At 36.0% G+C, this 127,460-nt stretch overlaps 5 protein-coding genes across 12 annotated transcripts; 3 read left to right on the forward strand and 2 right to left on the reverse strand.

Moving 5' to 3' along the window:
• Window positions 1–1,717: 1,717 nt before the first annotated feature.
• On the forward strand, window positions 1,718–12,700 carry LOC111045774 (spaetzle-processing enzyme-like). Of its 2 annotated transcripts, none has more exons than XM_039426642.1 (6): window positions 1,718–1,957; window positions 3,580–3,720; window positions 4,827–4,938; window positions 5,439–5,638; window positions 8,265–8,369; window positions 12,348–12,700. In XM_039426642.1, the coding sequence occupies exons 1-6, from the start codon at window positions 1,903–1,905 to the stop codon at window positions 12,692–12,694; spliced, it is 960 nt and encodes a 319-aa protein (XP_039282576.1). In that variant the 5' UTR covers window positions 1,718–1,902; the 3' UTR covers window positions 12,695–12,700. The 2 variants fall into 2 exon arrangements, with proteins under 2 accessions (XP_039282576.1, XP_039282575.1); XM_039426641.1 differs by lacking the exons at window positions 4,827–4,938; window positions 5,439–5,638 and adding exons at window positions 7,208–7,319; window positions 7,848–8,047 and having other exon boundaries at window positions 1,761–1,957.
• Window positions 12,701–13,701: 1,001 nt separating this feature from the next.
• Window positions 13,702–20,633, forward strand: LOC111045775 (spaetzle-processing enzyme-like). 2 transcript variants are annotated; one of them, XR_005571149.1, is made up of 7 exons: window positions 13,702–13,900; window positions 15,295–15,435; window positions 16,484–16,595; window positions 17,010–17,209; window positions 18,344–18,448; window positions 19,626–20,045; window positions 20,338–20,633. XR_005571149.1 is itself a non-coding variant. In XM_022331230.2 (6 exons), exons 1-6 carry the CDS (start codon window positions 13,840–13,842, stop codon window positions 19,970–19,972), a joined length of 966 nt encoding a protein of 321 aa, XP_022186922.2. In that variant the 5' UTR covers window positions 13,702–13,839; the 3' UTR covers window positions 19,973–20,155. The 2 variants fall into 2 exon arrangements, 1 of the variants encoding a protein (XP_022186922.2); XM_022331230.2 differs by lacking the exon at window positions 20,338–20,633 and having other exon boundaries at window positions 19,626–20,155.
• Window positions 20,634–30,120: 9,487 nt separating this feature from the next.
• LOC111045776 (phenoloxidase-activating factor 3) lies at window positions 30,121–49,574 on the forward strand. The gene is given in 10 exon segments (XM_022331231.2): window positions 30,121–30,334; window positions 31,219–31,339; window positions 33,430–33,455; window positions 33,457–33,619; window positions 35,082–35,246; window positions 36,646–36,786; window positions 38,888–38,987; window positions 41,453–41,652; window positions 45,195–45,290; window positions 48,697–49,574. Coding segments are annotated over 10 exon segments (1,371 nt in total). The 5' UTR covers window positions 30,121–30,331; the 3' UTR covers window positions 49,053–49,574.
• A 13,876-nt stretch (window positions 49,575–63,450) lies between these two features.
• LOC111045777 (phenoloxidase-activating factor 3) lies at window positions 63,451–87,192 on the reverse strand. Of its 2 annotated transcripts, XR_005571150.1 has the most exons (9): window positions 87,012–87,189; window positions 86,329–86,440; window positions 85,094–85,261; window positions 83,828–83,968; window positions 82,462–82,573; window positions 69,455–69,678; window positions 67,544–67,642; window positions 64,825–65,298; window positions 63,451–64,789 (listed from the first exon to the last, which is right to left on the reverse strand). XR_005571150.1 is itself a non-coding variant. In XM_022331232.2 (8 exons), the coding sequence occupies exons 1-8, from the start codon at window positions 87,012–87,014 to the stop codon at window positions 64,934–64,936; spliced, it is 1,224 nt and encodes a 407-aa protein (XP_022186924.2). In that variant the 5' UTR covers window positions 87,015–87,192; the 3' UTR covers window positions 63,451–64,933. The 2 variants fall into 2 exon arrangements, 1 of the variants encoding a protein (XP_022186924.2); XM_022331232.2 differs by having other exon boundaries at window positions 63,451–65,298; window positions 87,012–87,192.
• Window positions 87,193–88,300: 1,108 nt separating this feature from the next.
• LOC111045795 (CLIP domain-containing serine protease 14D) lies at window positions 88,301–113,040 on the reverse strand. 5 transcript variants are annotated; one of them, XM_039426652.1, is made up of 7 exons: window positions 112,780–113,040; window positions 107,191–107,248; window positions 106,471–106,644; window positions 95,478–95,619; window positions 91,977–92,152; window positions 90,860–90,964; window positions 88,301–88,959 (listed from the first exon to the last, which is right to left on the reverse strand). In XM_039426652.1, the coding sequence occupies exons 2-7, from the start codon at window positions 107,240–107,242 to the stop codon at window positions 88,607–88,609; spliced, it is 1,002 nt and encodes a 333-aa protein (XP_039282586.1). In that variant the 5' UTR covers window positions 107,243–107,248; window positions 112,780–113,040; the 3' UTR covers window positions 88,301–88,606. The 5 variants fall into 5 exon arrangements, with proteins under 5 accessions (XP_039282586.1, XP_039282582.1, XP_039282583.1 ...); XM_039426648.1 differs by lacking the exon at window positions 106,471–106,644 and adding an exon at window positions 97,093–97,266 and having other exon boundaries at window positions 112,780–113,033; XM_039426649.1 differs by lacking the exon at window positions 106,471–106,644 and adding an exon at window positions 97,093–97,266 and having other exon boundaries at window positions 112,831–112,993.
• Window positions 113,041–127,460: the final 14,420 nt, after the last annotated feature.

Consider the following 127,460-nt stretch of genomic DNA (forward strand, 5'->3'; position numbering starts at 1 on the left):
TGCTTGATAAAATATCATTGATTAGTTTAAACGAGAATGAACGATTATATTACATCAATAAACTGGTATCTGCTACCCTCCATAGAAGGCATTGACAAGATAGTCAATCATGATAGTGGATCGGCAACGTTGTTCTCCTTTTTTTCTCCACTGCCATTATAACGTGAACCTTACTATAGGAACAGAGATGTTGTGGAATTCCTCCAGATTAAATGCCACAATTTAATCCAGATCAAATTTTTTATTTTATATATTTATATTTTTCACAAAGTAGCACTGATTGGGGGAGAAAAACTAAGGGTACTCCTTGTACTATTTCTCTCCTAAATTGAGATTACATTTTAAAAGTCCAAAATAGGGTTATGATTTCACTTTACTAAAATTTAGTCCATTTTCACTCAAAAACAACGAAAACTAAGATTTTTGAATTTTGACTGATAGAAACAGAATAAAAAACAAAAATATCACACTCAAATCACCATCAATTGGAAAACTGTTGAGTAATTTTACAAAATTTAGAGCCATAAAAAACGACTCACAAATGCCAAGAGAGCCAATCAAAGAAGCCTTCTTTTGAGAAAAACTTTTTTTGATTTGTCCTCGTGGAATTCAATCATGATTGAAATTTAGCAGGCTTTTGTGCAACCGGGCCATAGAATTTATAAGGATGGCAAAAATAGTACGTCCAAAAATCTATGAGTGTGTAACTAGTTTGAAAGTGAAATGAGGGCGATGTTGTCAGTTTCATAAATTACGTGGAAATTAAAACATCTCTCTCATTCCACCTTGTTAGAGACTTATAAGCTTATCAAGAAATAAACATGAAAAATCGAAGTATCCTTTTTTAAAAAAAAACTACTCTCAACATGTTTTAACAGTAATGTCATTTTCAAATGAGTGAATAAAATCATAGATAAAGGATAAGCATAATATACTTCTATACTAGTATATTTCATACTATATTTATTGTCTCTGATAAATCCTAGAAAGTAAGATAACCAATATTGAAGAACCGAATATAATTCCTGTAATAAAATTTGACTTTTCATTTAATTCATACAGTGATTCATTGCAGTAAATTGATAAGAGTAGTACCACAGGGAACAATAATTGCACCGATATTGTTCTCCTTATTCATCAACGATCTCCCTAGTAATATACCAGGAGCCAGTAGTGTATTTGTATTTATTCGCCCATGACGCCAACTTCCTCAGCATAGGTGATACTATCCAAGAGATGCGGAGAAGGGGAGAACTGATGGTAGACGCATTCCAAATTGTGAAGCAAATCAAATCAAGGTGAATATTGGAAATATATAAATTTATAAAAACAATATAAGAACTTGTAGTACCCTATATTATTAAAAACTTTAAAATATTTTAATGACTAGTTTCTACCATAGGTCATTTTCAAGTTCAAGTTGAAGTTATGGTCGAAACTAGTCGTTAAAATATTTTAAAGTTTTTAATAATAAAGGGTACTACAAGTTTTTATATTGTTTTTTTTTTTAATTTGAAAAAAGTAGCCCATATAAGTGGAGTGATTTTATGGAAAGATATGCTACTTCAGTTTCTCCATAAATCATTTCAACGCACCTGACACCTTCAACTTGGACTTTGGACTTACAACAGGTCAAACTAGCAAATGTCTGCAGCTTCCTGGGTTTGAAAACGTTGATACCATATTCCAATCAACATTAAAAGCTGTTATTACGATTAGTCAAGATTATCCCGTTATTGATGAATGATTTCCAATCTTGCAGACACATTAAAATCTCTCAACTGAAAACATAGATTTGTCATGAAGCTCTCACAATCATCTACCAACTTAACAAACTAGTTCTCTATTTTATATTTGAAGTAGCCGAAACTTCTCCATTCATCAGTTCACTTTCTGATATAAATGAAGATTATTGTCTGTTTTATAATCGTCATAGCCTCAAACGTTCGATGTGATTGTAAGTTTATTTGAATCAAATGGATATTCGTTCAATGATAATTAATATTTGAATTATATGATAATGAGTCATATATTATAATGGAGTTTATCTCATTCCCGTAGGCCTATATAGAGATGATCATAATGAATATCACTCCTGATCATGGTAGATAAGTTCCTTTGTATTTAATAAAAACTTGTAGTACCCTTTATTGAAAACATTAAACTATTTTATCGACTAGCTTCTACCATAATTTTTCAAGTTGACATTAATAAAAAATGTGTTTTTTTACATGTTAACATTGTTAACTTGAAAATAGCCAATGGTCAAAACTAGTCGTTAAAATATTTTAAAGTTTTTAATAAAGGGTACTACAAGTTGTTATATTGTTTTTTATTAATTTGGACAAAATAGCCTATATAAGTGAAGTGATCCTTTGTATTTATACAAACAAGTGGGATTCATTTTTTAACAGTAAAATAGATAAAAAAATATTGATAACTTTTTAAGATATCTAATATCAATATTGATAACCAATATCAAGAAAATGAAGAAATTGATACCACACCAAAAGATATGATACCACAGTATTACTATGGTTTTGTTCTAAACCCAAAACTTATCAATGTTAGTTTTTTCACTTTCTCCATTTTCCATGTTTCCCATCAACCCCTTATTAGAGATGAATGTGCTTGACATTGTCCAATCCACATTAGGAAGATATATTCAAGTTTTCATCAAATATTTTTTTGAACCAATAAGGCTTGTTCTATGGCATTCCTGGCCGGCAATTAGGAGGTACTGGGTTCGGCTCCCGGCCTGACAAATAATTTTTGAATTGTAGCGCTCATCGATTTTCCATCTAGCTTTCTACCCTGTTGTCAATATCTCAGTAATTTCCATCTGATTCTCTCTCATTTTATGTAACGTCCATACCCCTAACTTCATTCAATATTATCATATATGAGAATCATATAAGTGGAGTGGAATAATATCATATAAACAACAAACCACAAACATACAAACACTATATGGACCGATCACATTGATTTTGCAGAAGCTCTCCATAATTATTTCAATAAATAGTTCAGTTTGTAAGCCCCACGTTACTTAATATCGGTATCTTTTAATAGAACTACAAACCCAAATACTCATATTTTATTAGAATTTATAACTCTGAATCAATGAAAATTCTACAGCCCATTTTGTAATCCATTAAATTCAAACTCATTAGATTTTGTGAGTCAAGCTTATTTCGACATTGCAAGAATGGATCGTTCATAATAATGTACTGTACAGTACTTGAAAATAAATAAAAAATTATACCTATATCATGACTCTATTTCAAAAAAATTTGGGGTATATTCCTTTAATGAAACTCGTTCTATTGGAACCCTTTTGGGCTTAAGCCTGTGGTACTTCTCGGGTCGTTGTGTACTGCTGATTGATTGAATAAATAATTCAAATGCTTTTAAAAGAATTGATAGACCATCTTTAAATTTTATTTCAAATGATGCAATTTCCTGTTACTGTTCTTCAAGATGGCTTGCTTTCTCCTGCATGAATACACTCTTGAAATCTGTGTTGAGATTCCTGAACGATTGCTGTAACATTTCAGCTTATATAGAAATATTTTGCAGTTGACCCGACTCAACATCCCAATTGGCATCTGGTCAATGATAAGCAATGTGGTCTTCAGCCGGCTCTGAGAATATTTGGTGGGCAAGATGCCAGCTTGGGAGAGTTTCCTTGGATGGTTGTTGTAATTTCTGATAAGACAGGTGAGTTTTAGGCGTGATACGCCATGAGATGACGTCTAGAAAGGACACTTTCAAATGAACCCTTGCTGGTGATGAAACCAGAAATTGAATCCCATTTCCTACTGATGATTTCTTAGTGTTTTTCAAGGTACTTGACCATAAATTACATTCAGTTGTGATTGATCCACGAGTATCAAGTCAGAATTACATTCTTAGTAGTATTCTATTTTAGAAAATATATAATCCATACTGGTCAGCTCCATTTTTACACAATTTTATTACCTATAGAGGCTACATATTAAATAAAAAATTCAATATCCTTTACTTGATTCATACTCCTGAAAATTAGACAGCAGCAAAGGGGGAATTATTCATTTATACAGGGTGATTCATAATTATTGTAAAATAATTTAATACGTGATAGTAGAGGTAAAAATAAGAAAAAAAGTTCTAATAAACATATATCCATAAACGCAAAATTAGCGAGCTACACAGGATGAAAGATTTCGCCCGGAATTCAGTTCCTCTGGTGAAATACACCGATGCTGAATTGTTTGGGGACTAGTTTTTGAAAAACTTATGCTGGATTCATATGGAAAAATATCTGAAAAATTGAATAAAACTAGTCTGGAATCTGTAGTGTGAGAAGTTTTTGAGAAAAAAGTTGAAATATGCAAAAAATCCAAGTAGAAAAACACAGACTTCTACGTTTGATGCCCAATAACTTTCTTTAATGACCAGTAAACGAATAATTTCCCGCAATAAAAATTGTAGAGAATTTAATTCTGAGAAAAATGATGTAAGCTGTGTAAACTAAATTTTAAAAAAAGTTGGATAAAATGTATTTTTATGTAGTAAATTACACCACAAAATTTGCTGTTTTATGAGGAGAGAACTAATAACTCATAGGTTGTAGCTGATTGCAAATAGAACATTGATTTCAAGAACAGCTGGTCCAGGAACAGTCTTATATTCATGGGATGGCCAATCGCAGGTTGAAAAAATGACCCTTGTATAAGTGGAGTAAACTTCACAAATTGATTCTACATGGATCAAAAGATTGATTCTCATATTCTACATGGAATGACTTAATAATAATTGATTTCAGTCGAATTCATTTTCCACAGATCTCGTTACTGGTCAGACCAGCCCTTTCCAATGTGGTGGATCTATAATAAGTGAGAAATACATCCTTAGTGCTGCGCACTGCTTCATTGATTTAATGCATGATACTTCCAAGTGAGTGCACATAGTTTATTATCAATTTCTATTTTATCTTTCTTGGATATAATATTTGTATCTTCATCAGGATAAATAATTTCATAGCCCTTATCAGTTTCTTGCTATAGTAAAATCCACGTAGTAATGGCAGTGGAGAAAGAAACAAAGTAGAACAGCCTCGCCGCTCAAATATTTTGTAATTTGATTATATTCCTACATTGTTGGCAGAGTTGCGGAGCTAGAGAAGGATAGCGCTATATGCTTTGTCTAATGATAGACAAGGATAGCTATCTAATCGATCAAAATTTGAAGTATTTAATATTGCAATTATAAAGTGGACTTACTATCGATCGAATTCTGCGCCTATTCAATTCATCAAAGGTAGATACATAGTAAATATGATAGCCACTGTATAATGTCTTCTACAGAGTCATATCAGTTGATGAAATTACTTCAATTGTGCCACTTTACATCATTTGCTCATTTCTATTGACTGTTCAATTTCTGTTACTTTTTAGCATACGATTCAGAGTCGGCGATTATGACTTAGCCAGTGAACCTGATTGTGACGTCAACGGTGTCTGTGCACCAAACTCTATTGAGTACCTAGCTTCCGAAGTTATCATACATCATGAGTACATACCACATGATAATTTCTCTTATCATTCTCATGCAGATCTAGCTTTGGGCAGAGTTGATCAAGGATTCGTTTTCACAGGTAATGAAAATGAATTATAATCATTAATCAATAATTTTACAGGTGAAGAAAATCGATTATAATAATTGATAATAGATATTCAATTATTGTAATCTTTGTAAAAATATGGTAATAGAGCTATATGTTTCGACCCTCACAATGTGATTTGTTTTTTTGTTCAACAGTGAGCTAAAATATTTCTGAAATAATTCAGCTGATAATTCTTTTAATATTTTTTTATTTAAAACAAAATAAATCAGCTGTTTGGACCAGCTGTTCTTGAAATCAAGTTCTATTTGCAATCAGCTACAACCTATGAGTTATTAGTTCTTCCTCATAAAAACACCAATTTTGTGGTGTAATTTACTACATAAAAATACATTTTATCCACTTTTTTTTTAATTTAGTTTACACAGCTTACATTATTTTTCTCAGATTAATTCTCTATAATTTTTATTGCGGAATTATTTGTTTACTGGTCATTAAAGAAAGTTATTGGGCATCAAACGTAGAAGTCTGTGTTTTTCTACTTAGATTTTTTGCATATTTCAACTTTTTTCTCAAAAACTACTCACACTACAGATTCCAGACTAGTTTTATTCAATTTTTCAGATATTTTTCTATATGAATCCAGCATAAGTTTTTCAAAAACTAGTCCCCAAACAATTCAGCATCGGGTGTATTTCACCAGAGGAACTGAATTCCGGGCGAAATCTTTCATCCTGTATAGCTTGCTAATTTTGCGTTTATGGATATGTTTATTAGAACTTTTTTTCTTATTTTTACCTCTACTATCACGTATTAAATTATTTTACCATAATTATGAATCACTCTGTATACACTCGTATTATATTCATGGGATGGACAATCAGAGGTTGAAAAAACGACCCTCGTATAAGTGGAGTAAGCTTCACAAATTTATTTTTTCTCAGCTACTGTCTAAAGTGCTTACTTTACTCCCTGGAACATAATATTAAAGTGACACTTTTTCGCTCTCTGGACGAAAAAAAGAGAAAAACTCCCTAGAGCGTAAAAGTAACTCCATTTGAATAACATGGGAAGCAAATCTATTTTAATAACTTACATTTGAAATATGTTAGAAGGTCTAAGCTCAGATGAAGAAGCATAATAGAGGTGTCTGTCATTGAGTCAACTGAATTCAATACCACAACCAGAAATTTGATCAACTCATGAAATATATGTTTGTATGATATTTCATACTTAATATTAGTAGACGATAAAAATTTATACATATATTGGCAGTGCCAATCAGACGACCGGTTTTTAGGTTTTAGATTTTAGGTTATGTTGTTAGAAAACATTGTCACCAATAATGTAAGTTATCAAAATGATTTGATTTGTAGTTTCTATAAAAAATTGTAGATGGAGGAAAAATGTTGTGTACATCACGAGCGAAAAATACTTTTTCTCCCTCAGGAAAATTGTTGCCCTCGGCTTTGCCTCGGGCTTCAAACTTTTTCCCTCAGGGAGAAAAAGTAATACTTTTCACTCTAGATATACAAATAACTATATATATTCTCTATGGATTAATTTCTGATAATTAATTTCAATCGAATTCATTTTCCACAGATCTAATTACTGGTCAGACCAGCCCTTTCCAATGTGGTGGATCTATAATAAGTGAGAAATACATCCTTAGTGCTGCGCACTGCTTCATTGATTTAATACATGATACTTCCAAGTGAGTGCACATAGTTTATTATCAACTTGATATTTTATCTTTCTTGCAGGATCAAGAATATAGAATATAGAATATATGGATATCTTATCTTCATCAAGATAAATCGTTTCATAGCCTTATCATTTCCTTACTATACTGAGGTCCACGTTATAGTGGCTGTGGAGAAAGAAACAAAGTAGAACAGCCTCGTCGCTCAAATATTTTGTAATTTGATTATATTCCTACATTGTTGGCAAAGTTGCGGAGATAGAGAAGGATAGCGCTATCTGCTTTGTCTAATGATAGACAAGGATAGCTATCTAATCTATCAAAATTTCAAGTATTTAATACTGCAATTATATTAAAGTGGACTTACTATTGATCGAATTCTGCGCCTATTCAATTCATCAAGGTAGATACATAGTAAATATGATAGCCACTGTATAATGTTTTCTACAGAGTCATATCAGTTGATGAAATTACTTCAATTGTGCCACTTTACATCATTTGCTCATTTCTATTGACTGTTCAATTTCTGTTACTTTTTAGCATACGATTCAGAGTCGGCGATTATGACTTAGCCAGTGAACCTGATTGTGACGTCAACGGTGTCTGTGCACCAAACTCTATTGAGTACCTAGCTTCCGAAGTTATCATACATCATGAGTACATACCACATGATAATTTCTCTTATCATTCTCATGCAGATTTAGCTTTGGGCAGAGTTGATCAAGGATTCGTTTTTACAGGTGAAGAAAATGAATTATGATTATTAATCAATAATTTTACAGGTGAAGAAAATCAATTATAACAATTATTAATAATCAATACTTAATTATTGGAATCTCTGTAAAAATATGGTAATAGCTCTACTATGTTTCGACCCTCACAATGTGATTTGCTTGTTTGCTTCAATAGCAATTTCAAATTATTAATTGACTTCACACTTATTTTATATTTTTACAGATTTTGTGTTACCAATCTGCTTGGAGTATGGATATTTACTTCACCAGAATTATGGTGGCCTGGTAGCCCAGACTATTGGTTGGGGGGCCTATCGTAGAAGCCAAGGTAAGATAGATAGATAGATAGATATTGTTGGTATTCATTTTTTATTCCAGAATCTTGTAATCAAATCGTGATTTTTTATGAGTCTACGTTGAAAGCTAGCTATTGCTGAAATTTTCCTTTGATAGTTTCAAATAAATAAATATTATAAACTATGCTTTTATGCTTCTATAAAAGCATAATACTCCGGAGTGAAGCTCGGTGCTCCGATATTTTGAATGAAACTTGAAACAGACCTATAGCTAGCTAGGTGTCGTTCGGCTCCTACATTCTTCCTCCCGCCCCCATCCAATAAAACTGCTTGAGATGAGTTGGGAATATAATATATTATATATATAATAGCTTTTTCCTACAGATACCCTGAAAAGTGACCATTTGTGCACTGATTGCAGGCTGCAAAGAATCACTTTTCCGCACTAGTGCGCAAAGTGAGTACTTTGCGTACTCCAGATTTGCAGCATGACAACGCAAAATAGTTAGTAGGTTATATGGAGCACTAGTGCAGCAAAATCAAAATGAAGTTGGTAACAGTGACTGCTGTGGCTGCTATAGTGAGCAGAGGTGCAACCAAGCACAACGCGCTAATTATTAAGTAGATATTATAACCAAGGACAACGACAGCACAGTGCCACCACAGCACACACCACACAGCTGCCCCCCGCCATTCGAACACACATACATTATTCAGGCAATTTTACCCATAATTACCCACTTTTCATATTCAATGGTAACTGTAGGAAAAATTTAATGTGAAATACGTGCGCAAAGTTTGTTTGCTGCACTCAAGAAACCAATCCGCCCTCGCCTACGGCTCGGGCGTAAACGTTTCTTTCGATGCAGCAAACTGTCACTTTGCGCACTAGTTACACAAATAACTATTTCATCTAGGAGAGCGAGTGAACCTTTCCCGATACAACATTTTATCACATTGACGAGAATATATCTATTCATTGTTCCAGTTCTATTCAGCAAGCAATTTTTGTTTGTATGATGGGATCTTGAAAACTATTATAAAGATTTTGATTGAATTTGGATTATAAATATTCCGCATGAATAATCCGATCTTTCAATTCCCGTAGTGAAGCACGGGTGCCCTGCTAGTATATTTATATATTCCCTGGCGAATATGATACAGTTTACATGAAATTCATCATTATTCACAAGAATCAACAATGTGAGACTGATGACTCAAATCACAAATATCTACTACTATAGAAAGCTGTGGAATAGAAGGTACTGGGTGATTATTACGATTCTACTTCTTATTTTTTCTCCTTCTTCTTCTTCTTCTTCTTCTTCTTCTTCTTCGTCTTCTTCTTCTTCTTCTTCTTCTTCTTCTTCTTCTTCGTCTTCTTCTTCTTCTTCTTCTTCTTCTTCGTCGTCTTCTTCTTCTTCTTCTTCTTCTTCTTCTTCTTCTTCTTCTTCTTTCTTCTTCTTCTTCTTCTTCTTCGTCTTCTTCTTCTTCTTCTTCTTCTTCTTCTTCTTCTTCTACTTCGACTCTAGAATCTCCAGTCAAAAGTGAAAAGTTCTATGAGATGTATTTGTACAACTCTTCATGTATCATCTCTATTCTATGAGATGTATTTGTAGAATATATGGATATCTTATCTTCATCAAGATAAATCGTTTCATAGCCTTATCATTTCCTTACTATACTGAGGTCCACGTTATAGTGACAGTGGAGAAAGAGACAAAAGTAGAACAGCCTCGCCGCTCAAATATTTTGTAATTTGATTATATTCCTACATTGTTGGCAAAGTTGCGGAGCTAGAGAAGGATAGCGCTATCTGCTTTGTCTAATGATAGACAAGGATAGCTATCTAATCTATCAAAATTTCAAGTATTTAATACTGCAATTATATTAAAGTGGACTTACTATTGATCGAATTCTGCGCCTATTCAATTCATCAAGGTAGATACATAGTAAATATGATAGCCACTGTATAATGTTTTCTACAGAGTCATATCAGTTGATGAAATTACTTCAATTGTGCCACTTTACATCATTTGCTCATTTCTATTGACTGTTCAATTTCTGTTACTTTTTAGCATACGATTCAGAGTCGGCGATTATGACTTAGCCAGTGAACCTGATTGTGACGTCAACGGTGTCTGTGCACCAAACTCTATTGAGTACCTAGCTTCCGAAGTTATCATACATCATGAGTACATACCACATGATAATTTCTCTTATCATTCTCATGCAGATTTAGCTTTGGGCAGAGTGATCAAGGATTCGTTTTTACAGGTGAAGAAAATGAATTATGATTATTAATCAATAATTTACAGGTGAGAAAATCAATTATAACAATTATTAATAATCAATACTTAATTATTGGAATCTCTGTAAAAATATGGTATATCACTCTACTATGTTTCGACCCTCACATGTGATTTGCTTGTTTGCTTCAATAGCAATTTCAAATTATTAATTGACTTCACACTTATTTATATTTTTACAGATTTTGTGTTACCAATCTGCTTGGAGTATGGATATTTACTTCACCAGAATTATGTGGCCTGGTAGCCCAGACTATTGGTTGGGGGGGCCTATCGTAGAAGCCAAGGTAAGATAGATAGATAGATAGATATTGTTGGTATTCATTTTTTATTCCAGAATCTTGTAATCAAATCGTGATTTTTATGAGTCTACGTTGAAAGCTAGCTATTGCTGAAATTTCCCTTGATAGTTTCAAATAAATAAATATTATAACTATGCTTTTATGCTTCTATAAAAGCATAATACTCCGGAGTGAAGCTCGGTGCTCCGATATTTTGAATGAAACTTGAAACAGAACCTATAGCTAGCTAGGTGTCGTTCGGCTCCTACATTCTTCCTCCCCCCCATCCAATAAAACTGCTTGAGATGAGTTGGGAATATAATATATTATATATATAATAGCTTTTTCCTACAGATACCCTGAAAAGTGACCATTTGTGCACTGATTGCAGGCTGCAAAGAATCACTTTTCCGCACTAGTGCGCAAAGTGAGTACTTTGCGTACTCCAGATTTGCAGCATGACAACGCAAAATAGTTAGTAGGTTATATGGAGCACTAGTGCAGCAAAATCAAAATGAAGTTGGTAACAGTGACTGCTGTGGCTGCTATAGTGAGCAGAGGTGCAACCAAGCACAACGCGCTAATTATTAAGTAGATATTATAACCAAGGACAACGACAGCACAGTGCCACCACAGCACACACCACACAGCTGCCCCCCGCCATTCGAACACACATACATTATTCAGGCAATTTACCCATAATTACCCACTTTTCATATTCAATGGTAACTGTAGGAAAAATTTAATGTGAAATACGTGCGCAAAGTTTGTTTGCTGCACTCAAGAAACCAATCCGCCCTCGCCTACGGCTCGGGCGTAAACGTTTCTTTCGATGCAGCAAACTGTCACTTTGCGCACTAGTTACACAAATAACTATTTCATCTAGGAGAGCGAGTGAACCTTTCCGATACAACATTTTATCACATTGACGAATATATCTATTCATTGTTCCAGTTCTATTCAGCAAGCAATTTTTGTTTGTATGATGGGATCTTGAAAACTATTATAAAGATTTTGATTGAATTTGGATTATAAAATATTCCGCATGAATAATCCGATCTTTCAATTCCCGTAGTGAAGCACGGGTGCCCTGCTAGTATATTTATATATTCCCTGGCGAATATGATACAGTTTACATGAAATTGATTATTATTCACAAGAATTAACAATGTGAGACTGATGACTCATATCACAAATATCTACTACTATAGAAAGCTGTGGAATAAAAGGTACTGGGTGATTATTACGATTCTACTTCTTATTTTTTCTCCTTCTTCTTTTTCTTCTTCTTCTTCTTCTTCGTCTTCTTCTTCTTCTTTGATTGTAGAACCTCCATTCAAAAGTAGCTCTACCCAGCTGAAATAATATTAATGAATTTGTAGATATATATTTTTTCAAATTATCTGATTTGATTCCTCAGATGGTAAATTCGAGTACCCGACTGTACTACAGAAAATCTCGCTGGAGGTGTTCGACCAGCCGAACTGCACGCGAGCACTGTCTATTAGTCCAGACTTTCCATCTGTCATTCCAGAATGGCAGATTTGCGCCGGGACTCAAAACCAATACTCCTCTCTCGGCGATTCGGGAAGTCCCATGTTCATCGTGAAATCTGTCCAGGGTGACATTCCGAGGCAGTTTCAGATTGGTGTTGTTATAAACGCCGCTCCACTAGGAGACATCTCCTGGTACGGTGGTATACGACCCAGTGGGTATACTAGAGTTGCCAGCTATCTGCAATGGATACTGGATCAGATGAGGGACTAGATGAAATCAAAGAGGAAAGATAGAGATCTTCACTATTTGTCTGTGATGAAGTGCATTAAATATTAACTCATTCATAGAAATCTTCTTCAATAGGACTTTTTACCCAATTCCACTTTACTTCCTCGGTCCTCCCAATGGTGATTACTTTACAAAAGATTCAAAGTTTAATATATTAAATTCAGATACATTTGCTGACGTTTTTCTCAAACTGGTGATTTGCAGCATTTATTTAGGATTTTCGTTCAATAATAATTGTAATATATAATAATAATATTTCTCAAACTATTTTTCTTTCCATTATTGTAGCACCTAGTAAGAGATTTTAGACTAGGAATAGATATGTTGGGGAATATCTCCATACAACCACATAATTTGAACAAACACTTCAATATAGAAATCTCCAATATAGAAAAATATAGACACATAGTTTTTGCACAAAGTCAGTTGACTTTCAATCCAGATAAAATGCCATGAGAGCCAATCAAAGACGCCTTCTTCTTCTGATCATTTCAACCTTTTTCTATTTGTCCTCGTGGAATTTAATCACGATCAAAATTCAACTTTTGGCTTTTGTGCAACCGGGCCATAGAATTTATAAGGATGGCAAAAATCGTACATCCAAAAATCGATGAGCCACTAGTCTCAAAGTGGAATGAAGGCGATGTTGTCATTTTCATAAATTACGTGGAAATGATAACATCTCTCTCATTTCACCCTGTTACAGACTAATAAGCTTATCAATAAATGAACATGAAACATTAAAGTACTTTTTAGAAAAAAATTAAACCCACAACATGTTTCAACAGTAATGTCATTTTCAAATGAGTGAATAAAATCTAGAAAGTAAGACAACCAATATTGAAGAACCGAATATAATTTCTGTAATAGAATTTGACTTTTGATTTGATTCATACTAATTAATACCATATTCCTATCAATCAACATTAAAACTTTCATTACGATCAGTCAAGTTTATCCCGTTATTGATGAATGATTTCCAATCTTGCAGACAAATTAAAATCTCTCAACTGAAAACATCGATTTGTCATGAAGCTCTCACTATCATCTACAAACTTAACAAACTAGTTCTCTATATTTTGAAGTGGCCAAAAAAGTTTCATTCATCTGTTCACTTTTTGATATAAATGAAGGTTCTTGTCTGTTTTATAATAATTGTCATAATAACCTCATACGTTCGATGTGATTGTAAGTTTATTTGAATTGTATGATAATGAGTTATATATCTTATATGATAATGAGTTTATCTCATTCCCGTTGGCCTATATAGAGATGGCCATAATGAATATCACTCCCGATCATGGTAGATAAGCTTACAGACAAGTGAGTACCATTGTTAACAGAAAGAAATTGATAACTTGTCAAGATAATATCTATATCAATATTGATGAACTAATATCAAGAAAATGAAGAGCTTGATACCACACCAATAGCTATGATTAAACAGTATTACTATGTTTTTGTTGTTAGCTCAAAACTCATCCATGTTAGTTTTTTTAATTTCTCCATTTTCCATGTTTCCCATGAGCCCCTATTGTTGAATGTGCTTGGCATTATCAAATCCACATAGAAAGAAATTTACATTCCATCCCATAATTATGTTCTGAGTCAATTGGGCTTTTTTATCCAACTATACTATTATTACAAGCTTGTGGGTAAGTTTTTTATATAGAAATCCACAATCAAGTTTTGTGATCTACTCAATACTTACTGTATTTGTTGATTCTCTCTTATTTCATGTAACGTCTATTTTCCTGGCTCCATTCAATATGATAATTTGTGATTATGACCGAAATCATATTAGAGAATCATATCATGTAAACAACAATCACAAAAATATAAGCACCAAATGAACTGCTTACAACGATTTTGTGGAATCTCTTCATCAAAATGTTAATAATCGCATTATGTTTATAATTCAGTTAGTGTTAAAATATAGTTCAGTTCATGAGCTCCACTTCACTTTGTATCTATAATAGATAATAATAATAATAATAATATCGAGTGACCTGGCTGGTTCAGGTCTGGTGTCAGAGTTTTCAGGTCGCAACTGATCAATTTCAGGGCCTCTGACATGACCTAACGACTGCTTTTTAGGCAGCCGGGACCGACGGCTTAACGTGTCCATCCGAAACACGGGAGTGGCCCGAGATGAATATCTTGGCCCGGGCCGGGATTTGAACCCGGGCCTCTGAATCGATATTATTATTATTATTATAATAGATAAAATCATAAACTCAAATGCAATCTAATAACACAATTTCATAAGAATTTGCAACTCTAAATCAATAGAAATTCTCCAGCCCATTTTGTAAATCCAATGTGTAGTCTATGATTCTATGTTCAAGCTTATTTCATTGCAAGAATTGATCATTCATAATCATTATTCTGTACAATTATTAGAAATAGATTCTTTATTAATGACCATTTTACTATATTTTTGTTTTTATTCCTATGCATGTATCCAAATGTTTTTAATAGACTTGTTAGAGCATGGTGGCTTTGAATTTTATTCCATCTGATGCTATTTCTTGTTATTATTCATTCATTTATTTGCAAAAATATATAGAAATATTTTGCAGTTGACCCAACTCAACATCCCAATTGGCATCTGGTCAATGATAAGCAATGTGGTCTTCAGCCGGCTCTGAGAATATTTGGTGGGCAAGATGCCAGCTTAGGAGAGTTTCCTTGGATGGTCCTTGTGATTACTGATAAGAGAGGTGAGTTTTAGGCGTCATAAGCCATGAGGTGACGTCCAGAAAGGACAATAAATGAAATGTTCATTTTTGTACTCACTGACGCTGATCTATAGATTGCTACTCTTATAAGTCTTATACATGACAGCACACACACTCATAGTTTTGTTATCAGTCGACTGCATACATCTGGATATTTTCGACAAAACGTTTTTCCAGAACAACCTTTCTTCATGGCACATGGCAACAGGAGACACAGAAACAAGAGGAATAGGAGACTCATCACTCATCCCATATCAGTCCTTGCAGGATTGTTGCTCAGATTCTCTGGGTAATTGTCATCTTGCCAGTATATGGGTGAAGGAATGAGGATAAACTATTATGTTTGAAGTATTTTACTCCATTAAGGAATTGGAAAAATGAAAGAGAGTTATATTTATGACTGAGCCTGCACTGGTTATCAGTCGGTTGATGAGCTATTTGTTATGGGAAGGTTGGCAGATAACAGGTGAACATGGTTTGGAGTTTGGTGCCTTCATTTGAAATTCTATCATGACTGACACTCTTCAATATATATCTATTTCATTCCTTGTTTTTATGATGATATTTTCAATATTGGATTCTACAAAAATTGATCATTACATGAAGCCCCCAAAATTGAAAAGTTGAATTGGTAGGCTTTTAAATTTCCCTAAGAGATACATTTTCGTTACTCTACATTCGTCTCAACTTTCAAATATTATAACATAGAATTCACATAAAACAATGAACATTATTATACCATTCAACATTAATTACAGATACAACTTAATGTCTTATCTCTAGTTCACATTCCAATCACTTTTATATAACATTATATTATAAACATTTCAATAAATTATAGATATTATTGTGTGAGCCTTTGTATTTATTTGTTATTCTTTTGTAATTTATTTCTATATTTGTCTCATATTCATGAGATGGCCAATCAGAGGTTAAAAATATGAGCAAACTTCACAACTTGATTTCAATATTCTCCATGGGAAGACTTCATAGAATAATAATTAATTTCATTCAAATTAATTTTCCACAGACCCCATTTCTGGCCAGACTCATTTCTTCCAATGTGGTGGATCTATAATAAGTGAGAAATACATTCTGAGTGCTGCACACTGCTTCATTGATTTAATTCATGATATTTCCAAGTGAGTTTACTGTATCTATTCTATTATCAATTCTCTAATTTGTCTTTCTTGTAAATAGGATATAAGATTTCTACCTCCACCATGATGAATTAACTCAAAGCATGATCAATTTTTCACCATAGTGAGGTCCACGTTATAATGGCAGTGGAGAAAGATAGGATAACAGCATCACCATTCATATAAGGATAGCAACACCAATGTTAATCAAATACTGTCATTATAATGTGGACCTTACTATAGATAGAATTTTGAGCCTGTTCGATTCATCAAAAGTAGATCCATCATATATAATGGTAGCCACTGTATAAACAATGTTCTCTGTTGAGTTATTTAAGTAGATGAAATCATTTCAATTGTGCTACTTCAAATAATTTGCTCATTTCTATTGACTGTTCAATTTCTGTTACTTTTTAGCATACGATTCATAGTTGGCGATTATGACTTAGCCAGTGAACCTGATTGTGACGTCAATGGTGTTTGTGCACCAACTCACATTGAGTACCCTGCTTCCGAGGTTATATTACATCATGAGTACATACCACATGATAATTTCTCTTATCATCCTCATGCAGACATAGCTTTGGGCAGAGTTGATCAAGGATTCGTTTTTACAGGTAAAGAAAATCAATCAGAATTAATAATCAATAATTGATAATTAATATTTTTATTTATTTTTCTCTCTGTCATGTAACCCATGTCAGAGGTATTTATTAAACATGGAAAAAATACAATATGGAGAAAAGTCCTTTACATACTTGGATTAATTTCCTTAAACTATCTTGTAGCATCTCACTATATCGTGAAGCATCCCATTTTTTATTTAATTATTGGACTCTTTATAAATATGGTATATCATTATTAACTCTTTACTCAATAAATATGATGTAGCATACTATCAATCACTTGATTGTTTTCCATTTTCTTGATAATTTGATTTTTCTGTGGTGTTTTGGGAAACTCTATAATTTGAAGAATTGTTAATAATTAGATAATTCCAAGTATTGTTTACAAGTATTTCAATAAAATTGGATTATTTTTTCCATGGAAGCACTAGCGTTTGAACTTCTGATTTCCTTATATGACTTTTATTATTGCTTATCCTCTCTGATTGGAACATAGTGGAGCGATGAAGGTAGAGGATTTCAGAGAAGGTAGCTGAGGGTGTTAGAAAGTAATGGAAGTATTCGAATGTGTCAGAGCATAGTGGAGCAGCGAAGGTAGAGTAGAAGGTGGAAGGTAGAAGGAAGCGGAGACATTTAGATAAACATTCATTATTCTCAACTCTTTCAAGTCTCATAAGCTATTGAATGAAAAAGACTAAGAAATTGTCAAAAAACCACTGATTTATTGATAATTAGAAAGAGCGGTTTCGGTTATTACACCATTTGTCAATCTCTGATAAACTAAAACTAAATACAAGAGCAGCAGAATTTATACTAGTAGGCGAGTACTGCTATTGGTCAAGGGCATGAACGCCTGCCATTGGCCTAGCTAGACAGTCTCCTCCCCCTCAACGGTGTGACAAAATGGCGGCTTAAGCAACAGAATCGCCATGATAATAAAATTTACTTTTAGTACAAAATAAGAACCAAGAAAACAAGTGTGAAAGATAATAAAACAAAATAAAAAAAGCTACCTTCTCTGATACCTTCAATCTTTGCCGCAACCCCCACAATAAGAATTACTTGCTCATTCCAATAGCATTTTCAAATTTTCAATTAAGCTTACAGTTTTATTATTTTTGACAGATTTTGTACTACCAATCTGCTTGGAGTATGGATATTTACTACACCAAAATTATGGTGGTCTGATAGCTGAGACTATTGGTTGGGGAGGATATCGTTTAACCCAAGGTAGGATTTTGTTGGTGTTCATTTTTTTGTTGAAAAATCTTGTAATAAAATCGTGCTCTTTTTCCATGAATAGGCAGATTTAGGTTGATAGCTAGTTGTGAAATCAGTTTCAATTTAGTGTTTTTATACACTCCTTTCAATGCCATGATGATACTGGAAAGTTGGTGAACCACCTACTGGATATACTAGAGTTGCTAGTTACCTTTATTGGATAAGATGAGAGGTTAGATGAAATACTAATCGAAATTGTTTAGACCACTTAGTAGGTAAACATATCAAAAGTCATCATCCCTACCCCTTGTGTTTAAGGGATGAGGGTGGTTTAAAAGTTGAGTTATTTCATTTCTGGCTTACATGCTCGTGCCTTGGAAACAATGCAGCGACATGACTGACAGAGCAAAAATGGAGCTACATATATTTCCTAGAAGTTTTGTTGAGTAGAGTTTTGTGATATCTCTTTTAGTTTTAGATATTATTCACTTTCAAAAGTGTAAAATCTTTGAAAAGACAGTTTTTCTTACAGCTTTTCCAACTGTCAGGGCTTATTACTCAACAACAATGCATAGGAAAAATAAGTACTGAACGTTGGGATGTAGAGCATTCAATTATCTTCAATTTGATGTATTACTCACCATTTTATGCTTTCCATCAATGGTTATAGCAACTTTAGTGTTGAGTGGGAAATTCTCAATACAGCAACAAGTGTCAACTTGTCGGTACTCCACTTTTAGCACAGGGGTTAGGAATGAGGGCTTTCAATATGTTCAGCTCCAAACTAGTCTTAATGAAGCTGCGGAGTCGAAAACTGTGTTCCAGATATTGTGTCCAAATTACATTGTTAAATGATCTATTGTTTCTGTATTGAGAATTTCACAATGTATGACTTCTTCAGAATATACTTCTTCCTTGTCTAGATACTAGATTTCTTCTGAGTTGAATTGCTCATGTTGAAGGATGATTGATGGATAGAGAAAAATACACAAATGATAGGGTGACATTGGGTGACTGGGTGCTGAGTTTTAATTCTTCTTTTCTGCTTCTTCTTCTTTTCTTCTTTTATGTCGACTCTAGAACCTCAGTCAAAAGTAGTAGCTCTACCTAGCTGAAATTCTATGAAATGTATTTGTACAATTTCCTATATATATTTTCTTTAAATGATCTGATTTCTATTTCACAGGCGATAAACTCGAGTATCCGACTGTAATACAGAAAGTCTCGCTGGAGGTGTTCGATCAGCCGACCTGCACGCAAGCACTGTCCCTTATTCCAGACTTCGCATCTGTCATTCCAGAATGGCAGATTTGCGCCGGGACTCAAACCCAATACTCCCACCTCGGCGATTCGGGAGGTCCCATGTTCATCGTGAAATCCGTCCAGGGTGACATTCCCAGACAATTTCAGATTGGCATTTTTATAAGCACTGCTCCAATAGGAGACACCTCCTGGTACGGTGGTATACGACCCAGCGGGTATACTAGAGTTGCCAGCTACCTTCAATGGATTCTGGATCAGATGAGGGACTAGATGGAAGAGAGAGAAAAATAGATAAAAAATGGAGATCTCCACTATTCGTATTTGATGAAATCATAGAGAAAAGATTGATTGATTGATTGAGTACTTTATTTATGTAGATTACAGTATATACTGGCTATACACTTATATACATAGCTTACAATACAGCAAAATTATAGATGAATTACATAATATAGACTAGAAAGAAAATAATGATGAACTATATATGATATGAAAAAGCAGTTTGTAATATAATAACTATAGATAATAATCATATTGTTATGCATCTACATAAATTGGCGGAGCTTTGGACATATCAATGTCCATTCTTCGGAAAGAATATTAAAAATATCCTCCCCACTAACTCTCTACCAAAGATGGAGATCTTTAGGCTAGTTTCACACACATTCGGTTCGGTTCGGTTCGTTTCGTTCTCGGCAAATTCCGATAAGTGTGAAAGGGGGATTCGGTTAGAATTCGGTACCGAATAGCAACCGCATAGCACCGAACGCCCCCTCGAAGCGAATAGGTTTTATCATATTCGAATCAGTTGCTAGGAAACCGGAAATAAAAACAAAGTATTTTACACACGCTTGCTTTTTTGTTTGTTTTAACGTGATATCGTGATTATTTGTTTCAAAATCTTCCATGTCAAAATCATATGGTCGATTCATTTCTGTTAGTCACTGGAGAATTTTTTCTCAATGAATAGTTCTCTAAAAAAATATGAAGATAAATTAAAACTCAGCGAGAATTTTAATATATAAATATAATTATAATATATATATATATATATATATATATATAACTTTTCCATAAAAATTACATGATTTCATTATTGGAGAGAAGAGATGAACGTTATGTGCCATGTGTCAAAATTGGAACAAATTCTCAATTAAAAAAAAAAAAAATAATCACTCCGAACGTTCAAAAATAATATAATTAAAAATAGACTATTCAAATAGTTCACAATTTTAAATTTTCTTTAAATTTTGTTGTTCAAGGAATCACATCTTAATATCTGAGCACCAGCTTTTATATTTTAATACCAGCATGAATTGTGAAAATCCAAACACAGAAGGAAATACCTAATTTCAACCGTACGAATTAAAACCTGATATGTATGAGAGCCTCATCCGTTTCCGAAAACGAACCGAACGAATGAAAACCGAATGTGTGTGAAGTTAGTCTTACTGTTCGTTTTTGATGACATTCCTTGGATTCACATTCATTCATTGAAGTATCCTTCCATTGAATACCGGTAATCACTGTAAAAAACAACTCAAATGTATATTAAATACAAATTAATTCACTCAAGTTTTCTCTCAAATAGTTTTATCATTTTTATTTTAGCTCCTATAGTGAGGTCTACCTTATACAGTTTTGATTATCAATAAATATAATAGTTGGCCTCCACACCACCCCTTGCAGCCAACCCGTTCCACCACATGGCGCCAAGTGACTGAATGAGTAGGCCTATGCTTAGGCAAATCTACATGCAATAGAACGGCTTCAGCCTTTGTGTATTGCAACTGTCAAAGTAATACATCCAGAGTATAGAAGTGTTCTATTCAAAAATATAAAGAAAAGTGTTTTTCAATTCTGCTCACATAGGAATTTCATTCTCTTTTCGAATAAATTGGAGGCTTCAAAAAAACTATCCCATTTCCCAAGGTGTTACCAATTGCAATACACCTCTCTAGTGGCTATGTAAAGCTTCTTACGTGGAAATGGAACTGATGATGATTTCTCAAATTGCGCATTGGCACAACAATTCCAATTCCTAGATTGCCAATCTTCAGGTGAAGACTAGATACCATTTCAATAGATAAGTAATTGACTGTGATATGAACGACTAGTAACGTTCAACGTGAACAACGTTCAACTGTGTCTCAATGATTTGGCTGAAGTTTGAATACTCCGTCCACTTTTGAAATTGTTTAAGCTAAATACTCACTATAGGATTACTGAAATTATTGGAACAAAATAAAAATTATCAGGAGGACTACCTTTTTTATCCGATTGAATAACAGAATATGAAATTTAAGGAATGTTGAAAAATATTAATTATTCTATTGAATTACAGAAAATGATACTTGATAACTTTCATTTTGTTTCAACCGAAGCTAGTTTGACAAGAATGTTTTGATAGATGATAGTGGTCGCAAAAGTTATAGATTCTAATCAATTAGTTCAATAATTCAATTTCGTATCATAATAAAAATCCTATTATATCATGCTAGATGAACAAGAAGTGAACAAACTAGGTTACAAATAAACAAGTAATTTATCAGTGTTAACAAGCTCATTGACATTAAACGACTAAAATACTAATTGTGCCAAGTTTTACAAAGTATTTGAATTCCAAGTAGTACTGAAATAATGATCTACAAGGTAGTATCTATTCAAGTTTCAAAAATCCCACGTGTAGCCGCCCACTGATAAAGTACTTCTTGAGGAGTTGCAACTCAAGGAATGGAGCCTTTGTCAATTGCCGTAAAACTTCATGACACTAACAATGTTTTCAACTTGAATTGGACGTGTTTGCTGGAAATTAGAGTGATTGCAGCTGAAATTACAAATTAGACAACAAAACACAACAAAGTTTGCTGCGTGTCTTGGATTGTGGATGGCTGGTTGCCTAACAAGCCGAGTACTCTATTCTTCTAACTAGTTCTGTAACTTTTGTCTCTTGTTAGGACTTGTCTCTTCTTATTTTATAATTGGTACAGCTCAATCTTCGATGTTTGAGAGGTAACTCGTGACTTTACAACTTGTTAGTCGAGAGTTTATGGCTAATAAAATGACGCTACATGAAATTTTCATCTTCATATAATTTATTTTATTCATCTCATTTAGTTTATAATACAAATGTCCACTTATTTCATGTCATTTTTAAAAATCATGTCAATGATAAGAAATATATCAATTAAAAAATGGGCTCAATCAAAAGATGGTTCTCTCCACAATTCTGATGATGCAATATAAATATAGTCAAGAAAGACTTTCACTGTGAAGCTCTGATGAGAATATCATCAGTTGAATATATAGAGCTAAGATAAGTAGAGCTCATTTCTGGGATCTCGAAATACTTTTATTTGTTTTTTTATTGGAGATAAATTCACTATTATAATGTATAGGATCATGATGAATTCATAAATCATAATCAATCAATGTGTTTTGGATGAACACGTTAAGTCGTCGGTCCCGCCTGCCTAGAGCCGTTAGATCATGTCAGATGCCCTGAAATTGATCAGTTGCGACCTGAAAACTCTGACACCAGATCTGAGCCAGCCAGGTCACTCGATATTATTTTTATTAATCAGAATGTCTCACAGTCGCTTGAGAGTGAATTATTTCAGGACGATCGAGGCTCGAAGCTCTAGTTGAGACTTGATTTTCTCTTCCAATTCCCATATTTATTTTCAAGGATGACTTTGGAGTGTGATATTTTATTTATTTGTATGGCTTTTATCGGCAGAGAGATCCTTTTGGATGTTCTGCCTTGCCATATTACTCAATGTCATTTCCTATTCTCACTCAAGTTTATAGGTTATATATTGGGTTCTTCAAGTTTCAAGAGTGTGAAATGAAGATGGAGGAAGATTAAATGAAATATTAGTTAATAATGACAATACGGGAAGAGGAGGAAGAGAAGGAGGAGAGAGTCAAAAGAGTAAAAAGTAGTGAGGGGTTGTGTGTCCCAAAGGGTTCGAGAGATAACACTATCACCCCTTCCGTAATGTTTCATCATCAGCTGACTTTTAGAGTGTGATCACTCTGCTAAAAATCTTCTTTCTCTCTCAACTCCACTCTAGATATCCCTTCTCTTGAATATTCCCTCCCAAAACTTCTTTTCCCCCAATATTCCCTTCCGAAAATCCCTTTTTCCCAAAATTCCCTGCCTCACGCCCACAATCTCCCTCCACTCTCTCCTCCCTATAGGTCTCACGTTTCACATACAAAAAACGCTACAAGGGCGTCAAGCAAACAATAAAACACGGAACAAAACATGTGGGCTCCATAAAATATGATACTCGCCTGAAAAAACTTCACACGCCGACACCTTTTTGTTGTGTTTTGTGCGTTTTTGCGCGTTTTCACGCTCTAAACAGAATGTGAAATATGCGTTGAAACGTTTATCAACAGCTGGTTGTCTCCTTCATTAGACGTGCTATTAATTATCGCAGGAGCATATCGTGAAGGAAAACAGATTTTATTTCATAGCTACAATTCAATGGAACTGAATTAAAAAGTTCATAATTCCAAAATATCAATCGATAATCTCCATTTATTAATTATATATCCTACTAGCCGTCAGGCTCGCTTCGCTCGCCATATCCGTCTAGCCAGGGGGCTCCGCCCCTGGACCCCCGACTGGATCGTCCAAAAATGAGATCAGCGGGCTCGCTTCGCTCGCCTGCATTTGCAATTTGAGCATGCTTCATTCCATCAGAAAGTCTGAGAAAACACAGAAGAGCTGTGAAAAACGCTGATTTTGGGCGTATATTTGATGAAATATCAAAGTCATTACAAAATTTTTAGACCCCAACTAAACCTCTGTACCAAATTTGAACATTTTATGTCTATTACTTGATGAAAGAATTGAGAAAACGCAAAAAACAGCTAATTTTGGGCGTATCTTTGGCGTTATTTCAAATTCCTTCTAACGCAACATTATTACACCCTAGCTGAGCTAACTTTGAACATTTCCTGTTTATCTATTCTCGATAAAGCTGAGATAACGCTAAAAAAACTATGGGAAAACGCAGACTTTGGGCATATCTTTGGAATTTTTTTCCAAATCCGTTCTTAGTGCGCCTCTAAAGGGCCAACTGAACATACCTACCAAATTTGTAATTTTATGTCATATATCTATCATATATTAGGACGATCCAGTCGGGGGTCTAGACTAAACGTCTGGCTAAACGGATATGGCGAGCGAAGCGCGCCTGACGACTTGTAATATAATATAATATTCCCAGGAATAGCTCTGATTGAAGTAGCAGTGCCCAATCAATTTTTCGCGATAAATGCATTTCAATCTTCAACTTGGTGCCAACCTAACAAAGTCAAGTCAACTTAATGCCAACCTTCAAAATTATTAATTTAGTTACCAGTTAACAACTGTTTCGAAGAGGTACTCTCTCTAGATTATAGTTCTATATTAACATATGGTATGGACATTTCAATTATAATTGAGAGATTGGAATAAGAAGAATATACATGCTAAAAGATGAACTTTAAACCCTTAACAATCACCCTTAGAGTTAAATTTTTTCCAAATCCGTTCTTAGTGCGCCTCTAAAGGGCCAACTAAGCATACCTACCAAATTTGAACGTTTTTGGTCCGGTAGATTTTTAGTTCTGCGAGTGAGTGAGTGAGTCAGTCAGTCAGTGAGTGCCATTTCGCTTTTATATATATATAGACTACTTGTTGACCATAGAGTCAAAAATAGTTAGAAAACTTTGAAAAACCTTGTGGAATCAATCGTAGCTCTGTTCCTTACTATTACTATAGTGTACCAGCTTTCAGTTTACTGGAGAATGATAATTGTGTGATAACCGATTCCAATATCAATGAATAATTATTATTAAACGAAGTTTCAATTAAATGCTGAGAATCACCCCGAAGACTTCTGCTACTGCAAAGTATTGACAACAGGGTAAACAGCTAGATGGAAATTCGATGAGCGCTACTATACAAAAATTATTTGTCAGCCCATTTATTCCCATCTGTAGATTCTAGTATCACAATTTGTTGTAATAAATAAGTGGTTTTGACAATATTCAGTCGTTTACATTCAATAATATTGTAAAATAGAGACGTTAGTGGATGATGATAACAGAATAGAACAATAGGAAATTAATATATATTATTAGAATAACTCTTGTAGGTGGAATTCAGTTGAACATCATATATTTATTGCAAACAAATTTAACCATATTGATATTATTTTACTCTACCCTTCAGCTTACAGTCATTTTCTGAAACAGCTTACATACTTTGAGCCTGGTTTCCACTAGTAGAGTTAGTGGTTGAGTAACTGGCATAGTAACTCTACCGAGCTAACTCTACTCTACTTACTTGGTCGAATAACTGTTTACACTACAATTGAGAGTAGCAGGTAAAGTGTGTTGTCTAGTAAACAGAACTAACCTTAAAATGTCATGTACTCTACTCTTCTCTACTCCAGCGTGAATCTATTCTACTAGCTCGAGAGTGTTTTCATTAGCATAGTAGTGGTAGAGTGAGAAGCGGTGTTGGTGGAAGGCAAGTGGTAGAGTACTATCCCACGGTACTATCCGACTCTACTCTACTAAAAACTAGTACTCTACCATGAACGTTTTCATTGGGGGAGTTCACAAGATAGTTAGTACTCGCCCAGGGAGCTCTACCAATAACTCTACTAATGAAAACCAGGCTTTACTAACGTTCCCTGTCAGTATACTGTTTAAAACCTTCTGCGCCTAAAAAACCTTGTGAGTATGCAACCCGCACAACACACTATCATTGTTTCGCCCTCAATAGAGGACTATCCTATATCTTAATCCTATGTCTATATCCACTGGATATTATCATAGAGAAACAATAGAGTAAGTAGATATCCCATGGTATGGGGCGTTTATGTCGCAACTTTTACTGTTATCTCAAACCGATTACTGTCGATTTTAACTGTTTTGACCGGGTAAGAGTGTATGAACGGATAATATGAGAGACTACCAGCGACATAAAGTTTCACAGGAAAGAACTACGTGGACTATCAGCTTGAGATAACAGTAAAAGATGCGACATAAAAGCCCTATACCATGGGATATCAACTTATGCTATTGTTTCTGTATGATATTATCCAGCGGTGCTGCGTGAAGATAGGATAAGATCGAAGTTAGTAAACAGTTCAGTCTGCTAATGTTGGGATAAGATAGCATCTGCAAGATAAGATAGATAACATCTGCAGATGTTGTGCAGATTGTGAACCTCATCTCAATCATAGTGTTGATATAAAATCCACTCAAATCACGATACAACAGTAAGGTTTGTCATGTCTTATATGTAAGTCCACAATCTATAATGAATTCATACTAATTTAATAATGAACTATATTAAGAATAGGATAAGGCTAGCTACACACACATCGATCTTTGCTCATACGATATTTTGCCGTCCTTATGTCTATTAGATTAAACGTATGATGCTTGTCAAGCTCCGTTTAATCTGATAGATTCATAAGGATGGCAAAAATGTACGAACGTGTGTGTGTGTGTGTGTGTGTGGTGTGTGTGTGTGGTGTGTGTGTGTGGTGTGTGTGTTGTGTGTGTGTGTTTGTGTGTGTGTGTGGTGTGTGTGTGTGTGTGTGGGTGTGTGTGTGTGTGTGTGTGTGTGGTGTGTGTGTGTGTGTGCTTGTGTGTGTGTGGTGTGTGTGTGTGTGTGTGTGTGTGTGTGTGTGTGTGTGTGTGTGTGTGTGTGTGTGTTCTTCTTGTGTTGAGCTTCTAGAATATTGGAGTTGTCAGATTATAAAATATAGTAATGTTTCCGCTTTTGCAGAGTGAGACTGCAAATGTTTCGATGAAAGCTGCATTGAAACTCAAATTTATTGTTCAAACTTGTACATCTTTTAGTCTTTTTTTCTCTAGGGCTACTTTTGAATGTAAATAAAAATATGAATCCAAGTACCCTTTTTAAATTATTTCATCACGATATGTTCCGGCTACTAATGCAATTTTCAAGTGATTCACTTTACCAATTGAAAATGGCATTAGTAGCCGAAACATGTCGTGATGGGATAATTTAAAAAGGGTACTCAGGCTTATAGTTTTATTTATACTGTACATATTTTATAAGTAATCTCAAATCTAACTTTAGAACGATCTCGGGAATTATATACACGTTATTCATACTTAGTCCTGGTTCAATAATAAGCTAACATGCATCTGTTTTGTAAACTAGAGAATTCTTATGTCGATCCCAAATCTTCAATTGAATGTTGATAAAATGAATACAGATTATGTTTCCTGAGTGTGTGAATATAAAAAGAATGTTAAAGACCACTGAAATTAGTTCATTTCTGTATTGGTAAATCATAACTGTAGCATCAGTTATGATTTTATAATGAACAAGTTCTATTAGTGATAATATTATTCTATTTTGATAGAGTTTTGAACTGGTACAAAAATAAATAATCCAAAACTATAATATTTATCTAATGAAGATGAATAATATTATCCTTGAAGATGATAGGAAGTCCGTCAGAAAATAATATTTCCCTTTCATTTACTGTTCAAACATCAAACGATCGACCTAAAAAGTGTATCAATAAATTTGCGTTATAATTTGAGAGGTGGGCAAACAATGCAATCTATCTGCAGGCTTTCAAGTGAACATGCGAATCGGTATCTCATTGCTTACTGGTGATTAGCTGGAAGTCTGGCAAATGGAGGCGGGGCTAGCCAGGCAGTGACCAATCGTATTCTCCCACTTCTCCCACGTAGGAGTTCTCCCATTACTCTGTAAACTCCGCTGATTGGCTAGTAGTGGAATAAATTGCTCTCTTCTGAAACCCACAAGCTCCATCTCCAGTCATACTAATTCAATGTTAACTGTATAAATTCTTTCAATTTGATAATTTTTTCGAGAACATTATTATTTCAGATACATCAATCTCAGTATAAAGTAGTACATACACGATTCTATTTTCACTACTCTAGACCTGCATAGTTATAACTTTGTGCTCTCCTGGTCAAAATAAAATTAACATTCGTTCCTATGTGAGTAGATCCTATTATATTAAGCAAGCAATTTCAGTATTTATATATCTGGTTATTTTTATATGTGGTTATTTTTATATCTAGCTATTTTTATATCTGGTTATTTATGTTTAACGGATCTCGAGAACGGCTCTTACGATTTTCACGAGATTTGGAACATAGTAGGTTTATGATATAAAGATTCGATTGCTCTAGGTCTCATCCTTGGGAAAACTCGCTGGACGACATTAAAAGGATAATTCATTCTTGGCTGAAACAGCTGTGGATAAAAAAAGTGGGTATGTGAAAAATCAAAATATCGCATCCACAAAATTCATAAGATTACGTATAGCCAGCTGTCAAAAAATATAAACACGATCATTTTAGAGAATTGTGTTCTGTTTATCAATAAAAAATAACGAGCGGAGCTTGGTGCCCCGATATTAAACAGTGAACAGTGATTGTCTGTTAACAAACTCATAAGAGGAAAGAAGGTTCTCATTCTGAGAATATGAAATTAATATGTCTAAGTCGGAGTTCCACTTGGTTGGAGAAACAATAGCGTAAGTAGATATCCCATGGTATAGGGAATTTATGTCGCAGCTTTTACTGTTATCTCAAGCCGATTACTGTCGATTATTGTCAATTTTTAATGTTTTGTTGGGGTGATAGTGTATGAACGGCACAATTTGAGAGACTACCAGCGTCACACAGCTGCATAGGAAATAACTACGTGAACTATCGGCTTGGGATAACAGTAAAAGTTGCGACATAAACGCCCTATACCATGGGATATCTACTTATGCTATCGTTTCTCTATGGTTGTAACTATTGAGAACTCTAGAACTATATCGGGAACTGTGGAATAAAAAAGAGGTTGATGTTACTAACCCAAAATCAGTAACTATATAACCATAGTTATTAAAATTAATAAAAACATGAAGTACCCTATTTATTTAAAACATTTTATAACTTTAAAACATAGTTATGTAGTTACTGTAACCTAAACTAGTACCTAACTTGATATTTAAATAAATGGGTAGTTGTGAAATTTCAAGCCTTCAGTAGGCTTAATAGAAAAATCCTCTTGACAGCAACCAAGATGCGAACAGAACGATTAATAAGCGGTGAGGATCGATGCCATTAAACAGCTTTGCAATGATAGAAGCATTATTGAAGTCATAGATATAGATGAAGAAGAGCGCTAGCAAGCTGAAATCTTCATCTAGACCTGACCGTTCTGTTCGTACCCTAAGTAACGCGTATGATCACTTCGATTTAAAATTACTCGTTTCTCAATTGACGTTGGTTGAGTTGGCAAAAAAGTGAAATTTATGGAGCGAGAATATTTTTATTGCATTTGAAATGAGTTTTCATTCGAAAAAGCCGTAAAACTGTTGTGCTTGGAAAAAACTATTATTTCAGGAAATACAAATTGAAGTACTAACTGTTTATGTGGAATATTGTAATATTTGATTGAGATTAACTCTGGGATTGATAAATTAATGGGAGCCACAAAAAATTTACATTGATGTTCAGTAATTCTTGAAAGAGTTACCACATCACCAAAATATCACTTGATATTCAGGAGTGATTCAGAATAAGGATTTAGGAGTTGATAGAATTATGGTGGGTATTTTTAAAGAAATTATTTATTTTTCAGCCTATAGTCAGATGAAAAATAATTGAGAGTGGACATAATATCTTAGTTCAACAATCGGTAGGCTGAGCTTATTCTTATTCAATCACTTTTTCCTTTTAGAAAAAACGACTAGCAGTCAGATATTTTACAATAAATGAATTAACCACTCACTGTGACAACGAGATCTTTCGGCAGTTCCGCCATCTTCTTGGTTGTACTCATAGACAAGTAGAAGGATAGAATGGCAATTTTTAGTGTGCTGTTGGTGTCTATTGGATTAGTGTCAGTTGGTGTCTATTTGTCATAGACGCCAATAGACACCAACAGCACCAACAGACACTAATCCAATAGACACCAACAGCACACTAAAAATTGCCATCCTATCCTTCTATGACAATTTTAGTGTGCTGTTGGTGTCTATTGGATTAGTGTCTGTTGGTGTCTATTTGTCATAGACGCCAATAGACCCGAACAGCACCAACAGACACTACTCCAATAGACACCAACAGCACACTAAAAATTGCCATCCTATCCTTCTACTTGTCTGAGTACAACCAAGAAGATGGTGGAACTGCTGAAAGATCTTGTTGTCACAGTGAGTGATTAATTCATTTATTGTAAAATATCTGACTGCTAGTCGTTTTTTCTAAAAGCAAAAAGTGATTTTATAATAAGCAGTTCGTGATGGAAAACAACATTGAAGAATTCTATTCTTATTTCTTGAAGTTAGTCTACTGAGAAATGAAGAGTTAACTACATGAAAAATCAAATTTTGTGGAAATTAAAAAAAAACTAATGACTGGAGATTCATTGATGAGATTTATTTTGAATGTTTCGACTCAATAATATAAGGCATTGATTGTTCTTCCAGATCAATAAACTTCTGGTATCACCTAAACAAGTGGTCATATCCATATGGATAGTTCATAATCTATTATCGAAATACGCTCTATCATCTCCTCAGACTCACAGAGCTGACACACTTGGACAACGTACGTATGAACTCAGTTCTTGAATGATATGGGAATAATCTAAAATATTATCTAATCATATTTTAAAACTTTTTAAAATAAAAATAACATTTTTAACAGTCATGAAGTGAAAAATGCACTTGAGCCAGTCACACACTTATTGATTTTTGTTCGTATGATATTTTCCGTCCTTATGAATTCTGTGAGATTAAACGGAACATGACAAAAATCTTATATATGTTTAATCCGAAAGAATTTATAAGGACGGCGAAAAATCGTACGTCCAGAAATCGATGTGTGTGTAGCTAGCCTTACTATTAGTAGTGACCATCTTTTCGACCTGGTGTAGGACGACATCATACAGTATTCATATTTTATATTGTATTTCATTTTGAATTACCAAATACTGAATACTTTAAATTTTCAAACTGAAACAAATGAAAATTGGTGTTAAACACAACCTCAAGGAGTGCTCTATCTAACAAATGAATTTCTAACAAAATTGGTTCATAATAAAGAAATTATGGCTGTATAAAAATAGGGAGTGACTTATCAGACACTCTGTAGAATAATCATTATTTCAACATCTTGGTGCCACCAAAAAATTATCTAACCAATTGTTATCGAGATATTCTCATAATTTCTGAGATATCTCAAGGAGTGTACTGAGTTGTGCAAATGTTTTGGAATATCTCAATAACCATTGAAGGTAATATGGACTGAGGTCCAGGTGCATTGGACTCCAAATCTGATTTTGCATAAGATTTGACCTCTTTATAAAATATTAGTGGCACCAACAAATTATTTATTCAATGTTTATTGAGATATTTTATAATTTCTGGTAAATTCCTCATGAAATAGTTATACTGAAATGTGTACATATTTTTCAATATCTGGAATACCAATGGAGATTTGGAATTGGGACCGGTTGCATTGGACTCAAAATGCTATTTTTTGTCATAGTCATTCAATCTCAGCTGTTTTCCATGCATGAAATCAAGCCGGTGAACAGCTGTTTGCAGAACAAAAAACATATTTTCGCCACTCTGCACAGAAAGCAGCTGTTTTCCAGTCCCTACGTAGATCTGAAAGACATTGTTTGCAGACGACTCTCGTCTGACGTCAGAACAGAGTACCCTTTCCAGCCGCTAACATGGAACTAGGAAAGGTGATCAAAAAACAGCTGATCAGAAAACTTTTCATTATTCGTGTTCATTATTCAATAATTAAAACATTTATAATAATATAATCTTTTGTCATTTGAAAGAATAAAAAAGTATAAACTCAACCTCCCACATAATTGAACCATATTTTAGGTTATTTAGACAATCAGAACAAAAAATAAATAGACTTGGCAAATTTCCTGATATTCAGATTACCTCAGATTTGCTAGAGCTATCACCTTCTCCACTTCTGCTTTTGGAAGTGCTTAGTAAACAACTATTCTCATATATTGTTTATTTTTGTGTGTGGCAAAAAATAGCGTTCGCACCATGGGCAAAAATGTTTTTCTGGCTCTCGGCCAATGGCCTCGGACTTGAAAACCAATTTCGAGCCAGAAAAATCTCATTTTCTGTTCTAGGTGCAAAATATACTATTTCATCACAGCATACTCTACTGTAATGAAACAATATGTTTTCTTTACAGTCTAGTATGTTTTCTAGTTCCGGAATAGGAACAGCAAAACTGCTACAAAAAACCACCTTCAGCGCTCCAGATGGAAGTTTTGTCAACTTCCACAAAATTCCTTATTCAGAATTTGTAAACCAGGTTATGTTTACAGAATGCATGTAGTAACTTCAGCACAAGAAGGTAACGTTTTCTATTTCTCAATAACTCTTCTTTGGATTAGACAAAAAATATTGTATTCACTTAGTATAAAAAATAGTAATATTCATTTGTGTTTTCATTAGTAATATTCACTTGGATGTGAATGTCTTTTGTAGTGCTCGAATGAAATTATAGTTTCGGCTAACGCCTCGACTAGAAACACCATTCTCACCTGCAAAAGACCCCTTCCCGTCCATGTGACGTAATATACTATTACATAATTGACATTCTCAATTTGAGTTTAATCTAATATTAAGAAACTTTTATATCTATTTTCTCAGCTTGTCATGGTAGTAGTGATTGTGGCCCCAAACGAGTGGTGCTATGATGATGTATGCGAACTGCCTTGTCCTAGAGTGGACTGTGACAATTTCCATCCACCAGATAGCACGTGTGTTGTCAGGGACCATGTACCTGTCTGCAAAACCGTAGATGAATTGGAAACGGAGAAAAGAATACCAGGAATCCTATGTAATAAACTGAACTGCACTCAGGTTCTAATTCAAACGTATCTGTTAGTCATTGATTTTATCATTGAAGTCATCAATTTTAACAATCTATTCGTTAAATCTATCTATTCGGCTTGTCGCAAATCGAGACACTACCAGCACGTGTGACACGAGAAACTGTGCCTCTTCCACAAAACCAGGCGAGTCGTGTCTCGCAATGATATCGCATGTGTTTTTGATTTACATCCAGTTACAAGAGCTACACAACCTCGTATAGGTAGCACATGTGAAACGTGCTTATTTCGTTCCAATAGGCGTATGGTCAACGGGTGTCGCGTCTTGTCGTATTGCTAATTCGATGTCGTATTGCTAGTTATGATCCTTAACTTCCAAAAGTGCTACAAAAAGCTCTTCACATCGTGTCCTGTCTCACGTGCCGGTTGCGTCTCAATTTGCGACAAGCCTTAACGTAATGAATCCTAGGTTATTTGAAGGAGTATCTTCTTATATCATATTTTCTGTTATATTTCAATAGAGCAATACACGTTCATAAAGCATCAAATTAATGAATCTCAGGTTATTTGAAAGAGTATCTTCTTATTTCATATTTTCTGTTTTATTCCAATAGAAAAATACAAGTTGATTTCCATACTTGCAATTAAGAATAAATACTGATGGATGCAACAACCCACAGCATAGTATGCTATGAATTGTATCACAGGAGACTGTAATTGTATTAGATATGATGCTTTTCTGTATTACAGGAAAGTTTCAACTGTTGGGGGTGAATGAACTCGGCTCCTAATGAGTGTGTTGTCAACAATTTCTTAAAACCTTACGCCTTTTTGTATGTTCTGATTCATGTTGATAATGTTATTTTCTGACTTCTAAGTGGGCACTCAGGAGTCAGATTTTATCACTGGATATATGCTGACGTGTCAAATACTATCAAACATTGCTTGAATTTTTTAGTGATTTTGACGAATCTAAACTCCACCAACAAAAGGGAACTAACTGGAGTAGATAGCTCTGACTTTTTATGAACTATGTTGAAATGTCCTCTTATGAACTATTAAAATCTTGAAATCTCATATGAGCTCTGTTGAAATGTGAACTATGAAAATCTTAAATCTTAGTTCTTCTGTTTTGAATCTTTAAATCTTAGTTCCTCTTATGAACTATTAAAATCTTGAAATCTTATGAGCTCTGTTGAAATGTCCTCTCAAGAACTCTTAAAATCTTGAAAACTTTTTAACTCTGTTTAAATGTACTTCACCAGAGTAAATTGTACGAGTAATTTCAGAACTACTGTCATTAGCAGCAACCAGTATTGCTATACTTAAACCGGCAAACTTGATTCCAAAGTTAGTTAGATTTCACGATTCCTTCAAATAAATTATATTCCATTCTCGAATCCAATTTATTACTTCCAATATCCAAATACATATTATTCTTTCTAAGTATGAAAATTTACTTATTGACAGCTTGTCGTGGCAGTTATGAATGCGGTGCTGACCAATGGTGCTATGATAACAAATGTGATTTGGCCTGTCCCAAGCTGCACTGTGAACAAATCAAGCCACCAGATGGCGTGTGTGTTGTCAACAACCATCAACCAGTCTGCAAGAGTCCGTCTCAACTGGCAATAGGTGAGTTTAGTTCAGTAATATCGGGGGCCGAGCTCCGCTCTGGAGTACAAAAGCATAGGAAATTTATTACGAAAGAAGAAATTATGATAACATTCATACAGAAATGTTCTATCTAATCACAGTGAATTGAGATCAATTCCCAGAGGAATGCAAAAATTTCCCTCACAAAGGCCCAGTTGCACAAAAGCCGGTTAAATTTTAATCCTGATCAATTTCACGTGAACCAAATCAGAGAAGACCATTTCAAAAAGATGGATCTACTGGAATCAAAGACCTTAAAGATGCATAGACTCACATGCAGCGCTAGTGTCGTACTTGGAATTGAAATCCGCCATTGAGGGGGCAACCCATAAGATTATTACATACCAATGCCACCAATGCCTTTGTGATCTATAGTATTACAAATGAATAATATATAATATCTCGTACTAAAATACCCCAATGGCGGCCTTCAATTTCAAGTAAGAGCTATCATTGGGAAGGCATAGGCATTGTGGGTCTATATCTCTTTAAGGTCTTTGACTGGAATTAATCAGGTTGAAAATAACCCGGCTTTTTTGCAACCGGCACTAAGTACCCGATTGAATGATTATAAAAGTTCAACAGCTGAGTCATAATTTTGACACAGTCCCACACACATGAACTCGCTCAAAGACCTTAAAGATGCATAGACTCACATGCAGCGCTAGTGTCGTACTTGGAATTGAAATCGGCCATTGAGGGGGCAACCTATAAGATTATTACATACCAATGCCTTTGTAATCTATAACATTACAGATATATAGATATAATATCTCGTGCTAAAATACCCCAATGGCGGCCTTCAATTTCAAGTAAGAGCTATCATTGGGAAGGCATAGGCATTGTGGGTCTATATCTCTTTAAGGTCTTTGAACTCGCTCACTCACTTCCATCACCAACAGAAGACGAAATGATTATTATCAGCTATTTTTCCAAGGATGAATAATAATAGTTATCCTTTTAATGTCTTTCAGCGAGTTTTGAGATGAGACCAGGGATGAGACCTAGTGCAATCGAATCTTTATATTATAAACCTACTATGTTCAAGTGAAAACTCTTGAATGTTTGTGTTGTGCAAGTGATATGATTGGTGGATCATATAAATGACGGATCATGTATGGTGGTCATAAATGACGTAAGAAGGGTAACAATCAGCCTAGATATCTCATCTAGGCTAATAGTAGACGTTCACAACTGTATAATTTAATAAAATTTCTTCCAATTTTCCATCAAGAATCTGAAAATCATAGAATTTAACTCTCACAATAATGTTGCATGATAAGAGTGGTTACTTACATCACGTTAGTATTGTTGTATAAGTAAACTCAAATACATAATAATATGAATAGATTGGTTGAAAAATAAATTTATCTTCCAGTTGATCCTACCAAACATCGCAATTGGCGCCTTGTGCATTCGGGATTCTGTGGACTCCGTGGGGATTCAAAAATTTTTGGAGGTAGGGACGCAGATTTGGGAGAATTTCCATGGATGGCATTGGTACTTACTACAGCTTTTTGTGAGTATATCATGTTTAAAACTATCATTTTTTTGGTGTAAAACTTCAAAATTCCACATCTATTATTGTTAAGCACTAATTTGACAATCCCTGAGTCAATAGACTGTGGCAAAGAATAGAAGATCCTCAAATATGTCTAAGGAATTTGAAGGATTATCTGGTGAACCTATCGCTATACTCTTTACAAGAATTTGATGATAATCTTTTATTATTTGAGTTGACAATTTTATTCTTTCTTTTTTAGTTTTTGTTTGTATAGGCTAGCCTAGCTTTAACCTTAACACTATTCAAATGTAATTTATTGTATATGTTCAGGAATAAAGAATTTCGAATTTGAATAAACTAAACTAAGCTGAACTGAACCAGTTTTTAACGTCATATTGGAAGGAGAAAAGTTGTCATATTCTAGAGACTTTGAAGAGAATTCAAAACGAACTTCATTGAACAGAATCCGCTGATTGTAATTCACGTTATTAATCAATATCACTTCAATCAATATCACAATCGGATAAGATTAATATTTTCGTGTATAATCCAAGACTAGGAAATTCACTAATGATAGGTTTTCAAGAACGCTGGAGCCGACCTGGTTGAGAAATCCGTTGAATTTAATGGCTCCTCCACTATTAAATTTAGTATTCAAACACTAAGTTTTACAGAACAAAACACTAAGTTTTAATAGCATGGTAGCGAGGCATGGGTTTTAAACAGACAAACTAAATCTCGTATACAAGCTGCTGAAATGAGATTTTTACGAGCGGTCAAGGTTGTAGTAGACTGGATAAAATGAAAAAATAAGAGCTGAATTGAATGTAGAACCGCTATTGGATATTCTGAAGAAATATCAGCAAAATTGGTCTAAACATTTATTCAGAATGCCATCCAATAGGCTCCCAATATTAACATGGGAGTACAAACTCGAAGGAAAGCGAGGCATAGGAAGACCAAGAAAGGAATGGATGCCGGTACAAGCCAATAGAGCCTAATCCTTGTAAGAAGATGATGATAAAACATCGGTTGCATAAAAGCCGGTCAAATTTTAACCGTGATTAATTTCACGATAACCAATCAGAGAAGGCCTTTTTGATAAGATGGATTCTCTGATTAGTTCTCGTGGAATTAATCAAGATTAAAATTTAACCGGCTTTTGTGCAACCGGCAGTAAATGACTGAGAAATTAGCCTTTAAATCATAACCTCTTTATTTAATTCAATTTCGCATTACAAGATGTAAGTAGATAGGTAATGCTACCTATCAGCAGAATTGATATCAACAGACGAATCTGCTCCTCACTGCTTGCTGGCGATTTGCTGGAGACCTACCTGATGGAGGCGGGGCTTAATGGGCTACAACCAATCGTATTGCGTCATGAGTTGAAAGAGTTCTCCCACTCTGCAAACTCTGCTGATTGGCTAGAAGTTTGAAGTCTCTTACTCTCTCTTTTCTTCCCGCTCCCAGTAGGTCTCTCACTCTCTCTCCCTCTTGTCACTAAAAACGCACTCTACTCTTCTCATCTAGTTCATCTCTTACTCAATCTATCCAAGTCTCTTGTCTTACACACTCTCTTCAGCAACTTTGTCTTATCCCACATTATATTTTTCTAAAATTGAATAAAAACACACATATGTTGTCAAATTCCACAGTCAATGACTCATATTTATCAGTCGAATTTTTATATTTTTTTCTTGTCTTTACATCTCTCTCTAAAGTAAATAATAAAATCAAGTGACCTGGCTGGCTCAGGTCTGGTGTCAGAGTTTTCAGGTTGCACCTGATCAATTAAAGAACTCTCTCTCAAGTACCATTCGTTCTCTCTTACCATTCTCTCACTAAATATGTCCTTGTCCTGCCCATCTTTCTATCAAGGTCTGTCACTCTATTTTTCTTGAACATGTGTCAATGAGAATGATATTATTGAATATATTTTTCAAATGCTGTCTTTGGTGATACAAGTAAATTATGATTATGTACAAGTAGATGATTATGTACATTGATTCAATACGTGTCACTCACAGATAGAAAAATCCCTCATTATTGAGTTGATTGCATTGTATCAATTTTGTGTTTAATCATTTATTAATTTACAAGAATGTGTTAACAGTCGACTATGGTGAAACGACGGAATTATGTGGTGGATCTATAATCAATAATAGATATATTCTAACCGCAGCTCATTGTGTTTCAAAAGATGGAAATTTTGTGTAAGTAAATTATTCTAAACCCATAAATTTATGAAATGATAAGAAATAGTGATATTATACAAGAGAAGATACATTGAATTATTATAGAAACGTTGCTAGAAGTTGACATTGAGATCACATAGGCTGATCTAGGATGACAGATTAAGAAAAATTTTATATCAAGCCCAATATTATTATTCAGTGCTCACCAACATTGCATTTTAGAGTTTGAACATTTCTTTTTCAAATCAAATCATTTATCTGCCATACAATAAAATACATATTCAAAATCGATTAATTTACAAGAGTCCTTGAGTTATTGTATTTTCCTATAGTAAGGTGCACGTTATAATGGCAGTGGAGGAAGATACGAGAACAACGTAGCCGATCCTCTGTCTTGTCAATGCCTTCTATAGACGGTAGCTGATTCAGGATTATTGATGTAATATTAACTGTTCATTCCCGTTTAAAATGATCAATTATATTTTATCAGGCGAGAAATTTTATTCTTCAATAATTTCAAAATTCATTTTTTATAATTACTTACTTACTTACGAAGCGCTACAGCCCTGTGTGGACCTTGGCCTCCTCAACAATTCGCCTCCATTCATCTCTATGATTAGCTCTCTCTCTCTGATTTCATCTGATTTTTTATAATTAAGATGAAATATTTTGTTAATTCATCAATAATTCTACATTGTTAAAAAGACGATCTGGCATCAGAGCAAAGCGAGAGAGAGATAGCGCTATCCGCTTTGCTCAATGATAGACAAGGATAGCAATACCATTGCTAATTAAACACTGTCATTATAACGTGGACCTAACTATAGTTTTCTATATTTACTGCTGACACCAAGTTTTTTCGAAAGCATCCAATTTTTTTTCAATATGAACTACGAGTTTCGGGGATTTTATCTATTCTTTTATTCACAATGGAAAATGGAAGCAACAAGAAAAATTCAAAATTTGCTCACATAACAATAAGATTCAAATTCAATTCATATTCAAACAAAAATTAGCACACTAACGATGTGCTCTTTATTTATTTATTCGATTGTCATTACAGATCATAATTATAATAAATATAATATGATTGGGAGAAGACAACAGGCATAGCCCAAAACTGTCTTCTCCCAAATTTTTACAAATAAGTTTCAAAAAAGAATAAGGTTAAGATTTCACTTTCACTTCAAAAAGTCCAATTTCCACTTCAAAACTAAAGACTAAACTAAAAATTTTGAATTTTGATATTTAAAAACTGATTAAAAACAAAAATATTTCACTCAAATCTCTACAGATTGGAAATTTTTGAGTAATTTTGCAAAATTTTGAGCCAGAAAAGAAACACAACACTTCACTATTAGCATAGCTGATATTTTTTTTATGGCTCTCTTAATGATACACACTGGAATGATAATGATTATGTAGTCCAACTTCATAGAAGTGGTTCAACTACTACTGGATTTAATGAGTTTGAAAGTGCCAAAACCCTCTTGGCAACCAAGGGCTCAGTCGTCAAATAATTTCAATCAGACCATGGAGCTCCTTCCTCAGCTAAAACTTCCACGACTTCAATGCTTTTCAAGATGTCCGAAGTGGTCATTATCAACTTACAATAACGGTTTAAAATTATAGATGAACTAATGAAGACTTCAATGCTCATAAAAATGTTGAGAGTCTTCAATATTCGCTTTTAATAAGAAAATATTCGAATAAAATTACCTTTTAAATAATTGAATATTCAATTTAATTATAATAATTGAATATTAATCAATAATTATTCACTTACAATAAATAATGGTTCAGGATGATAGATGAAGTGATCTTGATTTCAATGCTTTTGAAATATTTTCAAAATTAGCATACAATAATGATTCAGGATGAAATAATACTGCGGGACTAATACAGTGTTCAATTTCAATAAAAATCAAATAAGAGGATATTGGCAGACCTCTAAAAAGATGGTAAGATAAATAGTTATATCCTTTGAAACCGGAACAGGTGTGTACGCCTAATCCTGGAAGAAGAAGAAGAAGAAGAAGAAGAAGAAGAAGAAGAAGAAGAAGAAGAAGAAGAAGAAGAAGAAGAAGAAGAAGAGAAGAAGAAGAAGAAGAAGAAGAAGAAGAAGAAGAAGAAGAAGAAGAAGAAGAAGAAGAAGAAGAAGAAGAAGAAGAAGAAGAAGAAGAAGAAGAAGAAGAAGAAGAAGAAGAAAGAAGAAGAAGAAGAAGAAGAAGAAGAAGAAGAAGAAGAAGAAGAAGAAGAAGAAGAAGAAGAAGAAGAAGAAGAAGAAGAAGAAGAAGAAGAAGAAAAATCAAAATAGAAAGAAAACCGTAAAACTTATTGTTTCTGTAATTATTATTATTGATGGTTGTTTGGTATTGTTTCAGGCTACAATCGGAAAGTATAGAATGTAATATTCATTCTATAGAGTAATATTACGTTCTATACTCTCTAGCCACGATAAAAAGAATTCATTTTCAATGCAGAGTCAGAGTTCGTCTTAGTGAATATAATTTGGAGAGTGATACGGATTGTGAGAGGAACGGATGTTCAAATTACATCGATTACGAGACTTCAGAATTAAGAGTACATCCAGACTACAGACGCAAAACTGCTGGGTCAAGCCAAGACCCACTGGGTGATATAGCTCTAGTACGCACTCACAAGGAAATCGACTTTTTAAGTGGTAATTTTAAATTAAATTTTATCAACTTGAATTGAGAATTGAGTCATTCTATTAAGTATAAGGCCCTGTTGCACAAAAACCGGCTAAATTTTAACCGTGATTAATCGAACCAATCGGAGAAGGGTTTTTTGAAAAGACGGCTTCTCTGATTGGTTCTCCTGGAATTAATCACGGTTAAAATTCAACCGGCTTTTGTGCAACTGGCACTAAAAGTGATAGAAGTACTTCTAGATTATCTATTATAACTATGATGTTTAATCTGTGATTCTATCATTAGTATAATAAATATCTTAGAACTTATAAGTATCAAGGCATTCGTTCACCTAAACTTTGCAACTTGAATGGAAAATTAATTAAACCACTCAAGAACCCAAAAGATAATGATGATTGGAATTGAATAATTTTATAATTTTGTTTCTGTTTTGTATAGTTAAATTTTCATCTTGTTTCATTTAATTATGTAATGTGCTTTTTTGGCGAAAATAAATTCAATTCAATTTATTAAAAAAAAAAAATAAATAAATAAAACAAGTTGAAAATGACAAAATCAATCATATGAGCTAATAATATGACTTGGGTCAAGAACATCAAGTTGCAAAATATATTTTCCTCCACCTACTGTCTAAAGTACTTACTTTACTCCCTGAAACATAATACTAAAGTGTCACTTTTTCGCTCTAGGTAGTAAAAAACAGAAAAACTCCCTAGGGAGTAAAAGTGACTCCATTTAAATAACATGGGAAGCATCTCTATTTAAAAAACTTACATGGTAATAGGTTAGAAGGTCTAAGCTCAGATGAGAAAGCGTAATAGAGGTGTCTGTCATTGAGTCAACTGAATTCAATACCACAACCAGAAATTTGATCAACTCATGAAATATATGTTTGTATGATATTATATTCTTAATATTGGTAGACGATAAAAATTTACACAATTTTTAAAATATTTTATTCTATTCAAAATACCAGCCAACAAATATTTTTGATCTGCATTCTGCAATTCAAATCTGAACCGCGTCAGCCATCTGAGTCAGCCATTTTTGGTAGCTCAGCTGATATTATGATTGTTACAACTTTGGCCGATAGATAGCGCAATCAGCAGTGCCTATCAGACGACCGGTTTTTAGGTTTTCGATTTTAGGTTATGTTGTTAGGAAACATTGTCACCAATACGTAAGTTATTAGAATGATTTAATTTGCAGTTTCTATAAAAAAATGTAGATGGAGGAAAAATATTGTGTACATCACGAGCGAAAAATACTTTTTCTCCCTCAGGAAAATTGTTGCCCTCGGCTTCGCCTCGGGCTTCAAACTTTTTCCCTCAGGGAGAAAAAGTCGTACTTTTCACTCTAGATATACAAATAACTATTATATAAAGTGACTGAATAGGTCACTTTCTATAACTTACCCTTTCTATTTCTGACTAATAAGGTTTTGGGTTTAATTAGGATGGCAGAATCCAATCTCTAGTCAAGGATACTTGCATATCAATTATTACAACATAAGTTATTTATAATAATCGGATATTTACATAATTTTATACTGAGATTACGTTAAAATGTCAATATATGATTAACATTGGTTTGCTATTAATTTTCAACAAAGTATACTGTATAGGTCCATCCTTTTCTAGCTCCACACCGTTGCAAATTTCAGTTTGCAGAACATGTAGAATTATAATAATCCTAATCTTAATGAATTGAAAAATCATGAAAACATGAATTATAATATATCTGCAATATGATTGACCATTATTAATAATGATAACAATTGATAATTGTAGAAGGAGATGAAAAAGAAGAATGATAATTAATGTCATTAATGCCCGGTTTCTCAGTCGTTCCATAAACTGTTTATCCATTCAATAACTTTATTGAATCGATAAACATGAGAAATGCGTTTCTAGAACGCTCCCTAAACTTATTGAATCCTTAAATCTCTCGATAAACACTATATGCCTGGTTTCTCAGTCGTTCCATAAACTGTTTATCCATTCAATAACTTTATTGAACCGATAAATATGTAAATTGCGTTTCTAGAACGTTCCTTAAACTTATTGAATCTATAAATCTATCGATAAACTATATTGCCAAAATCCAGCCTATAAATATTTATGGAATGGATAAATTTCTCAAATTTTTGGTGGCAATCAAAAAATTAAGTTAGAAAAATTAAATTACAAAATAAAATTAAAATTAGTGTAGATCACCAGTATTTTAAAAGCAAAACAGAATCAAAGTTGCACTATGTTTAGCATCGATAGCCCTCATTTGGTGTCAGCCATCTTGTTTTGGAGACATCAGCCAAAAGATGTCAGTACTGTAGGAAATTACCTCACAACAGGAAGCATGGAATAAACATCCAAGATTTAGTTGGTTACCATAGGAACCATGTATAAAGTTTGTTTACGAAAGTGCTAGTTTTGGATCATGCCATGTTGCCAGATTCATTGAACAGATAAATCGTTCCATAGCTATGGATTCTATAAATATGTTTGAGAAACCAATAAAAATTTATTGATTGGATAAAGTTATTGAATCAATAGCTATAGCGTTGTTTCTTCTTCTTCTTTGACTACCGTACGCCTAATCACAATCATATGGGATAAGCTATAGATTTGTTTATTGAACGAAATAATGCCAAAATCAAGCCTATAATAATAATTATTTATATCGAATCGATAATTTTGTTTAAAGGTTATGTTGGAATGTTTTGTGTTCGATGTTCTGTTATTTTAATATATTGAAATGGATCTAGATATAATTAGGTACAGCAGCAGTTCATATGATGGAGTGTTTGAGTTGGATTTGAATAGAATTATATTCTTCTCTCACTGCATCCCATGCCTTGCTTTTATCTTTTATTGAATATTTATGTGTCTTTTTATTTTCTATCACATTTTTATACTTTAGGCAAATCTCTACTAATTGTTCTTTTTTAACCTCTGCAAAATTCTTGCCCCGGTCTCGTTTCTCTGCCATAATTATTATAATAATAACTTGAAAAAATATCATTAACGTAGGAAAAAACCTTCAACTTGAACTTCACAACAAGCAGCAAGGAATAAACAAACAGGATTCAGTTGGTTACCATGGCTACCATATAAAGTTTGTTTACGAAAGTGGTCGGTTTGGAATCATGCCATGCTGCCAGACTCATTGAACAGATGAATTGCTATGGATTCTATAAATATGTTTAAGGAACCAATAAAAATTTATTGAATTGATAAAGTTATTGAATCAATAGCTATAGCGTTGTTTATTGAACGACTGAGAAACCGGGCATAAGTCAGATAATTAGGTCATATCATTTCCACTGAATTTATCACTATATTATGATGAAATCCGATTTCAATCCACATTGTTTAAACCAATAATTGAGTCGAAATACATCAAAATAGTGGTTTAATTATTATTACTTATTATCTATTCTTTCTTATCGCTTTAGAAATGGATCTAGACTCTTTCGTTTGGAAGAGCTTGATCGTGTTTGTGAATTTCTGATACAACTATTTCTCATCTTATTTCGAATTAATTTCGACAGAATATATTCGTCCAATATGCTTGGAGTATGGGGATCTACTCAGACAGGACTACACTGGAGAATTGGTAACAATCATTGGCTGGGGAGCCTGGGGAAGTAAGAAACTTTTTCTCTCAAACTCTTTAATCATCCTTGATGCAATTAAAATATTGTACTGTAGCCGATTATTTGCCATAAGTTTACACCGCTGAAAGATAACGGACAGCGCAACTTGGTTCTAGAAAAATATTTATTCAATGAGAATACAAATGTACATAATTGAAAGAATAGTGTGTGTGTGTGTGTATGTGTGTGTGTGTGTGTGTGGTGTGTGTGTGTGTGTGTGTGTGTGTGTGTGTGTTGTGTGTGTGTGTGTGTGTGTGTGTGTGTGTGTGTGTGTTGTGTGTGTGTGTGTGTGTGTGTGTGTGTGTGTATGAGTGTATGTGCGTCTGTGTACACGATATCTCATCTCCCAATTAACGGAATGACTTGAAATTTGGAACTTAAGGTCCTTTCACTATAAGGATCCGACACGAACAATTTCGATCAAATGCAATCCAAGATGGCGGCTAAAATGGCGAAAATGTTGTCAAAAACAGGGTTTTTCGTGATTTTCTCGGAATCGGCTCCAACGATTTTGATTAAATTCATACCTGAAATAGTCATCGATAAGCTCTATCAACTGTAACAAGTCCCATATCTGTGAAAATTCCAGGAGCTCCCCCCCATCAATGCAAAGTTCGATTTTAGATTCCCAATTATCAGGCTCCAGATACAATTGAAACAAAAAAAATCGAGTGGAGTAGATTGAGCATGAAAATCTCTACAATTAATGTTCAGTAACATTTTCACCTAAAATTGAAAATAAGCTTAATATTCGAGAAAATGTGATTATTCAATTGCAAATTATTGTTGATTCTATTAAATCATTCACTATGAAGGGATAGCAGACCTCATGTGTGTCTCCAGCGTTATTGCCCTGTCACCAGCTGGCTCAAATCTTTGAATAGTAGACTTGAGATGCGCGGGAACACTAGCGCCAGGTGATCAATTTTCATAACGGCAAGGAAAGTTGTGTGAGTGCGCCACACCAGATTTTTTGAACAAATATAGTGGTATTGAAAACATCAACATCTTATTCTTTCAATAATAATCATGGAGAAATACTACAACATTTCATATATATCATACAATAAAATTAACTAATAATGTACACAGTGGCAGGCTAACGGTTCCTAGTAGAATGACAAGAGAATTACGTTAACAGAGGCTCATTTACTATCAGCTATTGCTTACTCTACAGTTTCCTAAATATATTAATCGTCTTTGTCATTTTTAAAACAATGAGGCAGTCTGGAATGTGAGAATGTTACAACTGCCTAAATATTTGTTCACCCCATGTAATTTCAAGAAAGATGTACGTTTGTCTATTCGAAAAAGCTTATTATAGTTTTCATCAAACTTTAAATGACAAATCGATATAATGAACTCAACTATCGAATCTTATGAACTTTGTTAACTTGTACTACAATATTGTGATTAATGTGAAGACTTTTATATGCTGCTTTCTGAGTTGTAGTATCTCAATTGGTTACATTTTTGCATGATTAATTAGTATCTTTAGATACATTCTTGAAAAATAATGTTCACTGATATTATATTTGAGTTTACATGTTTTTTTAATAATATGGTACCTTGTCAAGCAGCCTCTAGGTGAGGCTAGAGAATCACTATGGTGAGGTGCACGTTATAATGGCAGTGGAGAAAGATGGGAGAAAAACGTCGCCGATCCTCTGTCTTGTTGATGCCTCTCAATACCTTTTTTGATACAGTCAATGATACAGGTTTATTGATGTGATATTATTATTATTATATGAAATAATCAATTATATCTTTCAATAATTTCATAATTAAAATAGAATATTTTGTTAAAAAATTATTCATTCTGCATTGTTAAAAGACGATCTGGCAACAGAACAGAGCGGGAAAGAGATAGTGCTATTCGATTTGTTGAATGATTGACAAGGAAAGCAATACCATTGCTAATCAAACACTGCCATTATAACGTGGACCTCATTGACCGAGCGAAGTGAGGTCTAAGATTCAAGTCGACGGTTTTTGCATTTTTCTTTATGTTTATATGTTCAGTATTTACGGCGAAACGCGGTATTAGATCTTCATGAAATTTGACAGGTATGTTCCTTTTTAAATTGCGCGTCGACGTTTATGCAAGGTTTTTGGAAATTTTGCATTTCAAGGATAATATAAAAGGGAAAAGGAGCCTCCTTCATACGCCAATATTGCCAATATTAGAGTAAAAATCAGACTATAGAATAATTTTTATTCATCATAAATCAGCTGTCGAGTGGATTATAAATTGCATGCAATTCAATATCTCAATGTAACTTAGTGAAAAAACAGCTGATGAGTGGACTATTAATTGCATGCAGTGAGGCATGCAATTGATAACTTGAAGTAGCATAGTATTTTCTCCCGACTTTCCTCTGCTTTTGATGATACTGTGGTAGCATAGTTGTTCACAACAAATTATTAGCATTCTAATGATAATAATTATTAATTAATATTAATAATTATTGTCGATACAACATTTGAAACAGCCATTAGTTGTTTCCACACCGATATCTCGCCAACACGTCAGGACAGGACATAAATTAACTCTGATAGAGGCTGTAGTTTTTAACTGCGCGAGGTCTACTGTTCACAGAACTGCTAGTTATAGTACATTTACACTTTACTCAAGGTTTGCTCTAAGGTTCCGTATCTTATTCATTCAATTAACGGGTTTTCTATTATATTATACATTGTTACATGATATTGATTATTTTTGAATGTGGATTTCAATGTTTTATCGATGTTTCTCGATGTTTTTCAATGTTTTTTCGATGTTTCTCGATGTTTTTCAATGTTTTTCAATGTTTTTCAATGTTTTTTCGATGTTTTTTCAGTGTTTTCCAATGTTTCTCGACGTTTTTCAATGTTTTTTCGATGTTTCTCGATGTTTTTCAATGTTTTTTCGATGTTTTTCAATGTTCTTTCGATGTTTTTTCAGTGTTTTCCAATGTTTCTCGACGTTTTTCAATGTTTTATCGATGTTTCTCGATGTTTTATCGATGTTTCTCGACGTTTTTCAATGTTTTTTCGATGTTTCTCGATGTTTTTCAATGTTTTTTCGATGTTTCTCGATGTTTTTCAATGTTTTTTCAATGTTTTTCAATGTTTTTTCGATGTTTTTCAATGTTTTTTCGATGTTTTTCAATGTTTTTTCAGTGTTTTTCAATGTTTTCCAATTTTTTTTCAGTGTTCTTCGATGTTTTTCAATGTTTTTTCGATGTTTCTCGATGTTTTTCAATGTTTTTAATGTTTTTTGATGTTTTTCAATGTTTTCCAATGTTTTTTCGATGTTTCTTGATGTTTTTCAATGTTTTCCAATGTTTTTCAAAGTTTTTTCAGTGTTTTCCAATGTTTTCCAGTGTTACCTCTAAATTTGTTCGTTTCTCCTCAGACAGGAAACGTCGGCAGCTGCTACGCTTGGCAGACCGTCTGCAGAAGGCAAACGTCTACGTTTTGGACCCTGACTCCTGCGAGACGCATTTAAGACATATGAACACAGGCAGAGATCAGCCGACTAATCGGAGCCTATGCGCCGGCACCCAGACGTCATTCTCGTACATCGGTGACTCGGGAAGTCCTATGACTGTAGTTCGGTCCATTGGTGCCGATCATGCACGCACCTACCTCATAGGCATCACTTCCCATAGTTTCAACATCTATTCCGATCCGGGCGGCCTCAGACGGCCCACCATCTATGTGCGGGTTGCCTATTACTTGAAGTGGATTTTGGATACGATTCATGAATAGTTTTCAAATTTAAAATGCTTATGAACTTGAAGATTTGTCACATTTCTGTTACCAATTAATTTGTAGTTTATTATCCATTCAAACGTCATTATTCATTATCTATTCAGTTTTGTTATGTGAAGTCGAAAGGAATAAACTTGAATGCATTTGAAGAGAAACACATTATTTATTGAAATGAAGAATATCATACGTTACAAGAAAGTGAGAAACAGAACTTGACTTGGAAAGGAATTAATCTTTATTTTGTGAAGTGAGCAACTACAAAACTTGACCTATTTCGGACTATGGGTAACCTTATCTAAATTTGGAAGAGGAAGAGCACAAGGTTACCTTATTCTTTTCTCTCCCTATCATTTTTGATGATGTAGGCTACTAATTGTATGAATCAATAAATAAAATAATAGATAAATTCAATCATGTATTTTGGTGGGGCTACTTGATTGTTTAATTACACAGAATCACTAACCCTCTCTATTTTAGGGCCATATGCACCATAATTAAATGCTAAATGTTAAACCTCGATTATTTGTTGATAAGGTAGCATTCATTCATATGAAACTTCCTGCAAACTTGACTGCAAACTCCGATCAGTTTATTGTTTCAAATGATGAATTGCAATTAGTTCAATAACGGTACTCTAATTACTCTAATGGACTTGAAATAACCACAACAGTTTTGTTTTGTGAAGTCGAAAGTAGTGAATGATGCACTTTAGTATATGAAATGAACTTACACTCATTTGAAAAGTTATAACATTATCTATTGAAATGAAGAAAATCATATTCATACTCTACAAGAAACAGAATTTGACTTGCCATTGCCATAGAATGAATCTCGTATTAAGGTGCGTACAGATTTACGCGCCGCGAACATGAGCAATTCACTTTTAATCAGCTTTTTATATCTGTATCTTACCGTTTCTGTAAAAATACAGATATAGTCAGTTGATTAAAAGTGAATTGCTCATGTTTGCGGCGCGTATATCTGTACGCACCTTTAAAGTAACAAGAGACTATCTTCAATAAATAATAACTATAAACTACAGTCAGCTGAAGATTGATGATAGTGTATCAACCAAAGACCTTAAAGATGCATAGACTCACATGCAGCGCTAGTGTCGTACTTGGAATTGAAATCGGCCATTGAGGGGGCAACCTATAAGATTATTATATACCAATGCCTTTGTAATCTATAATATTACAAACATATCGATATATTATCTCGTGCTAAAATACCCCAATGGCGGCCTTCAATTTCAAGTAAGAGCTATCATTGGGAAGGCATAGGCATTGTGGGTCTATATCTCTTTAAGGTCTTTGGTATTGTGATGAATTTTTCAAATAGATCTCATGAGAAGAGAGAAAAATTGTGATTACCTTTTAAAATGAAAGAATTTGCTAAAGGAATAGTTAGCGACCGAGCGATAAAGCTTACTTATCAATAACTGTATATTAGATAAGAGTACCGTTCTGTACTGAATATTTTTCTAGGAAAATTATTCAATAAAATTATAATTATTTTGCGAATAAAGCACAAATTATTTACGAATTGCTCACTGATTTTGAGGTTACACTTTGTTTACTATCGATCAGATGTTTTTAAAACAGTTCGAACGCAGCTGACTGATTCAAAGCATTGTCAAATATCATACCGGTTCTCATGCAAGGTAAAATATCATTCCTAAAAATTATAAAACTATCAATAAAGGATCAAGAATTTCAAAATAAAAAATAAAATGTATGTATTATTGTTGAAATTATTTATTATTTAAGAAATTGTATTATGCGTCAGGTCTTATTGTAACTAAATAGGTCATAGCATGAAATTATATTATTGATAAAATGGCAGAAATTAATTATAATAATCTCAAACCTAATAAAAATTGTACAAGAGTATTAATTCATTAACGACTTAATTCAACTGAACCACATGGTAATTAAATCTCTTTGGCAGGTCTAAGCCAATCACAGTGCATAGAAATAGCACCAAGACAGTGATCGTTTGAAAGCAACACACGTTAATCTATTATCAGACACCAACCCTGCCTTATCAGTTACACTAGCACATGTACATTGTATGAGAGGAACTATGTCTATAAGATTAAGCAGTTTTAAGAATTACATAAATTAAATCATTATTGTAATTAAAGGAATTGTATTCTACTACTTGCCACTGACGTCATGTTTACGTCACAAGCGTTCTACCAATGGCAAATTTTTATGCAAATTATTACATTGAGATTCTGAGAAGCAAGATCTAGCCTAAAAGCTTAGAGAAAACAGCAGCACTTCCCTTTTGAAATCCTTACCGTGTAGACCTCTTTCATAGTTACCAAAGACCTATTTGTAAAATTTCTTGTTCGATTTTTAAATGTTCTATTTGTGAGCCGATATTTTAGGCCAATCTATTTGTTATTTATAAATTTCTGTTTTCATCAATCGATAAATTTAAAAGCTTAAAGTAACTATCCCTTAATTAATTCGGTGAAGGAGATATTTAAATTAAAATTCCCCACGTGCTGAAACCGAAGCCTGGATTGCCGCCGATCAAACGATTTTTGATCTAAAGAAGAAAACCACGACGACCAAGGAATTTCACGTGAGTTATAAGTCATAAGGGGCCCCAATCTACGCTTCGAAAATATTTCAGTGCAGAAAAACATAAATTTTTCTTCGTTAAATTATTGGCCACGCCGACAAGCGCTTTAGCATTTAAGAGCCTAGAATTTATTCATATTTAATTTCTAAGAATTTGTAGTGATTAACTATCCTCCGCTGCCTGAACCACGACCCCGAGCAATTTTAAAATATTTTATAATTCATTTTTTCACTATTCTTTCAAAATTGTTCATTTTATCAATTGTAAAATTCTGTTGAATCACGCATGGTATCATGCAAGCACAAGAACATTTTTAACTATTCTATTAATGCTAAATTATTATCAACCTGTGAATCAAATTCTGAATCTGCACTGTATGATTACATATTTTATTATAATATATTTCAGTTTTGTTAATTCGCTTTCTGAGTTCGATTATTTCTTAAGCCTGTCAATTATTGTGTCTGATACGTTCTATATCATCAAGAACCGATCGAATACGATCATTGGAATAATTGAATCAAGCTGGATATTGGAACAGGTCTAAGTGGATGTAGCGAGTGGGGTCAGATCGAGATATTTATTCTTTGTCCTTACCTGCTCATATATCAGCTTTTATCTGTTCCCTACTTCGAATTTGGAGCGAACTCATCAATTGTACAGCAGTGGCAGCCATAGATCATATAAATTCCTACAATAGAGCTTAAAACCCGACAAGACTCTGTTCTCGAAGTATATTCTGAACGATATTTGGTCCAAATACCGTATTTTAATCCTTCAGAACTTATTAGAGACGCAGTCCCGTAAATTATCTACATCGGGATTTTTGCTCGACCTGTATGATTTTGTATGCTCATTCTTCACAGGTAATAATTTTAAGGTATCCGTATTCAGTGTTTAGCGTCCGCTACACTACTTATAAAAATTTCATCATTATACAATCTGTCATTAGAAGAATCAAGGGTGAGCGAGCGTTTAGGCCTCCCGCGATTCCGACAATTGTATTGAGTCTTGTAGTGAGTCAATCAGTCTGGTGTTCACTCAGCGTCCTCACACGCCATTGCAAAATTTATAGCCACTACACCACTGACTCAGTGCAAGATTCACCCTACATGTGTGAAGCCGTTAAAAAACGCACCACATGATTTTCCGGCCCAACGTGAGGCATTTAAATACAGCATTACATCACCCTACGTGTGTTGTCCTATCCTTGGAGGTGAGAGTGACTCCCCCAGGAAGAGCTCCACATGATTTGGCGCCCAACAGTGATAGGCATTGAAGAGGCGGATAATCGACTACGAGGATTATTTAGTTGCTCAGTATACTATAGCGCTGACAACGAGAAAATTTTTGAAAAATTTATGGTTGTGAATTTCTTCAATTTTAATATTAACTGTTCACTGTTATATAAAATAACAAGAAGTACCATACCCAATTTTTGAACGGGAAAGAAATTTATCGATTGATGAATTTTTAGAGAAAAAATCGAACTCAGAATTTTATTATTGTGTTATTCGAAAATTGGTCGTACTATAAGTCATAGGTATAAGAGATATCATAAGAAAGGTCATATTATTTGAAGAATATTAGGTCTATATTGAAACAATTTATAAATATTTACAGAAAAGAGGATTGAAGTTATTTACATTTTTAAAAGTTTTCAAAACATAAAGAGGGAAGTAAAATTAAATCACGGATATATTGCGGAATAATTCAAACAAAACACTGCCCCTTTTATATAAAATTTTGCAAAGAATACTAGCCCTATATATATAATTGCGGCAAGAAATTATAAGAGTAAAATATTTATAATAATAAAAGTAATAAATTATAAGAGACGTACCTCGTTACCGCATAAGTGTCCATTGTATCCTGTGTGTTATTATCATTTTTATGTTAACGATATTGCTAACTTGATTCATTTCATCACTGAACATATTATTGAAGCACACTTTTGTATTCCTTCACTTCAACAAATTTTTTTTTTCACTATTTCAATTTCTGATCATTCACTTATAATCGTTTCACATAACCTCACATGTTTGTGGTCGTTTCAACGCACTTGCACCTTCACATCATCCAATAAATTATGGAAGTACCACACCGCATCCTGGAACCCACATCGGCGACTTCAAGGACGGAAGATGTCGCGCGGGATAAACGCCCATGCATTGCCGTTCCAGAGGTCCGGACGCCCGCATCTCATGTCATAGAACCATTGCCGCCATCCGAAGACCACACATCCACCCCTTCCGTGTTACAGATGAGTCTCATCCTGGAAGCATTGAACGATATGATCAAAGAAAGGAAACAACTGAACGAAACACTAAACAATATAAATAAGAACTACGACCAAATAAAGGAAGTCAAACAAGCAAGCGGACGTGATACATGTATGGAAGACCAACCTACCGAAAATGTCAAGGCTGAAGTCGCGCCGCACCCTGCAGAACGCCGAGAGGGACCGGACGACATCGCCCGCCAAGCTGAGGACGTCATCCAGGGCATAGAGGGACATCCCGTACCACCGCGCGCTGGACACCAGGAGTCCAAGGACGTTGCCCGCCGCGTAGAAGAGCAGCCCGGACCGCCGACCGCCCACATCACCGTCCATCCACCGAAGACAGCGCCTGCAACATACAAACCCAATACTCATGAAGATAACCCACAAAACAATAGAAGTAAAACAGAAACCCACAACAAATCAAAATCAAAACAAAAACCGAAAAACTATGAATCAAAACCACAAACAAGAAGAATTACAATACGTCCAAAAAGAAAACCAACTAGTAGAGTGCATTCACACCGCCGTCATGTTAGGCTAAAATCGTACATCAAGCTTCCTACCAGCATGCAAGAAAAAAGGAAGATGGTATCAGGAAGGACCTACAATCACCGCAGTCATGTCCGGTTGAAATCAAACAAACTGTACACCGGCATGCAAAAAAGAAAAGGATTATTTGAAAAAACCCACAGACACCACCGGCATGTCAGGTTTAAAAAGATCGAACTACATGTCACCGGTCAACAAGGAAGGTCAATATTAGCTGAAGAGATCTACCTACTTCGCCGGCACATTCGTTTTAAGCCAAGTTTGATAAAACGGATAGTTGCAAATTGGAATGGAAACTTTGAAATAAATCAGAAATCAAATTTAGATGGGGGCTTGAGGAGAAAATAATTTCGGATTAACTGAAAATTGCATTCGTGGAATACATCAACTATCAAACTTCTTCATAGTCACAGCCTACCCACCGAGTCATATCTTTGCAGACTAGCATCTTTCTACTGCAGCCTAGTTAATCAACATAACCTAAACTTCGCCACATCTCAGCTAATAAGGAAATATTATTAATTCACTTCAAATGAAGAAAATCGAAATCAACTTTAATAACAGAAGAAATTAAAACTACGAAACAACCTTAAAAATTTACCAACCTAATCAAGCCATCCGCCTCATGCTACAATCATCACAGAAACAATCGCCTAGTTATATCCGCCCAACTGGAAAACAAAAACAAAAATTGTATTATCCACAGAAAATAATTATAAATTAGAAATAACATGAAATTAGCAGTGAATAAGAGGAAAGAAAATAAACAAAGTTTATTTGAAAAAATGTGTAAACCTAACCTTGAAATACAGAATCAATAGAAAAATCTATTCAGAACCAACGCCTGCTCGATAATTTTCTTCGTCCCACCAACCAATGTGTACGAAATCCTAGAGTCAATGTTAATAGAATCAAAGCAATATCGTTATTCAATTAATGTAACCTATTATTTAATGTGGAATTATAAATAAAAAACGCAACCAAAAATATATATTTATGTTAATTTGCACGAAATGCGCATGTTCTGTGTTATATGAATGTATCTCTAAAAAACTCCAAAGAAAATGAAATTCTTACCTTCAAATGTGAAATTTATTACTGTTGCATCAAAAGATCATGAATTGTAATTCAAATTGATAAATGTAATCTTAAGGACTTAATATTTGTAACCAGCATTGATAAAAATCAAGAAAGCCATTTCAAGTGTAACCCTGTTTGTACGCAACGTACTAAGCGCAAATAAGAAATTGCTCGAGTCAAACGGTAGACGATTGTCAAGTCACCGAAGTAAAATCACACTCTCACCCAATTTATGTAAAAGCCAAACCAAAGAGTCGAAACCTGTAATAACTATGAAAAAATGATGAAAGTCTATATTGTTGCAAATACTATTCAAATCTTAAGAAGTAATATGTGAAATCTTGTATATTTGTTATAGTTATGGGTCTGCTCATAAGCCACCCGTGAATGGAAGTTGTGGAGTTGTTTTAATGAAGGATCCAAAGAGACCTCATTAATTATTGTATTTCGATTGTATCCAATGAAAGGAACAATCAATTATTTATTTTTCGTAGCCAAAAGTGCACGATATATTGTTTTTAGTGTTAAGTGTTGAGTTTTCGTAGAAGTAAGGAGATGAAATAGTGTATTCATCACAATATCGGATTTTTCAAATAGTCATTGTTTCGACTCGTCTCCCAATTACCTATTTAAAATATCCTGGGGGCTTTTGTGTGATGAATTTTTCAAATAGATCTCATGAGAAGAGAGAAAAATTGTGATTACCTTTTAAAATGAAAGAATTTGCTAAAGGAATAGTTAGCGACCGAGCGATAAAGCTTACTTATCAATAACTGTATATTAGATAAGAGTACCGTTCTGTACTGAATATTTTTCTAGGAAAATTATTCAATAAAATTATAATTATTTTGCGAATAAAGCACAAATTATTTACGAATTGCTCACTGATTTTGAGGTTACACTTTGTTTACTATCGATCAGATGTTTTTAAAACAGTTCGAACGCAGCTGACTGATTCAAAGCATTGTCAAATATCATACCGGTTCTCATGCAAGGTAAAATATCATTCCTAAAAATTATAAAACTATCAATAAAGGATCAAGAATTTCAAAATAAAAAATAAAATGTATGTATTATTGTTGAAATTATTTATTATTTAAGAAATTGTATTATGCGTCAGGTCTTATTGTAACTAAATAGGTCATAGCATGAAATTATATTATTGATAAAATGGCAGAAATTAATTATAATAATCTCAAACCTAATAAAAATTGTACAAGAGTATTAATTCATTAACGACTTAATTCAACTGAACCACATGGTAATTAAATCTCTTTGGCAGGTCTAAGCCAATCACAGTGCATAGAAATAGCACCAAGACAGTGATCGTTTGAAAGCAACACACGTTAATCTATTATCAGACACCAACCCTGCCTTATCAGTTACACTAGCACATGTACATTGTATGAGAGGAACTATGTCTATAAGATTAAGCAGTTTTAAGAATTACATAAATTAAATCATTATTGTAATTAAAGGAATTGTATTCTACTACTTGCCACTGACGTCATGTTTACGTCACAAGCGTTCTACCAATGGCAAATTTTTATGCAAATTATTACATTGAGATTCTGAGAAGCAAGATCTAGCCTAAAAGCTTAGAGAAAACAGCAGCACTTCCCTTTTGAAATCCTTACCGTGTAGACCTCTTTCATAGTTACCAAAGACCTATTTGTAAAATTTCTTGTTCGATTTTTAAATGTTCTATTTGTGAGCCGATATTTTAGGCCAATCTATTTGTTATTTATAAATTTCTGTTTTCATCAATCGATAAATTTAAAAGCTTAAAGTAAACTATCCCTTAATTAATTCGGTGAAGGAGATATTTAAATTAAAATTCCCCACGTGCTGAAACCGAAGCCTGGATTGCCGCCGATCAAACGATTTTTTGATCTAAAGAAGAAAACCACGACGACCAAGGAATTTCACGTGAGTTATAAGTCATAAGGGGCCCCAATCTACGCTTCGAAAATATTTCAGTGCAGAAAAACATAAATTTTTCTTCGTTAAATTATTGGCCACGCCGACAAGCGCTTTAGCATTTAAGAGCCTAGAATTTATTCATATTTAATTTCTAAGAATTTGTAGTTGATTAACTATCCTCCGCTGCCTGAACCACGACCCCGAGCAATTTTAAAATATTTTATAATTCATTTTTTCACTATTCTTTCAAAATTGTTCAATTTTATCAATTGTAAAATTCTGTTGAATCACGCATGGTATCATGCAAGCACAAGAACATTTTTAACTATTCTATTAATGCTAAATTATTATCAACCTGTGAATCAAATTCTGAATCTGCACTGTATGATTACATATTTTATTATAATATATTTCAGTTTTGTTAATTCGCTTTCTGAGTTCGATTATTTCTTAAGCCTGTCAATTATTGTGTCTGATACGTTCTATATCATCAAGAACCGATCGAATACGATCATTGGAATAATTGAATCAAGCTGGATATTGGAACAGGTCTAAGTGGATGTAGCGAGTGGGGTCAGATCGAGATATTTATTCTTTGTCCTTACCTGCTCATATATCAGCTTTTATCTGTTACCTACCTCGAATTTGGAGCGAACTCATCAATTGTACAGCAGTGGCAGCCATAGATCATATAAATTCCTACAATAGAGCTTAAAACCCGACAAGACTCTGTTCTCGAAGTATATTCTGAACGATATTTGGTCCAAATACCGTATTTTAATCCTTCAGAACTTATTAGAGACGCAGTCCCGTAAATTATCTACATCGGGATTTTTGCTCGACCTGTATGATTTTGTATGCTCATTCTTCACAGGTAATAATTTTAAGGTATCCGTATTCAGTGTTTAGCGTCCGCTACACTACTTATAAAAATTTCATCATTATACAATCTGTCATTAGAAGAATCAAGGGTGAGCGAGCGTTTAGGCCTCCCGCGATTCCGACAATTGTATTGAGTCTTGTAGTGAGTCAATCAGTCTGGTGTTCACTCAGCGTCCTCACACGCCATTGCAAAATTTATAGCCACTACACCACTGACTCAGTGCAAGATTCACCCTACATGTGTGAAGCCGTTAAAAAACGCACCACATGATTTTCCGGCCCAACGTGAGGCATTTAAATACAGCATTACATCACCCTACGTGTGTTGTCCTATCCTTGGAGGTGAGAGTGACTCCCCCAGGAAGAGCTCCACAGTATCAACCGATGTTAGTTCCTCTTCATTTCTGTAAATAAATGGGTAAGAGCTGTGAAATGAGTGAAAGCTATGAAAGTTCGGTAAATGAGTAATGCTGAAACCTTTTCCATGCTTTTGATGAAATAAAATATAGATATCTTCTAAAATATCATCCTGACACCTCACTATTCCACATATGAATAATAGCATTGTGATCGACTTGAATTTTATTTCAAGATCTAATAAATAATAGTGAAAGATGGACTTTCATTGTTCCTAACTGTGGCATTTCTATCTCACACCCACACACACTCTTATGACACATCCTTGTAACGTTTTATAAGCTCTGTGAGACAGATGGAGTGTTACGCTCACATATCACAGGCTGTGACACTGACATATTAAGACAATGACACTGCTGTCATGAAGACTCGCTCAAAGTGACACAATAATAAATTCTTCACACTCCGAAAATGAACTGCAACTCTTTTCTGGGAGTTTGCTGACATTTTTCGTTCCAGTTCGCATGAGTGATGTCTCGTTGGCGTTAATAGCTAGTTTATCAACTAGTTGACCAACCAGTTGATATATAACAACTTGTTCACTTGATTAGAAGTTTCGTTCCAGTTCACATGAGTGATTGAAGAGACTTGAAATATTGTCAAAAATCCACTTTATTTGAATAAAAATTAATATTTCACAGGAGCATGCTTTCGTGTGTTCTCACACATCATCAGCTGTAAGTTACAGTACTGTAACATGAGTAATAGTTTGTTGACGTTGATAGCTAGTCTACCAGTTGGCCAACCAGTTAACATATCAACTTCTTAGATGAAAAATTGAGCCTCTCTGTCAATGTGTATATTGTTAACAGTGTTATGGCTTGATTTGATTTTAGCTCTATACACGACTACTACTGGATGTGGAAGTCTGTTACAAGTCATCTACAATATTTTTCAAATTCAATTGAAACTTCCATCCAAAGTCCACCTGAACTATTGAGAATGTGATAGATGAAGGTGTGTACAGACTTATGCGCTACGAACAACCGCATTTCATTATTTATCAGCTTATTTCATCTGCATCTTACTGTCTCTGTACAAATACAAATATAATGAGAATAGCATCAGCTGATGAAAAGTGAAATGAGCATGAATGTGGCGCATACGTCTGTACGCACCTTAAGATATTCTAAACGTGCCAATTCAGGGCCGTTTGCACAGTGTCAGCTTAAACGGAATTTCAGCGTAAGCTGGATAAACCAATGCTCAGCTTTGGTTTTGTTTGCGACAATGTGATTAATTTTGAGATCATAGCCTAACGCAAGGAGTGTATGGCATGCTAAAATACAAACTAATTGACCGAGCGAAGTGAGGTCTAAGATTCAAGTCGACGGTTTGGCATTTCTCCTAATGTTTAAATGCTTATATGTTGATATGTATATATATTGCGCATTTACGGCGAAACGCGTTAATAGATTTTCATGGAATTTGACAGGTATGTTCCTTTTTAAATTGCGCGTCGACGTATATACAAGGTTTTTGGAAATTTTGCATTTCAAGGATAATATGAAAGGAAAAAGGAGCCTTCTTCATACGCCAATATTACCGTAAAAATCCGACTATAAAGTTATTCATCATAAATCAGCTGTCTAGTGGACTATAATACTACCCGTTCAAAAACATCGAACATCTTGAAAATTTATCTCTCTATCAACGTTAGTAGACAGTTGACTTTAATACTACCCGTTCAAAAACATCGAACATCTTGAAAATGTATCTTTCCATCAACGTTGTAGACAGTTGCAGCCAGACCTGATAACAGCGCTCACACTCACATTCCGGGACGACACGTCACAGTACGATAGGACAGAAAGCTCTATATTTATTTAGGATTTTCTCTAGACATTTTAAATTAGAATTTTTGAGAAAACATAACGACAGGTCAATGTAACTTACTGAGCGCGAGGTCTACTGTTCACAGAACTACTAGTAATATCAGTGGTGAGTTAGTTATTAGAATAGGAAACTAATAAAGTAGACTATAATTAGCTTGTATTTTCTCATGCAAAAGGGGCCAGCTGATTCATTTCAGTCCAAGTTTTTACTGTGCAAACGGCACTCAATATGACGATGAGAATGTGGTATCCAATAAAGGTATGTATTCAACTGCTTCTAGAAAGAATGAAACCTGTTGAATAGTTGAAATTAACAACCAGAAGTAGAAATAACGTCAACGTTCAGCGTATTTGTTTCTCTCACCTATATGCCAACTTCATCCCACTGAAAATGACCGTTACCAGAAAAGAACGACCTACTTTTTTAAGCTAGCAGGTCGTTACTTCATTTGACACAGTATTAATGAGAGCACTTTGGTGTGGTTTCTGCGCTTGACACTTATGAAGTGACGTCATAAACCTGAGACTTGATGCGTCTATGACGTGGTTGCTGGAAATGTCACCAAAGAGTTTTGTGGTCAGGTAGAGTTTTATGGTGACATTTGACTGGAAGTACAGGAAGAGCTATTGCATTAGACTTGAGAGAACCAAGATTTACTGTAAGTGATTTTGAGTTTTTTAGTTGTGCACAAATTTCTCTAATGACTACTAGGGGCTAAAAGTAGCCTAATTCTGTTGATATGAATGTCTGGTTATGAAATTATAGTCACATATTGTGTTGTGAATTGATGGCTTGAAGCTGGTGTTAGTGATAGTGAAATGTTCATCCCTTCAAACCAAACTAATTATTATTGGCCTACTAACTTGATTGTATGAAACTATTTTATAGGATACAAACTAGACTAATTTATTAATTGTAGTCAAAAACTAGACAAACTGAATCATAGGATGAGGTTTGAAAAAGTCCATTTAGTAAAATTAGGATAAAATAAATAGCTTATTAGTCTCTGACTAGGTGCTAATTTTTAAATAATAATAAAAAAAAAATATTGAGGCTAGGGCTAACTTATTCAGACAGACATAACTATTCTCACTTTTGGAGGAATCGATTACTCAACTTATGAAGTGGATTCAACATTCTTTTACTCTCAAACTCATAAATTTATAAATTATTGTACAAATGATGTGTCTCATGTGCTGCTTATTCAATCTTCCTCCATTTTCCAATAATTCTCATAAACTCAAATAAATTATCCGTTGTAAGTCCTTTAGATTCTCTATGTGAGAGTATTCTATCATAAATATATATTACAGAAAAATCTCTATAATATGAGATACATTATAGTAGCAGCATCCAATTGATTGACAATTTTACAAGAATTTTAAGACTGCTAAGAGTTATAAGAATTACTTTCTCCTTTCACCTATACTGCTTACTTTCTCCTGATTGAGCGACAGCATGTAAATCTAACACGGAATACTGTGAGTAGACGGAAGCATATTAGTCCAGTCAATATAGACATAAGAAAGGGGGTGTGCTTGCAATTTATATTGTAGTTCTGATTTTTTAATATATTATTTGAGTACATAAGAGAAGTCCAGAACCAATTTCTTCATATAGAAATTGACCATTTCTTGTGTATTGGAATATGGGCTTAAGTACACTCAACAATAAATTTTCCACTTTTCGACCGAATTTGACTTATGATGCATGATTTTGGACGAGCCGAGAAGAATGAAGTGTAGTACGATGGAATCTGAGCATTGTGTCAGAAGTTATAATTGTTTGAAATTTTGATCCTTGAGGTGTCCTTAAGCGCGCCTCTCCACTAGGAAATACTGAAATGAAGTGCATCTAACGGGTGATTCTCATAGAACATAATCTTATGAACTTATGTCATTGTAAAATATCAATGTGAAGACTATGTAGTTGGTGATGATGGTTGAAGCTGAAAATAAGGTGTTTTTCACAATACAAGGAGCATTGTTGTCAGGTGTACCTGGAAATCTATATGAGATAGAATGCTCTACCTGATCTCAGATTGTAGAGCACAAAAATACGCTAAGAGGGATTTTGAATCGTACATCTAAATGGTAACAATCGGAAGATATTGTTGATCAAAATCTAAAATTCATCAAAAATTGATTTTTTCTTCAAATTTCACTCATTTTTGAAAAATCATAACCCAGTACTCATTGGAGATAGAGAGTTCCGAATGATCTCATTTGATTCAAAACTTCATATTATAGAAAAAAGGCGAGATCAAAATGTTTCTTTCCGATTACGAGATTTGACAGAAATAGCTGAAAACTGGAAAATGAGCCGAAATTACGAGGTTTTTGGGCCACTCTGTATCTAGCACAAGGAAATTTTGCATGAATAAATTGGTTCTGGACTTCTCTTATGTACCCAAATAATATATTAAAAAATCAGAACTACAAATTAAATTGCATGCACCAATGTATATAGTGACTGGACTATATCATGTTGGGTCATATTTTCAACTCCGCCTACTCTCTCTCCTGATTGGTCGACAGTTTGTAATCCAACTCGGAATTCTGCCAGTAGACGGCAGCACATGTTGGGTCATATTTTCAACTCCGCCCACTCTCTCTTCTTATTGGTCGACACGTCGACAGCTTGAAATGGATGCAATATTTGAAACTCACCCAAAAGGTAGAAGCACTGGTACTGTTGTACGAAATTAAACTTTAGTCGTAAAGATAACAGGAATTGCTCCATTCTAATGAATATAGATAGATAATAATTTGGATTTTTGATTAATATTATTATAACATTGCTGAATAATTATATCAGTGACAATAACAATGCAATCAATAATTTATTTGGCCAACCGCATACATTGTACAAACAAAATCAACTAAACTAGGACTATAACTGGTGTAGCAACAACCATCTATGCATGCACAATAGAAGAATACGAACAAAGAATGTCTCTATTTCTCCAAAGCACATTAACATGGCAATTGAAAACGTCAATAACAGTCATTATAATACATAGGGCTACTGAAATTAATGAAACACAACGAAAGTTATTAAGTACCCTTTCATTATAATACACTGTATACACAATACATGCATATCATAACAACCACTGTCATAGATAATGTTGAGGTCACCTGAAACGATATCCTTTGATCCTATACCACAAGAGAATCTGTAGTGGACATTTGTTGCAATTCCTTCAAAGTAGTTATCCTAAACACTGACCAATATGCGAGACTCCTATTTATATTGATAGATCGAAGATTAGCTTTTGGATCATTTTTGAAAATTTGATTTTGAATACGGACAACATAGGTGTCAGAGTATATCTGTTACCTATGAATAGGTGGTATAATGGTATACTTATGATGGCTTTTATTATATTATTTTGAATACGAGAGAACATAGGTGTCAAGGTACCTGTTACCCACAAATAAGTATGGTATCAAATACAGTTTTTTAACCAGATCACTCCCGTGTTATCGGATGGCTACGTTAAACTGTTGGTCCAGGCTAAAGTATGGCAGTCGTAAGGCCCATTGACGGCTTAAATTATATATTCAGGCGGTGGGTCCTTCCCGCAAGGGACTCCCCACCAACAAAAGCCATTACTTTTTTCGCCACACTGCACAGAAAGCAGCTGTTTTCCAGACCCTACTTAGATCTGAAAGAGATTGCTTGCAGACGACTCTCGTCTGACGTCAGAACAGGTTTCTTTCCGGCCTAGGCCGGAAAGAGTACCCTTTCCAGCCGCTAACATGGAACTAAGAAAGGTGATCAAAAAACAGTTGATCAAAAAACTTTTCATTAGTTGTGTTCATTATTCAATAATTAAAACATTTATAATAATATCATCTTATTGTCATTTGGAAGAATAAAAAAGTATAAACTCAACCTCCCACATAATTGAACATAATCTTTCAGGTTATTTAGACAAATCAGAATAAAAAATAAAAATACCTGGACAATTTCCTCATATTCAGATTACCTCAGATTTGCTAGAGCTATCACCTTCCACTTCTGCTTTCGGAAGTGCTTAGTAAACAACTATTCTCATATATAATATATTGTTTATTTTTGTGTGTGGCGAAAAATAGCGTTCGCACCACGGGCAAAAATTTTTTTTCCGGCTCTCAATCTTCTCTAGTCCTCGGCCTAGGGCCTCGGACTTGAAAACCGATTTCGAGCCGGAAAAATCTCATTTTCTGCTCTAGGTGCGAAATATACTATTTAGTACGGTATCAGGGTATAACTATAGATCAAAGACGATTTGTTGGAGACATTTCAGGTGACTCCCATGTTGCAATCATTCACGAATTGTGTCCAAAATCCAATCCAAATAAGCGGCAACCCTGATATAAACAGTAGGTCTAGTCAAGCCTCCAGTATCAGTGAGCAAATTGTAATTGTAGGAGGTGACACCTATCAGATAAGTGCGGGCCTTATCGCCATCAACGGCCTTGACAACACTCAGTGGACTTCCGGAGTCGCCGATGAAGGAGAGGATCTCATGATTTCCGGCACATAGGAACTGGTCCGGTGGCTCTTCCGGCTTGATTATTTCCAACGCCACGAGGAGTAAGTTGCAGGTGAGATGGTCGAGCACGAAGACGTGTGCCTTCTGCAGGCGACCTGTGTAGGTCGACTGACGGCGTGTCCTGTTGTGTCTGACTGAGGAGAACAGGAGAAAATCAAAATTGAATAAATCTTGATTTTGAAAACACAAATTCAAATATTGTCAACTACTTTTTAGAAAAAACTGCAATTTTCATTATGGAAAAGTACTACAACATCACTCACAACACAACTGTAAGGTTAAATCTTGATTTGTTTTGCCAATAACAAAATACAAAAATCTGGTGTGGCGCACTCACACAACTTTCCTTGCCGTTATGGAAATTTATCACCTGACGCTAGTGTTCCCGCGCATCTCAAGTCTACTATTCAAAGATCCAAGCCAGCTGGTGACAGGATAATAAGGCTGGAGACACAAGAAGTTTGCTATCTCTTCATAGTGAATAAAATAATAATAATATCGAGTGACCTGGCTGGCTCAGGTCTGGTGTCAGAGTTTTCAGGTCGCAACTGATTCAACATAGTGAATGATTTAATAGAATAGAATCAACAGTTGCCAACAGTTTGTAATTGAAATAATAACATTTTCTCGAATTTCGAGCTTATTTTCAATTTGAGGTGAAAATGATACTGAACATTAATTGAAGAGATTTTCATGCTCAATCTTTTCCACTTGGAATTTTTTTTTTAATTGTATCTATTGCCTGATAATTGGGAATCTAAAATCAAACTTTGCATAGATGGGGCGGAGCTCCTGAAATTTTTACAGATATGGGACTTATGCCAGTTGATAGAGCTTATCAATGACTATTTTAAGTATAAATTTGATCAAAATCGTTGGAGCTGTTTTCGAGAAAATTGCGAAAAACCCTGTTTTTGACAACATTTTCACCATTTTATCCGCCATCTTGAATTGCATTTGATCGAAATTGTTCGTGTCGGATCCTTATATTGTAAGGACGTTAAGTTCCAAATTTCAAGTCATTCCGTTAATTGGGAGATGAGATATCGTGTACACAACGCACTTACACTCATACTCACACACACACACACACACACACACACACACACACACACACACCACACACACACACCACACACACACACACACACACACACACAACACACACACACCACACACACACACACACACACACACACACACACACACACCACACCACACACACACACACACACACACACACACACACACACACACACACACACACACACACACACACACACTCACACACTCACACACACACACACACACACACACACACACACACACACACACACACACACACACACACACACCACACACACCACACACCACACACAACACACACAACACACACACACCACACCACACACACACACACACACACACACACACACACACACACACACACACATACAGACCAATACCCAAAAACCACTTTTTTGGACTCAGGGGACCTTGAAACGTATAGAAATTTGCAAATTAAGGTACCTTAATTTTTTTCGGAAAGCAATACTTTCCTTACCTATGGTAATAGGGCAAGGAAAGTAAAAAAGCTTTACAAAAATAAATATAAGCTACTGCACTCAACTGAAATACATACATAAAAATTAAGGAACTGTTAACTTATTCAATTAGAAATAATAACGAAATGATATCCTTATACATAATACTTTAATAGTATAATCACAACAACCTCTGATGATGTCCCGCCTTAGGGAGGATTAGAAAATTTACATGATAACGTCGAAAAGATACAGAACTCTGTAGCTTGTTGACTATATTGAGAATTTCATAGATGAGATCATCTGCTTCTTAAAGGTGCGTACAGATTAAAGCGCCGCGAACATGAGCAATTCACTTTTAATCAGCTGATGCCAAGCTTTTTATATCTGTATCTTACCGTTTCTGTAAAAATACAGATATAGTCAGCTGATTAAAAGTGAATTACTCATGTTCGCGGTGCGTATATCTGTACGCACCTTATGACACAGCATGGCAAAACGATCGTCACTATTCAACAGTGAGTAAATCATTTATACTCTGAATAAAAGAAGTTGGGACTCGGACTAAATATCAGAGTTGCCACATTGTGCGATATTTCAATCTGCTCATGCAAGCCCATATGACTGGATATATTCAATTGGACAACACAGTCGATACAGAGTTGTCAAATTGAGTATATCCAATCATAGAGGCATGCATGAAAAGATTGAAATTGAAAATAATTTGTCAACACAGATATTTTGTTCAAGACTCAACTTGTTCTATTCAGAGTATAGTGAGTATCATGGCTTATTAATATTAGTAGATCAAACATTACTGTATGATATTACTCACTATTATCCCAGGCTCCCCAGCCGATGATTTGTGCCAATTCTCCAGTGTAATCCTGTCTGAGTAGGTCTCCATATTCCAAGCAAATTGGAAGAATGAAGTCTGTTGAACAATATTAAAACAGGAAATCATGTCAATCCTCATCACTGAGCTAAATAACACTATGGTCAACCGCACAAAAATGATCCAATGCAAATTGGAACGGCTGAGTACTAAGGATGGGTATCGGAAGACAAAACATCGATGTTTTTTTCACCTTAACATCGGTAAGTGCAACACATCGAACAGTAAACATCGATGTATTCAAACATTGATGTATTGCCCTACGTTTTTGCGGATACTACTATGAAGATAATTATATGTCCTTAGAGTGACTCAGATAGTGAAAATCAATTTCACTTTTTATGTACATATAAAAGAAAGGAACAGAGCTTTTGAAAAGTAGTTAACAATGACGAAATATTATTGATTGGCAGCTGCAGCCAAACTGAAAGTTTATAGGTAATTGATATTTAATCGAATTTAGAAAAGTAAATCCAATATTCTAAAATATTGTTTTATAGATTTGAATTATTGTTTGATATAGAACAAATTAAGACGGTATTCTATAGTCCAAATTTTGTGAAGAGAATAAAGTTGAAATATTAATATTACTTTTTTATTAAATGGATGAAAAGAATGATCAAATAATTTTGAAAGAATAAATACTCAAAAGACATGTCAGAAACGATGGATGAATAGATTCTCATTGGTATTAATATTAATACAGTGAAAATGATATAATGTGCAGTATAATATGATACTTTACACTTATTCTTTTGAAAATGATAAAACAGGGTAAATCAATTTAATTGAACCCACATCAGTTATCACCCATAGCTATTCATAAATGTTTCATAGCGTAATCCTATTTTGGACTATTGTAACGTTATCTAAATTTGGAAGAGGAATAGCACAAGGCTACCTTATTTTTTCTCTCCCTATCATTTATGTCTCGGTGACATGTAAAATTACTCCCCCTTAAAGAATCAATGATATTTTAATAGCTTCAAATCTCTGTTCCTGTTATTTTTAAGGAGTGTATATCAAACAATTTCATTCCAATATCAGTGTTAACTCCAAAAGCTGGAGAGGAGTTGATCAATTGTGTTGATGTTGTAATTGTAATTTATTGCTCGTGTGCAACTCTTTGTATGGGGCATGGCCCTCATGACAAATAAAGCTTATTTATTTATTCATTTTTCTATCCCTATCATTCTGATGATGTTCTTACTGTATGAATCAATAAAGAAAGAAATCATATAAATAGTATAAAGCAATAGCGAAAATTAAATTTGAATTTTGTACTTTTGTATAGCTTTTGTTGCTGTAAAGTCGAAACTGAGTGGTAGGCTACAACGTTGCATTGATGACCCTGTTCTCTTTCATAAGGGGCAGAAACAAAATCGACTCCAGCGCTTCAAATAGGGAATAAACAGAAACACTCCTGAGCTGACTTAGGAACTATAGTCCATACAAAATTACTTTTGACTTGGATGAATAAGCGGCGCAGAGAAATGGAGGGAGATCAGCCTATTACAGTGATTATTAGAATCATAGGTAGAAGCGCAGTTGCCAATTTGTCTATTAGACTCAGTCGACTCAGCGCTTTCAGATAGGAAACTTCGTATTGTGTATCATGAACACTTGAACACTCACTAGAAATTAGTGAATGCTGGCTAGTTTAGAACGGTATCATCGCCGCCCCTGTATCCCTCTCTTTCTCTGCTGCCTCCAAGTCGAAAGTAATTTTGTACAGACTAATTCGTTCAGTGGCTGACCTAATAGACTCAGTAAATTTATGAATAAAACATAGATTTTTCTTATAGTATTAATTTAAGAAAATTAAAATATACGATATTATGATAAATTTACCACTAAAATCGAATTTCTTGTCACTGCGCAATAGAGCCAGATCACCCCATGGGTCCACGCTTGATCCAGTGCCTTGATTGGCTCTGAAGTCCGGATGAACTTGTATTTCATTTGCATCGTATTCGACGGGCTCTGGAGTGCACAATCCCTTTACATGCTTGGACAAATCGCTCTCACAGTCTGGATCGCGCTTCAAATCATTTTCACCAAGACGTACTTTGACTCTGAATATTGGGAACAATAATACTGATAAGACAATCATCAACAATAATAATCACAAAAGTCACATTATTGCTTCAACTTCCATGTTTAAATTATTGAAATCTTCATATTATCCATTATTGAAATCTAGCACCGTATTGGTTCATTAGTCATAGAATGCATTTAAGGCTATCTACTTTAATTATTAGTTCTACTCAACGAGAAAATCCACACATAATAACCTATTAATCTGCTAAGAACTAAGATTTTTCGAATTATTGAGAATCTATCAATGAGATTGGCCTTACAAAGTCTATTCAAAGTCTATCCAGCCTCCTCTATCCATAGACAATGCAGGAACCTCTATCCCATTCCAACTCCGCAGAGAATGAACTAGACTCCGAAGTTATTTATTATAATGAGCTACAATAATATTCATTATTAATTATAAAAATGTATTGTTGAATCATGAGAACGTATAATTATTCTATTGATGAATGAACCAAATGAACGGAGCCTTCTGAATTTTTCAATTTCTGAATCGTGTAACATGACTATATAATCTGTTATGAAAGTGGATTCAACTTCAACAAAATAATTTAATTTTTCTCATAATATGAGAGTGTCTAGCACTTTATTCTGTTATCGAATAAAGTAGAAAGTAGAGTTTTACCATAGAGAAACGATAGCATAAGTAGATATCCCATGGTATAGGGCGTTTATGTCTCAACTTTTACTGTCTGAGTAGATTTTTGCCCACACCTGTCTCTATCAGAGTTCCCAGTGTCGCTCTGGGCCGGCTAAACTCAGTCGGCGACTGGGGAGGGCCGCGGCAGGGGACGGGAGTCTTGGTGGGGCGTCCGTCAACCACCCTCGCTCGGGTTGGGGGTTGAAACAGGGCTTTGAGTGCTTTGGAGGAATGTTTCCCTCTTTTAGGAAAGAGGGGCCGTGCTTTCGCACTGCCAAACAGGATTGGTCGCGGAAAGAAGGGAACAGGAACCTTGCAGTGTTAGTCGTGAGAAAAGGGCTTCGTGTCGGGACTGAGTCCTAGTCCTCGGGCACCGGGTGTCTTCCCGGGGTCCGGGTTGGTTGCGGGGCTCTGGTAAAGGCTTTCCCTGGCCTTCCCAGAGGTCCTCTTGTGATCCCGCACTGGACTGGTGCGCTGCGGCGGCCAGCACTCTGGACTTTCCTAAGTCCTACTGGCCGGGCACTAGCTGTCCTCCGGGGTCCGGATCGGCCGCGGAGTTGCGGAAAGGCTTTTCCTGGCCTTCCTAGACGTCCTCTTGCGATCCCGCACTGGACCAGCACGCTGCGGCGGCCAGCACTCTGGACTTTCCTAAGTCCTACTGGCCGGGCACTAGCTGTCCTCCTGGGGTCCGGATCGTCCGCGGAGATGCGGGAAAGGCTTTTCCTGGCCTTCCTAGACGTCCTCTTGCGATCCCGCACTGGACCAGCGCGCTGCGGCGGCCAGCACTCTGGACTTTCCTAAGTCCCACTGGCCGGGCACTAGCTGTCCTCCTGGGGTCCGGATCGTCCGCGGAGTTGCGGGAAAGGCTTTTCCTGGCCTTCCTAGACGTCCTCTTGCGATCCCGCACTGGACCAGCACGCTGCGGCGGCCAGCACTCTGGACTTTCCTAAGTCCTACTGGCCGGGCACTAGCTGTCCTCCTGGGGTCCGGATCGTCCGCGGAGTTGCGGGAAAGGCTTTTCCTGGCCTTCCTAGACGTCTCTTGCGATCCCGCACTGGACCAGCACGCTGCGGCGGCCAGCACTCTGGACTTTCCTAAGTCCTACTGGCCGGGCACTAGCTGTCCTCCTGGGGTCCGGATCGTCCGCGGAGTTGCGGAAAGGCTTTTCCTGGCCTTCCTAGACGTCCTCTTGCGATCCCGCACTGGACCAGCACGCTGCGGCGGCCAGCACTCTGGACTTTCCTAAGTCCTACTGGCGGGCACTAGCTGTCCTCCTGGGGTCCGGATCGTCCGCGGGGTTGCGGGAAAGGTCTTTCCTGACCTTCCTGGATGTCCTATCTCGCCTCGATGCCCCACTGGTGGCCTACCAATGGGGAGTCAGGTTTCGACCAAACCTGACGTGTTGTCGTTGGTCGGAACTGGCAACCCGTCGTCCAAACAGGTTAAGTGTCGTTTAACACTCGCCCCAAACGAGTGTAGAGCTGTGGAGTTCACTGTGTGAGAGGCTAATCAATTGTAGCCTCGACACAACTCCCGGTCGCAGAAGAAATCGGAGGTCACGTAGTACGGGTGTACTGTGACGTTGCTAGCTGCTCGCTGCTTCCTTCTCACCTCTCTCGACCGCTCGACTTGGCTCTCCGAACTCGACTGCCTCTTGCTGGCCTTTCTCGAGCCTCCCTCAGTGACCGAGAGGGAGGGGAGAGAGGATGTGCAGCAACGCTGAGCGGTAGGCCAGTGGCTGGCTTGAACGTTGACCCCTCAGATTCTATGAAAGATAGCCGAGCGTCGAATAAATGAGCCCTAAATTCAATGCCTTTCTCTAGTTACGATATACATCGTGACACACTGTTCCTACTAAGGGAAGGGGGGGGGGAAAAAGAGAGGGGGAGGAGAGGGGGGGGTGAGGATGGAAGGGGTAAACGGCAGACAGAAGGTCCCAAATGCCTGAGTACATTCTGCCGCCTCTCCGCTGGTCAACATAGACCGAACATAAACTGGGCGCCAGGTTGGATCCTCGCCAACCGGTGGTGATGCGTCGGCACCATCCGAAGAAATGAGCAAGCTACCCGGCCAGATCCTAGGCCTAGCTTCAGAGAAGATCTTGAAGATCTGCGCCGTGCTTTCGCACTGCGTTGAGACGCCGTGTTCGCACACTGCAAGAGACCGCCGTGTTTGCACACTGCAAGAGGCCGCCGTGCTTCCGCACTGCGATGGGGGACGCCGTGCTTTCGCACTGCAAGAAACGCCGTGCTTTCGCACTGCAAAGGACCGCCGTGCTTCCGCACTGCAATGGGGGACGCCGTGTTTGCACACTGCAAAAGGCCGCCGTGCTTCCGCACTGCGATGGGGGACGCCGTGCTTTCGCACTGCAAGAGACGCCGTGCTTTCGCACTGCAAAAGACCGCCGTGCTTCCGCACTGCAATGGGGGACGCCGTGTTTGCACACTGCAAGAGGCCGCCGTGCTTCCGCACTGCGATGGGGGACGCCGTGTTTGCACACTGCAAGAGGCCGCCGTGCTTGCGCACTGCGATGGGGGACGCCGTGCTTTCGCACTGCAAGAAGCGCCGTGCTTTCGCACTGCAAAAATAAGGACGCGGTGCTTTCGCACTGCCAAAGGAATGCCGTGCTTTCGCACTGCCCGGAGCGCCGTGTTTCCACACTGCCAGGAACGCTATGCTTTCGCATCGCGAAAAAGGACGCCGTGCTCCCGCACTGCAGAGTTGCCGTGTTTCCACACTGCCGAGGACGCCGTGCTCCCGCACTGCAGGTGAGAGCGCCGTGCTCTCGCACTGCCAGGAAGGGCGGGTAACACAAAAAAAAAAAACGAGGTGAACACACCTCAGACAGGTTCTGAGAACCTAAATAACATTGCAAGGAAACGCCGTGCTTCCGCACTGCAAAGAGTCGCCGTGCTCTCGCACTGCAAAAATAAGGACGCGGTGCTTTCGCACTGCCGAGTCGCCGTGCTTCCGCACTGCCCAGGACGCCGTGCTTCCGCACTGCAGGTGAGAGCGCCGTGCTTTCGCACTGCCGGGGAGCGCCGTGTCACACTTGCAGGACACTGCCGGGAAGTGTCGTGCTTCGCACTGTACATAAATGGACGCCGTGCTTTCGCACTGCCGAGTCGCCGTGTTTTCACACTGCAGAAGGACGCCGTGCTGTCGCACTGCAGGTAAGAGCGCCGTGCTCTCGCACTGCCAGGAGGGACAACACAGGGTACACAAAACACACAAAAAACACAGAAACACAAAAAACACAGAAACACAAAAAACACAGAAACACACAAACACAGAAACAAATCGCCGGGCTTTCGCCCTGCGGGCCGTGCTTGCGCACTGCGTGCCGTGTTTTCACACTGCCGCGGTGTTCCCACACCGCGAAGGTGTGCGTCCGCGTAATGACAATCCAGACACTCACTGACCGATGTGTCATGCTTGCGCACGACGTTCGGACGAGCTCGCAATCTGGCTGCCGTGTTCCCACACTGCCTTGGTCAAGCTCGCGCACTACCTTTGCGGGCTTTCGCCCTGCGGGCCGGGCTTTCGCCCTGCATGCCGTGCTTGCGCACTGCGATGGGGGACGCCGTGCTTTCGCACTGCAAGAAGCGCCGTGCTTTCGCACTGCAAAAATAAGGACGCGGTGCTTTCGCACTGCCAAAGGAATGCCGTGCTTTCGCACTGCCGAGTCGCCGTGCTTCCGCACTGCCAGGAACGCTATGCTTTCGCATCGCGAAAAAGGACGCCGTGCTCCCGCACTGCAGAGTTGCCGTGTTTCCACACTGCCGAGGACGCCGTGCTTCCGCACTGCAGATGAGAATCGCGGTGCTCTCGCACTGCCAGGAGGGGCGGGTAACACAAAAAACGAGGGTAACAACACCTCAGACAGGTTCTGAGAACCTAAATAACATTGCAAGGGAAACGCCGTGCTTCCGCACTGCAATGAGTCGCCGTGCTCTCGCACTGCAAAAATAAGGACGCGGTGCTTGCGCACTGCAAAAGGAACGCCGTGCTTTCGCACTGCCCGGGGCGCCGTGTTTCCACACTGCCAGGAACGCTATGCTTTCGCATCGCGAAAAAGGACGCCGTGCTCCCGCACTGCAGAGTTGCCGTGTTTCCACACTGCCGAGGACGCCGTGCTTCCGCACTGCAGATGAGAATCGCGGTGCTCTCGCACTGCCAGGAGGGGCGGGTAACACAAAAAACGAGGTGAACAACACCTCAGACAGGTTCTGGGAACCCAAATAACATTGCAAGGGAAACGCCGTGCTTCCGCACTGCAATGAGTCGCCGTGCTCTCGCACTGCAAAAATAAGGACGCGGTGCTTGCGCACTGCAAAAGGAACGCCGTGCTTTCGCACTGCCCGGGGCGCCGTGTTTCCACACTGCCAGGAACGCTATGCTTTCGCATCGCGAAAAAGGACGCTGTGCTCCCGCACTGCAGAGTTGCCGTGTTTCCACACTGCCGAGGACGCCGTGCTTCCGCACTGCAGATGAGAATCGCGGTGCTCTCGCACTGCCAGGAGGGGCGGGTAACACAAAAAAAAAAAACGAGGTGAACAACACCTCAGACAGGTTCTGGGAACCCAAATAATATTGCAAGGGAAACGCCGTGCTTCCGCACTGCAATGAGTCGCCGTGCTTGCGCACTGCATGTGCCGGGCTTTCGCCCTGCATGGCCGTGTTTTCACACTGCCTTGCTTCGCCGTGCTTGCGCACTGCAAAAGGAACGCCGTGCTTTCGCACTGCCCGGGGCGCCGTGTTTCCACACTGCGAGGACGCCGTGCTTCCGCACTGCAATGAGTCGCCGTGCTTGCGCACTGCATGTGCCGGGCTTTCGCCCTGCATGGCCATGTTTTCACACTGCCTTGCTTCGCCGTGCTTGCGCACTGCATGTGCCGGGCTTTCGCCCTGCATGGCCGTGTTTTCACACTGCCTTGCTTCGCCGTGCTTGCGCACTGCATGTGCCGGGCTTTCGCCCTGCATGGCCGTGTTTTCACACTGCCTTGCTTCGCCGTGCTTGCGCACTGCATGTGCTGGGCTTTCGCCCTGCATGGCCGTGTTTTCACACTGCCTTGCTTCGCCGTGCTTGCGCACTGCATGTGCCGGGCTTTCGCTCTGCATGGCCGTGTTTTCACACTGCCGATTCTTCCAGCATCAGACAGCTGGGATGAATCTCCAACACAACCAGGAACCCGTCGTGGTCTCAGCAATAGTCAGCTGAGATACAGCCCCAATAATCCCAGGAGCTCGTCGAGGAAGTAGACTCAAGTTGCAGTCCCCATCCTCAAGGAGAAACGTGATACACAACAATGTAACACTTCACAGGAGGCAGAAGTTGATAGAGGTGAATTGGAGTCCAGGAAAATTGCCAAGTGTCAGAGTGATGGATATCCTCTGTCAGTTCAGTGTATCAGCAACTTATTGTTCACAATAAAAGATGAGAGATGATAATATGATGAGGAATACTGAATTATGTGGTTGGCATAAAGCCACTAGTTGTGATGTTACACCACATATTTCGATTTTATATCACAATTAAATGTGGTCGAAATAATAATTAATTTTCGATCTGTCATGAGGATCACAGCCTTCTCACTATATCACAATAATAAAATCGAAACCATAAATTTCAACTCAATATTCCACTTCTCACTGTTCATTTCAATAACGAAATCAATCACATGATTTACTTATGCAAAGTAACCATCCATTGGATATAAATGACAGTGTGTTTATTATAACAGATAACATCTGCTAATTAATTCACAATCAGTGAACATTTATTGCTCAATCTCTCTCTCTCACTCCAAGACTTATTTCACCCCGAAATAAATCTTAATTTACTTTTTCAAAGTAATTATTCACACAAGGCGTGTATAATGACACCACAGCTGTTAATCAATTCACACTCAGTAAATATTGATTTTCCGAAAAATAATCATAACAATCAGCACAAATAGTAATAATTGAATGAATTAATGCACCGTCAATAATAACTCATGATGGTAGGCTGAGTAAGAATTAGATTCACTCTCGAGACGTGATCTAATTCCAAACTAACAATAGCACGATCAAACACAGACTGACTCAATAACAATAGGATATCTGGAAAAACTAGAATTCTCATGAATTCAATTTTATAAATTGTTGTTGAAAAGGATAAAGTAATTCTCTTCTACAGACTAGAAGCTTGGCGATAGCAGTTAGCCAGTTGAGATAATGTTTATCTTATCTGTACAGCTCAGCACAAACAACTTTTCGATCCAACGTAGGATTTATTCCAATTGAAATAATAATTATTTCATTTCAATTTATAGTAAGTCCTCCGACTTTATTTTCAAGTGAAATATTAGAAAATTTTAATCAGAATCTGAAGCTAATAACCTCCGATTGTAGTACATCTCGACTCACAATCAAACGCAATTTATTCATTCCACATGAATAATTAATTGCAACGTAATTCACTTTTATCCCACAGTATAATAACGTATGTTAATTAACTGCACCGTAACACTTTACACGGATTAAAGCAATTACCACCAGCTTCATTAAATGATTTCAATTATTATAACCATTACCTCATGGTTACAATATTATTCGGATCACACTGATCTATAATATCTTCTAATATTCTCTATCCACTCATTTCGCCATCAACTATTTATGGCAAATAGAGAACAAGCTACTGCAAGTTTTGTTTGTTAACCTGTACTTGGTTACAACAATATCGGTAATATACCGATTAAGAAAATTTAGTCTAGTTGGAATCGACTTTGGCTGTTATTAGCTAGTCATAGACTGTAGAAAATTTTCTTGATTACCCTTGCTTGGTCACATCATAATACTGTAAATAAATTTCAATCTGAAATTATTGGGATTGCCTTCAGATCAAAAGAAACGTATTGATTTGTCAATAATAATTTTTTCCATTTAATTCAGCCATTGCTTCATGACTGATTATATTAATTAAACTGTAATGGTTGAGTTGCCATTTAGTTTAAGTAGAACTCTATTTCATAGGAAAAATTAAACGGAATATGCTTTTTCCTTCTCTCTCTTTCAATATATTATTGACAAATTTCTTTCTACAACAATAAATTATGTCAGTCTTTTAATATTCTCATTATTTTCGGAATCGTGCTAATGCTATTAATTTTCAAAATTCGGCTAATAAATTCGTGCTAATAATTCTGAATTAATTTTCTTCGATTTCTATGAAATTTTGTCTTTGATAACAAAATTCAAATTTCCTCATTTTAAATGGGATAATTTATGAATCAAAAATAGCTCTAAGGCTGTGATATGATTGAACTCTTTATGTTATTCACCCCTTCTCGCCTCTTACCTTCTTATTGGCGGCGCGTGACACCTCTCTGGTATCCCATCCTCCGGATAGGCAGCGACCTTCTATAGACTCGCTTGGCCTCCTGCTGTCCATCCGCTCGAATTCCGTCCACCTTTTCCGCAACTGCTCCATCACCATCCTCTTCCTCATCTTCGGGCAGGTGTGGCTGGAGCTTGGTGCCCTTCTCGTGCACAGTAAACCTCTTACCGGCACTCAACATTTCCTCGACCTCATAGAGGCCAGAAAATTCCGGCGCTAACTTCGCGGCAAGCTGATTAGCACCCGAGGACAGGTGACACTCCTTCCTGTAGACTAGCTGTCCAGGGTTCACCTTCCTTGTCCTCCTTTTCCAATTATAATACCGGTTGGCATTATAATTCTTGTCTCCAACATCCGAAACTACTTTGAGTGTAGTTTCCAGCACCGGCAGTCTTCTAGACTGCACTGCTTGACGATTATATCCAGCTCCTTGCTGAAAATTATCCTCCTTCTTCCGCCTCCGGTACCGCTTTTCCGGACAGCTGAACCTCCAGTGCCCAGCTCGTTTACAGTGCCAGCAAATGAACTTTCCACGGGCTGGAGAAATTTTCTGAGAAATAAATTCCTCTTTTCCAGTCTTCCACACGGCTCCTACGTGTTTCTGGACTTGAGGAAATTTCTCCTTCTCCTGCTTCTTCACAGGAATAATTACAGGTGGCTTCCTTGACCTCCCTATGTCAGGCTGGGTTTTAACAGTAGCCAGCCTCGAGTTGACGGCTCCCTTCCCCACATTTGGAGTGGAAATATCGTCTCCAATGTGCTTTTTGACGAGTTGAGGATCCCATTCCACTGACCGGGAATAGGGGTCTATTCTCACCCGGTGCTCACGAAGAAACTGCATACCAAGCAGAATATCTGGAGAAAGCCCATCCATTATTGTGAGTGTTGTTGATAGGGATATTCTGCCAATTTTCAGGTTGGTTATAACACCACCTCGCAGTCGTGCAGCCGCTCCGTTAGCCGTAACAGCGCCGCGCTGCACAGGCTCTCGTTCCACTGCTTCCAAACTATTAAAAGCTTTAGAGCTAATATAGTTGGACTCTGCTCCTGTGTCGAGAAGAGCACTATACTGTCTGCTTCCTATTTCCACTGTAGTGAAAAGACGGTTGTCATCCTGGAGCTCTGGCTCTAGCTGGATTTGAAGCCTTGTTTTAACCCCAGCTGTTTTATCAGAAGTCTTCTTCTGCTCTCTCTTACAGGAACAATTTGGTCGTGGCTTCCCGCACTTTGAGCAGAGTGAAACCTCCGGACACTCTGATCTCCAGTGTCCCACCTTCTTGCACTGCCAACACACGGGGCCTTCTGGAGGTTGTTCACTCCGACGCTGTGTAGTAGTAGTCTCCTGTCGAGGCTTGGTCTGCTTCCTCACCTCCTCCTGCTTCACAGCTCGTTGTCTCTGTTGAGCACTCTTTTCCTCGAACTTAATTCGTTCATATTGCCTCGCTAAGCGTAGCAAGTCGTCGGTGGTGTACACTTCAGCCTCCCTGATGTAGAGCTTGTAGCGTGGTAAAAGATTTTTGTACAATCTCTGTACCTGGCTACTCTCTGAAAAACCACCTCTTCTCCTCATCAGCGTTAGCAGCTCCTCAACATAGTCGTCTATGAGCTCGCCTTCTTTCTGCCGCCTGTCGAGAATTTCATTCTCAAGATCCTCCACATAAGTAGGTGGATAGTAACGAGACCGAAAGTCTCTCAGGAAATCGTCCCAGTGTCTCCACTGTTCTCTCCTATTCCTCATCCATAAGGAACATTTCCCCGCTAACATTTCAGGTAGCGCTGGAAATAACTGTCTGCCAGACAAGCCATATGCTTGTTGCAGCTCCTCGAGCCGCTCCATAAAACTTGGAGCATCTCCACTCCCATCATATGAGAGCCGCCACCCTCGAACCTTGTCACACACGGCACCACCCGGGTCCATACAGGATGTAGCAGGCACCGCTGGACTGGTAGGTGACCTCAACACATGCCTAGGCATGTTATCATGCCTCTCCGGCATCTCCGGCCTCACCAGTGCAGGCTCTGCCTCCTCGCTAACTGGTGCTAGCCTTCGCGCTCTTCGACGAAGCGCCTCCTCCCCATTATCCAAAATGGGGAGCATCGCAACAATCCGCCGTCGTTGCTCCAGTAGAGCCCTCCTCAGGCTCGTACTTGTGCCGTCTGTCAGCACCGAGTCGAGTATTAGATCAATCAAGCCCTGATCGTGCACTCTGTACACCCAGGAGTTGCTGGAGTCTCCATCAAACTCTGGAGACGTCTCCTTGGGTATTTCTTCCAGTCTGGAACATGCAGTGGCCTCCGCGACTGGTGGCCACAAAGCTGCAGCTCCTTCCTCTTCCTGACCTGTGCCAGCTCCGCCACCGATCCTGTTTAGACCGGCGGCCTCCACCATTGTCCTCCGGTGGTTTTCGACAAGAGCTCTCCTGAGCTCTGCCATGGTACCTGTTGTAGGTAGCCCTGCTGATGCTGCTAGATCCACTGCTTCATTCCGGTGGAGTTTGTAAATCCAGGACACTCCTGGATCGCTGTTATCCTCTCGCGCCTCCTGGTCTTCTCCGGCGCGATTACATTTCTCTTCTGCACTCATTGCTGCTTTACTCCTCCTGCCTTGGGCCCCACGTTCGTGTGCCAATCTTCTGAGTAGATTTTTGCCCACACCTGTCTCTATCAGAGTTCCCAGTGTCGCTCTGGGCCGGCTAAACTCAGTCGGCGACTGGGGAGGGCCGCGGCAGGGGACGGGAGTCTTGGTGGGGCGTCCGTCAACCACCCTCGCTCGGGTTGGGGGTTGAAACAGGGCTTTGAGTGCTTTGGAGGAATGTTTCCCTCTTTTAGGAAAGAGGGGCCGTGCTTTCGCACTGCCAAACAGGATTGGTCGCGGAAAGAAGGGAACAGGAACCTTGCAGTGTTAGTCGTGAGAAAAGGGCTTCGTGTCGGGACTGAGTCCTAGTCCTCGGGCACCGGGTGTCTTCCGGGGTCCGGGTTGGTTGCGGGGCTCTGGTAAAGGCTTTCCCTGGCCTTCCCAGAGGTCCTCTTGTGATCCCGCACTGGACTGGTGCGCTGCGGCGGCCAGCACTCTGGACTTTCCTAAGTCCTACTGGCGGGCACTAGCTGTCCTCCGGGGTCCGGATCGGCCGCGGAGTTGCGGGAAAGGCTTTTCCTGGCCTTCCTAGACGTCCTCTTGCGATCCCGCACTGGACCAGCACGCTGCGGCGGCCAGCACTCTGGACTTTCCTAAGTCCTACTGGCCGGGCACTAGCTGTCCTCCTGGGGTCCGGATCGTCCGCGGAGTTGCGGGAAGGCTTTTCCTGGCCTTCCTAGACGTCCTCTTGCGATCCCGCACTGGACCAGCGCGCTGCGGCGGCCAGCACTCTGGACTTTCCTAAGTCCCACTGGCCGGGCACTAGCTGTCCTCCTGGGGTCCGGATCGGCCGCGGAGTTGCGGGAAAGGCTTTTCCTGGCCTTCCTAGACGTCCTCTTGCGATCCCGCACTGGACCAGCACGCTGCGGCGGCCAGCACTCTGGACTTTCCTAAGTCCTACTGGCCGGGCACTAGCTGTCCTCCTGGGGTCCGGATCGTCCGCGGAGTTGCGGGAAGGCTTTTCCTGGCCTTCCTAGACGTCCTCTTGCGATCCCGCACTGGACCAGCACGCTGCGGCGGCCAGCACTCTGGACTTTCCTAAGTCCTACTGGCCGGGCACTAGCTGTCCTCCTGGGGTCCGGATCGTCCGCGGAGTTGCGGGAAAGGCTTTTCCTGGCCTTCCTAGACGTCCTCTTGCGATCCCGCACTGGACCAGCACGCTGCGGCGGCCAGCACTCTGGACTTTCCTAAGTCCTACTGGCCGGGCACTAGCTGTCCTCCTGGGGTCCGGATCGTCCGCGGGGTTGCGGGAAAGGTCTTTCCTGACCTTCCTGGATGTCCTATCTCGCCTCGATGCCCCACTGGTGGCCTACCAATGGGGAGTCAGGTTTCGACCAAACCTGACGTGTTGTCGTTGGTCGGAACTGGCAACCCGTCGTCCAAACAGGTTAAGTGTCGTTTAACACTCGCCCCAAACGAGTGTAGAGCTGTGGAGTTCACTGTGTGAGAGGCTAATCAATTGTAGCCTCGACACAACTCCCGGTCGCAGAAGAAATCGGAGGTCACGTAGTACGGGTGTACTGTGACGTTGCTAGCTGCTCGCTGCTTCCTTCTCACCTCTCTCGACCGCTCGACTTGGCTCTCCGAACTCGACTGCCTCTTGCTGGCCTTTCTCGAGCCTCCCTCAGTGACCGAGAGGGAGGGGAGAGAGGATGCGCAGCAACGCTGAGCGGTAGGCCAGTGGCTGGCTTGAACGTTGACCCCTCAGATTCTATGAAAGATAGCCGAGCGTCGAATAAATGAGCCCTAAATTCAATGCCTTTCTCTAGTTACGATATACATCGTGACAACTGTTATCCCAAGCCGATAGTTCACGTAGTTCTTTCCTATGCAGCTCTGTGACGCTGGTAGTCACTCAAATTGTGCCGTTCATACACTATCACACCAACAAAACAGTAAAAATTGCCAATAATCGACAGTAATCAGCTTGAGATAACAGTAAAAGTTGCGACATACATTCCCTATACCATGGGATATCTACTTACGCTATTGTTTCTCTATGGTTTTACTTTATTATCGAGGACACTTTTTATTTTGATAGAATCATGTTTTTATTAATGATTGATTGACTTACGTTACTTTTTTGATGATTTACTCACCTAAAATTGTCACCGTCCCGTTCTGATTTACGAACACAATGCGCCGCGGTAACAACGTATCTGTCATTGATTATGGATCCACCACAGTAGTTTATTTTTTCACCTGAGTCGACTGTTAATACATTTTCGTGTTATCAGAAAATGAAGTAACGATACATCAATACAATGAAATACAGTTTATAAAAATGTTGAATAAATAGTAGGTAATACATAAAGTAGTAAATTGAGTATAGTAAACAAATACGAATGTAGGATAAGATATTTTAAAATTGAACTTGTATCACTTATTTTCAGGATTTTAAACTGATAAGCAATGATGTCCTTTTCATTAACACTTGGAGAGAGTGATGGTGAGGAAGAGAGGGGGAGAGAGAGAGAGAGTGAGAGAGAAAGAACGAGAGAGAAAATGTGATTGAGTTATCAGTTTTTTTTTGTGATTGAGAAGAGCCACAAATTTCCAGCCAATCAGCAGAGGTTGCAGACAAGTGGGAGAGCTTCTTCAATTTCTAACGCCATACGATTGGTAGTCACTCTCTAAGCCCCACCTCCAATAGTCAGGTCTTCGGCAAATCTCGTGCAAGCACTGAGAAACCAACTGGCCTAATAATAAACGGCCGGTAGATAGCACTCATACCTTTCTACAGTTCGTTATCTAAAATACTGAATGATTTTAAGGCTAATCTTCCAGTATTTGAGCACTCAAGTACTGTAAGAACATAGAATAGAATCTGGAATATTCTTTACTTAAAACTCCAAACACATTACAATGCGATTATTTAGCAACAAATGTCAGGATTATGCAACTTATATAATGATTTCTTACAGCTGGTGATTGATTGATTGCCTCAACTAAGGGCGGAGCTAGGACTCCAGGTCCTCTCTGCCAGACAACCCTACACCCTGGACCCACACAACCCTAGTGATTGATTGTTTGATTGATTGAGTACTTTATTTATGTATATTACAATATATACTGGCTTATACACAATAGCTTACATAATAATACATCATAATTTTAGATGAAGTTACAAAATATAAATTAAGAAAATAACTATTGAGCTGTATATGATATAAAAAACAAATTGTAATAACTATAGATAAAATAGATAATATTGTTATGCATCTACATAAATTACATAAATTGGCGGAGCTTTGGACATATCAATGTCCATTCTTCGGAAAGAATATTCGAAGTATCCTTCCCACTAACTCTCTACCAAAAGAGTTTGAGAGAGACAGAGAAAACTGTAAGATTTGATTTCTTCACTAAAGAGGATTATTCTTTGTTCAATTATACCATACGTAAATAACATACTTTGGATAGTGTCACATCACAATTACTAGTCGAAAAACATGTTCTACTCACACTCAGATATGATAAGTACCAATGCCATCCAAGGAAATTCTCCCAATTTTGCATTACGACCACCTAAAACTCTCATATGGTTCTCATGTCCGCAAGACTTATCATTCACAAGGTGCCAATTACGATGATTGGTACGGTCAACTGAAAGATACATTTATTAAAAAGTTCATAAAACTTATTTTTTGAAAGATTTATAAGAACTGATTATTACATATGATCACCTTTTCATAAAATCATTTCACTTGTATGTGATACTTTATTAAAATTAATAAAAACAATATGATATCATAAAGTAAAACATTATTTAAAAACTTTTAAATGTTTTAAAGTTTTTAAAATGTTGAAAATGAAATGGTACCTCAAAACATAGAGTATCCTTTTATTTGAAACATTCAAAAAATTTTAAAATGTTTTAACGTTTTTAAAATGTTTAAAATGAAAAGGTACTTCATGTTTTTATTAAATTAATGATCACCTTAATTCAAAAGTATCCACAGAATGTAAATACATGCTCACATGCAAGAGCTTTTTCAACAGTGAAATTTGCTACTTGTCCATTTTGTATTTTCACCAAATAATAACAAGTGAAAAGAAACAAGAAAGAAACTTAATAGAACAAGAAAAAATGACTGATAAAAGAATTATCTTCCGGTTGCCCGTATGATCAGTCAACCGTCTTTAGGTGAAAAGAAACAAGAAAGAAACTTAATAGAACAAAAAAAAAAGACTCTGATAAAATAATTATCTTTCTGTTGCCCGTAAGATCATTTAACCGTCTTTAGTTGCTCATGTCATCTAGGGAATTTCTACGAGGATCAATGTGCAAAGGGGACGTCCTCGTTTGTCACAGGTTAAACTGCTGTTAAATTTGATTGAAGTACGTGCAACCAGCCTCAGAATATAATATTGTATTATTATTAGATTCTTGAGAAGAGTTGTTACTCTAGAAGCCCATTGGAAAGGCTAAAGCCTGGAGGAGCTTTAAATAGGAGGTAGAGCTTAAATTTTTAAGGAGCTAGATATAAAACCACTATTGGATAATATGATGGTTTCTCCAATGAATGGACTAGTTGATATATGGTGGATATAACCAGCATCTTCAGTATAAATCAAAATAATTGAAGAGATCTGAGTTTTCTTAGAGATCTGAAGAGTTCCCAGTTTTCTCTTTAACTCTTCACACCACAGAGCTCACCTAGTTTTCTCTTCAAATCTCTTCGACTACTGAGTTCCTATTATTCCCTTCAACTTCCCCACATGACTCACCTATTTCCAATTGATCGGGGGTAACACATTTTGGCTCATGGTTGGTGACAACACACACGCTATGTGGTGGCTTGGCCTCAGTGCCACACTGCACACTGTGACAGGCCAAGTCACACTTCTTGTTATGACACCACTGATCACCATCGCATTCGTCATTGTAACGACATGCTGAAAAACAGAGTAAAATAGTGAGAACTTGCGTAAAGTATCACTGATATTCTGTTACTTTACTTTCTTGTTCGTCAAAATTATTAAACTGCATTAATCGAGCAACGATCCCGCAGTATATGACACGTCAAAGTTTAATCTAATATCTACCATCCTTCATATTTCAACACAACAGTCAATAGAACACAAACATTAACTAACAACGAAGTTTTTTTGTGTAGTTGAGAAGTTGATATTGTGGTAATTATTCATATTGAATGAAAAAGACTAAGAAATTGTTTAAAACCACAGATTTATTAATACTTAGAAAGACCGGTTTCGGTTATTACACAATTGTCAATCTCTGATGAGTTCATCAGAACACAAACATTAACTAACAAGGAAGTTTTTTTTTGTAGTTGAGAAGTTGACATTGTGGTAATTATTCATATTGAATGAAAAAGACTAAGAAATTGTCAAAAACCACAGATTTATTGATACTTAGAAAGACCGGTTTCGGTTATTACACCATTGTCAATCTCTGATAAACTCATCAGAGATTGACAATGGTGTAATAACCGAAACCGGTCTTTCGAAGTATCAATAAATCTGTGGTTTTTGACAATTTCTTAGTCTTTTTCATTCAATAACAAGGAAGTCTGTAAGAACACAACACAATAAGGAATTCCCCGAGTGTTTTTTGAACTCCTTGAAGCCCACAATTTCTCTTATGTGAGATGGAATTGAATTGAATATTTTCATTCCCATTTAAATCTGTTATTTGTTCTATTTAAATTACTGGATAAATGTGAGGTAAGAGGTAGAAGGAAGATTCCTACATTTACTTACAAGCATTATTCTCAACACTATCAGCTCATTTCTGTGATACCTTCTACCTTTACCGCTCGATTGAGTTATATTGAGTTATGCTTCTCATTATTTTTGTTGTATGTGATAGGGTTGTTCTCATATTATAGAATATGCTCAATAAACCGGTTACTCAATGGAGTTTATAGTGAGATTACTATTACAGTCTTATCAGATTATAAGAATAATATTCAATCAAATATTGATGAGTTTATACGTACAGTTGCCAAGTGTTCTCTCATTCGTTTTAGGAGCGTATGTACGAGTGAATAATAAATGAATTGTCCATATGAATATGACTATTTGTTGAGATGATGGTAGGAGTAGATTGATCTGCAATTTTAATTGTAATTATTATTAGTATATCATGGAGTTATTTCCCTATTTCGCACTAACCCTATTTTGAAACAATAAGGGCCGTTTAAATGCTTAAACTGAATTTAATCAGCTGGTGGCTTACACACAAAATGAACCACTTTCTAACGAACGAGACTTGATATGGATTCAATCACCACCTTCGTAAACAAAGCCATAGTGCATTCTGGTGACGTCAGCACAGGTAGGGCTCCTACACCAATAAAATTCGTTGATTTCATCTGATCTGTATCAGCTAGTGTTTTTATTGGTGTAAGAGACTTACCTGTGGTGACGTCACAATAATGCACTACGGCTTTGTTCACGGAGGTAGTGAATTAATCCAGTTTCAAATGAAATTTAGTTCGAACTCACACAAAGTAGTTACTCCTTCATCTTCAACTATAAGCCTATTATCTCCATTACGAGATGATTTGAGGTGAATAGCAATATAATTTCCAAACAATTATATAATCATTGAAATATCAATTAATTATATAAAAACTTCATACCACAGCAAAGAAGTGAGAGAATTCATGACAATACTCACCATAATTCCATTAGCTTTCCTTTATCAATCTAGCATCTAAAGTTGCGTTATTCGTGATGATGACACTCCCTAATCTAGGAAATTTCCAATGTGATAATTATTACTCAATATTAATGAGATAGTCATAGTCATTTCACTTCCATACCAGAGAAAATCTTAATCAAGTTTGAAGCAATATTGTTCAGTGAAAGTAGTTTAATTCGCGTCCAACAATAAGTTTTTCACAGTAATTTTGAAAGCGGTTTTGAGAACTCATTCTCAATGAAAATGAAATATTCATTCTCCATTAATTCCACTTTTTTATCGACTAACTCAACTAATTATTGTATTATGATCCCCGATTTACAATTGCTGAGCTTGTTCAAATCAAAAGAGTAATAAGGTTCCTTACTGCTGCCAAAACGAGTTTACAGAAAACTATTGAATTTTTCACAACCAATATGATTATTGATAATTATAATTATATTCAATTATACTCAATAATTATCTATCCAAGTAAGACTTGCGAAATACAAAATAGAATATGAGAAGATAACAAGGTACCAAAATACTAACGCGACTATGTTTGGGTTATACCCATTATGAATCTCTTATTCCATTCACACAGCTGAAGAAACTCTCAAAAGATCGATGATGACGTTACATCACTAAAACTAGAATCATGTCTTATTTTACAGAGTTGAACAATTATTATAAAATGGATATAGTATAATAAGGATATATAGCATTATATGGATATTTTGAAATAGCAGTTAGACATTCATTTTAGGACACTACATTATTTGTTCTGATGTGTACTAAAATGTTGCCGTTTAAATAATTAGAAAGGAGAAAATTGTAGTAAAATTAATTATGAATGTAAAATAGCGTCCGTTTCTGTCTAAACACTCCTTTGAGAAGTTATTGGTGACGGAGTGCCGTGCATGAGATAACCTTGCCTTATCTGCGATGGAGGAATCATTGGTGGATAAATAATGGGGATTTCTGTTCGTAATTCCTGTTTTTTTCTTTAGCAATGGATGAGAACCTGAAGAACGGCTTCATATTCCATAATACCTATAATGCAATTACTCTGCTATTTCAATATTAATCATTTATCTCGATTAAGGATAATATGACGATAGGTGTGATAGGGAGCCTGATCAAATTTGAAATACTACAGTACTCTTTGCGACTTTCGATGCGTCATCTTGATTGAACTACCTAGCTTTTTTACCAAAAAAGTTTTCATAATACAGTACTTGTTTAGTTCATGAGTTGCTGGATATTAGTTATCTATTGGGGCACACAGGATCAAGAAGCAATTCAAACCCCAATTTCCAAAGTGTGGTGAAATATTTATTTTTCAAAATGTTTTACAACTTCAAAATCATACACAAATTGAAGAAAAAACGATCTTGATGCTGAAACACCAATATTTCCAGTGGGGTATTTGTAATATTTCTCAAAATGTTTCCATAAAAATGCTGCATAGCGTCAATGACAGAAAGATCAAATCCAAACATTCACAGAGTGGGAAAGGTTCTTTTTCTCAAATTGGTTTCAATGAAAATCCGTTGACTTTTTAAATAGGGTATATAAAGAGCTCAAAGTCACTAGTGGACTGGAGACAAATGATCAAGTATCCACTTTTGATGGTAGCCGACCCTGGTGTAGACGAATGTAGAGTGGTGAGGCGGCAGAGATTCCTCCGCCTTGAAGGAACGAATCCCCAACAGATAATAGCGCGGAGAATCTGAGTACTCGATCAGTTTCTTGATCATGAACGGACCTCCGATGTCCTCGTCAGTGTAGACTTCATCTTCATTGCCTCCCACGCCAAAAAACGAGTAGTAAACCTCTTTGCTCCGCATCGAATCCGGCAGATGATTTCTGTGGAAAATTTTGTTTTCTTCCTCCGTGAAAATCTCCGCTGGTGCTTGCATCAGTCTGTTGTGGCGGCGGCTTTCTGTTCATAACATGAAAAATATATAATAGAAAGAAAAATAGAAATCTCAGTAACCTTGTACCCTCGGCTGATGTCCGAAACATGTTGTGATCAAATAATTCAAAAAGGGTACTGAGATTTTTATTTTTATTTCTATTTTTATTGCAAGCAGCCCTATACAGGAAAGAGATAAAATATATAATAGATGATACACTAGATGACTATATATTAATGGCTTATGTATAATGGATGAATTCATTATCCAGTATTGTTTTGTTTTTCAAAGTCGTTATAACTCATTTCTCAATTCTAATACTGATACCTTATTAGTATAGGTACAGTGAGAATATTATTCCCATAAGCTCCAATGGGACTATTCATCCGCGCTCGGCCGAGCTGAAAGGAAATAGTCCCATTGGAACTCATGTGAATCAAGCTGGATTTCTACATATATCAGTATCAGTGAACGTGTTAGTATGATGTCATGGTAATATTATTCACGTAAGTTCAAATGTCTTGAATTTCTTTATCTATTACGAACTGAAAATGGGAATGAATTGAAATGAAAATGAACTTTTTTCTGCCTTTGAATAGTTGATAGTAATTATCAACATTTGATTAAATGTTGATAATAATACAACATTTCAATACAATCATGGTTTCAGAATTATAAGCAGCCATTCTCCATATACATTTATTCTAAATATACATTTCATAATAGAGAGGTAAGAGTTTCTCAATAAAATAAATAACTATACATTATTACCTGCAGCCATTGCGGTACAATGATAAGAAATTGTTTGTGAAAGCTCTTGAGTTAATAAAACATTATTATTATTATTATTATTATTATTATTATTATTATTATTATTATTATTATATTATTATTATTATTATTATTATTATTATTATTTATAAGAAAATACAGCTACAGAGAACGAAAGTTAATGTCAAAATTTGAGTTAATTTAGCAGAAAATTGAAAGTCGAATAATCAGGTTAATTACTGGTAGTCAGGTTAATAACACAACAATATTCAGAAGCATAAATCAGTTCAAAATACAATCCAGAAGCCTATATAACTGCTAGCCTATATATATATTATGTTTCATCAAGTTTTAACACTGAAATGACGACTCGCATACTTAAATAATTGTGAAAAATATGAACTACTTACTATTCAATGTCAACAGTGGAGAATGATTCCCATGCGATTTGATAGCATGCTTCAGTCGCTGAGTAAATGCTTCATATTTTTGTTGAACAAAAATATCTATCGCATGTGATTAAAAATCATGTTCCAGACAGTGAGTGAATCTATTATATATAAAAGCGAAATGGCACTGATTCATTCACTCACTCACTCACTCATTCATTCCTAATCAACAGAGTTAAAAATCAACTTTTTACAATCATTATAATCTGCAAGATTATTTTTTCCTGCTAATATAATCTGCAAGATCATTTCAGAGTTAAAACTTGACAATATGCTTCGTTATAAATATTGAATGATTTTCCTGCAATAAACTATATAGTTCAAAGTAGAGGATCTATATTACTACTATGGATGACGAAGAAAGTATACGCTGTTAGATTTCTCACAACATAGGACCAGAGAAAACAGAAATAGAATTCAGTTATGTTATCTTTACCCAGTGTCAGTTCTGATTGTTACTTCAAACTAATCCATAATGTAGTTCTGTTAGTTCAAGATACGAGGTGCAGCCTCTGATTTTACACCTACATTTTTCAAGGTTTAAGTAGCACCATAGAGTCCCGACTGAAAGCTGCCCACAAAAGAGCAAAATTTTTCTAACGGATATTGATGATTTGAGTACTTTTCGGCATCAAGTGGTGAGGACAGAAAATAAAACCAAATCACAACTGAACTAGGTTCAAACTAATGACTGATAATCGCTCACCTTCGTTTTTGTGGCCCCATCCAGTCACCCTAACTCCGCGTTCACCCCAAAATTTCTGCGAATAGAGCAGTTCGTCATGCAGCATGCAAATCGGTAGTACGTAATCTGTTTGGAATAAAGAATGAAGAAAAGTGCTATCTCCAATAATATTATGAATTCAGTGTCAGAGATGAAAATCACCGTGTTATAGAAATCTTGCAATGGGCGAACCAGATCATGGTGATTGAATCTGGATCTCGAATTATCCATTCAATCGTATATCAACAGATTTATCAATGTTCAGTTAAGTTAAATTTTCGTCATATTTATAACACTACAGAATTAAGCAAAGCTTAGTAGTATATAACACGTCAAAATATTTTGGAGATTGAAGTATCTACTTATTACTATTTCATATAGAAATAAATACATAGAAATACATAGCCTACTGCACACTGCACTCATCTTTAATAACTGTCAAATGAAAAATACCTTTTTTGAAGCTATCCTATTTGAAGTATGCGTTTTGCATTGAAAATCTCACTGTGAAGGCGTAATTCCAACTCTTATCTCCCGGACTATAATTTTAATGATTATACACCAAATATATCACAATTTGCTGATACATACAGTTTATAAGTGATTAAAACCTTGATTCATTGTGGTTGGGTTTATTGAGAGTTGGAATTAAAAAGCAAGGAACATTTCCTATCATGTATTGTTTTATTTGTGAATTCTTTGTTTGTTCCCGGTTTCATAAGGTGTTGGTAGCCTATGGGATTCTCATATTCCTTAGGACTACGTGTGCAATCAGTCATAGATTACATTATTTACTCCCAGCAGGTAACCCGTGCTCCGCAAGGGTACATTTTATAACTTTACAAACTGAAAACTTGACGTTATGAAATCTTAAAGAATTGAGAATAGGCCTATAACCATCCTCTGTTAATTAAGAATCTATATGCAAAATTTCAAGTTAATCAATCCAGTAGTTCAGACGCGATGATGCGTCAAACAGAATTTTCCCATCCCGTACGTGTATAAGCCAGTTCTTTCCTTTATCATATTATAGATTACTTATTACAGAATACGTTACACAATAAATAATTTTATACTCGTGTGAAAGAGTGAAACTCACCATTGAAAACTATGTCTTTCGCAGTAACAATCAGTGCAATATTATTTGCTTTATCAGCTGCTCCAAAATCGTCCATAGTTAACGCAGATCTGGCGAGGTAAATATTTTCAGGGCATTCTCCATTTTTACAACTCCATGGTGCAGTAGGATCAAGAAATCCGGCACCCACAACAGCACTATTTTGTAACAAATACGTGAATGTAAACTATAGAATAAATATTCTATTATGTATTACAGTACTACTATTATTTATATATGTATCACTTCTCGTACTCTGCACCAAGCTATGGTGAGATTTATGTTTTTGAAACAGTGGAAACAAAGGACGACATTGTTGCCACTTTCTATTTCTCATGGCCTTCTATAGTGGATAGCTGTGATCCAAAATATATTGGTAAAACTGATCTTCTGTTGTTAATAGTTGATTTCTAATAGTTGTTGTTAATAGTTTGTGGTACTTTTCTGTAAGTTGTAAGTAATTCTGAATGATTGAAAAAATAAATTGAATTTTATTAATGTAGTCTGATTTCAAAATTACCATTCCAAGTATAATTCGAAGTAGTTCCAAGTGATTCTGAACTTACCCTGTTGGTCATTTATCAACGTAATTTGGAGAGAATTCAAAATCACCATTTCGAAACTTATTTTAAGCAATTTCAAATGACTTTGAAGTCACACTTTCGAATATGATTGAATTGAATGAATTTTGAAGTGATTTGAACGATTTAAGATTCAAGATTCAAGATTCGTTTTATTAACCATCAGGCTACAATTATAGCATTAGGCAAGTCATAATACATACTTTTAAAAAGTAGTCTACACACAATTGAACAGAAAATCGATACAAATTGAACAGATAAAGCATATCTACATTACATAAAATACATTCAATTCAGGTATTCAGGTATTCCTCAAGTGAGTAAAAGGCATTATTTTTCAGATAACTATATACAATTTTCTTAAATTTGTTTGGAGGCAGATTCCTGGTTATTTGAGGCAGTTTATTATACAATATGCACTGTTGGAAAGTATGGCTTCTCATAGTTTTAGTGAGTCTTATTTGTGGTGCTACAATGTTCCTACTGTTCCTGGTATTATATGCATGGCAATCTTCATGAATGGAAAATTTTTCTGAGTTTTTCTTGACGTGAATTAAATTTGAATAAATGAAGAGAGATGGGAGGGTTAGTATACCCAAATTAGGGAAATGTGGCCTGCATGAATCTCGCTGTGTTAGTCCTAGGATAGCTCTAAGAGCCTTTTTCTGCCATAAGAACACTGTTTTAGCATGAACGGAATTACCCCATAGACGCACACCATAACTCAAATGTGAGTGGAAAAGCCCAAAATAGGTCAATATGAGTGTATCCAAATTCACGCAGCCTCTCAGTTTTCTCAATAAATAGACTATACGAGATAATTTTTTTGAAAGGTGCTCAATATGTGTGTCCCAGTTCAGCTTATAGTCCATATAAAGTCCAAGAAGTTTGACCGGTTTAATCAGGCCATTACTCAACTTGTCTTTGAGGGAGAAAAACAATATCTCAGTTTTATCCTCATTCAATTTCAGTCCATTGGCCACATACCACGTCCTGGCCGTAGACAGAGCATTGTCAAGTTTATTCTGTACTCTTTCTATCACTGGGTCTGTAGCAACAATAGTCGTGTCATCAGCATATAATACACTTAAATATGGAACATTATAGCTGAAGTCGTTTACAAAGACAAGAAACAGAAAAGGCCCCAAAACTGAGCCCTGTGGTACCCCCGCAGCTACATTCATAATTTCGGAAGAGGAGTTACCGATCACAACCATTTGTTTTCTGTTTTGGAGATATGACTTCAGCAATTGTAGCTCAGTTTTGCAAATCCCATAAAAAGCCAATTTATTTAGGAGAAAGTCATGAGAGATAGTGTCAAAAGCTCTACTCAAATCTACTAGACAGGTCCCGACTACATGTTTCTTTTCAAAACTTTCTAGTATTACATCAACTATCTTTTCCACTGCCATAACAGTAGAGTGCTTGTGTCTGAATCCATATTGATGTTGGTAGAGTAGACCATTTGATGTGAAGTATTCATAGAGCTGTTCAAAAAGACATGCTTCAATGATTTTGCTAAAAATAGGCACAATAGCTATGGGACGATAATTCTCTGGGCAGCTCTTATCACCTCTTTTGTAAATGGGTGTGATTTTTGATAGTTTAAGACATTCAGGAAAAGTACTGCTCCTCATGATAAAATTTATCAGGTATGTCAGAGGTAGAACTAAGGCTAGTAAGAGTTTTTTCACTGCATAATTGCTGAGACCATAGACATCTTCACTATGAGAATTACTAAGTCCTGTAACAATTTCAGTAACTGTTTGAACACTGACCTCTCTCCATTTGAAGGCCCTGTCAATTTTATGGTGCTCATTGAATGGAAAGTTTTCGAGCAAGTCAGCATGCGAAGTGCCAGAGTCTAAATCTAAATTGGCATCAGTGGCATCAACAAAGCACTGGTTTAGTATATCAGGGGAAATCGGGATATCTGCGCTGACCTTTCTTTGGCCAGTCTCAGCCCTAATAACTCGCCAGGCTGCCTTACATCTGTTTGATGACTCAATGATTGCCTTGTCATTTGCACAAATTTTTGCTTGTCTGATTGCTAAATTATATTTCGTTTTGAATTTGCTGAATCTGATTTTATCTTCTATATTCGAGGTAAGTTTCCATCTGTCATAGAGACACAACAACCACGTTTTCATGACAGCAAGTTTAGGAGTGAACCAGCCATTTTTCTTAGGCCTTGCTGATTCATTATTCCGATTCCGTACTTTCACTACAGGACAATTCATATTGAACGAGGACTCAATGACATCCAGGAAAAAATTGAAGGCCGTGTTTATGTCATCCAATAAATACAGAGGTGACCAGTCGTAATACATCAGATAGATGTTCAAATTATCAAGCCTATTGGTGGAGAGGAGGCGTTTATTGAAAAAACTAGGTCCAGAGCTATCATAATTTTCTTCAGTTTTCTTGTATGTAATAACTGCCCAAACGGCTGCATGGTCTGAGATTATTCCTTCTTCAGTTAGAAACGTGAAAACAAACTCCTTTTCAATGTTAGTGAAAATATTGTCCAAACATGAGAGATTTCTTGTTGGTTTGGCATGTACTGGATATAGGTCAAAGGATCTCATCATATTTAAAAAATGCTGAGTTTCATTTGACATATTCAGAATATTTAGATTAAAATCGCCCGCTACTAACAGATTACTGTACTTGTATTTCCCTAACTCAATCAATAGCGTTTCCATTTTATCTATAGAATCATGGACATTGGAGTTGGGTGTGCGATATAACGTCATGACAATCAGATTAAAATCTCTCAAAATTATTGCTGAGGCCTCAGATATAAAATTTCTGCAGTGACTTGATATGTCAATTTCCTCATATTTGAGATTCTCTCTGACAAATACAGCCGACCCTCCATGTGAGGACATTTAGAACTCACCCACTCAATTCCTCAGGATTCTTTCCTAGAGCTGCATAATTGGCGAGACAGCTTGAAGCTGTTAGAACGTATCGTCTGGCGATAATTGTACCCATACATCTCGTGAAATCTTCACCATTAAGTGGATCAAAAGTCTTCGGCTCTATTGACAATAGTAAAAGAATACGTGAGTCGAAGAATGTCAAGTCGATTGAGCTTGAAGATCTTACAAAACAGTCAATAGTTTACTTGAATATTGGCAATCTAAGATGCTCGGATCATCTAACAATAGTTGAGAATTGATAGAATAAGACGTTGGTGTTGTCAATACCACTATATTTATATTACCATTGTTGTCTAGTATATAAACTAGTATCATAGAGAAACAATAGCGTAAGTAGATGTCCCATGGTATAGGACGTTTATGTTGCAACTTTTACTGTTATCTCAAGCCGATTACTGTCGATTATTGTCGATTTTTACTGTTTTGTTGGGGTGAGAGTGTATGAACGGCACAATATGAGAGACTACGTGCGACACACAGCTTCACGGGAAAGAACTACGTGCACTATCGGCTTGAGATAACCGTAAAAGTTGCGAGTTGCAACATAAACGTCCTATACCATGGTATATCTACTTACGCTATTGTTTCTCTATGATAGTATATACCACCATATTTCACCACTATCTATAATATAGATATCTATTATCATTGTTTTGGCCGGGAAAGAGACTGAGTGCCGGTTAAATTTCAACCGTGATTGATTCTACGAGAACCAATCAGAGCTGTCTTATATAAACATTTATCAGCAATCAGCTGTCTTATGAAAAAGGTCTTCTCTGAATGTTTTTGGTGAAATTAATCACGGTCAAAATTTAACCGGCTGTTGTGCACCAGGCCTGAGAGTTTAAGAACAGCACAGTGTAGGGACTATCAGCGCCACATAGCTTCCGAAAAGAACTACTTAAACACGGTTTGAGTTGACAATGAAATTTGGTACATAAAGTCCTTATACCATGAAATATCTTCTTATGCTATATTTACTCTATGGTTACAAGTAAGCTGGTATAAGTAATGTTATGTTAAGATTATTTCTATTTTCCAGTAATTTTTTATTTTGTTCTATTCCAATAAAAAAGTTGTGCTTCTAGAATATTTAGCTTGTTTTTGGTCCTCAAAAATTATTTCTCCAATACCCTTTGTGAATATTCCCAATTTTAGTGATAAGAATGTGAAATATTTCTCCTATGTTTGGTTTTGAAGCATCTGAATTCAAAAATCTACTTTGTGAAAATAATGAAGGTCTTAAAATTTAAAGTGAACAACTACAAGACTTGACCTATTTCGGACTATGTGTAACCTTATCTAAATTTGGGTGAGGTATAGCACAGGGTTACCTCATTTGTTCTCTCCCTATCATTTTGATGATATACTTATAGTATAAAACAATAAAGAATTTTGTTTGGCTCACATTCCAATACATGCTTTATGTATTACTGTTTTATTTATTCAAAATTTTACCAACTTCTACTTCTAGCAGAAGAAGAATTTTGTTTGGTTTACATTTCAACACATGCTTTATGTATTACTGTTTTATTTATTCACAATTTTACAATTTTAACTCTTATAACTCACCCGGATCTTGTATAGAAACCCACACCAACCAAGGAAATTCTCCTTTTTCAACAAGTTGTAGTTTGTCGGGATAGGGCGTGTAGGAAGGGTCTGGCTGTATAGCAGGTTGAGTTCCACATCTCTCATCATTCACCAGAAACCCATTCAAGGCACTCGTAGGATTGTCATCTTGTCCTGTTAAAAATAGTTAGATTGCGATTTCGAATATCTTTACAGTCTCTTTGGACAAATACAAGAATTAATGTGATGAATTAACTGGATTTAATAGTCTTCTAATATTTATTTAAGTTGATTAATTTAATCAATCAAATGAATTAAATTAACAATTCTACAATTCATAAAGTAACTGGCTAATATCGCCAAATAGATAATAACTAAGATAAGATAGCATCAGCTTGTTCTGGCTAAATGGTACAAGAACCTAAAAAGGATTTGAAGGAAGTTTATTGCTCATAAATAGATTATTATATAAAATATTTGAAGATTGAGGTTATGTACATGTATTCACGGATCGGTGACCTAGAGATCGATCAAACCGAAGAACGTAGAATCTGACCAAAACCCCTTGGCAGAGCTTTATTGCAATCAGATGGTGTGCAATGTGAAAAAACACCTGTCCACGTGGCTAATTATTAGGTAGCATGGAATTAATATTAATGTATAGAATATTAACTAGCATGCAAAGAGCATAAATAAAAAACCAAATAAAAATAATTTAATGTATTCAGGAAATAAGAGTTACCAGGCGCATGAATACCGAATAAAATTTGCATGCACCAATAGTAAAACGGCAGTTAATAGGCGGCAACTGTAGGCCAGTTCAAAAATATTTCTATATATTTATATAAATGTACTAGATTTTGTGTTAAAATTTGTGTAATCTATGTTATCGATATGGCTCGAATGCAAAGAAATTATTAATCATATAATCTAAGCAATATTTTGGCATTTTTTGTAAGATCTATTTGAACCTAATGGCGGAGGACTAAGATATTTAAATTTTATGCTAATTTGAAAGTCGGAAAGAGGATCTGTAAAACTTGAGAAGGAAGAACCAGCACTCGCCAGCCAAATGCCACCATAAGAGGACCCCAAATATTTTAGAGCGAAGTACCTTACTAATGATTTTGTAAAAGTTAAAGTTAAAGTAAATTATTAATTTCTTAAAAGACTTCGTGATGCTATTGTGAAGCAGAAGTCATTTTCATTTTTAATTAAATTTATAACCCCTTGGAGGAGACGATTCCGGCTACCATATTCCCGGACCACATGGAGTTGGATCGACATCGGCGGCTTACAAGAAGATTTTCGACACGTGAGTGATTAAATTTGAATTAGTGATGGGCGCCCTAGTGCTTCGAATTAATCTGATGATCAAAGCTAGCTCGCCGAAAGGGTTATTATAAATTGAGAAATTAATAAGAGTAATACTTGCGCAAGTAAAATTAGTATTAAAGGTATTAATTGAAAGAAAAATATAGATCAATATTTTAGAAATTTCTATTAATCAAAGAAGTACGAAATCTAGGCTATTAAAACATATGCATACAATATTTAATTTTTTGCAATACAATTTGCGATAATTTATTATAGTTCTAATTCACTAGATGAATGGCTCTACCTATTCCGTCAGGTGCCGAATCTTGCACCCTGAGATAAAAATATATATTCGATACAAATAAATCTACTAAATACTAGAGATTTTAATATATATATATATTTGGATTATTAGTGGCTAATTTATCAAGCTGATCTTAGAGCACACATTTTTTGATTGAATTATCCAAGTCGACAAGTATTAGCAAGCGCATATCGCAGCTACATGCAAGAGAATGCATATGATTTTAAGATAAAGGCACATGGTAATGATTCGTGCCATAAATCTAGAATATAAAGTTAGCCTGTGATATTTTTATTGATTTCAATTATTGTTCTATTTTTATATTATATTTTTTATCGCTCTATATATATTTTTTGCCTCGATTGATTTTGCATTATTTGTGTAATATATGTATGAAACTTTCATGGTGTGCAATTTATTTTTTATTCCTCAACACTATAGTATAAGTATCATTTATATATATATTTATTATTTATTGAATTACAAGAGTTATAGGAGAAGCCCATATCTAGGCTTATCAAGATTTTTTAAGACTGAATACTATTAGAAAACCACGACCTAATTGTATTAAATCTCATGCTTTACCGACTGATGCCAAGCAGGAGGCTAATCGTTATTTAAATATAAAGAATAACGTGACACAAAGACATGTCGTACCAACGTGGGACTGATGATGAGAGCCAAGCTCATTAAATAATTATTTGAAATTAAGTCAATAACCATATTGAAAATTATAGATAACTTATACGAGTTGTGAGGAAAACTGGCGAAGGGAAATTTGTATTACTTTTTGGGGAAACAAGAGCTTTAAATAGAGAGAAATTATATGTTTTAAAGAAAATTTTATATTATTAGTACTGTGAAAAATTACATGTTTATAAAGAGAGATTATATTTTATAAGCCTAAACTGCTATTACTTTCTAGTCAAAAATATATTAGGTGTTTAAGCCGGTTGGAAAATAAGTCGCAGCCTGTAAACTAGCCAAGAGTAAATCAACAAAACATTGGGGGCGCTAGAGCATTGTAAAAAACTTAAGTATAAATACCTTGTTGTAAGAGTATCCAAACACTTTACACATCACTGTTCACTGTAAGTCCCGGTTTGTGTCTCTTTTTTAAGCATTCTCGCTTATCATTTTTGTCACTGTTTAATTAGCATTTATCATATTTGACATAATGAATCACACTCCCGCAAACTCTGAAGTTTCATATATGTACGGCGGTTGCACAGATCCCACTTTGTCGACTCCAAGCACATCGAACCCCACCACGGTAGATGCCAATACGCCACGAGAAAGGGAACCAGGAAGCGTCGGGTCGATAGTCTTCGATCCACCAGGTCTGCAACCTCTATCATCCACTCGAATCGACGCCGCTGACACACCATTGAATCAACGGATAGTAGAGATCAACTTTGAAGGGGGCGAGGAGCAGCCTGCCGAACCCGCATCTCCAGAGGCCGAGTCACATCTGAGCAAACAAAGTCTATTTTCAGTCACAGAGCTAGATCCTTTTCAAAAAGTAATGATGGAACAAACTAGCAGTATGTTCAATATTATGCTACAAAACACAATGGACAAATGATGCAGGAGATTAAAAAAGAGAATGTGGAAATGAAAGAGGCAAATAAGCAAACAATGGAACAGGGCATGAAAGAGACAGCGGGCGCTATAAAATCAGTAGAACGACGGTTGGATACTATTGAGGCTAAAGTAGAGAATCATAGGGAAGAATTAAAAGCAATGATAAATCTACAGAAAGAAAGTCAGGATAAAGTTACGGCAGGATTATCGGAAAGGTTGGATACGGTTACATGTGAACTCAATGAAAGGATAGATAACCTAAATACACAAATCACTACACCTATTCAGGATATAACCAATAACATTAAGGCCGATTGCCACCAAGAAATCCACAAACAAATTACCGTTGCCAATCAAACATTAACAACTACAGTTGACAAAAATATTAACAGTATTAAAGAAATACAAAATAAACAGATTAATATGTCCACAAAAATGAACCAACTGCAAGGTAGCATCAATCAAAATACTGAAACCTGTAAAGCTTTAAACGGAACTCTACTAATTCAAAAATCCACTCTGACTCAATTAAATCAAGAAGTAAACGCAAATAAAATTACACATAATAGTCAATGGCAGATAACACAGGAAAAAATAACAGCATTAGAAAATCATATTCAACAACAACCTCAAGGGATTCAAACAGACAACCTCAACGTACATAGTATATTACAAGGACTAGGAAAATTTGATAATACTGATCGCCATTTGCAACCTCAACCATTCATTGATCAGATAAAATTAGTACAAACTCTTGCACCTACCTCTTGGAATTTTTGGCGTCTTCGTTTGACTAATTTATTGATTGGCGAACCCCTGATGTTCTTTCGGAGTAGAGCCCATGAATTTACATCATTGGATGAGTTTGTAGCTGTCTTCCTGGAACAGTATTGGAGCAGAAGTAAACAGTTGGACGTGCTAGCGGACATCATATCATGCGAGTTCAACCCTAACTTAGACGGTGCATGTACCACTTTCGTCACTGCCCTACAGTTTAAAAATTCTCAATTGAGCGAGCCCATTAATGAATCGGCATTAGCAAGTATTATTTTAAAGAAGCTACCGTATCAAGTTAGAATGGCACTCGCCACACAACCCATTACTGATTGCAAGCAGCTGATTAATCATTTATATGGCATACAGTCTGCAATGGCAATATCAAACCACCGCTCAGACCAGAGATACGCACCAAATCAACATAATTCAAAATTTAATCAGCATAACAGCCAAAATTATGAACCGGTATCATATGATCGCCACCGATCTGCTCCTCAGTTTGAACGCCGCTATGAGCACAGGCAAAATGGTAACTGGAATAATGAAAAATTTCAAAATCGCACAACCAACCACTATGCCCAGCAGAGCAATCGTAAGAATCACTATGATGGCCGTGATCGATTAAACTCACATAATAATCACACACAAAACAATTACAACCGAAATTATAAACTGCCACCTCAACAAGTAAGTACAAATTATACATTAGCACATGCAATAGGATTGAATCAACAAAAAACCCGGAACCCAGCACCCAACGACCCGCCACCAGATATACAGAAAACTACAGCTAATAAACCAGGACTATATGATACCCCCGATATAACAAGCACAAGCCCAAATGAAACAAACCAAGAAAAGCAGGATATTTCAACGTCATACACCACATTCAGAAATGATTTACCGAAAATATTATTAGAAGAACAAAAGCCAATTCCAGATAAACCACCACCAAAAACCAGCCGCAAGCATCAATCCCTACTAAGCATCCTGTTCCCTACCGAAGATCCCTCACCGCCGGAGAACACCAACAGCCACCAGGATCATGCTATAATTAAGGAGTTGGTAGATACAGAAAAAATTGAAAATGTAACAGATCCGCGCACCGAACCCACAACCGCTTATCAAGGGACACCACCTAAGCAAACTAAGGACCCCATGGAAGAACGAGAGGACGGCATACGGGAGAAGAAGAAGATGCACCGCAAGGCCCGGAGGCGGAAGAAACGGAGGAACCGCGCGCGCCGACGGAGGCCGCATGCACGCTTCAAGAGGCAAAGGAGGACACCGGACCGACACCGAGGAGGACAGGAGCGGACCGACGGCGTGCATCCGCGGCACATACGCTTCAAGAGAGCCAATCAGCGATGTGACCGGAAAAACGGATCAAATAAATGGGATAAAACCGAAACATGCATGGATGATAGTGATAACGTGGACTACGTATTGAGTGTGATAAAGGATAAACGGTGGCTAATAAGATTGGAAGAATTAAAAAATAATACTAAGAAAGTGAAAGTACCTGGATATTATGCTATTGAAAAGATGATAAATGTTTTGTTATGGTGTTTAATGTTTGTAATAATGGCTGTGATATTAATAAAAGAGTGTGTTGTAGATATGATGGAAAATATTATATTGTGGTTATTAAAAGAATCTATTATTGATAATTGGGAAGCTAATATTATAAAAATGTTTATTGTCTTGAGCCTACTAATTTATAATGAACCGAAATCAAGAGTATTAAATGAAAATGAAAGGAATGATGAGTTAAGAGTGCAGGATGAATCGGAAAAGAACAGATTAAAAGAAATTATTATTAAAGGAACAAGGAGTTATTTGAAAGAATACACGAGATACAAGGGCTTTAAATTTATGATGAAAAAATATCAATAGGACAGCCTCACAAATCAACAGCAGATAACCTAGCCAGCCTACAACAGCTACAAGCAGAAAACCAAAAGATACGGGAAAGCCACGAAATTTCTACAAACCACATCACAGAATTTGAAATAAATATGATAAGAAATCGATGAAAACATTATTATCAAACCGATTACTAACCTTCCTTAATAAATTTAATATTGGTATAGGACCTCGTGGCAACAATCCAATGTTTAATTTCCTTCCAACCGTTAGAAGCCTGCAATAAGAAAAAGAACAATTTTTAAATATGTAATTAAATTATATACATCTGATAAAAAAGGACACAAGCGGGGATAATAAAATTAAAATTTGTTAATTACCTTTTTAAGAGAAAAAATTGAGCAGTTAGGTTAATAGTTATGAAACTCGACAGCAAATTCTGTAGAACCAGTGACCAGCTGGCCAAAGCCACCCAAATCAAATGAATGTAATGTCTGTTGAACATATGTTTATAAAAAGAAATACTGTACCCAAAAAGTTATTTATTATTATTATTTATTATATTTATTAATGTCGGTATATTTATTTATATGTTTTATATTTATTACTTTTAATTATGCCACGTTTGTTACCTGAAAAGAGTTAAAGTGAATACAAGCTACCAAAAAACCAAAAAGCCATTAGCAAAAGAAAAGTATTGTACCTGATGTATAGAAAATTATTTATATTAAGACCTAAGAAATACTATAAGACATAAGCCCAGAAGTTTGTGAATCGAAATTATTGTCTAAAAGGAATCATTTGTGAGAATTATGAAATGTGTGTAGTTAGGTTGGTGGCCCTGCAAGCGGCGAATTTAAAAATTACTATGTTTTAAGTGGCGTCAGGAGGAGTACGTTTAGAAGTTTATATTTATGATATTTTATGTGTGTTGAGGAGGAGAATTTGTTATTGTATTTGATAAAGGTATAAAGGAGATGCAGCAAATATGTCTGCAAACTGTGATAGAAGTATGAGAGTATAATTTATAAATAAAATATAGTGTATATCGATGTATTGAAGGGTGGGTTTTCATTAAAAACATTGTGATTCTCAAATATTTTGAATTCAAACCCAGGGGCGCGTGTAACATATTAAATCTGGGTAGACTAAAAGCCCTAACAGAAACAGTAATAGGTCTGAAATAAAGTAACTGGCTAATATCGCCAAATAGATAATAACTAAGATAAGATAGCATCAGCTTGTTCTGGCTAAATGGTACAAGAACCTAAAAAGGATTTGAAGGAAGTTTATTGCTCATAAATAGATTATTATATAAAATATTTGAAGATTGAGGTTATGTACATGTATTCACGGATCGGTGACCTAGAGATCGATCAAACCGAAGAACGTAGAATCTGACCAAAACCCCTTGGCAGAGCTTTATTGCAATCAGATGGTGTGCAATGTGAAAAAACACCTGTCCACGTGGCTAATTATTAGGTAGCATGGAATTAATATTAATGTATAGAATATTAACTAGCATGCAAAGAGCATAAATAAAAAACCAAATAAAAATAATTTAATGTATTCAGGAAATAAGAGTTACCAGGCGCATGAATACCGAATAAAATTTGCATGCACCAATAGTAAAACGGCAGTTAATAGGCGGCAACTGTAGGCCAGTTCAAAAATATTTCTATATATTTATATAAATGTACTAGATTTTGTGTTAAAATTTGTGTAATCTATGTTATCGATATGGCTCGAATGCAAAGAAATTATTAATCATATAATCTAAGCAATATTTTGGCATTTTTTGTAAGATCTATTTGAACTTAATGGCGGAGGACTAAGATATTTAAATTTTATGCTAATTTGAAAGTCGGAAGGAGGATCTGTAAAACTTGAGAAGGAAGAACCAGCACTCGCCAGCCAAATGCCACCATAAGAGGACCCCAAATATTTTAGAGCGAAGTACCTTACTAATGATTTTGTAAAAGTTAAAGTTAAAGTAAATTATTAAATTTCTTAAAAGACTTCGTGATGCTATTGTGAAGCAGAAGTCATTTTCATTTTTAATTAAATTTATAACCCCTTGGAGGAGACGATTCCGGCTACCATATTCCCGGACCACATGGAGTTGGATCGACATCGGCGGCTTACAAGAAGATTTTCGACACGTGAGTGATTAAATTTGAATTAGTGATGGGCGCCCTAGTGCTTCGAATTAATCTGATGATCAAAGCTAGCTCGCCGAAAGGGTTATTATAAATTGAGAAATTAATAAGAGTAATACTTGCGCAAGTAAAAATTAGTATTAAAGGTATTTAATTGAAAGAAAAATATAGATCAATATTTTAGAAATTTCTATTTAATCAAAGAAGTACGAAATCTAGGCTATCAAACATATGCATACAATATTTAATTTTTTGCAATACAATTTGCGATAATTTATTATAGTTCTAATTCACTAGATGAATGGCTCTACCTATTCCGTCAGGTGCCGAATCTTGCACCCTGAGATAAAAAATGTATATTAGATACAAATAAATCTACTAAATACTAGAGATTTTAATATATAAATATATATTTGGATTATTAGTGGCTAATTTATCAAGCTGATCTTAGAGCACACATTTTTTGATTGAATTATCCAAGTCGACAAGTATTAGCAAGCGTATATCGCAGCTACATGCAAAAGAATGCATATGATTTTTAAGATAAAGGCACATGGTAATGATTCGTGCCATAAATCTAGAATATAAAGTTAGCCTGTGATATTTTTATTGATTTCAATTATTGTTCTATTTTTTATATTATATTTTTTATCGTTCTATATATATTTTTTGCCTCGATTTATTTTTGCATTATTGTGTAATATATGTATGAAACTTTCATGGTGTGCAATTTATTTTTTATTCCTCAACACTATAGTATAAGTATCATATTATATATATATTTATTATTTATTGAATTACAAGAGTATAGGAGAAGCCCATATCTAGGCTTATCAAGATTTTTTAAGACTGAATACTATTAGAAAACCACGACCTAATTGTATTAAATCTCATGCTTTACCGACTGATGCCAAGCAGGAGGCTAATCGTTATTTAAATATAAAGAATAACGTGACAATAGTTAGATAGTAGTTAGATAGTTAGTAGAGGATTAACATATCAAATGTCCTCACCCCTACCCCCTGTGCTAAAGAGGTGGGGGTGGTTTGAAAGTATCATTTTTCGCATATATCTCGGAAACTATGCATCTTATGAACATTATATCCTTTGCAAAATTGAAGCTTACAAAATTACCAACAAGTTTTGTCCTTTACATTTTTTCCATATCTCTCATAGTTTCTGAGATAATTGTGTTCCAAACTTTTCCCTCTATACCTTTATTTGAGCATTCGTTGCCTGGACTATTATAGTATAAAACAATAAAGAATAATAATAAAGAATTTTGTTTGGTTTACATTCCAACACATGCTTTAAGTATTACTGTATTATTTATTTATTCAAAATTCTACAATTTTAACTCTTATAACTCACCCGGATCTTGTATAGAAACCCACACCAACCAAGGAAATTCTCCTTTTTCAACAAGTTGTAGTTTGTCGGGATAGGGCGTGTAGGAAGGGTCTGGCTGTATAGCAGGTTGAGTTCCACACCTCTCATCATTCACCAGAAACCCATTTAAGGCACTCGTAGGATTGTCATCTTGTCCTGTTAAAAATAGTTAGATTGCGATTTCGAATATCTTTACAGTCTCTTTGGACAAATACAAGAATAATTGTGATGAATTAACTGGATTTAATAGTCTACTAATATTTATTTAAGTTGATTAATTTAATCAATCAACCGAATTAAATTAACTTTGATTCTGTTTAAGCGTTACGATTGTTAAATTTTGTTGCAATTCTTTAATATCTTGCAATTCATAAAACTTGTCAGAATACAGGTTTCCTTACTACTCCACATCATGGAACTTGCATAAAATTGAGTTGCACTTGTAAGGGCGTTTTTTGGCATTTATTAATTGTAGTAATATAAACGAATAGCTTCCAGTTAACAAAATACAGACCCTTGAGGTCCATATGGACGATTAATTAGAATGATTTTACACAATAAGCTTGTTTGTTGAATAGAGGAAATTTGAATTTGAATTATTTGATAGAATCCTCGTTCCTGAGGAATCTTGTTCTATAAAGCGTATTATAGTAATGATAACAATGTTTAAGTATCCACAATGAGTGGAAGAAAACCTCTCACCTTGTGTACCAGTAATGGACAGCACAGCAATGAAGCATAAAAGAGTCTTCATCTCTCACTGAAAGCAAGTAAAAAGATCAATTTTTCGGATCTTCTCATTTCTCATGTCTTCATATTCCTCGGATTGATAATGAATAATGAATTTATTGCCATATACGAGAAATATTTTTACAAATAAAAATGGTTTTTGGCGTGACAGGAAAAAGAAGCCTTGAGCTCCAGCCAGGAGTTCTAAGAAATACATTTTTTAAAGAAGCAGATAATGAACAGATATGATACAGAGTTTTTTCACTCTCATAATCCTCTAAATTACAAAATATTCAATCGCGAAATCATTTTAAAACTTTCTGAGTGTGAAGGTGATATTTTGATAGTTATCCATACTGAATAAGAATACTTGATGCTGTCAGACCACAGATTTATCAAAGTTGTGATACCGGTTTCGGTGTTACACCATTATCAATCTCCGGTAAGTTAAACTAGAAAGCAGCAGTTAAGTAGAAAGCAGCAGTATTTATTTATTTATTCAGTCATGTACGATCACTACACTTAAGTGAGAAGGCAATACAGGCTTATGCCCAAAACTGTCCCTTCAAAATTCATACTACAGTCCAAATCAAAATGTGGGTTAAGCAACTATCACTTATTGAACTAACAGTTCACACTTCAAAAAACAAACAAATCAATCTATACTAACGGCCGATAACTCCTATTGGAGGAAGCTGTGACCTACCATGAAATTATTAACCTTTCAATATTAGTTATTTGTTACAATATTCACTTATTCTATAGTGTTTCCATGTTCTTGCGTCATTTTTCTATTAATTTCGTTCATTTATTTCGTAAAATATAACAATTTGATTATATTTCATTGATGTGGCATCTGTTTTCTATCACGAAATTATGAGTAAATTAATACATTAATACTAAGGGTGATATTTATTTATTTATTTATTTATTTATTCTTACAAAAATCTAGGAGTGCAACAGGCATAACAGCCCAAACGCACTCATGAATACAGGAAAATACATTATTAAAAATTATTACAAAATAATAGATATATATAAATACTAGAAAAGTAATAAAAGAGAATGTTTAAAATGGTACATGTGAAAAACAGACAAGAAGAATAGTATAATAGCTACTTTGAGAAAGAAGAGAATAATGTTAAAGGTAAATGATAAAACTAATTTTGATTATTCAATAAGATCAATCATAACCACATAAAATAACAACATATAACCTACGTATTACATATGGTACTAAGAGAAGTGATGAAAGAACTAGAGAAAAAGGGATCAAAAGGGAAGTGGAAAAATATGAAAAGTTAGTTAGTGGAAAAAGGGTGACCATGGAGAGAACAATGAAAAGGCCATTGTGAACCAGAGTAAATTAAGAACAACAGGTCTATATTACTCTTCAACTGAAGAATGGTGACATTTTTCTCTTGAAGCTCCATTTAGACAAGGAGAAGAGATCCACCTGACCATCACAGCAGAGGAATGTACGAGGAATTCGATTCATTGGTGAGTAATAATGACCAACCGTGTTACATCTACAGATTGAGAACTCTTGCCGATTACGATTATTGAAGACAGGAACCTTAAAGTTCAGCCTTGCCAACAGATTAGGACTGCTCACGGAACCGTTCACAAGACCATAGAGGAATAAACAAGAAAGTACCTTCCGTCTGGATGCCAAAGTCTCAAAGCCGAACATGCTGCGCAACACACCAGTTGGAAACCCCAAAGGACAAGGACGATTCAGTTTTCTACAAAATAACAATCTCAAAAATTTATTCTGAACAATTTCAATCTCATGTATCAGACCCACCTGATGGGGATCCCAAATCACCGCGCAATATTCAAGCAAGCTCCGAACAAGGCTAGGAAAGAGAGCCATCAAGCCTTCAACATCTCTAAACCCAGCCGTAGATCTCATGATGAAACCCAGCATCCTATTAGCCCTACCAACCAAAGAATGGACATGGGGAGCAAAACTCAGAGAAGAATCAAACAATACACCCAGATCCTTGAAACTATCGACTCTAGAGAGATGAAAGCCGTTAATTCTGTAATTAAAAATAGGATAATTCAGCTTACGAGTGAAGACCATAAATTTACATTTGCCAACATTGAGATCGAGGCCGTTATCCGTGCACCACCCCGAGACAAAATCCAGGTCACTTTGCAGCAGAACAGAATCATTATGGCAATCAATCCTCCTGTAGATCTTCAAGTCATCAGCAAACATCAAACAATTGGATTGCAACAGGCAGCCAGGTAGGTCATTAATAAACATAAGAACAACAAAGGACCCAAATTACTACCCTGAGGCACACCAGAGGAACTGACATAAGTGCAAGATTTTAAATTCAAGACAGAAACATAATTAAGACGATCACTCAGGTAGTCAGAAAAGAAACTAACAAGCCGAGGCACCAAACCAAAACTAGATAATTTACAAACAAGCCGCTTATGACTGATTCTATCAAAAGCCTTGGAAAAGTCAGTGTATACTACATCCACTCTACCCCCAACATCAAGCGCCTCTGAAACATCAGCCGTGAACTCAAGCAAGTTAGTTGTGGTTGAGCGACCCCTCAGGAAACCATGCTGACTATCAGATAAAAAGGGACTAATATGGCAAATCACACAATCATAAAGCACTCTCTCAAATACCTTAGCAAAAGGTGACAATTGAGTTATTGGGCGGAAGTTGGATATGTCATTCCTTCTTCCAGACTTAAATATGGGAATAACCTTACCAATTTTCCATCTGGTGGGGAACACTGAAGACCTCAAGGACAGATCAAAGATGAACTTCATGGGAGGACCCAGTATTTCAGCACAACCCTTTACAATAAATGGAGGAACATTGTCAGGGCCACAGCCAGAACTAGGTCTCAGATTACCTATTGCTGCCAATATTGTACTCAGGTCAATAGAACCAATTGAAAGGGAAGGGGTATTAATTCCAGGATTGATGTTGCCATCGTCGATATCAGCCAAGTGTGTGTCATCAGAAAAAACTGAAGAAAAATATTGAGCGAAGCCATCCGGCAAATCATGCAAACCAAAAACCTGATCACCCAAATGCATACCTTCATGAGTAGAGCCATTAGCTCTCCTTGAGTTGACAAAACCCCAAAAGCTCTTGACATCACTTTTGATACCTGACTCCACCCTGGATATATAGTTACTATATTGCCGAGCAATCAACTGCTTGACCCGAGTTCTCAAGCTTTTAAATTGTTCCAAGTGGTATAAAGAGAAACTCTTCTTTTTAGCACACCTATCCTTCCTTTTCATTAATCCAATTATTTCAGCATTAAACCATGGTGGATATTTAGTGCCTCCGGGCCTGACCCTCCTCTTTGGCACACAATTATCAAAGCACTCATAGATGAAGTTGTAAAATATATCAACAGCTTCATCCACACTAGAAGAATTCTCAATACCTTAGCAAAAGGTGACAATTGAGTTATTGGGCGGAAGTTGGATATGTCATTCCTTCTTCCAGACTTAAATATGGGAATAACCTTACCAATTTTCCATCTGGTGGGGAACACTGAAGACCTCAAGGACAGATCAAAGATGAACTTCATGGGAGGACCCAGTATTTCAGCACAACCCTTTACAATAAATGGAGGAACATTGTCAGGGCCACAGCCAGAACTAGGTCTCAGATTACCTATTGCTGCCAATATTGTACTCAGGTCAATAGAACCAATTGAAAGGGAAGGGGTATTAATTCCAGGATTGATGTTGCCATCGTCGATATCAGCCAAGTGTGTGTCATCAGAAAAAACTGAAGAAAAATATTGAGCGAAGCCATCCGGCAAATCATGCAAACCAAAAACCTGATCACCCAAATGCATACTTCATGAGTAGAGCCATTAGCTCTCCTTGAGTTGACAAAACCCCAAAAGCTCTTGACATCACTTTTGATACCTGACTCCACCCTGGATATATAGTTACTATTGCCGAGCAATCAACTGCTTGACCCGAGTTCTCAAGCTTTTAAATTGTTCCAAGTGGTATAAAGAGAAACTCTTCTTTTAGCACACCTATCCTTCCTTTTCATTAATCCAATTATTTCAGCATTAAACCATGGTGGATATTTAGTGCCTCCGGGCCTGACCCTCCTCTTTGGCACACAATTATCAAAGCACTCATAGATGAAGTTGTAAAATATATCAACAGCTTCATCCACACTAGAAGAATTATAAATACGTTCCCAATGACAATCTCTCAACTGAGTATAAAGCATGAGATAGTCCGCCCTCCTGAAGTCATACAGTTCAATACAATTCGAACGGGAATTAGGAAATGTGGACAACATCTGAACTGTAATGACAAGCGATGGATGGTGAGCATCCTCTGGAACCAGGAAATAATCACAACGCTCGACATTAATGTCAATGCTGGAAAAGACCAAGTCCAAGATACGATTATTACAATTAAGAACTGTATTACAGAGAGCCAGCTCATAAAAGTTAACGAAAGAGGCCAATCTTCTGGCAGAAGGAGAGCCCAGCTCCAAACAATACCTATCATTGGTAATTTCAGGTAAGTTAAAATCCCCAAAAAGATCAACTTATCACCAATAGCTGCATAACAAGATTCCAGGTGACTCAAATAGGTATCGAAGTACTGAAAGCTGATGCCCACATGAGCTCTTAGGCTTGTGCGTGGGTAATGAGTGAGAGGGATGATGATGTGAGATGACGATTACGTTTTAGGTAGACAGGACCGACGGCTTATCGTCTCCTCCGAAATACGGAATCAATGTTAGTCATTTATTACAGTATTTATTTATTCTGTTGCCTTTCCATGTTCTTGTACAATTTTTTCTATCGATTTTATTATTTTTTTTTTCGTAAAATATAACAATTCGATTATCCTCTATTGGTGTGTAAGCTGTTTGAATCGCCATTCTGTAACGGTTGTCTTAGCCGCTGATGGGGGAGGGGCTTGTCTAGACAGAGTTTCACCTTGATAGGTCACGGCTTCCACCAATAGCAGTGCTAGCAGTATGATGTCAAAATACTCCCGCTCCTCACTTCAGTCTTAGTTTACCAGAGATTGATAATGCTGTTACAACCAAAACCGGTAACTCAAGTTTAATAATTCTGTGTTCTGACAATATTTAGTATTTAAATTTAGTACTTTTTAAAAACTTTTCACTCGGTAATCTCCAACTCTAACTTTTTTCAGGGCTTCACAAATACTATATTCGGCTGCTCAATGTTCAAGCTTTTAGTTCATTGGAGATTGATAATAATTTATAGTGTCACAAACGAGACTAGAATTTCGAATTGTTTCAATGAATGCTTGGTTTTGACAATATCAAGTCATATTCAATCATATGAATATCCACCACATTACCTTCACAATTACACAAAAAGTTGATTAGTATTGATTAAAAGTTGACGGCAATTTGGATCAAAGCAAGCGCTAGCCACCATTCAAGTCAATTCCCAGCTTCCACAAATTGTTATCAAATAATGAGAAATACCATATCAGAACAATCAAAATATTATAAAAACGTTTAATGAGAGGATAGGTGAATAGTCACATGCTCACATTTTTAAGCAAACATATAATGAGAGAATAGGTTAATAGTCACATGCTCACATTCCAGACGCAGCTTCTTTTAGAGAGTGATAGAAAATCAAGATTTTTCTATTTGATAGATTCAAAATATTGATGTTGTCGGATAATTTATGAAATTTTCCAATTATCCACAGGGGAAAAACAATTAACATGGAACGGAACAATTTGTTAGAACATTTCAAATAATGATTATTTCTTCTAGTTTGCTCAATGAACGATGTAAATGAGTGTAACTTGAATCGGAAAAAACAGACCTTGAAGATTTCTGATTATCAAATTTATTCATGATTTATGATGATTGGAAAAAGCTGTTGCGATTTGATGCAGAGAGTTTTTCGGATTTGGATTGATGTAAAATGGAGAAATGGAGTTGAAGTGTTGAATGGATCTGGTTACGCTGAAGATGAAGAATCATTTCATTTATTGGAATATTTCGAGTTACAATGACTGTGTAAAGCTCCGCACACACACATCGATTTTTGTTCGTACGGTATTTTGCCGTTTTCACTTTCCTTGCCCTATTACCATAGGTTATGATAGGTAATCTGCTTATATGCATAGAAGCATAGGTAATATGCTTCATAGCATAATCCTATTTCGGACTATTTGTAACCTTATCTAAATTTGGGAGAGGATTAGCACAAGGCTACCTTATTTTTACTTTCCTTGCCATATTACCATAGGTAAGGAAAGTATTGCTTTCCGCGAAAAAAATTAAGGTACCCCAATTTTCAAATTTCTATACGCTCCAAGGTCCCCTGAGTCAAAAAAATTGGTTTTTGGGTATTGGTCTGTATGTGTGTGTGTGTGTGTGGTGTGTGTGTGTGTGTGTGGTGTGTGTGTGTGTGTGGGTGTGGTGTGTGTGTGTGTGTGTGTGTGTGTGTGTGTGGTGTGTGGTGTGTGTGTGGTGTGTGTGTGTGTGTTGTGTGTGTGTGGTGTGTGTGTGTGTGTGTGTGTGTTGTGTGTGTGTGTGTGTGTGTGTGTGTGTGTGTGTGTTGTGTGTGTGGTGTGTGTGTGTGTGTGTGTGTGTGTGTGTGTGTGTGTGTGTGTGTTGTGTGTGTGTGTGTGTGTGGTGTGTGTGGTGTGTGTGTGTGTGTGTGTGTGTGTGTTGTGTGTGTGTGTGTGTGGTGTGTGTGTGTGTGTGAGTGTGTGAGTGTGTGTGAGTGTATGTGTGTATGTGTATATCTCATCTCCCAATCAACGGAATGACTTGAAATTTGGAACTTAAGGTCCTCACACCATAAGGATCCGACTCGAACAATTTCGATCGAATGCGATTCAAGATGGCGGATAAAATGACGAAAATGTTGTCAGAAACTGTTTTTTTTGCGATTTTCTCCAAAACGGCTCCAACGATTTTGATCATTTTTTTTACCTAAAATAGTCATTGAGAGGCTATATAAACTGCCACAAGTCCCATGTCTGTAAAAATTTCAGGAGCTCCGCCCCATCTATGCAAAGTTTGATTTTAGATTCTCAATCATCAGGCTTCAGATACAATTTAAACAACAGATTTCAAGTGGAAAAGATTCAGCATGAAAATCTCTACAGTTGATGTTCAGTAACATTTTCACCTAAAATTGAAAATAAGCTGGAAATTCGAGAAAATGTGATTGATTATTCAATCGCAAACTGTTAGCATCTGTTGATTCTTTCTAATAAATCATTCTTTATGAAGAGATAGCAGATATCGTGTGTATCCAGCGTTATTGTCCTGTCACCAGCTGGCTCAGATCTTTGAATAATAGACTTGAGATGCGCGTTTACACTAGCGTCAGGTGATCAATTTTCATAACGGCAAGGGAAGTTGTGTGAGTGCGCCACACCAGATTTTTATAAATTCTATTAGGTTGAAAAGATGATTTCAAGCAGATGATGTTTGTTATGTTAGGTCTACTCCAATAGAGTTCATAAGGACGGCAATTGGTTGAGTTCAAAGCCACTGATCAATTCCATCGGGGGTTTTTTTACGTTCAGTAAAAAACCTGATCACAGATTAGTGGTCACAGATGAACCACAGAATGGAAAGTCGGCTAGTATCTTGACGCCATAATCCGCCATCTTAAAAGAAAGTGTAGCATTGTAATACAGCAGTTGTTTTAATTTCTAACAAGATGATGCAGTCATGTGTCGTGGTCTTGGTGCACTCAAATCTTGGTTAGATTGATACCTTCCATTTTGTGTGTATTCTGTGGCTGAACGGTTGCTCATGAGTCATGACTGACAGATGTTTCCCCTGTTGATCATATTTTGTAAACAAAACTAGAACTTAACCTATTTCATTTTAATCAATAATTAAAATGGAAAACCATCAGGTGATTGGAGTAGTTTTAAATGCTTTGTAAAATATTTTAAATGTTATTGAATTTATGTAATCATGCATTTCTCTGCTCCCAAATACATTATAATGGAGTCCATTATTATTGTAAACAACCTTGTATTCAGCCATGTCTGTTTACATTCAGCTACTCTATTTACGTTTTTTTCCATCGGTGGAAAGTACAATTAACTGATCAGTGAACGAACCGGATATGACATATTTTTTTCTTATCAGTTAGACCAAAGACCTTGAAGAGTTATAAACGCACAATACCTATGCCTTCCTAATGCTAGCTAGCTCTTACTTGAAATTAAAGGTTCCATTGAGGTATTTTAGCGCGAGATATTATATAATATATATTTTTTTGTAATATTATAGATCACAAAAATCTTCAAGATCTTTAGTATGTAATAATCTTCCAGGCTGTCCCCTTAATGGCCGATTTCAATTCCAAATAATGTAGTGCTGCATGTGAGTCTATGCATCGTTCAACGACAAAACAGTACTTCGTTCAGAGCCACGTTCCCTTACCGATCTCATCGTTCACTCACCGATCAGTGGCTTTGAACCACAGAGAAGGATCAGAGGGAACATTCTTACCGACTATTGTTTCGCCTAATGTGTAGTATCACTTATACCGGTAGAAAGCGCTTGTATACGCAAATGACGATTTCTGTCTGAGCTGGATTATTACTGTAGTAGGGGGACGTAGTGGGGAGTCATTGGCATCCTACACTTCCCTCTCAGACAAACCAGTTCACACTACTCTCTCCCCCCAACAAAGCCAACTGCTGACAGCATTTGTGGCTTGAGGCATGCGTGTCATTGTTTTGCTAATAATACATAGACTAGACATTCATTTTTCTTATTCTAATCACTTGCTACTCTCAACTCTCCAGATCGCATGAACGCTGCGTCTCCAGTGACAAAGAGGATTAATTTTTATTTCCAATCAACAAGAACTAGAAAACAATAAGTGAATGAGTGGCCAGATAAACTGTTGTCCATATTATAAAAATGTAATATAATCCAAACTTTATTACATTATGTACTTCAATTCAATAATTGAAAAAATTTAAATCAATCTAATTTAATCCACAATATTGCGATTTTGAACTTAAAAATTAAGAAAGAGCATGGAATAATTTTAATCATGACATGTTCTTGAGGTGCTGTGTAATGCAGCATTATATTTCTCTATTATTGTTCTAAAATGATTTTAATAAATTATGTCAAAACTGCTCATTAACAATAATATTGTTTCAGTTACTTTTTTTCATTGAATAGCCAAAGATTGTGAACCTTAATAATATTATTTCAGTTGCTTTTTGTTTTCATTGAATAGCCAATGGTTGTCAACCTTTTTCATGGACTGTACACATAGTGGAAAGTTCTAATTTTGCATATGAACTAATAGTCCAGGCGCTGGCTTACATTGAGCATACATGAAAGAGGCAGAGAATTTGACTTCGGATTATTGTTAGGGGGTCTTTAGTGTGTATGAAACTCGATGTCGTCACGTCCCAGGGTGGTCGACAGCTTGGTGGGGAGGGGGGTAAGTTGTAAAAAACGCGCGCTTATAAAATCGCCTGTCCTGCAGTTACTATTCATAGTACAGCTTTTAATTTTTTCTCAATATTATGTACACGTAACTGGCTTTCAATGTGGTCCTCTACATTTTTGCGAAAAACCGCATAGTTTTTCCGTAAAAAAATAAAATATCTCGAAAAATGTATTTTTTTATTATGGACTTTTTGTTATTTCTCGAATATTCAAGTCATTAGCTGACTTAGAGGAAAAAGCTACAAATAAACATTGTAAGCCGTTTCTTCCTGAATCCAATGATATATATAGTTTGGGGGTTACGATCATAGATGCGGTGGTGGGAGGGGGATAAGTAGCACTGTTATGCTGCGGCGCGGTCCTCCCCCATGATTAATGCGCGTAATGGCCTGTCTATCGCATCGCTCCTACTAGTCTATGCATGCAAATTATGTATTTCAGGAACGCTATCTTATCTATTTTCGGTCGCTGAACACGATTTTTCAACTCTCAAGTCTCAATAATTGATAATTCTCATCATAATTAATGGTTATGGTCAAAATTTCAAACTTCATCTCATTCTGCAAGGAAACTAAGAAATGACTGTTTGAAATAAACGAAACTTTGGTTTCAAGGAATATATTAGGATAGAATAATGATAATATTTATATGTTTTTATGTTCTATTGTTTTTATCTCAAATTAATTTATTGTGATGCGCTGCAGGCTAAATTATATTATTAATTACACACTGGCCACGCTTACTTGATATAGTGGTCAGTTAATTTCCAAGAAATATTTGTGGAATTTCTTAGTTCTTCATGGTGGAAATGGAATTCATCATTCATTCATTATCATAATGATTATGTTTAGTATGAAAATGTTAATCTTTCGTGAATCTTCAGTTTGTCGTGAACTTTTGAGAATTATATCCAATATAATAATAGATATGTGTCAAATCAAAATAAATGAAAATTTAAATATTCATTCATATTATTTCTAACAGTATTATTATAATGATATTTCACTAACTTTTGATTGATTCATCCATCATGGTATTCCCATTCAGACTGTTTTGAAATGGTAACAAGTTATTCAGTATCAAAATTTGGGATTCGAATAGTTTCGGGCCATGCCCGTTATTCTTTCCCAAACATATTTATATGACTTGTAATTTTATCCACAAATGAATGAATCAATGTATGTATTCCTGCACGTAGCTAACGTATGGATTATTCCTTCATAGATTCTTGCATGTCACATTAATAAATCTCTGCCACAGATTTAGGAATCAAGTCTCGATGGTTTGGAGAGCATATTATTGGAGTGATTCTTTTACTCTGCTGCTTCTAATATGTTCACTACCTTTGTTTGATTTTAAACCATAGACATGAAAAGCTATGTCCACCTGTATCACTCCATCTTTATTGAGAATTTTCATAACTCTTCTCATCACAAAGTTTCCATAATCTTGCAGCGTATTGAAGTTTTGAAAAGTGAAGTAGGAGTTGAATTCAGGAGAGCCATGTCATCATTATGCGAATTTTGTCAACGATATTTAGGGATTTAGTCAAATCCACATCTAGTTTCACTTACAATTTCATGGACCAAGTGAGATTAATAATTTTTTTTCAAATATCCATCAGATGTTGACAGAGATTGCGGTTATTGTAGAAATGCACGCTGCACTAAAACTTCAATGCTGAATTATCTTTAAACATCTACCTAGTAAAAATACAGAGATCAGAATGATGTTTTTTTTCTAGAATTGAATAAGACTAGGATTGCTGTTTGCATCGTGGAGAATGAAAGAACTCTGTTTCTTTTTATAGGTGAGAATAACTATTTCTTTCTATACGTTCAAAAGAGAATCACACACTTCTTCACTTGCTTCCAGACCATTGATAACATTATGCAGATTCTGTTGTCCATCAGAGCCTTGAAGAAAAATGTAATGTTCTCTTGAGAAGGTTATGCTTCTGGAAATCATTATCATCTTTCATTATTCTTGTTTTACTTCATTCGATGACTTTCTTCACAATCTCCATAATGATATCCATAATGATGTCAACATACTTGAACAGAATATCTTTGATGGAAGATTTATTTATATAGTAGCAGCCATTTTAGTAAAGCCTTTGAAGAACTAGCTATTCCAATCACTCAGTTTTGGATGATCGAATGAGGGTTTGCTCCAAAGCATGATCGGTTGTCACATTTATAAAATTTTCAAGGTTTCATTTGACAGAGAGTCAATGTATTGACTGTATAGAGATAATGTTTCCTTATTGGAAATTATTTTCTACTTCTATGGGTATTTTTTCATATTTTCTAGATACAACACAGACTCCATGACATAGTTTGTGTGATTGAATGAAAAAAGTATGGATCTTTTCTCGTACAGTTTCTATGTGCAATACCAGAGTCCTTCCTTATGAGCATGAATACAATTTAAGATCATTTAAACTATGTTACATTAATCAGTCATAAATTTCAAGTAGTCATTGATTTTACATTGTTATTTTAAAAAACTCCACAAATAGCTCCTAACTTCTTTCAAATATACTTTGACAATCTCTCATATTTGAACCGTTCATGAGTCCTTGTAGTTGTTTCATTGAATTGATTGCTTGCTCTCACACCTTAATTATATTGATTTCCCCTCAATAGATTTCCAACAGTATTCTCTCCAAATATTTCAAATTCAACAAAGATATCTCCCATTCCACTTTCATTCAAGTACCACCCCAAGACAAACAGTCAAACTCAGCCAGATGAAAAGTATCTATTCGCGTAGATATAAGTTACAGAAATCAGTTGATAAAGCTGCGTTTACACCAAAGTTATCAACATTTTGTTAATTTTTATAGATTCCATTAGATTTAACGGAACTTTATCACCTTCTGCTTCTCATACTGAGTCTAAAAGAATTGTTTTATCCACCTAATACGAAATTTAAGTTTTATATTGTTTATCGTATTGTATGTTGACATTCCAATCCGCTCTCAACTGCAACGGACAAATAATGAGCTGTCTTTGTTTAAAATGAATGAATTGCCTTTCGTGACAGCTATTCTTTGTAAACTACCTTTGAACAGTTGCTCTAGTGAGCCAGGGTGTCAATTTGTAGATTGTAGATTCCAACCAGTTTGACACACGCACATCTGCCAACGCCCTTCTTGCAGAAAGGTGTTGCTGAAGCCTACGTGAACAATAGTATTTCAAAACATTGTTATTCGAGGAGCTATTCGCAAGTAATTGTCAATAAGGGCCTGTCTATTATAAACTGTAGGATATTGAACAAACTAATAATACGAACCTCTCTATAACAAACCTCCACCTAACGAAATCCTCTACACAACGAATTTTTACCTGGTCCCATGACATTTTAGAGTTTTTGCTGCTTATTTACCTCTATTTAACGAATTTCGGACCTCTCAACAACAAAGTTTTCTCTTGACTTCCACATACAAAGTGCAGTGTTGTATAGGAAGCAGACGGTCATTTTCAAGGAATTCTTTAGTTTCAGCAGAAAGGTCAATAGACTTAAAATAATGGCAATTCAGGTAGGAGGAAGATAGGGTGGTAGACAGTCAATAGAGGGTGAAACACATGTCGGAAATTGAATTCCAAGAGCTTGTCATTATTGTAGACCAGGCAGGTGAACGACTGGACTTTCCCATTCTTGCTTTTGTCACACATTCACAATTCTTTGAACTGACTATGATGATGATGATGATGACTGTGACGAACCTGAGGAAAAGAATTCGCCAGATCAAGAAGTTCTAGAGGCTTTCAAAATTATCAGGCGAGGATTAAAACTGAAAAATAGTGTACCAGACATGTCCGACTGTTTGAATAGATGTGAGTCGTTTATCGAACATGATGTTTTATTCAAATGCAAAATCCAACCGATATTACTCACTTTTTCAAATATAAAACAAAAAAAAAATATAGGAAATTTGAGTTATTATAGACTAGTATTTATAGTGTAGTTAACCATATTTTGCGTTCCATCTAATAGTAGTGTAAAAAGTTGAAAAATATTGCTACAGAGTATGTACTTTGATTAAGCTCTACTAATAGTACAAATCAAGCTTTCTGGAAATAAATTGGTGAGTCTACTTATTAGATTCTACAAATATTAAAGAAACATGTTTTTTCAACAGCATAAATTTTAAATTTTTATATTAATATTGGCCTAATAGGTACCCTACCTACATTTGCGATGATATGTTTTATGTACCATATTCATTTATTTACCGCCGTGATACGATATAAGATCCATAGGATCGTGGCAGTTTTCTTGACAGAACCTCTCAATAACGAATACCTCTCAGCAGTGAATTTTTTCTCGGGATAATCGACTTCGTTATACAGAGGTTCAACTGTATTTTCATTTTCATAGTATTGCCTTTCGTAACATTGAAGGACTGATGAATTTCGAAGTATTTTCTATCTTGTTGGGAATATAGATGTTATTGTGGAATGTTGAATATTATTGTTTAACTTTGGGCTCATATATTCTATTGGTATTCATTATAAATTAAGCTTAGTAAATATATTTTGTTCATTTATAGTGGTTTTGTATAGACTAATTATTGAACTAGCATGAGTTTTAACTTTTGACTTACTGAAGGACAAAGTCGTTGTCCGTCTGTTTGTATGTTCTACAATAACTTTAGAAAGAATTGATCAATCTTCTCAAATTATGAACACGTATTCTCCGAACCCTTTTACAGGTCAAGTTCGTTGGACAACAAATTGACTCACTCTTTCGTCCTTTTTCAGGATATAAAAATAACATTGAAAGTGCATAAGAAAAAAATTGTTATGATCTATCATTTGGTCAGCTGAAGAATTCTTTGCATGCAATTACTACAGTTTTTCCATTCATTCATTCATAACATCATCTGAGGTTATTTGGGAGCAGAGTTAGTAGACTGTCTACTAACGTTGATTTGGGAGCTGTCACACACGCTGACGTATGATTTTAGCTGGTTCTTTATACTTTACAACTTTTGTATTCAACAAAATGATACGGGTTGATATAATTATCAATTTGCGGTTTTGGCTATTTATTTTCTCTTGGAACTATGTATCGAAATCATGTATCAAACATTAAAAACAATGATTTTGGATCCATATGAGTGTCAAAGATGTTGAAGCGACAGGGTAATATTTTTAGAGTAATTTTTCATTTCAAATAACATTCCCAATGGAAACTGCTGTCAAATTATTATTGTAAGAGAAATATTTAGCAACTTTATTAATTTTCATAAACTCTGTATAATCAAAAGTTGAGGGTTTTAAAGATTACAATGCAAAACAGTTCTTGAGCGAGTTCTCTGAACTACGGGGGTCACAAGTTCATACAGATAGAAAAAAGATAAATTCTTTTAACCGTATATTATCATAATATGCTAGAATAGTATCAGTAGTTATTAGTAATTTTTCATATAGTGATAGCTAATAGTAGGTTATAGTAATTGCAAAAATAATAGACTATTTATTATTTGATATAGCCTATTACTAAATAAGTTTCATAGAATGTGTAAATTATTTATTATGCAGATTTTTATATAATTTGCATTCGTCAATTCCATTGAATTAAATTGAATTTTAATTCTGGGATATTATATCACACACTGTCAACAAATTTATTACTTTATATTTCTTTACTTTGAAATATATTATTGAAAGGAAATAAATTATGGAGGTTTCTGTTTTCTTCGTGATCTATTCATTATTTGAGTTTATGAATTTTGTACTCAGAAATAAATATGGCTGTCTAGCAAGTAGTCAAATAGAAAAAAGCATGAAATATTTTTTTTTGTATACCCAGTTTCCAGTAAGTTACAATTAATCCAGAAGATATAAAGAATAATTTTATTTGACTTTAATTTTTATTAATGGACTAATCATATGAATAGATGGTATGGTGATTTAATAATAAATTATTTTGAATGAAAAAGACTAAGAAATTGTCAAAAGATAAATCATTCATTCAATATGAATAATTACCACAATATCAACTTCTCAACTACACAAAAAAAAAAAAAAAAATAAATAAATTATTTGATTTGAAGTTTCACTTTGAATTGAAAAAAAAGTATAACAATAATTGATGGAGCCTCAATTTAATCATTGATAAAAATTATTCTGGAAGGATCTCATTATCAGATTATTTGTCAATGTGTAATAGAATCGACTCATTCATTTATTTATTTATGCATTCATAGAAATAAAATAATTCCAAACTTATTATGAATTACCTATATTGGAAAAGGAACAACAGCTTTTATGCTGATATCAGCAGCATGAGATAATACTGAGAGGGAAATTATGGAGTACTGTAGTATCACACAGAAAATATTATTTTCCTTTCTCCTCTCTGAGAAGTTAGGCCAGTTTCACACGGCAGAGTCCTCGCTCCTGGATGATCATATTACTGAAGATCATATTTCATATTTTACAGCTCTCCTGTACTTTCACATGGGGATCTTACGAATAAGCCGACAGATCTAACAACTACGCCGCCGTTTGCTCAAAGTTATGACTCATCACTTTTTCTCAAAGTCTAACTTCCTTAAAAATATAGATAGAAGATTTCTGATTTCGGATTTGGATTCAGCGACCCCAAATTCTTTAAAGCGTAAGTCCCATTTTCAAAAATACCCGAAAACAAGGGAGTTATAGCTGTTTTTAATATAGCTTTCCATTATCATATGATTATATAGTACGTACTAAGATAAATAATACTCCTGCCTCACAAAGGGACAGGCAAAGGTTTTAAGAAGTTTTTGAACACCTGAGAAGTTTATACATAAACATTTTTAATTTTTAAAAGTTCTAGTTTTCCAAAAAAATATTGAACTATGAAAAGATGAATCCAAATATGAAATCATAAATCATCTCCACTCATCACCAATAAAATAGGAGGAAAAGGAATGTTGTACAGTAAAATTCACTGAATTTCAATTGTCATTCAACAATCCAATTTATCAGGTTCAAATCATTGAATATCACTTTAAATTCCCAGCAATTATTGACTATTTCTTTTTACAATCAGAAAAATCTATTATGAACATACAGAATAAACATTGTGCTGATCTGAATCGATCTATGGTAATAATAGGAATTGAAAGAATAGAAAATGTCATGGCATTCCAAGTAGTGATGTCTGTGTATTAGAACTGCTGAGTTGATAATGCATAGTGAAAAAAAGTCATGAATAGCTCAGACCAGCCTGGCCTGTGATGAACCGGTATAAACAATTCATAGAATTCTTAGAATTAATTCATAGGAACGGTAAAAAATCAATTTTACGAAAATCTATGTACATGTAACTGGATTTAGAAGATCAATACGATAATGTTCTCTATCACAATTTAATCATAGAAATGTTTAAGTGAAAACGTTGGGCGCAAACCTTCTGCCATGAGGAGACAAATAAATTTATGAAAAGCTTGATAGCTTGAATTCTCCAGTGATCTGATATTTGTTACACGTTTTTATTCTAAGACATAATATGCCTTAGACTAATTTTTAATGTTTCTTCAATCGGCAGGAGAACTTTGGTTTTTCAAAGTTATCTTACTCCCTTATTTTGGGGTATTTTCAGAAATCAAGATAAATAACCTACCAAATTTCCTACACGAATACAGTGTAAGTTGTATTATAATAGCTACAGTACTTACGTACTGTATAGTACAGTACCTGTTCGTTTTTACCGTATAATTATATGATAATAGAAAGCTTTATTAAAAACAGCCATAACTTCCTTGTTTTCGGATATTTTCGAAAACGGGACTTACGCTTTAAAGAATTTGGGGTCGCTGAATCCAAATCCGAAATCAGAAATCTTCTATCTATATTTTTAAGGAAGTTAGACTTTGAGAAAAAGTGATGAGTCATCCTTTGAGCAAACGTCGGCGCGTAGTTGTTAGATCTTGCCTCTGCTTGCCTCGAGGGGAAAAGACGTGACAAAACGAGGTTCCTGGATAGGAGTCACCATGTGAAAGACACGATTTGACTCAATGTACTTCGACAAAAAAACGAGAACACTGTTCAGTGTTCAAGTTGCACGTCTCCTATCATGTGAAAGAGGCCTTACTGTACTAGTGTGTGCTTCATAAAATTGAAAAGACAGCAGAGCAGAGCAAGCCGATCATCTACTAGTAATATTGGATAATTGCCAATCGTGACTTGTTTTTATTTTGTTGAATGTGGATGTGGAATGACAATAGGGGAGCAAGGGGAGGAGGTGACAGAGTACTACAACTGTTGGTGGGGGATTTCTGAATTAGCGGGGAAGGCCTGTCGATGGTACTGATCTCTTGTAGCGAGTTGAAGAACTAACTGTTAGTCACCCACTTTACCCCCCTCCACACCCACTCCACACTGCTGGTCACCCATTTAGCGAAACACTAGATGAGTTCTCTGATCCTTCTCTGTGCTTTGAACTCAACCAAAATCGTACGAACAAGAATCGATGTGTTGGTGCAGGGCTTAAGTAGTGTGACAATAATACACTTGTCTCAGGCATTATCCTTTTACAAGTTCACACTTAATATATCCAAGGCTGATAAAGTTAGTCCATTCCCAATGTAATCCAATGAACTCTCTCAGAGACTCAATTCTACGGTTACAATAATTCCGTATTATACAGTTAAGCCTAGCACACACACATCGATTTTTGTTCGTAAGATTTTTTGTCCGTCCTTATGAATTCTATTAGATTGAACAGATGATTTCAAAAATATGATGTTTTTCAAGTTCTGTTTGATCTAATGGAATTCATAAGAACGGCAAAATATCGTACGAACAAAATCGATGTGTGTGTGCGGGACTTTACAGATTCACATGACAGGTTGTACCATTGTACAAAACCAACTTTTCCCGGCTAGACATTTTTTCATTTCACAACACTACAATCGAGAAAATAGGAGGCTATTTAATAGGAATGAGAAAATAAAAGCTATTTGAAAACATTATTATTGTGAATAGAAACACGTGAACTATCGAGCTCTACTAGAGGCATAAACATTTTTAGTACAGTGGTTTTCTTGCCAGACAAATTGCCAATCAAGTCCATGCAACGACTTTTGAAGGTAGACCTCGGAGAGTGCTATTATTGTGAGATTCAATTCAAATTGTCAGCATTTTTTTATAGATAATTTCAATGCTGATAATTCATTGGATCATGCTGAGGAAAGAGAATGTAATAAATAAGTTAGAAAAGTATAAAGACCAGGGAATTAAATTATAAGAAGTTTGAAATGGTGAAGGTATTATTGTGACTGGAGAAGAAGTGAAAATCGAAATAGAAGAAGAAGGAAGTGAATAAAACAGAAGAAGTTTTAAGAAGTTCTGTTTTAAGTAAATAAAACAGAAAAAGAAGGAAGGATGAATACGGTGAAGGAGTAGGAAAGAAGTGGCAGAAGAAAGTTGATGGAGAAAAGAAGAAGAAAAACACTGTGGAGGGAGATAAGGAGAAGAAGGTGAGAGAGGGAGAGAATAAGAAGGTGTAGTAAACGGCGGAGGAGGAGAAAGAGAAGGAGGAGAGAAGGAGAAGAGAAAATGAGGAGGAGATGAAGACAAGCGGAAGAGAAGGAGAAGACAAGAAGACGTGGAGGAGAAGTGAAGGAAGAGAAAAGGAAAAAAGAATGAATGGAGGAGAGAAGGTGAAAAAAATGATAAGAGAAGAAGTAGAAGGAGAAGAAGAAAAGAAGAAGAAGAAGAAGAAGAAAGAAGAAGAAGAAGAAGAGAAGAAGAAGAAGAGAAGAAGAAGAAGAAGAGAAGAAGAAGAAGAAGAAGAAGAGAAGAAGAAGAAGAAGAAGAAGAAGAAGAAGAAGAAGAAGAAGAAGAAGAAGAAGAAGAAGAAGAAGAAGAAGAAGAAGAAGAAGAAGAAGAAGAAGAGAAGAAGAAGAAGAAAAAGAAGAAGTAGAAGAAGAAAAAGAAGAAGAAGAAGAAAAAGAAGAAGAAGAAGAAAAAGAAGAAGAAGACGTAGAATGGAAGGAAGCCATATTCACAGGCTATTGGCAGTAAACGTTGATGAATCTTTGGCAGTGTAACCAAGCAATCTTATTGGTCGTTAACTGGCCTATCTCGTTCACTGAACTAGCAAACCACCTATATACACCCACATAAACAACTATATAGCTGCGGTGTAAACAATAGCTCAGCAGTAAACCATAGCTTATTTCAGAAGTAATAGTTAATTGTAGCCTATATAGTGATAGCTGAATGCTGAAATCTTTCAGACAACATCTTTTGTATGAGTGATACCATAGATAAACAATAGCATAAGTAGTAGTAACCCATGGTATAGGGCGTTTATGTCGCAACTTTTACTGTTATCTCAAGCCGATAGCCCACGTAGTTCTTTCCCGTGAAGCTTTATGAAGCTGGCAGTCTCTCATATTGTGCCGTTCTTACACTCTTACCCGGTCAAAACAGTAAAAATCGACAATAATCGACAGTAATCGGCTTGAGATAACAGTAAAAGTTGCGACATAAACGCCCTATACCATGGGATATCTACTTATGCTATTGTTTCTTTATGGTGATATTGTATGTCCCTGATCAATGATATTGACTGGGAAGATAGATAATACAGACACGATTTCCTATATGGAGGCCTACGTTCCAATTTCCTTTCTATATGCACCGTATTTTAGATACAGTGAGCGATTCAAGAACACTACTTCTTAATCAATACGAGGTCCGTCTGAAAAGAGTTTCCGACCTGACACATGTGGATCTGGTATATCTATTTGGTCATATTT

This window comes from Nilaparvata lugens, chromosome 4, assembly GCF_014356525.2.
Source record: "Nilaparvata lugens isolate BPH chromosome 4, ASM1435652v1, whole genome shotgun sequence".
Taxonomy (NCBI): domain Eukaryota; kingdom Metazoa; phylum Arthropoda; class Insecta; order Hemiptera; family Delphacidae; genus Nilaparvata; species Nilaparvata lugens.

What these genes read in the sequence shown, in the direction of transcription:
- LOC111045777 (XM_022331232.2), bottom strand. An exon ending in CCCCGATCAATTGGAAATAG is followed by an intron (nt 83,969 to 85,093) that starts GTGAGTCATGTG and finishes TGTATCTTTCAG; the next exon opens with TTGACCGTACCAATCATCGT. An exon ending in CTGGGGAGCCTGGGATAATA is followed by an intron (nt 65,299 to 67,543) that starts GTGAGTAATATC and finishes TGTTCTCCTCAG; the next exon opens with TCAGACACAACAGGACACGC.
- LOC111045774 (XM_039426642.1), top strand. Translation starts at nt 1,903, where the DNA reads ATGAAGATTATTGTCTGTTTTATAATCGTCATAGCCTCAAACGTTCGA. An exon ending in TGTAATTTCTGATAAGACAG is followed by an intron (nt 3,721 to 4,826) that starts GTGAGTTTTAGG and finishes CATTTTCCACAG; the next exon opens with ATCTCGTTACTGGTCAGACC. An exon ending in TTAATGCATGATACTTCCAA is followed by an intron (nt 4,939 to 5,438) that starts GTGAGTGCACAT and finishes GTTACTTTTTAG; the next exon opens with CATACGATTCAGAGTCGGCG.
- LOC111045775 (XM_022331230.2), top strand. Translation starts at nt 13,840, where the DNA reads ATGAAGGTTCTTGTCTGTTTTATAATAATTGTCATAATAACCTCATAC. An exon ending in TGTGATTACTGATAAGAGAG is followed by an intron (nt 15,436 to 16,483) that starts GTGAGTTTTAGG and finishes AATTTTCCACAG; the next exon opens with ACCCCATTTCTGGCCAGACT. An exon ending in AGGATATCGTTTAACCCAAG is followed by an intron (nt 18,449 to 19,625) that starts GTAGGATTTTGT and finishes TCTATTTCACAG; the next exon opens with GCGATAAACTCGAGTATCCG.
- LOC111045795 (XM_039426652.1), bottom strand. Translation starts at nt 107,242, where the DNA reads ATGAAGACTCTTTTATGCTTCATTGCTGTGCTGTCCATTACTGGTACA. An exon ending in GTCCATTACTGGTACACAAG is followed by an intron (nt 106,645 to 107,190) that starts GTGAGAGGTTTT and finishes TATTTTTAACAG; the next exon opens with GACAAGATGACAATCCTACG. An exon ending in GGTTTCTATACAAGATCCGG is followed by an intron (nt 95,620 to 106,470) that starts GTGAGTTATAAG and finishes TATTGTCAATAG; the next exon opens with AGCCGAAGACTTTTGATCCA.